At 39.7% G+C, this 123,695-nt stretch overlaps 12 protein-coding genes and 1 pseudogene across 14 annotated transcripts; 11 read left to right on the plus strand and 2 right to left on the minus strand.

Moving 5' to 3' along the window:
* The first annotated feature begins 1,604 nt into the window (after positions 1-1,604).
* LOC131360689 (protein kinase C epsilon type-like) lies at positions 1,605-4,795 on the plus strand. Its single transcript, XM_058401339.1, has 3 exons — positions 1,605-1,643; positions 1,840-1,898; positions 3,586-4,795. The coding sequence occupies exons 1-3, from the start codon at positions 1,605-1,607 to the stop codon at positions 4,793-4,795; spliced, it is 1,308 nt and encodes a 435-aa protein (XP_058257322.1).
* An 8,330-nt stretch (positions 4,796-13,125) lies between these two features.
* LOC131360690 (protein kinase C epsilon type-like) lies at positions 13,126-16,316 on the plus strand. Its single transcript, XM_058401340.1, has 3 exons — positions 13,126-13,164; positions 13,361-13,419; positions 15,107-16,316. Exons 1-3 carry the CDS (start codon positions 13,126-13,128, stop codon positions 16,314-16,316), a joined length of 1,308 nt encoding a protein of 435 aa, XP_058257323.1.
* An 8,721-nt stretch (positions 16,317-25,037) lies between these two features.
* LOC131360583 (granzyme B-like) lies at positions 25,038-27,338 on the plus strand. The gene is made up of 5 exons (XM_058401183.1): positions 25,038-25,194; positions 25,439-25,589; positions 25,949-26,090; positions 26,555-26,809; positions 26,906-27,338. The coding sequence occupies exons 1-5, from the start codon at positions 25,137-25,139 to the stop codon at positions 27,062-27,064; spliced, it is 765 nt and encodes a 254-aa protein (XP_058257166.1). The 5' UTR covers positions 25,038-25,136; the 3' UTR covers positions 27,065-27,338.
* Positions 27,339-28,191: 853 nt separating this feature from the next.
* LOC131360597 (granzyme B(G,H)-like) lies at positions 28,192-31,443 on the plus strand. The gene is made up of 5 exons (XM_058401204.1): positions 28,192-28,829; positions 28,963-29,113; positions 29,978-30,107; positions 30,796-31,050; positions 31,147-31,443. Exons 1-5 carry the CDS (start codon positions 28,772-28,774, stop codon positions 31,303-31,305), a joined length of 753 nt encoding a protein of 250 aa, XP_058257187.1. The 5' UTR covers positions 28,192-28,771; the 3' UTR covers positions 31,306-31,443.
* Positions 31,444-36,825: 5,382 nt separating this feature from the next.
* LOC131360224 (mast cell protease 4-like) lies at positions 36,826-39,690 on the plus strand. Of its 2 annotated transcripts, none has more exons than XM_058400452.1 (5): positions 36,826-37,734; positions 37,907-38,106; positions 38,208-38,346; positions 39,098-39,358; positions 39,453-39,690. In XM_058400452.1, the coding sequence occupies exons 2-5, from the start codon at positions 38,015-38,017 to the stop codon at positions 39,609-39,611; spliced, it is 651 nt and encodes a 216-aa protein (XP_058256435.1). In that variant the 5' UTR covers positions 36,826-37,734; positions 37,907-38,014; the 3' UTR covers positions 39,612-39,690. The 2 variants fall into 2 exon arrangements, with proteins under 2 accessions (XP_058256435.1, XP_058256434.1); XM_058400451.1 differs by having other exon boundaries at positions 37,956-38,106.
* A 2,295-nt stretch (positions 39,691-41,985) lies between these two features.
* Positions 41,986-43,378, plus strand: LOC131360653 (granzyme B-like). The gene is made up of 5 exons (XM_058401296.1): positions 41,986-42,051; positions 42,252-42,402; positions 42,504-42,639; positions 42,782-43,045; positions 43,142-43,378. Exons 1-5 carry the CDS (start codon positions 41,994-41,996, stop codon positions 43,298-43,300), a joined length of 768 nt encoding a protein of 255 aa, XP_058257279.1. The 5' UTR covers positions 41,986-41,993; the 3' UTR covers positions 43,301-43,378.
* Positions 43,379-67,882: 24,504 nt separating this feature from the next.
* Positions 67,883-70,784, plus strand: LOC131360236 (anionic trypsin-2-like). Its single transcript, XM_058400474.1, has 5 exons — positions 67,883-68,010; positions 68,290-68,440; positions 68,530-68,680; positions 69,686-69,958; positions 70,534-70,784. The coding sequence occupies exons 1-5, from the start codon at positions 67,950-67,952 to the stop codon at positions 70,690-70,692; spliced, it is 795 nt and encodes a 264-aa protein (XP_058256457.1). The 5' UTR covers positions 67,883-67,949; the 3' UTR covers positions 70,693-70,784.
* A 3,301-nt stretch (positions 70,785-74,085) lies between these two features.
* Positions 74,086-78,467, minus strand: LOC131360258 (uncharacterized; annotated as a pseudogene).
* Positions 78,468-80,112: 1,645 nt separating this feature from the next.
* Positions 80,113-82,704, plus strand: LOC131360094 (granzyme K-like). The gene is made up of 5 exons (XM_058400176.1): positions 80,113-80,200; positions 80,494-80,644; positions 80,734-80,884; positions 81,554-81,829; positions 82,451-82,704. The coding sequence occupies exons 1-5, from the start codon at positions 80,140-80,142 to the stop codon at positions 82,607-82,609; spliced, it is 798 nt and encodes a 265-aa protein (XP_058256159.1). The 5' UTR covers positions 80,113-80,139; the 3' UTR covers positions 82,610-82,704.
* A 676-nt stretch (positions 82,705-83,380) lies between these two features.
* Positions 83,381-85,524, minus strand: micos13 (mitochondrial contact site and cristae organizing system subunit 13). Its single transcript, XM_058400177.1, has 4 exons — positions 85,349-85,524; positions 84,655-84,811; positions 84,148-84,199; positions 83,381-83,868 (listed from the first exon to the last, which is right to left on the minus strand). The coding sequence occupies exons 1-4, from the start codon at positions 85,375-85,377 to the stop codon at positions 83,771-83,773; spliced, it is 336 nt and encodes a 111-aa protein (XP_058256160.1). The 5' UTR covers positions 85,378-85,524; the 3' UTR covers positions 83,381-83,770.
* Positions 85,525-86,959: 1,435 nt separating this feature from the next.
* On the plus strand, positions 86,960-93,662 carry LOC131360241 (hydroxysteroid 11-beta-dehydrogenase 1-like protein). Of its 2 annotated transcripts, XM_058400480.1 has the most exons (7): positions 86,960-87,107; positions 87,986-88,116; positions 89,081-89,284; positions 89,911-90,004; positions 90,084-90,249; positions 90,480-90,731; positions 92,583-93,662. In XM_058400480.1, the coding sequence occupies exons 1-7, from the start codon at positions 87,032-87,034 to the stop codon at positions 92,764-92,766; spliced, it is 1,107 nt and encodes a 368-aa protein (XP_058256463.1). In that variant the 5' UTR covers positions 86,960-87,031; the 3' UTR covers positions 92,767-93,662. The 2 variants fall into 2 exon arrangements, with proteins under 2 accessions (XP_058256463.1, XP_058256464.1); XM_058400481.1 differs by lacking the exon at positions 90,480-90,731 and having other exon boundaries at positions 86,961-87,107.
* An 8,645-nt stretch (positions 93,663-102,307) lies between these two features.
* On the plus strand, positions 102,308-104,910 carry LOC131360229 (trypsin-like). Its single transcript, XM_058400459.1, has 5 exons — positions 102,308-102,405; positions 102,690-102,840; positions 102,930-103,080; positions 103,750-104,025; positions 104,647-104,910. The coding sequence occupies exons 1-5, from the start codon at positions 102,345-102,347 to the stop codon at positions 104,803-104,805; spliced, it is 798 nt and encodes a 265-aa protein (XP_058256442.1). The 5' UTR covers positions 102,308-102,344; the 3' UTR covers positions 104,806-104,910.
* Positions 104,911-116,604: 11,694 nt separating this feature from the next.
* Positions 116,605-122,678, plus strand: hsd11b1la (hydroxysteroid (11-beta) dehydrogenase 1-like a). Its single transcript, XM_058400273.1, has 6 exons — positions 116,605-116,802; positions 117,446-117,576; positions 119,922-120,125; positions 120,760-120,853; positions 120,933-121,098; positions 121,991-122,678. The coding sequence occupies exons 1-6, from the start codon at positions 116,715-116,717 to the stop codon at positions 122,172-122,174; spliced, it is 867 nt and encodes a 288-aa protein (XP_058256256.1). The 5' UTR covers positions 116,605-116,714; the 3' UTR covers positions 122,175-122,678.
* Positions 122,679-123,695: the final 1,017 nt, after the last annotated feature.

Consider the following 123,695-nt stretch of genomic DNA (forward strand, 5'->3'; position numbering starts at 1 on the left):
CAGGAAAAATGGACAAGTGTAAGGATTTGAGCGAGTTTGACGAAGGGCCAAATTGTGATGGCTAGAGCTCCTGTCGCATTCCCAGTCACATTCCTTGTGTGTGTAAGCATAATTGGTAATAAAGTTCTTTCTGACTTCAGACTTATGACTTTTATAATAAGATGTTCCATTTAAAACTGCAAAGTTGTTTACGTTTATTATGTATTTTTTACAGAATTATTCTGGCAACTACAGCTGGCACATTTTTTTTTGTAAAAACAGTGCTGTTTGGACAGTGGACTTTATCTAGTAATGATAATTCTGGGATGTGTAGTGTTAATCATGTTGTGCTTGTTTGGGCCATGCACATTCAAATGCTTGCAAAAGATTATAATGTCCAATTTAGCGACCAACAAACTCTTGAAATTATATGACACTGACAGTGACTGGACTCCTCCGTTTGAAGATGACATTCCCTGATTGGCCACCAGACCCTCAGATTCAGACTGGCTTAGAACCAGACACTCCAGTGAAGTAAATACAGACAAGTAGCGTCAAACAGCATTCTGTCGACACCTCATGTGACTTGTCATAAGTCATAATCAGACCTGCCTTTGCTTTTTCATTTGCATTTTATGTGCATGGGCTCTGTCCCCACAAAAACAGAAAAAAGTGTTCATTGAAACTCTGTAAGGGGAAAATCACTGAGGTGAGACCATAATTGATCAAGCTTAGCCTTATGAATCTACTCATATTCTTGGTTGATTATGTGTACGACAATAATCTTTCAAAACATTGTGTGTTGTCCTAAAGACAAAAAGAGCGGATCGTGATGGAAAATTTTAAAAGGAGTAGTTCTGACCTTCTGTGTACATGACTAGAGGTTGTTTGTGACTAGAAGTTGTACGCGACTGTGCAAACTAACAGGGGGACAGAACGGGCTGGAGACGAGGTGGTGAGATTAAGGGCCTGAAACAGCTTAGTCAGGCCTTGGTCAGGTTGCCAGGCATAAGGTCGCATGGGGAAGTGAAAATTGAATCATTTTAAGGTTGAATTGAACCATTTTTTAAATTCTTGAAAACTCTGAATCAAACTATCAGCCTAAACAATGCAGAACTCTGATATTAATGAAATTCTTCATGTCAGAAGTGGGTTTGGAAGGATAAAGATGACCAAAGACTGGCTTATATTTTTGTGCTGTTTTAGTTTTCTCCATCCTGAGTATTTTAACTCCTGAGAATCAGTAACAACTCCGTGGCAGATGTTTTTCCTACATGGCTTTTAAACTCTGTTAAAAAAGTGCTATATAAAGATTGTGATGATGATGATGATTGTAACTGTAACTGTATTACACATTGGGTTGTATTTTATATAAAACAATAACAAATAAGTGAAGTAAATGAATTACTTTAAAGACATTCAAAAGTTTCCTGAAGAAAATGATTGCTGTTAATAGTCCAGCTAGGAGAGGTAACTAGGAGACGCTACCCTGTGACATCACAGATTCTAATTCCATTCAGATTCTGTGACTCTCTAGTTTGTGTGTACAGTCTGAAGCTGTGAATTGTGTGCATTTAGCGTCGCATTTGTGTTGATCTGCGTTCAGATTATAAGATTGTTTCGCAATGGGAAATTCATTGAACTTGTTTCAGGGTATGAGGAGGGTAAGTATGGATCATAGATAATGATTTACAAATAATATGATGGAAGGTTTTGGAGAAATGTCTGTATTTTTTGGTCTCACTGAAAAACTTGGATAAAGAGAAGACAATATAGCTCTGCAGTGTTTCTGAAATGTAGTAATATACCATAACTTGTGTTTATGTGTATAAAACTGAACATTGTTTTATTTGTGAGCAGAAAAAGAAGAACAAAGTGAAGAAGGGACATGATGAAGTCAAGTCCTATGATACAGAAAGGTAAATAAATACATAAATAAACACATCAATAAATAAATGAGCCTGTAAATGTTAAATATGGAAGTTTCATGTATCGTTCAGGTGCTAATTGCCCCACACTATCAGAGTTTTGCCTCCTTGGGAAAGCATAGCATTAGCACGGTTGCCATTTGTCCACAAAATGCTGCTTTGGAAGTAGGCTGCAGATTGTAGCTTTTTTTACTGAAACTCATTACAGTTATGTTACTCAAATCACTATCTAAATTTATCAGAATGAACTCAAATGTTATTGAAAAAAGTCCGACAGAAAGGATCCAAGCTTTAACAGTAATTATTGTTGACTGGTTGAACGCCGGGGCAAGTGAAAGCACAGTTAGATGAAGAATAATTTTCCCACTCGGTCGATTTGATGATTTTGGCAGCAAAATGTCGGAGAAACAGCAGTATGAAGCTAAGCGAGTCCGATGCTTTATTCTCCCATGAAAAAGTTTCCTGGATTCATTTTCCGGGATTTTCCGTACCCGAGATTTGCTCGGGTATCATTGTCCCGAAAAAAGACGACAAAACTGCCTCTTTTTGTCAGAACTAAAACATTTTGGAAACAGTCTCTTGAATGGAAAGTAAAATCTCTCCGTCTCCTCATATGGAGCTGAAATAAGCCCGTTAGCCAGATAGCTAGCCGCTAATCTGTAGCCAGTGCTGCACCGATGTAGCTGATAGCTGGTAAGGTAACGTTCCCTGACTATGCTAATGCTAACATAAGGGTTAGAATATCGAGGGGAATGAAGGCAGACTTTCGCCCAGTGTGTGCTGGGATAGACTCCAGCAGATCCCCGTCACCCTAATTAGGAATAAAGCGGATATAGACAATGGAGGGAGGGATGAAGGCAGACTGTTGAATTAATTTATCCCCTGAAATGCTCACTAAATAAATGTACATGCGCTTAGTTTAAGTTTATAGATAAGAAGGCTGGAAATGTGTTCACTCTCATGACATGATATCCACATACTATGACTTTCTTTAACCTTTAATTTACTACTTTATTAATTTACTGTTACCAGAGATAACTGACTATGAAGTCATGTAAGGTGACACTTGGTTTTATGAAATCTCTGAGCAAAGTGAAAATAAGGGAAAGCACATAAGAATGTATTTCCTTAACTATAGAATAGTTTATATTTACAATTTGAAATCCTTAAAAAACTGTTTTTTTAATAGCTCTAAAATCTGCAAGCTGGTAGACAAAATAAGGCGATTAAACAAAGGGAAATGTGCACTTGATGCTGCAGCAGCAGCTGATTTATTTATGTAATTACTGTGCAAACATGTACATGCTCTCTGAAATGATTAGAATTAACTGCCCTGTATACGACATATTAACCTCCAAAATTAAGCATTTACCACCATAACATATTTCAGGGGGTTCAAACTCAGAAATACCTTCTACATCACGTCTTAGCTACAGCTTTTATATCATATCCTAACTGAAAACCCCATGCCTCAAATGGAGAATAATTAGTATGTGGTCCAGTCCAAGCAAGTGCAAGTATGTCCATTTGTTCCTAATTGTGCAATTGCTGGACAGTATCGGGTTCAAAACACACCACCACCAGTATAATCTCGGACAGAAAAAAAGAAAAATTTTTTAGAAATACTGTTCTAATTTATAGAAGTGAAAAATCTGTTGTGTTTGTTTCTTCATTGCAGTAAAAAGAGACAGAAAACGACTTGCAGATTTGCAGAAAGTCTGATACAACCAGAGGAGGATCATCTGGGGTCGGGCACACGTGACAGAGACATAACACCACCGTCTGCTGATCATATCGAGGAAGTGCAACAAGTAGAACCAAGTCCATACCTGAGTGAGGATGGTTTAAATGAGAGCAATGTAGAGGTGCAGCCTAGAAATAAGAGCCTAGAGGATTTCGAGTTCCTCAAAGTTCTTGGAAGGGGTGGATTTGGCAAGGTTGTTCTGGCTGAACTCAGAGGCACTGATAAGGTGTTTGCAGTAAAGATTCTGAAGAAAGACGAGCTTCAGAGTTATCAAAATTTGTACCAAACTCTGATGGAGAGACGTGCCCTGGTTCTGGCTACAGAACACCCCTTCCTCACCCAGGTCTCCTGCTGCTTCCAGACTAATGACCGCTTGTACTTTGCCATGGAGTACATGAATGGAGGTGATCTTCAATACCACATTGCACGATCGTTTCGATTTACCGTATCGCGCTCCCGCATTTATGCTGCCGAGATAGCCTCTGCTCTCATGTTCCTCCACCGTAACGGCATCATTCATAGAGATCTCAAACCCAGCAATATCCTGTTAGATGCCGATGGCCATTGCAAGTTAGCTGACTTTGGCATGTGCAAAGGGGGCATCCTAGATGGCAAGAAAACCGATACATTATGTGGTACACCTCTGTACATAGCACCTGAGATACTGTTAGAATGTAAATACGGTGCATCAGTAGACTGGTGGTCTCTGGGTGTCATCATGTATGAGATGATGGTGGGCTATCGTCCGTTTGTTGCTAGAAATGAGGCGAGGCTGTACAAGTCCATCCTTCAGAATAATCCACTTTATCCATTTTGGCTGAGCAGAGAGTCGAAAAGAATTCTCAAGGCATTCCTGGTGAAGAGTCCTGAGAATCGGCTTGGCTGTGTGGTGTCTCAGGGCCAGGAGGAAGCCATCAAAATTCATCCATTCTTTAAGAAAATTGACTGGGAGCTTTTGGAACAGAGGAAGATTACGCCCCCTTTTAAACCAAAAATTACAACCAAAAGAGATACCAATTACTTTAAAGCACGCTTCACTCGTCAGAAGCTCAAGCTTACCCCCACTGATGATTCAAAAATTAAGCCATTTTATCAGAAGTTCTTTGATGACTTTTACTACTGTAACCCCAATATTGATTGTTAAGCTTAACTTTACACTAGCACAGAAAATGTTTTTCTTATTTGAGCATTAAGTTTTTCATTGATTATGTTTAATTAAAATAAACAACTTAGAAAGTGAAACTCATGTGTCTCAAGTGTCTCTTTCTTATATTATATATTATAAGCATTTCTCATTGGTCTTACCTACAATATACTTTCAGTTGAAACTCTGGTGTACAGAAGTATTGACACTGTTTTCCTCTCACAAGTAAATACACTCTAGCCAATAGTCTGAACTAATAATCTGGTGTATAGAATTAATGCAATGCCAAATAAACTGATAACATGTGAATCTCAGTGTGTGATTTTATTCTTATGTTCATTCTCATGACTGATTGCCAAACTGCGCCAACTCTGAATATGGAGGAAAAGATAGTAAAATGCTGTGGTCAGGCAGACAGGAGTGTTTGATTAACCAGTTTGCATTTCCTTTCTACAATACTTACTAATCAACCATGACCTTTTGCAGATTTTTATATTTTCTGAATGATCATTTTAATCATTGCAAATTGTAAAAAAATAAATAGAGTCTGCTGCTCTATTTACGGTAAGTTTGGTAGTACTGTTTATTGTGATAGAGCAGTTATGTACAAAAAATAATAATTGCAGTATTATAAATTGAAAAATTAACAACAAACTGTCTTTTTGCTTTTACATTCTTACTGTTAAACACATGACATTTCTGTATATTAAAGATTATTTTACAGTGTAGTTTATCCTTTTTACATTATATTAGCATGGTACATAGATTTTACTATGAAATGCCCTGTAAAAGTATTTTCATCAAATTAACAGCAATTTGCTACAATGGCATTAGATCTAGCCGTGAAGGTGAGGCATGGTGAGGACCATGAGAGAGACAGAAAGCAGAGCAGCACAGATGAAATCACTCAAAAAGAGAAAGAAAAGGAAAATAACCCCTTTTTGAGTTGTCTCAAGGCTGCCTCCCATCTTCTCTTCTCTGCCTCCCATCTGGTCAAACCTGTAAGAAACATATTACTTCCACCTTTTACCAACAATCTACCTAATTTAACTCGTACACTTCAATTAAAAATAACCTCATAAAATAGGGATGTAAATTAATGGTTTTCATTTCTTTATAAAAAAAAGCAAAAAAACAAACAAGCCATATGCAAAATAAATAAAAATGAAAATGAATACACAGGCATTGTATTTATATTATAACAAATCTAATAAATCAAGCATGATGTCCACGCTGATTTAACCTGCATGTAACCTACAGGGGTAACCGTGGACAACCAACTGTCCTTCTCTTCTCACGTTCCTAAGCTGACCCGCTCATATCGATTTCCGCTTCACGATATCTGAAGAATTCTTTCATTTCTAACCACACAGGACACTCAGGTGCTTGTTTAATTCCTTTTCATTTTGAGACTGGACTACTGCAACTCTGCAGATCTGCTTCTGAGCACCATTCAGCCTCTGCAACTGATCCAGATCCATACAGCTGTGTGATTGGTTTCAAGTTCACCAACACCACCCCATTGCTATACTCCCTCCACTGGCTTCCTGTAGCTGCCCACATCAAATTAAAAATATTGAAGCTTCAAAACTATCATCAAGTCTTACACAGGCCCATATCACAGTTCTCCTGAAGCCATATAAAGATGCCCTTGATTGTAGTTCTTATAGACCTATTTCCTTACTAAATGTAGACGTTAACATTTTATCTAAAGTACTGGCCTGTAGAGTAGAGTATATAATACCAGATGTTATTTCACAAGACCAGACAGGCTTCATAAAGGGGCACCATTCCTTCATTAATATTCAGAAACTTAATGTTGTGCATTCTTCTGCAATCACTCTTCAGAGTGATTATTTCACTAGGCTCACAGAAAGCATTTGACAGAGTCGAATGGAACTATTCATTTGCTGTATTAGATACATCTGGATTCGGCTCAAAATTCATTTCCTGAATTTTATTAAAATTAAAAGAACGGGTGTTGAGTTCTCTGTCTGTGGAGTCTGTCTCTGGGAAGAAGCGTTTTATTGGAGAGCACTAACAGCTGGTTGCGTGTGTCTCTAAACACAATGCCACTCTGCTGAGCCCAGCTCTTAACCACAAAAAGTGCTGAGAACAGCAAAAAGACCATCAAAACAGGAAAAAGTGTATATGAATATGGAGAATTATGCAATGGTGGTTACTACTATTGTCTACAATTGTAAAATTATATGGCAGCCTATTAGCTACAATTCTATATTAGATAAATACTACTAATAAATAAACAAATTAATAAATGATCACTCAATGGAACTTATTCTCTTTGTGCCTCTTGGGATGCATGAGGTGCTTTAGTGTGTAAAGTGGAAAAGTAAAAAGTTCGCAATCTATACTTTCATCAGTTTACAGCAGTATTAATAGATTATATAATTGATTACTTGGTTAAACCTGTATCTTTGTTACTCTAATATTAGCTGTCAGCTCACACTACTTGCAAATGAACTCTTAAATAGCGTCACAAACAGCATAGCCCAAGAAGTATTTGTGATTGCTTTTGATTGTAGATTAAAATACTAAAGTTACTAACACTACCTCGATCTATAGCTGCTTGTGATGAGCACACTCCTGTTGATTAACATTTAAAACCCTGAGTTGGACAGTTTCAGTGGCCAGAAGACAATTATTTGGTGGCACTCTAACTGAGATAGCTTGGAGGGTATCACTCTAAAACAGGAATACTTTAATTTAAATGTATTTTCATGAGCATAGAGTACATTTAAGTATCGATATGCAATGACATTCTTGTGCTCCAGTTCTATACTACCCAGAACATTGCATTAAAATTCGACCCTCCAGTTTTCTTCTTCTTTTTGTTCTCCTCAGTCTTAGCTTGAAATCTTTCTGCACCCTCTTCATCTCTTCCCTCTCCTTCTGCCTGAAAGTTGGTTTCTTTTTGTTCAGTAGTTCCTACAGGTCCTTGGTGATCCAGTGTTTATTACAAAAACAATGAACCCTCCTGTCTGGAAATCTAGTGTGTTGCTGTCTTTCCCAGACCATCATCTAAGACCATCATCTTATGATCAAGATCACAGACTACCTATGTCCAACATGCTGGCAAATAGTCACAAAAGGTGTCATCTGCTTTACCAGGAACACTCACACTTGATGCGCATTGCTGATTTGTCACATACTGTGGCCTTTATTTAATCTATACATTTTTTGAATGTTATTCAGATCCACAAACAATGGAACTGGACTGGGCTATGTTGTGACTGCATGTTTCATATAAAACCACAAATAAGTGAGTGAATATATCTAAAATGAGAATATTTTGGCATAAGAGTATTAGTAAATACAACTAAATGAATAAGAATAAAATACACTTAAAATCTAAATGCAGCAGTGTGGCCAGTAGGTGATTACAGACATCATGGTACATACACTATATTGCCAAAAGTATTCGCTCACCTGCCTTGACTCGCATATGAACTTAAGTGACATCCCATTCCTAATCCATAGGGTTCAATATGACGTCGGTCCACCCTTTGCAGCTATAACAGCTTCAACTCTTCTGGGAAGGCTGTCCACAAGGTTTAGGAGTGTGTTTATGGGAATTTTTGACCATTCTTCCAGAAGCGCATTTGTGAGGTCACACACTGATGTTGGACGAGAAGGCCTGGCTCTCAGTCTCCGCTCTAATTCATCCCAAAGGTGTTCTATCGGGTTGAGGTCAGGACTCTGTGCAGGCCAGTCAAGTTCATCCACACCAGACTCTGTCATCCATGTCTTTATGGACCTTGCTTTGTGCACTGGTGCACAGTCATGTTGGAAGAGGAAGGGGCCAGCTCCAAACTGTTCCCACAAAGTTGGGAGCATGGAATTGTCCAAAATGTCTTGGTATGCTGAAGCATTCAGAGTTCCTTTCACTGGAACTAAGGAGCCAAGCCCAGCTCCTGAAAAACAACCCCACACCATAATCCCCCCTCCACCAAACTTTACACTTGGCACAATGCAGTCAGACAAGTACCGTTCTCCTGGCAACCACCACACCCAGACTCGTCCATCAGATTGCCAGATGGAGAAGCGCGATTCGTCACTCCAGAGAACGCGTCTCCACTGCTCTAGAGTCCAGTGGCGGCGTGCTTTACACCACTGCATCCGACGCTTTGCATTGCACTTGGTGATGTATGGCTTGGATGCAGCTGCTCGGCCATGGAATCCCATTCCATGAAGCTCTCTGCGCACTGTTCTTGAGCTAATCTGAAGGCCACATGAAGTTTGGAGGTCTGTAGCGATTGACTCTGCAGAAAGTTGGCGACCTCTTCGCACTATGCGCCTCAGCATCCGCTGACCCCGCTCCGTCAGTTTACGTGGCCTACCACTTCGTGGCTGAGTTGCTGTCATTCCCAAACACTTCCACATTCTTATAATACAGCTGACAGTTGACTGTGGAATATTTAGGAGCGAGGAAATTTCACGACTGGATTTGTTGCACAGGTGGCATCCTATCACAGTTCCACGCTGGAATTCACTGAGCTCCTGAGAGCGACCCATTCTTTCACAAATGTTTGTAAAAACAGTCTGCATGCCTAGGTGCTTGATTTTATACAGCTGTGGCCATGGAAGTGATTGGAACACCTGATTCTGATTATTTGGCTGGGTGAGCGAATACTTTTGGCAATATAGTGTATGTGTGCTCTGATAGATGGTGCTTTAATAGTTGCTAGTTGCTGGGAGCAGCAATCCAGGACAGTTATGGGTGCATTAACTGGGATTTAATATTCCTGCCCCTTGGAAAGACCCCAGAGAGCCAAGAGCAGAAGAAAGAAAAACTGAAGACGATGTCTCAGCAAACTGATGCAAATCTAGACAAGGTCAAATATCTGATAAAGCTGACTTTCTACATACAATGTAAACAAGTCTGCCAGGGGAAAAATATAAAATGCCTCTTAAAAGAGTGGCCATCTTGGTTCAATGAACTTGAATGCTATGGCAGTCCACTTCAAGGAACTTAGTGGAATAGGACTTACAGAAACTTTCACATGGAATGTGAGTCTGAAGGGGAAACGGCTTTTGAACTACTTAAATACTGTTGGTGTTAACAAGAATAAAAAGTTCTTCCAGGCTGAAACAAAGTATAAAATGACGAGGGCATGGCTGAGAGGTTGCTCTGAAGTCATCAAAAAGATGTTGCTGCTTTTGGTGTCTTACTTCAGTGAGAAGAAAGATGCAATGTTCTGCTATGTGGAGGACACATGCCTGGTCTGGGAAGTACAGGTGGACCAAGTTCATTTCACACTATTGTTGTGTGTGGTAAGTTACATTTCATTTTTCTTTCTTGGTCTTTCTTTCATGTTCTCTTGTATATCTGTTTTGTTACCTTCATTTCTCTCTTTTTCTGTCTATTTGGAGACATTAACCTTTTTATTTTACACTTTAAATAATGAATTAATAATGAATGAATTATGCATTTTGTTTTTTCTATTTCCCAAGGTATTTTTTCTCCATCAACCCAGAAAAGGGGACTAAAGTGGAGACGACAAAAACATCACGTCTTCATGTGAACCCAAGAGTCCTTACCTTGATTCAGGAACTTTCAGATCATGAGTGACATGATGTCTGAATATGGACTGGAGTCAGTAAGATTTCTGACATGTAATGATGTCACACTTTCAGCTTGAAGGTTTGTTTCAGCTCATATACTCAGCTCTTGCGAGTATGAAGCAAAGCAAATGTTTTAAACTATATAGTTGCAGATGAATTTGTACATGACATATAAGTTGTATTGTTCTTGTATTTTCTGATTTCCATTCCTGTATCTCAATTTAAAGAGGTTGTTCATAAATATTGGTACATCTGTTGTATTCATTCTCATAAGGAAACCCAATAATCCTTAACGGGTGTTAAAATTCTTACTTTCATTCATAAAAACCTCAAAATTGTTTTTAACCATTTTAAAAGTCTTTTCTTCTTTCTTGCCCTCTCTTTCTCTTTTTTATTCTTTCTTTCTCTCATCTTTATTTCATTCCATCACCTTCCCTCCATCTTTTGTCTTTCAGTTCCAGTAAGATCACTAAGGTCACTTCCTCTTTATTGTTTTGTTTGTGAAGTACATATTATGAATGTTGAGAAATGACAGATTTTTGTACACTGCATTGAGATGAATAAATTATCGCAAGGCAAGTTGTTATTGGATTCCTTACAGTATCTCTTAAGGTATGTCTAGCTTTGCTTTTCAGTATTTGCATGCTTAATCTGTGCATGCCTTTAACCTAAATAGTTACAAGTTACAGAAAATATTTTTTTATTTAGATGTTGTTAACACTGCAAAAGTCACTATACATTATAAACTGCAGGTGGAGTGAATAACACCGATTAACTCCTCATCATGGCATCTGTTAGTGGGTGGGATATATTAGGCAGCAAGTGAACATTTTGTCCTCAAAGTTGATGTGTTAGAAGCAGGAAAAATGGACAAGTGTAAGGATTTGAGCGAGTTTGACGAAGGGCCAAATTGTGATGGCTAGACGACTGGATCAGAGCATCACCATAACTGCAGCTCTTGTGGGGTGTTCCCGGTCTGCAGTGGACACTGTATCTATCAAAAGTGGTCCAAGGAAGGAACAGTGGTGAACCAGAACTGTTTATTTCTAAACTACACACTTGTAAATAACAGTCACTTAAACAATTTCTATTTCTGTTTTTGCATATAGTGCATTATTTACTTTTCTGTTCTCCTTATATTAGTGTTATATTCAATCTCTACTGTGTAATTCCTATGCATGTCTGCACTACATCCATACTTTCATCTGCACTGGAGCTCCTGTCGCATTCCCAGTCACATTCCTTGTGTGTGTAAGCATAATTGGTAATAAAGTTCTTTCTGACTTCAGACTTATGACTTTTATAATAAGATGTTCCATTTAAAACTGCAAAGTTGTTTACGTTTATTATGTATTTTTTACAGAATTATTCTGGCAACTACAGCTGGCACATTTTTTTTTGTAAAAACAGTGCTGTTTGGACAGTGGACTTTATCTAGTAATGATAATTCTGGGATGTGTAGTGTTAATCATGTTGTGCTTGTTTGGGCCATGCACATTCAAATGCTTGCAAAAGATTATAATGTCCAATTTAGCGACCAACAAACTCTTGAAATTATATGACACTGACAGTGACTGGACTCCTCCGTTTGAAGATGACATTCCCTGATTGGCCACCAGACCCTCAGATTCAGACTGGCTTAGAACCAGACACTCCAGTGAAGTAAATACAGACAAGTAGCGTCAAACAGCATTCTGTCGACACCTCATGTGACTTGTCATAAGTCATAATCAGACCTGCCTTTGCTTTTTCATTTGCATTTAATGTGCATGGGCTCTGTCCCCACAAAAACAGAAAAAAGTGTTCATTGAAACTCTGTAAGGGGAAAATCACTGAGGTGAGACCATAATTGATCAAGCTTAGCCTTATGAATCTACTCATATTCTTGGTTGATTATGTGTACGACAATAATCTTTCAAAACATTGTGTGTTGTCCTAAAGACAAAAAGAGCGGATCGTGATGGAAAATTTTAAAAGGAGTAGTTCTGACCTTCTGTGTACATGACTAGAGGTTGTTTGTGACTAGAAGTTGTACGCGACTGTGCAAACTAACAGGGGGACAGAACGGGCTGGAGACGAGGTGGTGAGATTAAGGGCCTGAAACAGCTTAGTCAGGCCTTGGTCAGGTTGCCAGGCATAAGGTCGCATGGGGAAGTGAAAATTGAATCATTTTAAGGTTGAATTGAACCATTTTTTAAATTCTTGAAAACTCTGAATCAAACTATCAGCCTAAACAATGCAGAACTCTGATATTAATGAAATTCTTCATGTCAGAAGTGGGTTTGGAAGGATAAAGATGACCAAAGACTGGCTTATATTTTTGTGCTGTTTTAGTTTTCTCCATCCTGAGTATTTTAACTCCTGAGAATCAGTAACAACTCCGTGGCAGATGTTTTTCCTACATGGCTTTTAAACTCTGTTAAAAAAGTGCTATATAAAGATTGTGATGATGATTGTAACTGTAACTGTATTACACATTGGGTTGTATTTTATATAAAACAATACCAAATAAGTGAAGTAAATGAATTACTTTAAAGACATTCAAAAGTTTCCTGAAGAAAATGATTGCTGTTAATAGTCCAGCTAGGAGAGGTAACTAGGAGACGCTACCCTGTGACATCACAGATTCTAATTCCATTCAGATTCTGTGACTCTCTAGTTTGTGTGTACAGTCTGAAGCTGTGAATTGTGTGCATTTAGCGTCGCATTTGTGTTGATCTGCGTTCAGATTATAAGATTGTTTCGCAATGGGAAATTCATTGAACTTGTTTCAGGGTATGAGGAGGGTAAGTATGGATCATAGATAATGATTTACAAATAATATGATGGAAGGTTTTGGAGAAATGTCTGAATTTTTTGGTCTCACTGAAAAACTTGGATAAAGAGAAGACAATATAGCTCTGCAGTGTTTCTGAAATGTAGTAATATACCATAACTTGTGTTTATGTGTATAAAACTGAACATTGTTTTATTTGTGAGCAGAAAAAGAAGAACAAAGTGAAGAAGGGACATGATGAAGTCAAGTCCTATGATACAGAAAGGTAAATAAATACATAAATAAACACATCAATAAATAAATGAGCCTGTAAATGTTAAATATGGAAGTTTCATGTATCGTTCAGGTGCTAATTGCCCCACACTATCAGAGTTTTGCCTCCTTGGGAAAGCATAGCATTAGCACGGTTGCCATTTGTCCACAAAATGCTGCTTTGGAAGTAGGCTGCAGATTGTAGCTTTTTTTACTGAAACTCATTACAGTTATGTTACTCAAATCACTATCTAAATTTATCAGAATGAACTCAAATGTTATTGAAAAAAGTCCGACAGAAAGGATCCAAGCTTTAACAGTAATTATTGTTGACTGGTTGAACGCCGGGGCAAGTGAAAGCACAGTTAGATGAAGAATAATTTTCCCACTCGGTCGATTTGATGATTTTGGCAGCAAAATGTCGGAGAAACAGCAGTATGAAGCTAAGCGAGTCCGATGCTTTATTCTCCCATGAAAAAGTTTCCTGGATTCATTTTCCGGGATTTTCCGTACCCGAGATTTGCTCGGGTATCATTGTCCCGAAAAAAGACGACAAAACTGCCTCTTTTTGTCAGAACTAAAACATTTTGGAAACAGTCTCTTGAATGGAAAGTAAAATCTCTCCGTCTCCTCATATGGAGCTGAAATAAGCCCGTTAGCCAGATAGCTAGCCGCTAATCTGTAGCCAGTGCTGCACCGATGTAGCTGATAGCTGGTAAGGTAACATTCCCTGACTATGCTAATGCTAACATAAGGGTTAGAATATCGAGGGGAATGAAGGCAGACTTTCGCCCAGTGTGTGCTGGGATAGACTCCAGCAGATCCCCGTCACCCTAATTAGGAATAAAGCGGATATAGACAATGGAGGGAGGGATGAAGGCAGACTGTTGAATTAATTTATCCCCTGAAATGCTCACTAAATAAATGTACATGCGCTTAGTTTAAGTTTATAGATAAGAAGGCTGGAAATGTGTTCACTCTCATGACATGATATCCACATACTATGACTTTCTTTAACCTTTAATTTACTACTTTATTAATTTACTGTTACCAGAGATAACTGACTATGAAGTCATGTAAGGTGACACTTGGTTTTATGAAATCTCTGAGCAAAGTGAAAATAAGGGAAAGCACATAAGAATGTATTTCCTTAACTATAGAATAGTTTATATTTACAATTTGAAATCCTTAAAAAACTGTTTTTTTAATAGCTCTAAAATCTGCAAGCTGGTAGACAAAATAAGGCGATTAAACAAAGGGAAATGTGCACTTGATGCTGCAGCAGCAGCTGATTTATTTATGTAATTACTGTGCAAACATGTACATGCTCTCTGAAATGATTAGAATTAACTGCCCTGTATACGACATATTAACCTCCAAAATTAAGCATTTACCACCATAACATATTTCAGGGGGTTCAAACTCAGAAATACCTTCTACATCACGTCTTAGCTACAGCTTTTATATCATATCCTAACTGAAAACCCCATGCCTCAAATGGAGAATAATTAGTATGTGGTCCAGTCCAAGCAAGTGCAAGTATGTCCATTTGTTCCTAATTGTGCAATTGCTGGACAGTATCGGGTTCAAAACACACCACCACCAGTATAATCTCGGACAGAAAAAAAGAAAAATTTTTTAGAAATACTGTTCTAATTTATAGAAGTGAAAAATCTGTTGTGTTTGTTTCTTCATTGCAGTAAAAAGAGACAGAAAACGACTTGCAGATTTGCAGAAAGTCTGATACAACCAGAGGAGGATCATCTGGGGTCGGGCACACGTGACAGAGACATAACACCACCGTCTGCTGATCATATCGAGGAAGTGCAACAAGTAGAACCAAGTCCATACCTGAGTGAGGATGGTTTAAATGAGAGCAATGTAGAGGTGCAGCCTAGAAATAAGAGCCTAGAGGATTTCGAGTTCCTCAAAGTTCTTGGAAGGGGTGGATTTGGCAAGGTTGTTCTGGCTGAACTCAGAGGCACTGATAAGGTGTTTGCAGTAAAGATTCTGAAGAAAGACGAGCTTCAGAGTTATCAAAATTTGTACCAAACTCTGATGGAGAGACGTGCCCTGGTTCTGGCTACAGAACACCCCTTCCTCACCCAGGTCTCCTGCTGCTTCCAGACTAATGACCGCTTGTACTTTGCCATGGAGTACATGAATGGAGGTGATCTTCAATACCACATTGCACGATCGTTTCGATTTACCGTATCGCGCTCCCGCATTTATGCTGCCGAGATAGCCTCTGCTCTCATGTTCCTCCACCGTAACGGCATCATTCATAGAGATCTCAAACCCAGCAATATCCTGTTAGATGCCGATGGCCATTGCAAGTTAGCTGACTTTGGCATGTGCAAAGGGGGCATCCTAGATGGCAAGAAAACCGATACATTATGTGGTACACCTCTGTACATAGCACCTGAGATACTGTTAGAATGTAAATACGGTGCATCAGTAGACTGGTGGTCTCTGGGTGTCATCATGTATGAGATGATGGTGGGCTATCGTCCGTTTGTTGCTAGAAATGAGGCGAGGCTGTACAAGTCCATCCTTCAGAATAATCCACTTTATCCATTTTGGCTGAGCAGAGAGTCGAAAAGAATTCTCAAGGCATTCCTGGTGAAGAGTCCTGAGAATCGGCTTGGCTGTGTGGTGTCTCAGGGCCAGGAGGAAGCCATCAAAATTCATCCATTCTTTAAGAAAATTGACTGGGAGCTTTTGGAACAGAGGAAGATTACGCCCCCTTTTAAACCAAAAATTACAACCAAAAGAGATACCAATTACTTTAAAGCACGCTTCACTCGTCAGAAGCTCAAGCTTACCCCCACTGATGATTCAAAAATTAAGCCATTTTATCAGAAGTTCTTTGATGACTTTTACTACTGTAACCCCAATATTGATTGTTAAGCTTAACTTTACACTAGCACAGAAAATGTTTTTCTTATTTGAGCATTAAGTTTTTCATTGATTATGTTTAATTAAAATAAACAACTTAGAAAGTGAAACTCATGTGTCTCAAGTGTCTCTTTCTTATATTATATATTATAAGCATTTCTCATTGGTCTTACCTACAATATACTTTCAGTTGAAACTCTGGTGTACAGAAGTATTGACACTGTTTTCCTCTCACAAGTAAATACACTCTAGCCAATAGTCTGAACTAATAATCTGGTGTATAGAATTAATGCAATGCCAAATAAACTGATAACATGTGAATCTCAGTGTGTGATTTTATTCTTATGTTCATTCTCATGACTGATTGCCAAACTGCGCCAACTCTGAATATGGAGGAAAAGATAGTAAAATGCTGTGGTCAGGCAGACAGGAGTGTTTGATTAACCAGTTTGCATTTCCTTTCTACAATACTTACTAATCAACCATGACCTTTTGCAGATTTTTATATTTTCTGAATGATCATTTTAATCATTGCAAATTGTAAAAAAATAAATAGAGTCTGCTGCTCTATTTACGGTAAGTTTGGTAGTACTGTTTATTGTGATAGAGCAGTTATGTACAAAAAATAATAATTGCAGTATTATAAATTGAAAAATTAACAACAAACTGTCTTTTTGCTTTTACATTCTTACTGTTAAACACATGACATTTCTGTATATTAAAGATTATTTTACAGTGTAGTTTATCCTTTTTACATTATATTAGCATGGTACATAGATTTTACTATGAAATGCCCTGTAAAAGTATTTTCATCAAATTAACAGCAATTTGCTACAATGGCATTAGATCTAGCCGTGAAGGTGAGGCATGGTGAGGACCATGAGAGAGACAGAAAGCAGAGCAGCACAGATGAAATCACTCAAAAAGAGAAAGAAAAGGAAAATAACCCCTTTTTGAGTTGTCTCAAGGCTGCCTCCCATCTTCTCTTCTCTGCCTCCCATCTGGTCAAACCTGTAAGAAACATATTACTTCCACCTTTTACCAACAATCTACCTAATTTAACTCATACACTTCAATTAAAAATAACCTCATAAAATAGGGATGTAAATTAATGGTTTTCATTTCTTTATAAAAAAAAGCAAAAAAACAAACAAGCCATATGCAAAATAAATAAAAATGAAAATGAATACACAGGCATTGTATTTATATTATAACAAATCTAATAAATCAAGCATGATGTCCACGCTGATTTAACCTGCATGTAACCTACAGGGGTAACCGTGGACAACCAACTGTCCTTCTCTTCTCACGTTCCTAAGCTGACCCGCTCATATCGATTTCCGCTTCACGATATCTGAAGAATTCTTTCATTTCTAACCACACAGGACACTCAGGTGCTTGTTTAATTCCTTTTCATTTTGAGACTGGACTACTGCAACTCTGCAGATCTGCTTCTGAGCACCATTCAGCCTCTGCAACTGATCCAGATCCATACAGCTGTGTGATTGGTTTCAAGTTCACCAACACCACCCCATTGCTATACTCCCTCCACTGGCTTCCTGTAGTTTATAGATAAGAAGGCTGGAAATTTGTTCACTCTCATGACATGATATCCACATACTATGACTTTCTTTAATCTTTACTTTACTACTTTATTAATTTACTGTTACCAGAGTTAATTGACTATGAAGTCATGTAAGGTGACACTTGGTTTTATGAAATCTCTTTGAGCAAAGTGAAAATAAGGGAAAGCACATAAGAATGTATTTCCTTAACTACAGAATAGTTTATATTTACACTTTGAAATGCTTAAAAAACTGTTTTTTAATAGCTCTAAAATCTTCAAGCTGGTAGACAAAATAGGCGATTAAACAAAGGGAAATGTGCACTTGATGCTGCAGCAGCAGCTGATTTATTTATGTAATTACTGTGCAAACATGTACATGCTCTCTGAAATGATTAGAATTAACTGCCCTGTATACGACATATTAACCTCCAAAATTAAGCATTTACCACCATAACATATTTCAGGGGGTTGAAACTTAGAAATACATTCTACATCACGGCTTAGCTACAGCTTTTATATCATATCCTAACTGAAAACCCCAGTATAATCTCTGACAGAAAAAAAGAAAAAATGTTAGAAATGCTGTTCTAATTGATTGAAGTGAAAAATCTGTTGTGTTTGTTTCTTCACTGTAGTAAAAAGAGACAGAAAACGACTTGCAGATTTGCAGAAAGTCTGATACAACCAGAGGAGGTTCACCTGGGGTCAGGCACATGTGACAGAGACACAACACCACCGTCTGCTGATCATATCGAGGAAGTGCAGCAAGTAGAACCAAGTCCATACCTGAGTGAGGATGGTTTAAATGAGAGCAATGTAGAGGTGCAGCCTAAAAATAAGAGCCTAGAGGATTTCGAGTTCCTCAAAGTTCTTGGAAGGGGTGGATTTGGCAAGGTTGTTCTGGCTGAACTCAGAGGCACTGATAAGGTGTTTGCAGTAAAGATTCTGAAGAAAGACGAGCTTCAGAGTTATCAAAATTTGTACCAAACTTTGATGGAGAGACGTGCCCTGGTTCTGGCTACAGAACACCCCTTCCTCACCCAGGTCTCCTGCTGCTTCCAGACTAATGACCGCTTGTACATTTCTGTGGAGTACATGAATGGAGGTGATCTTCAATACCACATTGCACGATTGTTTCGATTTACCGTATCGCGCTCCCGCATTTATGCTGCCGAGATAGCCTCTGCTCTCATGTTCCTCCACCGTAACGGCATCATTCATAGAGACCTCAAACCTAGCAACATCCTGTTAGATGCCGATGGCCATTGCAAGGTAGCTGACTTTGGCATGTGCAACGGGGGCATCCTAGACGGCAAGAAAACCGATACATTATGTGGAACACCTCTGTACGTAGCACCTGAGATACTGTTAGAATGTAAATATGGTGCATCAGGTCTCTAGGTGTCATCATGTATGAGATGATGGTGGGCTATCGTCCGTTTGTTGCTAGAAATAAGGCGAGGCTGTACAAGTCCATCCTTCAGAATAATCCACTTTATCCATTTTGGCTGAGCAGAGAGTCGAAAAGAATTCTCAAGGCATTCCTGGTGAAGAGTCCTGAGAATCGGCTTGGCTGTGTGGTGTCTCAGGGCCAGGAGGAAGCCATCAAAATTCATCCATTCTTTAAGAAAATTGACTGGGAGCTTTTGGAACAGAGGAAGATTACGCCCCCTTTTAAACCAAAAATTACAACCAAAAGAGATACCAATTACTTTAAAGCACGCTTCACTCGTCAGAAGCTCAAGCTTACCCCCACTGATGATTCAAAAATTAAGCCATTTTATCATTAGTTCTTTGATGACTTTTACTACTGTAACCCCAATATTGATTGTTAAGCGTAACTTTACACTGGCACAGAAAATGTTTTTCTTATTTGAGCATTAAGTTTTTCATTGATTATGTTTCATTAAAATAAACAACTTAGAAAGTGTGAAAGCCACAAGCATTTGCACATTTGCACCAGCACATTTGCACCTGGTGCATTTGCACCAGCCCACAGCATTTCCTCAGCCCAGATGTAAGAAGAGCACACCTTTTGCTGGCGAGAGATGACACACAATCCATGTGGACTAAATGCAATTTCACAAGTCCTACACAGCATTTATAAACACACCATATTACATTCATAGTCATTCATAAACTAGGCAGGCACTGACATACAGCATTACACTAGATGTCAGACTGTGTATGGTCATGTTTATGAGAAACAAATTTGAATTTGCCATTGTTCATGTCTTCATTAAACTGACTTTGTGCACTAGACTATTGTCATGGGAACAGGTTTAGGCCTCTTGGTTCCAGTTCTTGGTTTGCATTTCCTCTTTAGTGCTGATTTTGTTTAATCTCTATATTTGGTGATTCACACTATTTTACAGTAGCTTTTAAGTCGTAAATTTCAAGCAGACCAGTTTATAGGCATTACATCAGTGGCTGCAACATAAACTGACAGTTCATTTCTGACGCATGGAGCATGCATGTTGTGGCCTATACATTGCACTATACAGTGCACCTCATCACAAGGCTTGTGTTTGATGATTAAAAAGAGAATTGACAAGAGAAATGCCATTTCATGGATGAGAGCAGTTTGTTCCTATAGATGTGATGAACATTATATGCCTTAAATGTTTTCTGGCCCATTTCATTATGTGGCTGAAAGATGATGGATCTGAAGAACACCAGAACCCAGGCCATGGATGAGAAAAGAAATAAAGACTGTGAATCGCTACTACTACTACTACTACAGCTCTGTGCTGTTGTTTTGGTTTTGTAGCTATATGTCCTTATGTTGTTTTATGCAGCACCATGGTCCTGGAGAACCATTGTCTCATATCACTATGTACTGCATCAGCTGTACAGTATGTGGCAGTATGTGGTTGAATTGACAAAAGCTTCTTGACTTGACTTCCAACCTTTTTTCCTCTGAGAGCTACTTTGAAAAAATTAAGGTGGCCAAGAGCTACTTGTGTTATCTTATAAGTAACATTTATTTACATAGCTTATTACCATAAACAAACCAGCTGAATAAGCATTTTTGTGAACTTTCAAAAAGAAATGTCAATATCGAAGTCATATTTTGCAATAATTCAGTTTAAATTCCCATAAACAGCATGTTAATTGTAGTCGAGTGAATTAATTTAACACAACAGGTTTGCTGAATAGACTTATCAGTTATTATTGTCAGATTTCGTTCATTCACATGGATTCTGTTATTTATCAGCAAATTGTTACTTACAAGTTCTGGCACATAGTCTATTGGCCTCAGCAAGTCTGAAAAAGACCCTTTTTGTAAAAAAGGGAACACCTTTGATATTGAAAATGATATTAATTTTGAAAACAGAGATCTGAAATTGTATTGGACTTGATGTGATTAAATAATAGTATTTTTATGGCATTCATATGAATATGCAATGGGAACTATTAAACAGTACTTTACTACAAAATACCACTTGCAATAATAAGAAATGTAGATTAAAAAACAATAAAGTTCAATAATTTATCTCTGTGGGGAAAGGGCTGTACAGATAGATTTAGACCTGGATCTGTCTACAGATTTGGAACCTGAACAGGCACCTACAGCAAAGCAAAGTACAGCAATAATCCAGGATTAGGTGTAAAAGGAGTCCTGTTTGCGAGGTTTAGAAAACCTAGAGCTGACAACCTCGGTGTAGAGACTCTCTGGAGAGAAGAGCCGGTCAAAAGGAGGAAAAAAGAGGCCAAAGAGAAAAAAAAAAGACAGGTTTTCTAACACAGACTGCCAACATTATACTGAAAAAATCATGAGCAACAGTAAATCTAAAAGCAAACCTAGTAAATGCACTTAAAGTTTCGTTTTAAACATGCTCACGATCACCTCCCAGATCCAAGAGAGTAGAGAAGTTTGGCTTGGAGTGGAGTGAAGTTTGACAGTTATTTAGGGAATTCCACCACACCTCACATGAACTGAGACACCTGCTAGGAAGAAAATTAGGGGCTGATATTTCACAAATCTGGTACAACTGGCCAGATGACAATGGAAGAAATGGCCTTACAGTAATTTCATAACAGCAAGATGCATGTGTCAAAGCCTTATCTGCGAAAATAGACATCACTAAGATTGTGATATGCATGCAACATGACAAACAGTTTCACAATATATCCACTGCCTCACGGAAATGCACACAGCGTACTTTCTCAACCAGATGACATTAATGAGGGGAGTGTGACAGCATATGAGGTACACATGGAAACAGCTTAAGTGGACTGAATCCAAAAATATCTGTCAAAGTAAAAATTCTAAGGATTACCTGAACAGCAGGAAATTGAACAGTGGGCAGTTTATGCAGAGAAATAGCTTGCACAAAGCAGGCTGCAGCAGATGAAAAAGAGAAACAAGCTCAAAGTTCAGCTAACAATGATGCAAGCAGTGGCTCGAGGAGTGAAGAGCAGTGGAAGAATGAGAGAGAGAGGATGCTGAATGTTTTAGCTAACCACTGATTCTGACTTAAATGTTAAAATTCTACAAGACTTCCTAGAAAATAAATATTGCCCACTAGGTGCATATGCTAAGCACAATTTAAATGACTTAACAAATGGACACATTCAATGTAGAAGGAAAAGACGAGATTATTAGATTTAGGTGCAGGGAATTCTGTGATAAAAATAGATATATTTGTGAAGATTCCAAGATTCCTTTCATATTTTGAACACTGTCCTGTTTAATTTGCAAATTGGGAACAAACCTAAGACACTGACTTGAGCATGTTTGCCTCACAGACCACCCCAGGCCCACAGACAAATATCAACCTCTATACATCATTTGTACTGGACCATATCAACAAGTATATTGACAACACCACTGTCAAACATGTGAAACGATGGATGGTCACAAACCATCAAGCAAAGCTGAGCTGTTTGCTTTTTTGCAAAAAGAGTGGTATAAAGTTACCCAACAGCAATGTGAAAAACTGGTGGAGAGCATGGAGCCAAAATGCATGCAAATCAGGGTTATTCCACCAAATACTGATTTCTTAATGTTATTTAGCCAAAGCATTAACAATTTGCATTTTTTTATTTGAGTTATTAAAGCCCTGCAAATACTGCATGATCTTTGGTTTTATTTATTTATTTATATATAAATATATATTTTCTATCTCTCTATCTATCTCTCTATCTCTCTCCCCCTCCTCTAAGGCGCAGCTCCCGAAGCGCCCAACCTCTGCCTAGGGGACGCCTCAGGAGTAGGCGGAAGATGTAGTTCATAGAGGGGAGATGCAAGGCCTGATGTAGTTTATAAATGCAGTCTACGGCGATGCCCCAGGTCCCAGGGGTAAGTTGACATCTGGCCCTAGAAAGAAACGGGAGGGAAGCGTCTTCCACCCGTGGTGCCGAGCGACGTCCACGGAAACTCCATCGCGGAGCGGCGTCCCCGGCTGACAAGGTGGTGGAAGCCCGCCTCCAGTGGGACCGATAAAAAGGGGGTGTCCCCCATGGCCTGAAGTCGAGTGACGTCCTCCTTGTAAATTCCCTGGGGGAGCGACGTCCTCGACCATAACGAAGATGGGGACACCTCCCTGGGGAAACAGGGAAAAGGATCCACCGGATGCCATCCACCGGTTGTCCAGGGCTCTAGCCAGCAGACTGCAAATCCTTACCGAAGACAGGAACTAGCTGGGAATCCCGCTGGGTCTCAGAGAAGGTCCATGATTCTGTAACGTCTGGGACCCCCGCCCTATGCGGGGCTCGACCCCAGACGCCCGTGGTGTGTGTGCGCACGCCAGCACACGGTGTAATGAGACCCATGTGCAGGATTCAGCGAAGCACTGCTTTTATTACATTTAAGACGCGACATAGGGAAACAAACGTAACACTAGACATGGCGTGGTTAACTAAACAAAACCTAGACCTTAGCTTGGACATGGAACCTAGCAAACAAAACCCCAACAGAAACCACAGTACAGATAACAATCATGGACAAGGACACAAACACAAGGATCCCTATTTATAGGGGTAGACATTAGGGCTAATGGGATACAGGTGACAATCAGGATAGGAACAATAGGAAGGGCGTAACAAAAGACACACAAAGAAGCAGGCTTCCAAGGTTCACCTGCCAGCGCCCTCTCTGGGCCTGGCAGGGAACTGTCCAGCTGTTCCTGACATATATATATATATATATGCAGCTATTTAGTTGCTACTGATTCTCAGGAGTTGAAATACTATGGATGGAGAAAAACAAAACACCAAAATCTAACTCAGTTGCTAAGAATAACGGTTGCGTGTAGAAGGACACTTGTATCTAACTGCCATCTTGACCTTTTAGCAACAGCAGATGACTGAAACAAAGTATGAATCAACAATCGAATAATTAGTATGTACTGCTTACACTATACGCATTTGCCACCTACATGATCGGAATTTGTTAGAAAAGAGAGCTAACTGGAAGGAGGCGTCTCATTTTCCATTGAACTGTGTGGCTCATTATTTCACTTCTACAATAGAAATTCTTAATAAACACTTTGCTTACTTTTTACTAGGTTTTTCCTTACAGTTTTCCCCCCACATTACCTGTAGGAGGTGCTCTTAATTCAGTTGTACTGGAACTGTGCCAAGCTTCCCATGAATGTGAACATAATTGTGAATCGTACTCGTAATGGTGACATCTTTATTTAACCCTACAGAGGAATGTTGTGGATCACAGAATAGGTGAGATGCCTTACTGTCCATAACAGCACCAAAATAATAAAACACAAAAATATGGTGAGTCGCGTTGTGTTCTCTGTGCATATGTTTAATTACGAATGCAAATGTATCAGGGTTCCATACACAGTGAAACATGTTAGCTCAATAAAGTTATGTAAACTTATTTATTTTCTTTAACTTTAAATGAGAAGTTTTGGATATTGAACTTTGAAGTTTATATGTTTTCATAAATGAAACTTAAATTAAGCCATTGTGTTGACTACTCCCCAGTCTGGAGGCAATCCCAGGAGATTCTGAGCACAATGCCTTGGACAGGTTGCCAACCCATCACAGGGCACAATCACACACACACACTAAAGACAATCATCTACAACACGTCTTTGGACTGGGGGAGGAAACCAGAGCAGCTCTGGCAACATGTATTTAGTAGTATGAGTGGGAAGTTACAAGTTAAATTCTCTGCAGAACACATTGTTCTAGAGATCAAATGTGTGAAAAGGTGGTGTTTGTGGTTTGTGCATATATGTGCATTATAGTATTTAAACCTGTGTTCCTCTGTGAGAAGAGCTCAGTGTCTCTGATGCACCATGGCTCTCCCCCAACTGGTTCTGCTCACCTCTCTCCTGTCTCAGATAGGACACTGTGGTAAGGTTTTTTTCAACATGGAATCTTGTGATGGTGAATAGAGTATTGCATGCAAAGTCTTAGAATAAATCTAGAATAATAAGGATTTTCTACCAAGGATTTTCTTCTAACTGCTCTGACAGAACATTTTTGTTTGCTGAATATCTCCTTAATACACACTCATACTGTTTGCTTCATATTCCCATGTCCAAAGAGAAAACTGAACCATTGCATTTTGTTTTTTATCTGTCTCTCTATTTAAAAGCTTATGTTAACATGGGCATAGTGAATGGCTCGGTGGCTAAAGCTCATTCCAGACCCTACATGGTTTCTGTTCAAAAAGATGGAAAACATACATGCGGGGGCTTCCTTGTGTCTGAGAACTTTGTCATGACGGCTGCACACTGCTGGAATCCGTAAGCTTATTACTTTGCTGTCATTCTTACACACTGAATCAGTGAAGTATCTGAAATGATGAGGATTTCTGAGAAAAGGGTCTTCACACTTTTGCATTCAGTTTCAAAATTACATGTGACATTAGGCAGAAATATGATTTCCTGCTTATACACACTTTAGTTTACACACTCTATAGCTTTAACTCTATAAACTTTTTAGTTTTGGGTCACTTTTGATTTGCAGGGTTTTTTTGGTCTATAAATTTTAGCACTCGTGTACATACATGAAGCAAAGTATAGACTTCTGTATGCTTGACCTTCATTTATTAGTAAAAGTGTTAAATACTGGCAAATAATATAACAATTGTTCTTTCTAACAGAGGAACAAAACTATCTGTTGTATTGGGTGTTCATGATCTAAAAAAGGACCGGTCAGCTTTGACACGTACAGAGGTGAAGCTTTACCACATCCACCCGATGTATGACTCTGAGAATCTGCTTGGTGATATCATGCTGCTGCAGGTAAACCACCAGACACCATATGTTTCTCGGTATGATGAAAATGAAAGACAGAAATAAAGTTTATGGAAAGTGTGAACGTTTTATGTTGTAACAGGCTGTGGGCTGATTTGAGCAACTGCGGTGTGGTTTAAGAGTATGTGTTCTCAGTGGACTACAGTTTGTCTAAAATCTAAAAATTGCTAATACTTTATACTATAATGTTAGAATATCGGGTGCATGTTATTATTATTTTTTTTATAACACACAACAGTATCAGATGATTGGTAAGTTCTTTATTTTGATTGGACAGAAGGATTATTTTTCTATAACAAAACTAAAAATAATGATTTTATATATATATATATATATATATATATATATATATATATATATATATATATATATATATATATGTGTGTGTGTGTGTGAGTGTGTGTGTGTGTGTACTTTTAATTATTTATTTTATTGATTTATTTTTTCAACAGTTAAACAAAACCATCAAAAAGACAAAGGATATCAGTTGGATTACGATACCAAAAAAACAGAATCAGGATGTTAAAGCCAACCAGGTTTGCAGCATAGCAGGCTGGGGGAAACAATCTGACAACGGTAGATCAAGTGATCGTCTCATGGAAGCCGATGTCACTGTTATGGACACACAGATCTGTGAGAAACAATGGGGAGAGCCTTTCTCTGTCTCCAGTGTGGTGTGCTCTAAGAGTCGTGGAGGGTTTTGTCAGGTATATAGACACATACTCAATTTTAAACACAGCCATTACATTCATCACACAGGCTAGATGGAGAAAAATTCATGACACATGTGCATCTTTTTACAGGGAGACTCTGGAGGTCCTTTGGTGTGTAAGAACACAGCCGTCGGTATTGTTTCATTCTATGAGGACGGAAAGTGCAAAACACCACGGTTGCCCTACGTTTACACCAAAATTTCCAAATATCTGCCTTGGATAAATTGTATTTTGGGACGAAAAGAGTGAGCACTTAGCTATTATTTCATATGCTGTGTTTAAGCCCCTCCCCTTTTTTCATGAAAAAAATCTTAAGTCATTGTGTGGGTTTGTATTTATCTCTTGTATTTGAGGCAGCTACACTCATAGAGAGTAAATATGCGTTTACTCTTAAAAGGCAATATACAACAGAGGTGCAGCAAAAGAACCTCACGGATAATTTTGTCACATTGTGCTTATATGTCTGCAAATTACAATGTCAAAACTAATAATAAATTAATTCAGTCATTTTTAATGTATTTATTTATTCTTAGTAAATAAAATATGCAAACATTTTTTCAAAAATCTGTGTTTGTTTGTCTGTGCAGCTGTGGTATTGCAAAGGAGCCATCAAAAATTTAATATCTTTGACTTTTTAAGTAAAATGAATTCTATTATGGACATTTATATATGGGTTATATATATAACCTATATATAAATATAAATATATACATTTAAACACAGAAATCAAAACCAGATATGAAAAACCAGAGCTTTTTCACTTCAGATGTGATACTGTAGACTTTTTAAGTAAAATGAATTCTATTATGGACATTTATAAATGGGTTATTATTTTAACTTAAATATTTGAACTTGTCTCAGACTTCAGTGTGTCATGAAGCAGACACACAGGGTTGGATGCAATTGCTGGGCTTTTAATAATAAAAGTAATAAAATTAGGAAAGTACAAAAAAAAATCAAGAACTAGGGTAAACAGGAACAGCGAACAATCCATTTCATTTCATTTTCTTTTTCTGGCAGACGTCGTTATCCAAAGCAACTTGCAAATTATCTCTCTTTTTTTTATACAACTGAGCAATTGAGGGTTAAGGGCCTTTCTGAAGGGCCCAGCAGTGGCAGCTTAGTGGACCTGGCATTCGAAATTCACAACTTTCCGATCAGTAGTCCAGGATGCCCAGAATTTCCTGCACCACTCTGCCACACAGCTCACTCCCTCCCAGTGTGTGCTAAGCTATAACCATGCTCTGTTCCCTTGGAATGCTCCAGAGAATCCCCCATAGTCAACATTTAAGCAGAGCCAGCAGGTATGAGAGGCTGCCCACTGAGAGAGTGCCCTCCACTTCCCGAACACCCACACAAATCTACCAGGATTGGACCTGGGATTCAAACTCATAACCTTCCAAACAACAGTCCAACTCCTTTACCACTAAGCTACCACATCCTTAAAGCGTCGACCATGGGGAATTTTTGAAGCATTCTAAGGGAATAGTGCAGGCTGATAGCTTAGCACACATTGGAAGGGAGTGAGCTGTGTGGTGGAGTAGTGCAGGAAATTCTGGGCATACTCAGCCCATGGTAGGTACAGGGCACAGTCCTCAGGGTTGGAGCTACAGAATATATGCAAAACAGCTGATAGCCTGATTTGCCTGCTCTACTTGGCCATTAGACATACACTCATTCAAACACTACAGACAATTTAAAGATGCCAGTCAGCTACAACATATCTTTGGACTGGGGAAGGAAACCAGAGTACCCCTGGCAGCAAGTGGGCCACTTGTGTAGTGCAAGTATAAAGTTGACCTTTTGGGGAAGAGCTCTAAAAGATGAATTGTCCGCAGAAAACAGTGTTCTAGAAAATGTATAACGGAGTGGTGTTTGTGGTTTGTGCTGATAGGTGCAACATAGTATTTAAACCTCTGTTCATCTGAGAGAGGAACTCAGTGTCTCTGATGCACCATGGCTCTCTTCCCACTGGCTCTGCTCACCTGTCTCCTGTCTCAGATAGGTCACTGTGGTAAGGTTTTTTTGTTTTGTTTTTTCACTACATATGAAATGTTGTGTTGGTGAAAAAAGTATTTCATGCAAAGTCTCAGTTTAAAATTGAACCATTGTATTTTGTTTTATCTGTCTTTCTTTTTTTAAAAAAGCTTATGTTAACATGGGCATAGTGAATGGCTCGGTGGTTAAAGCACATTCCAGACCCTACATGGTTTCTATCCAAAACAAAGGAAAACATACATGCGGGGGCTTCCTTGTGTCTGAGAACATTGTCATGACGGCTGCACACTGCTGGAAACCGTAAGCTTAGCAATTTGCTGAGTCATTCTTACACATTGAATCAGTGAAATATCTGAGAGGGTTGTGTCACCTATTTATTTGAAATGATGTGGATGAGGATTTCTGAGAAAAGGGTCTTCACAAGTTTCATAATTACATGTTACATCAGTCAGAAATATGATTTTCTACTTCAGCTAAAATAACTACATGTTGACAAGAGCAATCTCCCTAGGACGATATGAGGGAGAAACCCTGAGAGGAACCAGACTCAAAAGAAAGCCTGTCCTTGTCAGGGTGACAGTTTAAGCCCTCATGCAAGCACTCTTGCTTAAAGAACAGTGTTTATTTACATGCTTATGGCTTATAATGCACACTAAAATGTGCTTTGTAGCTTATACACACTCTGTAGCTTAGAAGATAGTCTGGATGGAAAGGCAAATCATTGCAGAGCATCATGCACACTCACAATTACACACTTACTGACACAATTTAGGTGTGTAATTGTGCAATTTAGCATTTTAGGGGTAATTTAGCATATCCAATCCACTGACCTCAAGTTGTGGGCAGCAGTAGGAAACCAGCAAACTCTGAGGAAACCCACATGAATACAAGGTGAACAGGAAGATCAGGACTGAACAAGAAGCCAAATTATTTCAGCTGTATTAAAGGTTAATTTATCACACGGTTGTTTGTAATAAAATCTCTATTCCATTATAAAACTCTCTTATTCCGGTTAGCTAGAAGTGAAGACAAATCAACGGGGATGCAAACTTTTGCACTCATGTGTGCATACATGCAGCAAAGTATAAGCATCCTCATGTTTGACCTTCATTTACTTATAAAATTGTTAAATATTGGCAAATAATATTTTGTTCTTTCTGACAGAGAGATGACCATTGTAGCAGGTGCTCATGATCTAAAAGAGGACCGGTCAATCCATACAGAGGTGAAGCTTTACCACATCCACCCGAAGTATAACTCAGAGACAAAGTTCAATGATATCATGCTGCTCCAGGTAAACACCCAGACACAATTTGTTTCTCACTGTGATGAAAATGAAAGACAGAAGTTTCATTCATGAGTGTGAGAGTGTGAACGTTGGCTTATAGTTTGACTAAAATCCAAAAGAATGCTAAGAGTTTATAATAATAATGTTAGATTATCTTTATAATTGCAAGTGAATGTTATAAATGTTTACAACACACACAACAGTACCAGATGATTATTGAATTCTTGATTTTGATTGGACAGAAGGATTAATTGTTCTATAACATTTATAGAACAATGTTATATTGTTCTATATCAATATCAATCGATATTCTTCAGGAGTGAGGTGTTTGAACTTTATAGCTTCTCGGGGGTTGGCAAGATCCCAATCTTTTTAAGTTTGTCTCATAAACGTAAAAAGAAAAAGAAAAAAAAGAAAACAATGCAGTAGTGAAGGAATTTGTATTTATAGTTTCTATAACACAAGTGATAACAGGAACTCATTCACATGAACATTCCACAATTTAAAATGTAACTACAAATACTTAAAATTAATCCATGTCATTCATTAATAAATAAAAAAGTTGTTCTCAGTGCCAATGGTTGATTAATTTCCTATAACAGTGCTCCCTGCTTTGTTCAAATTCTACATTTGAATAATGCTAAATCACTAATAATGACTTTAATAAAAATATTAAGATATTTTTTAATTACAGTTGAACAAACCCATCAAAAAGACCAAGGATATAAGTTGGATCACGATACCAAAAAAACAGAATCAGGATGTTAAAGCAAACCAGGTTTGCAGCATAGCAGGCTGGGGGAAACAATCTGACAACGGAAGATCAAGTGATCAGCTCATGGAGGTCAATGTCAATGTTATCAAAACAAAGGACTGCAAGAAACAATGGGGAGAGCCTTTCTCTGTCTCCAGTGTGGTGTGCTCTAAGAGTCGTGGAGGGTTTTGTGAGGTACATAGACACATACACCATATTAAACACTGCCATTACATTCATCACACAGGTTAGATGAAGAGAAATTCATGACACATGTGCATCTTTTTACAGGGAGACTCTGGAGGTCCTTTGGTGTGTAAGGACACAGCCGTCGGTATTGTTTCATTCTACGAGGATGGAAAGTGCAAAACACCACAGCTGCCCTACGTTTACACCAAAATTTCTAAATACCTGCCTTGGATAAATCGTATTTTAGGACGAATGGAGTGAGCATTTGGCTATTATTTCATATCTTGTGTTTAAGCCCCTCCCCTTTTTTCATGAAAAAAAAAATCTTGCTGCAAATGAAAATAAAGGAGTGAATAAAAAAAAACAGCAAAATAAAATTTCCAAATATTATTTCAAAAATCAGTTTATTTGTCTTTTGTTCCTGCATATATTTGTTTGTTTGTTTATGTCCCATTTTCTATATTTGTCTTTATGCTAATAAAGGCTTTGTTTTTACACTTAGACACAGAAATCAAAACCAGATATGAAAAACCAGAGCTTTTTCACTTCAGCTGTGATACTGTAGACCAGAAGTATTATGTATTATAAATGTATTATGAATATTTATTAATGGGATATATCTCATTGAACAATATCTCATTTATTTTTGATGTTTTTATAAAATGCTTGTTGCAGCAGAACCCCTTTGTTTAAAGAGAAGAAAAGGAAATTGTTCATCTCCCACCCTGACAGGCCTTCTGTAGTGCTCAGTGTGTTACTCAGATGAGTAAACAGAGATGCAGAGATAACCTCTTCACTACAGAGAAGACAAATAAATAGGCAGGATGTTATCATAATTCTCATATTGCATATTGTCATTTCAAAATCATTATTTGAGTGGGTGGCACATGGCAAGTGGGCTTTCATAGGAAACTCACACACAGCTTCAAAAAAACATTCCAATAGGTGGACTGGCTATAATAAATAACCTCTGTGTGTGTGTGTGTGTGTGTGTGTGTATACAGTTCCCTCTGACTTGTATCACATCCTATGATCCGCTTGAACAGGATAAAAGAATTGTTTGAGTAGAAATGATATAAGAATGGTTTAATGTAAGTGGTGTAATGACAGATTTTTTGCACTTAATCAGTGTAAGCATTAAGTTTGGTTGTGTTGGTTCTACATTTCTGAGTCATTTTCTCGAACTGTAATTATATTTGTAATGGTTGTTTCAGTTAAATTTGTGCCAGTGACTGAAAGGTTGTGAGATCTGATACTGTTCGGCTTTGAACCCATAACCCACAACTGCTTGTATATGTTATTTTGTAAAAATGTGTTCACTAAACCAATAAATGTTAAACATTAAGGCTAAGCATGTGAGGCCCTTTCAGCCTCTTCTGCCTGTAACAGACCACCACAAGCCTCATGTTTCCTTAAGCCACGTCATCAGAAGCTTTACGCTGGAAACATGTGGTTGGTTTTGCACTGCAGGGTCGTTTTTTAAAGGTTGGTGGTCTCGAGTCAGAATGTCTCAGTACAGATACAATCTGTTTACCGTAAGCCTTTTTTTTCTGACTACAGGAAAATGATGTGTGGTGATAATTTCTTAGTCAGCATTACATGGTTGTGAAAGAGGGGCTACAGATCTCATTGCTGATAATTACATTAGACAATATAATGTAGATTATAATACCTAATCACAGAGTGCAGTTTAGTCATACAAACAATTCTGATGCATGTAACAGAAAAGACTTTCATTACACTAATGGTTATTTGTTCTGTAGATACAAATTCAGTTTAGTTCTCCAGAGGCCTCTTGAGAAAACAACAGTTTGATTTAGTAAAATTGCAATTTATTTCCCAGTGAAGCCACTAGTAAATGCTAGGATTTAGAACAATAACCCCAACAAGTCTTAGATCTTAGCGCCTTGCATACAGTAAGTATTCACCCCAGCAACTTTTTCATCTTTTTGTTTGTTACAACCTGGACCTGAAATGGACTACAGAGGGCATCCCTAATAATGCAGCATGGGACAAAATTAACATGGATTGAAAATGATTTACAGATTAAAAATGTGAAGATTTGCTCTCAAAAGTTAGATTAGATGTTAGATGTTAGTTACAATTAGAGTCAACATCTGTGACATTGTGGCATTGGTACAAGTGTATTAGTTACAGCAACGTAGCTGAGTTTTTTAAGCAGTGTTTTTTTTTACAATAGATTGCTAAAATTTCAACAGCCCCCTTATACTGAAATCAGTGAAATAACTTTTTTTAAGTATAATAATATATGTATTATAAAAAAAAATATTATTAAACTTATTTACACACACAAAAAAAAAATACTGTGATAGCCTAAGAAGCATGTGTAGTAAATTTGGTCCAAATAAGACAAAAAAGATGAATAAAGGCAAACATTCTGTTAAAAAAAACTGTTAAAAATTGAGTCATGCTATCTGTATAAGTAATGAGTAAGAGGTAACAGTTTTTGTGGCAGGTTGAACACGCCACATCATTCTGCTGCTTCCTGCGGCTTTCAGTGTCATGGTACACTGTGTGCTCAGTTGTGCATCTACAAACAAAAACTGCTGCATCTAACCCAGTATCTGCACTGTTTACTTCCTTTTAATCTATTTAAAGATTGCTTGTAATAATGTATGTGGGGGCACAGGGGTTTGGTGGTCTGTTTATGCCATGTTTATGCCTTTGTCCATGCCTATTCCATGATTCGCTGTTTTAGCCATGCTTTTTTTCCCACTGCCTGTTTTTCACCTTGACCTGCCTTTTTCTTTCGGATTTGTTTTTGGAATCATCCGTTTGAGTTGAATGAATAGTCCACCTGCATTTCTGTCCTCTCAGCCTGCCTCTGTTTCTCGGGACAGAATACTTTGCTGAAACATGGACATATCAAGAATGGAAAGAGTGGCTAAATATGCCTATGCCTGACTCCATCTGCTTCCAGCAGTTGTGGAACCTGTAACCCCTGGATCTTTTCAGTAGCAATAAGGACCTGCTACTTGGGTTCAAGCTTCAGGACCTGCCCAAGGAAGAACCGTAGCTGGGGTTCCTGCTGTCATGCCTGATGGGCCGAGCCTTCCGGTGGGCAGGGCTCCTTTCTGTAACAGGAAGCCTGCCTGTTGCGGGTGGAGGAGTTTGTTCATGCCATGAGTTTAGGAGGCACAGGAGGAACCTTGAAGAGCTGCTGAGAAGAGCCAGCCTGAACCAGCCTCACCACCTACTATGAGGTCAATCTGGTAGCCTTCCCTGCTCCCAAGCTTTCTGCAGAGGCAGATGGGGCAGTCTCCAGCTCTAAGCTCGCTGAATTAAACGAAAAATCCATCTGTACTTGTGTCCTCTCAACCTGCCTCTGCCTCCCACTGTGCCTTGTGACAGGCATCAATGAAGTTAAATCTGGAAAATCTTGAATAAAGCTGCCCTCTGCACAAGGTTTTGTGAAGCAGCACCTCTAGAAATAAAATCATATTTCTTTTGTAAATCTCAGAACAGTCCATTTAGAAATAAGGTAGAAATTTGTTTTACTTTTTGCCAGTGTGGGGAACTGTGCATTGTGAAGTTTATAGACAAAAAATTTTAGACATCTACTGCCAGTAAGTCTAATCCTTCTTGTTACTAATTTGTATGTCTGAAATACCCCTCAAAAATATACTTCAAACAGGAAAGAAGCTATTGATGAAAAAATATAGAACCTTGAATGAGATACATAAAAACATTAAAAGAACTCAAAAACAAATTGATTTTTACTGCATACTATTGATTCAGACACAATTCTAATCCAACAGAAGATGGTTCTATAGTTACAGGTGTAGTACCAGCCATTTTGTCATAGCTAAAGTAGCTAATTGCCATTTCATATGATTCCATATCATATATTGCTTTAACAAATCTATGTAGAAATGTACAGCTCAGTAGTTTGTATTATGACAGAGGAGTTCTGTATAATGGACCTGTTTTGATATTTTGCAATACTCCATGCTGTTGTGTGTGTTGTTTTTTTCTCCTGTTACATCACTCACCGGAAGGAACCCTCGCCTGAATACTAGGACTTCCGAGTTATGGAAGTTCACTTTTGTTCACACCATGATTCAGCTTGAAGTACAGTAGCGTTAGGTCATTCTGTGTGCTGAGCCATGTGTTTGCCATTGTTCTACTGACATTGTGTATGACCGTTTGCTCTGTTTATCGCTTTTTGTCTTTTGCCCTTGCTGGATTTGCCACTATGCTTTTTTGACTCTGAGTCTGTTCTATCAACCTGTCTTTGTCTCGCTGTTTTTTGTATTTGGTCTTTGGATTTATTAAAGTTGTTTGCTACTGTGCCCATGGATCCAGCTCTTCCTTTATTACAGGATACTTTGCCACCGATGGATCCAGCGGATATGGTGCAACTCCAGGCCATCATGGCTCAACAGGGTCAAGCGCTAGCAGCCTACCAGGAGCATCTATTGCCCTTCAAAGCACCAACAACCAGCTGCTCCAGGCCTTGGCCAATCCATCAGCTCCATGCCTTGAGGCTACCCACATGGCAATAGCCAAGAAATGATGGCTCCGCTGACCACTGCAAAGGATTTCTATGACAGTGTGAGGTATTTTTTGCACACCAACTGGATATGTACTGCCCAGACTCCACCAAATGTGCCAGGGGTCCTGAACAAAAGAGTCACTCTGGAGGAGTTCCAGCACTGCGTGTGCCTCCAGTTATGCTTCTACTGCAGTCAGGCTGGACATTGCTGCGATGTCTGCCCTGAGAGACCTGTCATCCAAAGCCCCAAGGTGAGCCCCTCCATTTGTCCTTTCAGTTTCCACCTTCCTGTACAAATATGTCATGGTAATAGCACCCACTGTGTCTCAGCCCTAGTGGACTCGAGGTCAACCATCAACTTTATCCACCACCAGCTGGTTTAAGAACTTTGTCTCCTGACCACCACCTGCACCATCAATCTGAGGATAACAGCATTTGATAATCAACCCATTGGGGGCAGCCTCAATTGCCTCAACTCACGAAATTGCTCTCATATTCTTGCAGACAGGTCTTTTCCATGTGGAAGAAACCACATTCCTTGTGACCTTCTCTCCAGCTAATCAATTTAAAATGGGGTTTCCATGGCTCTGGGACCATAACCCACTGCTCTCATGGCCAAACAAAGAACTCGTCCCCCCGGTGCCTCCAACAAACGTATCCGGGTTTTCCCAAACAGGAAACCCTGGATGACAAGCGAAGTCCAGGCTCTGATCAGGGCTCATAACTTGGCCTTCAGGTCTGCAGGTCTGCCAGAGCTGACCTGAGGAGAGGCATCCAAGGGGTCATTATGAATATCTTGTAATGCCATGTGGACTGACCAACATGCCCTCTGTGTTGCAATCATTTGTGAATGAAATCTTTAAAGATCTCCTATATATAACTATACTAACTATAATGCTGCAGCTGCCCCCTTACAGCCTTGCTCCATGGGAAATCCAAGAAATTACCCTGGCCCAATGCTGCACAGCAGGCTTTCGACCAACTCAAGCATAGACTCCATGTCTTCATTCTCAGATCATATTCCTGGTTTCTGGCACAAATTTAGGAGACCCAAATAAATTGCACAGTGAAAAATACTTGTCCTCCTGGGTAGCATGGTGATGCAGTGACCATTGTTGTTGGCTTTCAATTCCAGAGTATTCTTATGCTTAGTTGGATTTTACTTTTATTTATTTTTTTTGAGATTTTTTTGTTTTTTAGAGATTTTTTTTTTTTTTTTTTTTTTTTTGAGAAATTTTGAATGACAAGTCACCTATACCACTTCCAGGATTTAACAGTACTTCATTCAAAGCCAGTGGCGGACCGTCAGGGCCAGCAAGGCCTTCTCTGCTGGCATAAACAGCAGTGATCTAAATCAATGACTTGCAGTTTAATATATTTAATATATTTTTCCATGAATGTGTATTGGATTATTCCCAATAGTCTATTCTCTACATTTCATAGCTTTTCTCTTGGTTATGCTGCTTCCAGTAGTGTATATTTATGATGAGTATTTATCCAATCATATTTCAGCCAGTGGCGGACATCAGTGAAAGAGTGAAAGAGTTGCCAGAGTGAAAGAATAGGCCTTAAGGCCTTCAGAATCAATAGTACAGGCGCCCGTAGCTTAAAATAAGCGGCAATAAAACTGTTACCATAACCAATCAGATTTTGAGTTGGCGTCACATTATACATTGTTATACATTATTTGTTTATTCTCTGTGTCTCATTTCGGATGCTGCGTCCTCCAGAGATTGCAGTTTGCTGCATACGTCATCATGAATGTCTTTTTTGAGAAAACCATAATAATTGACTATTCCTTTAAATTTAAATTGTGTAGAGTTTATGGAGAGTTGCAGAATTTTAGGAGGGCTGAGTAGAAATGTTAGGGGGGCTAAAGTCCCCCTAAAAATGGCCTAGCAACGTCCATGGTGGCGTCATAATGATGGTATAGAGGTGAATTAATTCAGGAAGGACACCACTGAAGGCCTAGATGTGAAATGCATGGCCTGCCACTGCTCAAAGCAGAGATGGGTGAACGCTTTTACCTAAAAAAGAAAACCACAATGAGCAGGTCATGCAATGAGTCTGCATGTAGGAAATCTAAGTCTTTGTCTCAGTGTGTGTTAGTGGCAGGATGAAGACGGTGCACATTTTGCTGCTTGCTGCAGCTTTTAGCATTTTCACTTTTAATGGTAAGTGCTCACTTCTGAATAATAATAAAGAATACTGCACATAGTTTTTTTTGATATACTGAGCCCCTTGTATGTTGTGTACTTTGAATATTCCTATAGTGAAAATGCATGACTTGTGATTTATTCCCTACAATCTAAATCTACTCTTCTTCATTTTTGTATCATGATGTAGAAATAGGAGAAAATATCAAAGTGAATCTTACTAGACTGACTTCTTCCAGGCACACATGGAGAGGAAATCATCAATGGCAAAAAAGCCAAGAAGAACTCACTGCAGTACATGGCATCTGTACAGTATAAAGACATGCACAGATGTGGAGGATTCCTCATAAACCCCAGCTATGTGCTCACTGCTGCCCACTGTTACATTAGGTAGGCTTCTCATGGTGTGTGTTTCTTAATAATCAAAAATTTGTGGATTTAATTGCTTCAATATAATATCGAATTTTAATACCTGCCTTATTCTTAAACAGTGGCCTTAGTGTGGTCCTCGGGACTCACAACATCGATCCGAAAAGGAATGATTTGAGAAGGTACACAGTGAAAAGCGTGCACATTCATCCATTTTATAAGGAAAGCCCTCGTAATGGGGTTGACATTATGCTTCTGAAGGTATGGATAAATCCATTAAACAAGTAAAGTATTCACAGAGCTGTTTGTAGGTTGACTACAGAATCCAAATAATTACGATAATTTAGATTAGCAAGAGTGCTGTTGTACTGAATATCAGCACTGGCTTGGGACCGGCACTGCATCCAGTGGCTGGGGTTTGGGCACTGGCTTGGGACCGAACCTGTGTAATTATCGTTATAAATGCTGTTGAATTCTCAAATCTGATTGGTCAGAAGCTTTGACACTGACAGTGATCCTGGCTGAAATTCTAATCACAGGTGTATATGAATGTACCTTTTTCTATAGTACCAACTATAGTAATGTTCTTTAGTAAGAACTCATTCAGTGGTGGACACTTCACATAATCTACACCTAATAATTAAAAAAAAGATCAAATGTGCTGTTATTTAACAAAGCAAACAAAGTTTGAATATATTTTCTGTATACTCGTTGATGTTAAACCTTTTTCAAGGAGCTGTGCATTTAACATTTATTGACGGAATCTCCAGTGTCAGTGTTTTGTAAGCAAGTAAGAGTTTCACTGAGGGAAAGTCTTCCAGACAGGGGAACTGGTGCTTTCCAGTTTCTCTGTAAAGTGATAAGCTATGCTGTCTGCTTGTCTGGTGTGGGTGGCACAGGAACAGCTGTTTATAGCTGCTAAAATGCACTACTGTTGTTAATTATTGTCCTATAACAGCAAGCTCTGTCGTGTTCTATGGCTAACAAATGTACTTTTTTCTTACAAAAAAAGCTTTCAAAGAAAATCAATCTGAATGAAAAGGTGAAGATTGCCAAAATTCCAAACAAGCGGCAACAGGTCAAGCCCAACATCAAGTGCCAGGTTGCAGGATGGGGAAAAACTGAAACCCGGGAAAATATGACTGACCTCCTGGTGGCTGATGTGTCAACTATAAATATTGCAGTTTGTAAGAAGGAGTGGGCCAAAGTGTTTCCACTGCCACATGATGTTCTTTGTGCAGGAGCATACAAAACCAAAAGTGGGGCATGCCAGGTACGATGATGCATGAGATACATGAATTTTTCCGCATCATGGTGCTACAAGATTCCACATTACAAACATTTGTAAATTTGTCCTGTTTTGACAGGGTGATTCCGGTGGGCCTCTGGTGTGCAAGGGTGTGGCAGTGGGCATAGTGTCCTTCAATTTTAAGGGAAATTGTACATATCCAAACTTGCCTAATGTCTACACTACGATTTCAGCTTACACTGACTGGATTAACAAAGTGATCAAAGGAGACACTTAACATGGATGTTCTTCATGTGTTGCTTAACTTGATATCATGTGATTGCTCCAGAACTTGTCATTCTTCAATAAAGATACAGAGGCAGAAAAAGAGAGTTGATTTCTTGAGTCTTTCTTAAACAGTCACAGCTAAAAGAAGTTCTGGATGCTTCTCCTGTGAAAGGTACTATAAAGCTGTCAAAAATGTGCTTGTATCTCAACACATTCAAGAACAAAGTGTTTTAATGAGCAACACTTTGACTGCAACTGAAGTCTGACACTTAGACTGGAGTGCTCTTCTGCAGAAACCACATTAAAGTTACACCATCACAACACACTTCATTTACACAGCTTTTAGAAGCAGGCAAAATACAATAACTTAATGACATATAGACTACCACATTGTTATATAAGCAGAAAAATTGTTATTATGTGGTGTCTTGCACTTGTATCACTCTTGGTTTACTAAACAGCCACATTTTGCTTGTGTGAAAGTTGCCCCTAATTCTTACAGCGCTGCATGGGCAATCATACTAAGCACATTTTACACAGTTCACACAGTGCACAAAGATTCTCTTCATGCAATGTACTCATACAAAGGTAATAACCATTCAACAACAACAAAATAATAATAATAATAATAATATGCTCAAAGTGCTGTACAATTATCACAAGTGAGGGGCTGAGACAGATGCAATGGCAGGTAAATCAGTTTTGTTTTGTTTTTGTTTGTTTTTTTTACACATGGCAAAGGATCCAAATAAACAGACAAAATTCTAAGTCAAAACAACAGGCATATTTCAGCCATTCAGCAAACAGCTAGGAATAGGGCAGTCAAGAGCAGGTTGAGAAAACCAGAAGCAATATTAAAACCTAAGAGGTGAACGATGAATATAGGCTCAGTAATGACCGGTCAGGCAACACTGAGCACATACTTCACGAAGTCTGTGAGTGTGTGATCCATACTTGGATAAAATAAAAGTTAAAGAGAATAAGCCACCATTAAAATGACACAAATATTTCAGAAACTGATGATCTTCTGGGGGTTTTCACATACACATAGTAGTTTGTAGAGTTTACACAGAATGGTGCGGGAAACAATCCAGAGAGCAAGATTCAATTTTTTGTTTATTGCTTCATTGTCATTTCAACCACATATAGCTCACGCAGTACATAGTGAAATAAAACAACGTTTCTCCAGGACCTGGTGCTACATAAACATACAACATGAAGATCAAAATATGAAAAAAAACAACACAGAGCTAGGACCAAGGTTTTTGTCCTAACCACATAAAGTGCAAAGTGTGCAAACTAGGTGCAAACAGTGCGAAGACAATACAGAGCAAAAACAGTAGGTACGAAAAGAAAAAGACAACACAAGAACAAGACACTTAGCGCCAAAAGAAAATAGAACGTGTAGTGAAATGTAAAAAAATGAAATGCAATAAAAATGAAATGATGTACAGAGTAGCGGCGGTTGAGGTAGTGCAATTAGAAATAGGCATAGACATAAATATTAACATAGCAGCGTATGAAATAATAACAGGGTTTGAGATAGTGCAATAAATAGTGTTATTAATATAAGTTATGTGTGTGTCCACACTGGTGAAAGAGAGAGAGAGTGTGTGTTTGTTTGTGTGTGTGTGTGTGTGTGTGTGTGTGTGTGTGTATGTGTGTGTGTGAGAGAGAGAGGGACAGAGAGTTTTGTACAGTTCAGTTCTTTTTAGTCTTGTACAGCAGCAGATCTGCTGGAGGAAATGCCTTGTTGATGAGGGAATGATGTTTATTGTAGACTGGTTTTAGCTGCCGGGAAGGATAGGATAAATCAAATAACCAGTCTTTAAATTCACAGTGAGCAGAAAAGCATATCTGAATGCACAACACATAGAATTATGAGGCAGATGGGCTACAATAGCAAAAGATAATATCGGGTTCCTTTCATGACAGCAATCTGCTTTGACCAAATCTACCAACACGGTAGACGAAACATCAAGCGCTGTCTAAATCAGGGCTATGGCCAGTCAGTCTGTCTGGTGGTCAGGACTGCCTGTGCATCTCAGTCAACTTATAGAGCAGGCAGAGCCCTCCTTGTTGTTGATTATTGTTGCAAGTAATAAAGAATAAAGAATCTCAGTTAAACAATTAAAGCATATTGTAAAATTAACCTACCAATATGATTAAGAATACAGTGTGCATGCTTGAATGTGAAGGTTGAATTTGAATGTCATAAATGCTTTTGTCAGATTTGCCATGACATGTTTCCAGGATTTAATAGCACTTAAAGTATAGTGAACTGAACACTATTGCCTTAAAAAAAAAAAAAACAACCCACAATCAGCAGGTTTTGCAGTGACATTTTATATACGACGTGTGAGGCTTTGTCTCAGTGAGTGTTAGTGGCAGGATGAAGACAGTGCACATCCTGCTGCTTGCTGCAGCTTTCAGCCTCCTTACTCGTAAAGGTAAGCACTCACTTCTGATTAATAATGAAAATGACTGCACATGCTTTTACCCACCTTGAATGTTGTCTGCTTTGTATATCCTTATCCTGAAAATAATATTCTTTACCCTTTAAATCTACTCTTCTTCATTTTGTGTCATGATGTAGAAAGAGGAGAAAATATCAAACTAAATCTTACAAGATTAATAAAACTTCTTCCAGGCACACATGGAGAGGAAATCATCAATGGCAAAAAAGCCAAGAAGAACTCACTGCAGTTCATGGCATCTGTACAGTATGAAGGCATGCACAAATGTGGAGGATTCCTCATAAACCCCAGCTATGTGCTCACTGCTGCCCACTGTGACATTAGGTAGGCTTCTCATGGTGTGTGTTTCTTAATAAGCAGAGATTTGTGGATTTATTTGCTTCAATATAATATCGAATTTTATTACCTGCCTTACTCTTAAACAGCGGCCTTAGTGTGGTCCTCGGGACTCACAACATCGATCCGAACAGAAAAGATCTGAGAAGGTACACAGTGAAAAGTGTGCACATTCATCCAGCCTACAAAAAAATAATGAATGGGGCTGACATCATGCTATTGAAGGTACAGATGAATCATTTATTATACTATATTCACTTAGAACTTAGAACAGAACTCATATATAACCACAATTGTATACCACAAGCACTGTGATTTTATAATGCTTATATATAAAATGTGTATCCTGTAAAAAAAAAAAAAAAAGCTTTCACAGAAAGTCAATGTGAATAAAGGTGTGAAGATCATCAAATTCTCAAGCAAGGACAAACAAGTTAAGCCCAACAGCAAGTGCCAGGTCGCAGGATGGGGAAGAACTGAATCCCAGAACACGGTGAATGACCTCCTGGTGGCTGATGTATCAACCATAAATATCACAGTCTGTAAGATGGAGTGGAATAAAGTGAATGTTGGTCTCCCAAATAACGTTCTGTGTGCAGGAGGCTACAAAACTAAAAGCGGAGCATGCCAGGTAAATATGTTATGATATTTATTATGATATATGATTTTTCTTGAAAAATGAGAAGGCTGAAGCAAAATATTTGTGCTATTTGTCCTGTTTTGACAGGGTGATTCTGGTGGGCCTCTGGTGTGCAACGGTGTGGCAGTGGGCATTGTTTCATTCAATTTGAACAGAAATTGTAACTATCCAAATGTGCCTAATATCTACACTGAGATTTCAGCTTACACTGACTGGATTAACAAAGTGATCAAAGGAAATGCTTAGGGAGTATGTTCATGTATCACTCAACTTGATATCATGTGATTGCTCCAGAATTTCTCATTTGCAATAAAGATTCAGAGGCAAAACAAGAAAGTTGATTTCTTGAGTCTTTCTTAATTGTCACAACTAAAAGGAGTTCCTGATGCTTCTCCACAAAAGTTGTTAAAAAAATTGTTTTTGTATGTCAAGTATGATATTTCTTCTAGTATTGTCATCAATTCTTCTAGTATTGTCATCACTAAAAAAAAACAAAACAAAATATAATAATTTTCATGAAAGGTTAGGCAAAGTGCAAACAGCCTGACTGAAACTGAAGACTGGAAACTGAATACTTCTGCAGAAACCACATTAAAGCACCACAGAAAACATCATTATAACAGCATTTAGGAGCAAGCAAACGACAATTACTTAATGACATCACAGAAATTTTATAAGATTATCAGTGTCTCTCTTCCCTCTGTCACAGACATTTACAACACACGGTGCATCCAGAACACCAACAGCATCATGGATGACCCCACACACACCTACTCTTTACCTTTTCACCCTTTCACCTCTTCTGCTGTCTGGAAAAAAGGTACCGAAGCATTTGGGCCGTAATAATCAGATCATGTAACAGTTTTTTTCCCTCAAGCCATCAAACTCCTTAATTCCTAGTGACTGCAAATTTTGCACTCCACATTTTACTGCTTCTACAAACCAAAGATACTGTTGTAAATTAACCAAAGACCAGTAGAAGAGTGATCACGGAGACTTGGAAAAGATTTACACAGTATGTAATAAGAGCATCTGATGCAATGTGTACATTGGCACTTCTAAGATCCATAGCTCCTGGCATGGACATAGGACGCCCTGTTATTATTTCATGAGGGCTAAGCCCAACAGACCGGTTGGGGGATGCTCTGATGCTGCAGAGTACTGCAGGAAGAGCTTCAATCCAGGGTATTCCTTCTTGATGCATTTTACTCAGTCTGGTCTTTATTGTCCTGTTAGCTCTTTCAACTTGCCCTGAGGCTTGTGGTCTATATGGACAATGCAAATTCCACTTAACCTTGAGCATCCTTGCCACTTATTTTACTACTTCACCTGTGAAGTGTGTATGTTGCATGCCAATAAATTAAGTTCCAGGCATGCGTAACTGAATGGGTTCGTTTAATCTTTTTCACTTTTTCCTGCGTACATCAAAGAAGCACTTGCTCGCAGCATACACGAAACTCATCATTCATACACTCACTTTTTTACTAACTTATTCTACTGTTTCTCATCCTCGCTTGCACATTTCTTCTGCTAGAGCCCTCTATAGTTAGGTTGCTAAAATAACATAGCTTCTTGTGCATGGATCACAACCGATGAAGCAGTTTGATGCATTTGCACCAACCAGATCTTGTACATTAAACCCATACTGAGGTTTGAACATATAACTTTGAAGATGAACTACATAAAATGAAATAAAATAAAACATAGAGGGGGTACTCTTTTCCTTATATATTAGAAACATTACAGGCTCTGTTATTATAAGCCCCCACACTCTCCCCTCCAAGAACGAATGTCGCCTCGACATCTCATAGTTCCCAGTAGCACTGTCCTTAACATTAAAGCAAAATAGCACATAAGGGAGTCAGTCTCTATGCTTGATGGTCATTGGTCTTGCAACTGTCTTTGCGTGACATCTATCTCCCACTTCATGTCATCCGCTGGCATAGACACCACTGGCCATATGATGTCTGAAGAATCGCCTCGTCATGCGACGGGCTGCTCATCAAGTACTGAAAGGTTGAAACCTTCAACATGCTTTATGCTCTAAACACAGACCCACATATAAACTGTTTTGACTATATCATATTTTAGCAATCTATGTGTCAGTGTCTGTTTACCGGTACTTTATGTGAATGAAAGAAAATATAATCCTATAACCTTTTGTGTTTTTTTTTTTAACTTTTCCTTATGAACGTATTTAATTACTAACAATGAACTGTTTTATGTTATCTCACATAGCAACTATGAAATTAAAGAATTCTCTGTGCAATAGAAGGTTTGCCTGATGTATCATATGTAAGTATTGTGGGTGGATGTTTTTGTCTGAAAGGATACTTTCTCTGTGGCAGGTAAGGCGCTGCTGGGCTACCCTCGACCGCCTCATCCGATGAGGTCTCTCGTCCCTCTTCTGCCATCTCGTTTTCCTCCTCTATTACATCTGCAACCTTTTCTAAGTTTCTGTTCCCTCCCTCACATATCCCCAAAGGTGGGCATTGCCTGCTCAACCTCTAGCTCTAGGTCCAGTTCTTCACCCATACCTCTTGACTGGAGCTCATCCTCTTCTAGTCTCAGCTGGCTCGTGCTCTCTGCAAGTTTTTTTGTCGGCCTTGTCTCCAGGCTTCTCCAGTCATTGTCATCCTCTGAATCTTCTTCATTTCCCATATACACTTTACGGGTGTCCCTTTTCCTCTTTGATTGCGTTTTGCTTTTCTTGTGGCAGCTGTTGTCTACAGGTAGGAAGTCGCAGGGCAGCAACATGTTTCTATGTAGGACCCTTGCTACTCCTGGGCCCCATTCTGGCTTTACCACATACACTGGGCCGTCGTCATACTTTCTTTTTGTCACAACATGCACTCGATCCTCCCAGTATGACCGGAGTTTTCCCGGACCACCTCTTTCTCCACAATTCCTTACCAGCACCCTGTTTCCTGGCTGGAGATCTGCTCCGTGTATTTTCTTATCATATCCATGCTTGGCTCTTCTCTGTTCTTTCTGAACTGTTTTTGATGGCAATTCATATGCTTCTTCCATGCGTTTTTTCCACTTAATGACATAATCGCTGCATGATGTTCCACACTCCCTTGGCTTCAGGCCGAACATTAGATCAATCGGCAGCCTTGGGTGTCTTCCATACAGGAGGTAGTATGGAGCATACCCAGTTACTTCACTTTGTGTACAATTATATGCATGGACTACCTTGTTTAAGGAGCTCTTCCAATCAGCCTTGGCTTGACTCGGCAGGGATCTGAGCATTGACAGCAATGTTCTATTAAACCTTTCCACCTGTCCGTTTCCAGCAGGGTGATATGGGGTTGTGCGGGAGTGTTGGATATCACAGAGTTCCTCCATCTGTGCAAACAGCTTGTTCTCAAATTCCTTTCCCTGATCGTGGTGGAGTTTGCTAGGGATTCCATGCCTGAGAACAAAGTCGCCAAAGATCTTTTCTGCTGCGGTTTTGCAGGCATATGCTTGGGCATAGTGCGTGAAGTGATCCATTAATACGAGAATGTATTCATAGCCACCCTTGCAGCCCTCTAGATGCAGAAAATCCACAGACACCAGTTCAAAAGGGTAAGTGGTCACTATATTCACCAGTGGTGCTCTCGTCATCTTGTTTGGATGTTTACGTTTTCCGAGCACTGGATCATTATCTTGTTCCCCTTTCAGTTCCTCAGGTGTCACTTTCATCATAGATTGTTCTCCTTGCTCCTGATCTGCTTCAGAACAGATTGTAGCTAGGGTGATAGGACACATCCAGGGTTCCTCTTCCTCCAGCTTCAAGAGAAGTGCGTCTGTGACAGCAGCGATAACTCTTGGACTGGCCTCCTGTGAGCAGGCCTGCATGTAACGCTCCATATCTAACAGCATCCTTGACAGTACATCAGCATCCCGGTGTATGCGGCCTGGTCTATATTTGATGGTAAAGTTGTAGACAGCCAACTCTGCTATCCATTGGTGAGTGGTGGCATTGAGCTTTGCTGTGGACAAAACATATGTCAAGGGGTTATTGTTCTGTATTCACGGAATCGTTCACAAACGGCCCATTTCAACGCCAGAAATTCCAGTTTCCCCGAGTGCAAATGATAATTCTTCTCTGGAGCCGTTAATGTGCGTGACCCGTAACCAATGACTACCAGCTTCCCTTGCTGCCTTTGATATAATACGGCACCAAGTCCATCTTGGGATGCATCACAATGCAGGATGAAGGATTGTTCGAAATCAGGGTAGCCTAAAATTGGAGGATACAGCAAGAACTCAAGTAGCTGGCTGAGGACCGTTTGATGTCGTTCGGTCCATAATATGGGCTGACTGGCATGAACTTGAGCTGTTTTCCGCCCTCTACCCCTTTCCTTCTTACTGATGAGATTTTTTGAGCTTCCTTCCTTTTTCGGAAACTTTTCCACTGACAACAGTTCATAAAGAGGTTTGGCAGTCTGGGAAAAATTAGGGATATACGTGCGATAGTATGACAGGAATACCCAACAGTTGTCTCAGATCACCCACAGTTTTAGGCTTACGGTCCCTTAGTGTTTGCACAGGTGCAATCTCCTTGGGGTCCATAGTGTAGCCCCCTTTGGAGACTATTTTTCCCAGGAACTTAACCTCAGCCTTAAAAAGCTCACATTTCTTGGCTGTAAGCTTCACCCCATGTCTCTGGTACCGGCGTAGCACTTCTCTGACATCACAGAGATGCTCCTCAAATGTCTTACTGTGTAAGAGGTTATCATCTAAGTATGGAAGGCAGGTGTCATCTCTGAGTCCCAGCAAGCATTCTTCCATACTACGCTGGAATTCAGCAGGGGCAGAGGACAGCCCGAAGGGGATACTGACCCATTCATAAAGGCCCCAGGGTGTTATGAAAGCTGTGAAGGGTCGGCTGCCCTCTTCCACAAACCCCTGATGATACGCCTTCCCCTGATCCAGGACTGAGAACCATGCACTCCCACTTAAACTGTTCAGCATGTCTTGCACCCTAGGGATAGGGTGATGGTCTGGGATGGATTTGTGGTTGAGCTCCCGGTAGTCTATACAGAGGCGTAGACTACCATCTTTCTTCCTTACACAAACTACTGGGGATGCATAGGAGGAGCGAGACTTTTGAATCCATCCTTTGTTCAGGAGGTCTTCCAAGTATTCTTTCACCTCATTATGTAGTGGTTTTGGCACAGAGACATAAGTACGCTTTACTGGAGTCATGCCACTCAGTCTGATTTTGAGTTGTAGTGATGGGATGCACCCCACATCATCCTCGTCCTTCGCAAATGCTTCACATTCTTCCCTCAGCAATTGCTGGACTTCCCTCTGCTGCTCTGGTGTAAGATGATCGAGTGGCACTGGTGGGTCCCACAGCTTTTTGTTAGCATCATGGCCTGTGTTGTCAATGCTGTGTATACTTGTCACACCCCTACTTTCCATGGCCACTCCTCCTGCCACCACACCACCATTACTGGAATTCCTGTCTGATGTTATAATAGCAGGTTGGGTGTCTGCTGGATAGATGGCTTTGACTTGCTGTACACATCCGAGAATTGTGCGGGGAGCGAGCATTATGTCCACATTGCTGGTGTTGGTAACAGGGATCTGTATTTTTGTTAAGCTCCCCCACTGAAGGCTAACTACCATCCTAGCTACATTCAGTCCTTCAGGCTACTGTGGGATATATTCTGGTTCAAACAGGACTTCCTGTTTTGCAACGAGCGGACAAGCCCTCACGTTACACTTTACCATTTTCGTCTGTCCTGCTGCCACTACCATAGTAATCCAACAAACCTTCACTATTCCCTCTCTTTCAGCTTGATCCCCCTTCTGCATCACTTGGATAAGTGCAGCAGTTTTTTTTGGTCAAACGAAAAAGCTTCTTTTACCATTTCTGGGACCACCTCAGGGTGCTGCTCCATTCCCTTTGTCACCAGCTGCTGTATAACATTGTAGCCAATGATTGGAGGCTGCCCCACACCTTGCTCATGTGAGACAAGCACTGGCACCAGGAATTCTACATCAGCCCCTCTTTTAGTCCCTAGTTGGAGTTTCAGCTCCACCCATCCAGAGAAGGGGATATCAGTTTGGTTTGCTGCTCGGCCAATGAGGGTTTCACCTTCGTCCAACAGTTCACTTAGGCTGCGCGTTTGTAGGTGGGGAAAGCAGGTGTTCCAGTGTCCCAGAGCGCCTGCACAGGAACACCTTCGAAGAAGCAGTCTACTATACATCTTGGGCCAATGAGTTTATCCAATTTTGCTTGACGCTGCAACAGAATGTGACTGGCGTAGGTGGCCGCTCTAGCATGCTCCGTTTTTCCTCTTTGCTCAAGTTCTGCTTCCAATTGTTTAATCCTTTGCCGCAGGAGCTCTTGGGTTTTCTCTTGTGGATCGTTGTAACTCACAAAGGAGGTTGAGCTTTCTGGTCTCATAGAATGAACAGATACCTTTACATCGCTCCTCCCCTCTACTAGATTCTTTGGTGCTCTACAGCCCCGGGCAGCATGACCTACGACTCCAGATCTGAAGCAGTGCTGACATTGGTCCACCTCGCCTTTCTCCTGACAAGCTCTATACCCTTTCCGGTAGCTGGCTCTTTCCTTGATCATACACTCAGAACGGTTGTTTTGACTCTTCCTAAGTTTGGCAACCTCCTCTCTTAGGAGTCTAACCATCTCATATAGCTCTGGTTCTCTCCGCCCTTCCACTGCCGGTGCCTCTCGGCATTTACGCCAGACAATGTCACTTGACTGTTCATGAACTGACACTTTAGCCGTCATTTCATCTTGTCTGCCCGAATGGGCCGCCATTTCTGAACACAGCTGGTGTACTTTTGCCACTTTACTCCCTGTGTTCTTCTTTTGTTTATTTAGTCTCTCTGTCTCATCACCAGCTGCTTCATTCATTTTGTTTATCAGCATTTCATCAGAGATCTTTGAATCATCCAGGTACGGCCTCAATTGAAATTTAATATGATCACTGATCAAATCTGTACCCACAGAGCGTAGGAACTTCTTCTGGATGTGCTCTACACTAAAATATTCACCGCCTTCTTCACACGTGCACAGCAGCTTCTCTTTCAATTCGATGGCTCTGAATAGGAAGGCTTGTGGAGACTCATTGGCATTTTGTGTGATGTTCACCAATTTGTAGTACAGGTCAGTAGAACTGTCCTCCTTGAAATGTCCCTTCAGTATTATTTTCAGCTGTGACAGAGTGAGATCTCTCTTGATTTCTAGCATATTGCGTAGGCTTAATCCTGGGCTGATGGCTCTTATTACTTCTTCAATAATTTCTGCTTCACCATGGCCCTTTCTTAATCCTCTATCCACCTGGTGCATCAAATTGGTGAACGACAGTTTGTCTTTTTGTCCACTCTCACCAATCTGGCCGCAGATTTTGAAATCCCTCCTCACAGTGACTTCAGGGGCGAGACCAATAGTTGCTTGCTGTTCAGTGGATCTATTTCGTCCTGCTTCACCCTCATTTCTCTTTATTTTCTCCAGTATTGTATTTCTAGCATGCACTTTGGAATAACTTTGATTTAAATCCAATTCATTCGCTACATCGTTTTCTGCCTGAGGCAGATCGGTCACGTTTTTATGGCCGCCGCCATTTTCCTCTTTCTCTCTCTCAACCTGCGCCTCCATTAAAGACAGTAGTGAACACATATAGCGCTTTGCTACTTCTTCTTCCTCGTTGTCAATTACAGCGTCAATAGACTCGGTACATCTCTTGATAAGTGTGCGCTTAGTAGGAACATTCCCGGTAGGGATTTTGTTACAATCACATACCTCTTTCACTTGATCGAGCCGCAGCAGCCACAATCCAGACAAAGTTCCAGGCGTGCGTAATTGAATGGGTTCGTTTAATCTTTTTCACTTTTTCCTGCATACATCACAGAAGCACTTGCTCGCAGCATACACGAAACTCGTCATTCATACACTCACTTTTTTACTAACTTATTCTACTGTTTCTCATCCTCGCTTGCACATTTCTTCTGCTAGAGCCCTCTATAGTTATGTTGCTAAAATAACATAGCTTCTTGTGCATGGATCACAACCGATGAAGCAGTTTGATGCATTTGCACCAACCAGATCTTGTACATTAAACCCATACTGAGGTTTGAACATATAACTTTGAAGATGAACTACATAAAATGAAATAAAATAAAACATAGAGGGGGTACTCTTTTCCTTATATATTAGAAACATTACAGGCTCTGTTATTATAAGCCCCCACATGTACCTTGATCAGAGTCAATAGTGTCAGGCAGACCCCATCTGGGGATAAAATCACTGACAAGGCATTTAGCTGTATGTGTGGCAGTGGCTCGACCGGTGGGATAGGCTTCTACCCATCTGGAGAATTTGTCTACCACTATCAAGACATCAGTTTTTCCTCTGCATCATGGTAATGATATGTAGTCCACCTGCAGTTGCCGAAAAGGCCCTGGTGGGGCTGGGGTGTGTGCTGCTGGTGTGACTGTTGCTGGGACGTCATTGTTTTGTTGACATGCAACACATCTTTTTGCTGTCTCTGTCGCTACTGCTCTGAAAGCTGGGTTCCACCACTGATTAGAAAATCGGTGAACCATTGCTGTTGGATTAATGTGTCCTAAGTTGTGTAGCTGTTGGGCCAGATAGGGTAACAAAGACTCAGGTGCAACATATCTTCCCCCTTTGACTCAGCAGCCTGATGAATTAACTTTAGCCCCCTTGTCTAGCCATGTCCAAGCTTCATAAAGCCGAACATCTTTATACAGATCACTGTTTCCTTTAATGACTCGTGCAGAACCATCAACAAACAATTCAAAATCTGCATTCTTTAGGGGTGTCTCTGCAATTATACTCAGAGATGAGTGTGTAAGCATAACACAGTCATGAGTCACCTCATTCTCATCCTCTTCAGAAATATCAGTCCTTGCGAACATCATACAAGAGGATGGATTAGTGACTGGGGCACGTTGCAAAATTATATTCGGGGCTGTGACTGTGGCTACCCAATTTCACCCAACGTGAGGAGGTGACAAATGTGATTTTAGCTTGACTCATTAAGGCAGATACTGCATGTGGGCATCTTACAGTTAAAGCCTGTCCCAACACAATACCTGAGCAGGCTAGTAAGGCTAGGTGAACTGCCTGAACTGCTCTAAGACATGGACCCATTCCCTGTGCAACTATATCCAGCTTTTATCATTATCGTACATAACCAGGGAAAGGTAAACAATTAGTTTTTTTCCTGCTCTGCCTGCCCCTGCTGTGCTCTCAGAAGCACCTGAGCAAGTTGTCCTAGACGTTCATTGGAAAGTGTGGGGACAACACAAGGGTTATAAGCAGGCTGACTAGGCATGTTATTTTGCTGCCGATTTCTCCTAATGAATTTATGCCCTTTTTCCTACACATAAGACAGAAAACATTACAAAGACTTACAATATACACTTAACTATTTACATGGCCCAGTATGATTGGCTTCAGATTTTTATGGTTTTTAATTGATCATTGTGGGACCATCTCTTAACAGGTTGTTGGTATTTAGTTTTGTGGCAGAGCTTGTAAACTGAATCTCCGCATGGTTGCACCCAGTTAGCAGCCCATGGGCCCTAAGGTTGGTAGTTCTTTACCATTAACTCATCTCTAGTTTCAAATTTGTGATGATGCACTTTCTGCACAAAAGACACCTTGTTTTTCTGAATATTCCAAATTTGTTGAGTGGCTTGGCAATAAATAGCAGGCAAAGAGTTACACAGATTTTTGAGCTCCTCACTCAATCTGTTTACAGTGACCTGTAACTGATCAATTTTTGGGCCTGTTCTCTTTTCTTTCTTAAGAGAACATTTCTGGAAATATGTCCTTCCTTGCCACACGAATAACACCCTAGGAGGTTATCAGGGTTACAAGGGGGTGGTCTTTCCTTTTTATCTCCAGTAGCTTGGTCCTCCTTTCTACAGGAAACCTTGTGGCCTCTATTCCTATGGAGCTTTTTAACCCCTACTGCCATTGGTGCCAAGGTCAAAGGTTTCTCCCTTCCTTCACCAGGGCACACAGCTGCAGTAGTGCGAATTGGTGCCCTGGGTAATTCAACTGTACCCTCAGAGAGCAATTCTCATTGCTTTCTTTACACAAATCTCTAATTTCTGGAACTTGGTTACACAATGTGCCATTTTTGATCAGAAATTGACAAGCAATCTTTGATTCCTCCAATTCATTGGACAGTGTTTCCATAGATGACTTTAGCATGCTGTTGTTAATTCTAAGAAATGCAGTCTCATTCTTTATGTTGGCCTTTTCATCTTTCCAGATTGTTTCACTACACTGGAAATTTCTTTTACAAATTATCCCATCATTCAGTCTAGATTGAAGTTGCTCATTTTCAGCCTTTAACACATCTAGAGTCTTATTAGTTACTTTGTATGCACCCAGAACTGCTTGAAGCGCATTGGCAATTTTTCCTTTTTTATTCTTAGGCATATTGGGATCATTTTCAAATTTGGCAATAGCCCACTCATAAGGCTTATCAACGATGTTCTCGATTCCATCAAACATTCCCTGAGAGCCATGCTTAGCGATGTATTTAACAATCAGCTCTTCCATTTTCAAAATCTTACTGAATTAATGAATTTAGTATGAACAACTTTAGTGACTACACGTTATCTAGTTACTTTAAGATACCCGTTAGTCTATTTATTCACAGCTCTAGTACTTCGGACTCAAAATGAATAAACCACCACAATACGTCAGGCTTTTGAACTCAAAAGTCTCACTGTTTCAGACACAGCCACACTCCGTCGGGCCTCAAGTCCAACTGCAATAACATTCACAGCTCACAAACAACATTCACAAACAGTTTCAAATGTAACACTGTCACAGTACATCGGACAAAACCACACTACGTCAGGTTTTTGTTATATTTTAAAACAGTCAACTTAGCCACAGTACTTCGGACTTAAACTTAAGTTTAAAACACTGTCACAGTTTGTTGGACAAAACCACACTACTTCGGGTTATTGTTTTAAACTTCTCAGAGCCGCGGTGTGTCGGGCTCTCTACAATTTCACTTACTTTAGAAACTATCTAGTTATATTTCTGCCGTTTTATTACTTTTCCCTAATAAAACAACAAGAAGAACAAACAAAATAAAATAAAATAAACCAACTTCTTCCCTAATAAAGAGAGGTTAAACAATTTGTTAACACCCAATGGTAATTAACCTTCCCTGTAACAGAATATGTACAGAGGCTTCCCTGATTTACAAAGGATAAACAATTGTTAAACCACCCCACAGCTGTGTTTAACACTTCCCTGACTTTTTCAGAGGATAACTGGATTACTCAAATCTTGGTCTTTAGGTTCGTTTAATAGAGTGACACTCACCAACAGGGGCGCTGCTAGCAGTTTTGGGCCCAAAGAAAAAATTTGAAGTTGGGCCCTCTACCTCACCCATTCTGCACCAAACATACAAACCAAGCTAGATATCCAAAATCTTTGTTTGCAGTTTAGTCATAGTACTGACCTCTGCCTTTTATTATTTGTTTTGACCACAACGTATCAGTATTCAGTCAGACAACAACCATAGCTGTAGCTAGCAGATGATTTATTGTGCAAATGTAAATGTTATACAAAAATAAAGTATAGTAATACAGTAATAAAGTACAAAAATAATAACTGAAAAATGCAACATTCTTAAACATGCATTACAAACACAAAAAAATATAAACTATGTATAAAAAAGTGCAATATGCAATACACTACAACAGTGACTTAACAATCAATGTGTCATAATAATAAATTAGAAATGGTCTTTAACATGCCAGTGACTTAAATGGCAAAACCCTGGCCTTCTTGCAAAATCTTCAACCAAATATATTAAACAAACAGAGTGCAAAATGCAATACATTGCAACAATGACTTTTAAAAATAAATTAGACACAACATATATAAATTGGAAATGGTCTTTTGTTTAACTGGCCAGTGTCTTAAATGCCAAAGGCCAAACGCCTGGCCTTTTTGCTGGCAAAATCCTCAATCAAATCCTTAAAATCCAGTTTTAAAGTGAACTGGCTTTCAATGGACAGTATAGCAAGGTTGTTCAACCTCTCCTGAGACATGGTTGATCTCAAGTAACTTTTTATCAGTTTAAGCTTGCTAAATACCCTCTCTCCACTGGCAACAGTGACAGGAAGAGTGCAAAAGATCCTCAGGGCAATACACACCTCTCCAAAAATGCTCTGGAGTTGCATTTTATGAATTGTGTTTAGGAGAGCAAGAGGAGAACAACCAGATGGGAAAGTGGCTGAAAAAATGGCATTCAGATGTCTGATTTCACCCTCAAACTGAGGTGTGAGGTCCCTGGTATACTTACTTATGAGTGGCTGGCACACATTTGCAATTTCACAGTCACTCAACTGCCCCACCTTTATTATGGCAGCAAATTCCTCTACAATGCTTGCAGTTGTTTGGAAGCGTGTGTCCAAATCACAGATAATGTGGTCCATGGCAGTGAAAAAAACAGTGTTGCGAAACACTTTGTCAGCACTGTCTTTCTGACCTTCTTCAGGGCCAGGGGTCTCATCAGATAATTTCTTTCTCTTCTTCTCATGGCCCAGCTCCTTATTAAATTTAGGTGGCACCCCAACTGAATGGTAATCAAGGTTGCCTCTGAGAAGAGAGCATCCCAACTATCTCTGAGATTTTTCATCTCATTTTTAAGATCACATACATTAGCTGCCTCAGCCTCAAGGGAAATTTTCCCTGACTGAAGAATTACATTCCTGTTTTTAATGCATTGCAAAACTTTTACCCATACTGTCAAAAGCACAATAGCATCAAATGAGCTAAAATACTTTTTGAGTCCAAAAGCTTCTGCCCTGGCCTCATTTGAAAGTCTGCATGTGCTTAGAATGGTACTCAGGGCCTCTATTACATCCGGCAAGTGTTTTGCCACAGGTTTAACAGCATCAATTCGAGCACTCCATCGAGTGTCAGATAAGCTATGCAAAGAGCAGCCTACAGTGTCTTTGAATACAGCCCATCGCTCTGGACTGGCACTTACAAAACTGTACAGGCGATTGATGTAGCCAAAAAATGTAGACACTTCAGGGCTTGAGCTTGCAGCATGTACACCCACAAGATTCAACGTATGGGAAGCACAAGGTGAAAATGTGGCAAGACTATTTTTTTGTAATATTTGGGCCTGGACTCCCTTGATCTTCCCCGACATAGGGCCTAATATTATCATACCCTTGCCCCCTGCAATCACTGATGTCTATCCCTTGATCCATAAGCACACTCTCTATAATCCCTGCTATTTCACTTCCCGTTTTCTTGTAGAAATCCTTGAATTCAAGGAATCTTTCTGTAATCTCCCAATCATCCATATTTTTAATGTAATGCACATATCGTATGAGCACAACATTCTGCTCAGTGTGGGAAATGTCAGGCGTAGCATCACAAATGATCCCATAATATATGGCATCCTCCCTTTCCTTCAAAATTCAATAAATACAATTCAATAAACTCATTTTGGACATCTGAGCTCAAATAATGAGTTAACCTGCTTTCTTTTTTGGATGCCTTCACTTTCTCTAAGTGGTCTTTCAACAGTGGATCATAATGGGACAAAAGCTCTAGAGTGCCTAAGAAATTTCCATTATGGACATCACCTAAGTCTTTTGTTTTACCTCTGAAAGGTAAATTCCTTGATGCCAAATGCAGAGTTACATCAAGGAGCCTCTTCAAGAGAGCTTTATTTCTCTCGATTTCAGACTGTAACTCTTTCTGCATTTGAATGTTGATGCCTCTTGCAGCTTTTTCAGAACACTCCAGGTTTTTCCATTTTAAATAGCAGTCCCTGTGAGCCCTGTTATTCTCATGGTTTGGGAGTTTATCATACATACGACGCCACTTAACATCACACATCTTGTACCCCTTGTTGCTATTCAAAGAACTGTGAGAAGGTCTTTTCTGCCCATGAGAGAAAAGAACACATGGGATGCAAAACAGTGCGTCTGTACTCTCCCTATAAATTAACCAATCCCTTTTCATCTTTTCTCTACCATTTGCTGCCTTACTGTATTTCAGGTAGACTGGAAATGGCTTTCCTGTGAATCATGAGGAATTTCTCTTTCTTCTCTTTGTGCCAATTTGCAAACGATAGTTGCTCTGTCTTTGCCACAAACCTGGGTCAACTGATAGCAAGTCATGAGGCTCAGTATCTAAAGTGTCACTCTGTCCCTTAAACTGTAAGCTCCTCTCTTCATCCTCCTCCTCATCTGTGCTGCTGTTTCTACTGATACTCTCTTGAGCCTCATCTGCTGTTTTAAAATCTCTTTCTATGTCCTCCCTGACAGACTGGCTTGAGGAGCATCCTGGCTCTGGCATATCTAAAAGATACGTAATTCATTCAGAACATGTCTAGAGCTTCTGTACTACAGTATTCTGTTGATATGGAATTAGTTTGACTACACAATCCGTTATATTATTAGAAATGGTTCACTGTGACAAAAAAAAATAAACAAATTAAATAGATCAATCTATGCTGATAGCCCAGCCTCACACCTGGAACTCACCATCAACTTGTGACCTTACCATACAAATCACCCTGCGCCCAGCAGTTTTACGACCGTGAAAAGTCAACAAGAATTCCCTAATCTAAACCGAATCAATGCCTTGACCAGGGGATGACCAAAGCTCTGACTGAAGACACACACACACATAAACACACACACACACACACACACCTACACATACACACACACACCCAAAGCGTCTGGAAATGCTCATCCTGACCCCCACACGCACACACATAAGGAGAGTTCCTTTATTCAACATTCAATAAAACAATAGTAAAACCCTACCTGACCCATGCCTAACCCACCTGTATATGTATTCCCCTTTTGCCTTTATACTTTTATGGTGGTATTACCACTCATGACCTCTTGTTCTGTGTTTTCATGAAATAGAACATGTTTTTATAAGATAAGAATGTATGTTTTAATTGCCTATACCCAGTTTCCTTTCCTCTCATACTGTCCCTTTCATGTCTACTATCAAAATGATCCTCTTTTAATTTTATAAGCAATAGTGTAGGCCATGTGGCCATTCAAGTACATAATATGAGCCTACGATACTTTAATTGAAACTCTATTCATTCCTGACTTCACCATAAAGCATGCAAATGAGTGACCGAGCAGAGACAAAGAAACTTTTCCCTCCAAAAGTTTCAGGTATTGGATTGGTCACTCTGAATAACTGGGCGAGACCAAGGGATCAATAAAAACCCTAAGCACCCATCTATCGGGGCCTGACTCGACGCCGATCTTCCTTCGGGACAAGACTTTCACTTTCTCTTGAGACTTTGCCGGCAGCTTCAATCGAGGAACTTTGCAACACCGAAACCTTGTCGTTCCAGTAGAATCTCTTGCTTACTCCGAGGACTTCGAATCTCCGAACCTTCTTGATCCACTACATCAGGACGCTTGTCAAAGAACCAATGCAAGTAAAAGCTACCAATTATTTTAGATCCGCAATTTTAAGCTGAAGCCCCTTTATTAAGGCGAAATTACCTTGACGTCTCTCACATGTGGTAACCAAAACTCGATCTGAAACTTGCCATATTTGATCTCTTCTCTGTTTCCTTATCTCTCTCTCTCTCTTTCTCTCTCGTTCTGATTTCCTCCGTATTCTCTTCCTTAATCTCAGTCTCTCTTCGCCTACTTATCCCCTCTCTATAATCCTTAACCTGTCTTTTATGTATGTATGTCGTAGTTAGTATGTGTTGTGTGTTTTTGTTTTATTAAATGCATTTTATTCACGAGTGATTGTCTCTGTGCTTTGCTCACAATTTCGGGGTCCCTGAACATTGCTCTTGCTACGTGCTAAATTACAGCTAGTACTTTATAAAGTAGTTATTCTTTCTTGGCCAGGAAGATAATTTTCCCTGGAATTAATGCATAATTATACCGTCTGTTCGCTGGACGAACAAATCAAATAATTGTGTTATTGATTCTCTGACAGTTAGTTCAAAAACCCCAATTTGAATATTTATAATTAATTATAACCAGTTATAATTACACTTAAATATTTAAATGTTGAGCTAGATTCGCTACAATAGATAGATAGATATCAAAATAGTATATACCCCATAACACTATAGCGTTTTCAGCAATGTCTAACATTTCTTGATCATGAGCTTTCTAGGAAAACTTTGACAAGCTCAACAGATGTATACTATTCTTGCTAGATACACTGTATTGCCAAAAGTATTCGCTCACCTGCCTTGACTTGCATATGAACTTAAGTGACATCCCATTCCTAATCCATAGGGTTCAATATGACGTCTGTCCACCCTTTGCAGCTATAACAGCTTCAACTCTTCTGGGAAGGCTGTCCACAAGGTTTAGGAGTGTGTTTATGGGAATTTTTGACCATTCTTCCAGAAGCGCATTTGTGAGGTCACACACTGATGTTGGACGAGAAGGCCTGGCTCTCAGTCTCCGCTCTAATTCATCCCAAAGGTGTTCTGTCGGGTTGAGGTCAGGACTCTGTGCAGGCCAGTCAAGTTCCTCCACACCAGACTCTGTCATCCATGTCTTTATGGACCTTGATTTGTGCACTGGTGCACAGTCATGTTGGAAGAGGAAGGGGCCAGCTCCAAACTGTTCCCACAAAGTTGGGAGCATGGAATTGTCCAAAATGTCTTGGTATGCTGAAGCATTCAGAGTTCCTTTCACTGGAACTAAGGGGCCAAGCCCAGCTCCTGAAAAACAACCCCACACCATAATCCCCCCTCCACCAAACTTTACACTTGGCACAATGCAGTCAGACAAGTACCGTTCTCCTGGCAACCGCCAAACCCAGACTCGTCCATCAGATTGCCAGATGGAGAAGCGCGATTCGTCACTCCAGAGAACGCGTCTCCACTGCTCTAGAGTCCAGTGGCGGCGTGCTTTACACCACTGCATCCGACGCTTTGCATTGCACTTGGTGATGTATGGCTTGGATGCAGCTGCTCGGCCATGGAAACCCATTCCATGAAGCTCTCTGCGCACTGTTCTTGAGCTAATCTGAAGGCCACATGAAGTTTGGAGGTCTGTAGCGATTGACTCTGCAGAAAGTTGGCGACCTCTTCGCACTATGCACCTCAGCATCCGCTGACCCCGCTCCGTCAGTTTACGTGGCCTACCACTTCGTGGCTGAGTTGCTGTCATTCCCAAACACTTCCACGTTCTTATAATACAGCTGACAGTTGACTGTGGAATATTTAGGAGCGAGGAAATTTCACGACTGGATTTGTTGCACAGGTGGCATCCTATCACAGTTCCACGCTGGAATTCACTGAGCTCCTGAGAGCGACCCATTCTTTCACAAATGTTTGTAAAAACAGTCTTTTTTATATTTTATACACCTGTGGCCATGGAAGTGATTGGAACACCTGATTCTGATTATTTGGATGGGTGAGCAAATACTTTTGGCAATATAGTGTATCTATGTGCACACAGTAGGCTATACAATGTTCAAAATGTTCCACATAATGAACCTTAATCCAAAACATTTAGCTTTATAAACTATAGATAATTGTGAACTGCCTGCCTGTAAAACACCAGCTAAAGTTTTGTTTGTGTGTGTGTGTGTGTGATTTTTTGTGTGTATGTTTTCTACATAAAATCATTCTACATAATGTATCATTGTGGAAAAAATAAAATTGACATATTTAATATTGAATGAGTTAAGTAAGGCCATGACAGAGATTAATATCATAGTGAAATTAATGCTTAAAATCAGAATGCGATGCACACACAATTTTTAAAGGCAGGATCTCAGTGGCATACTGATTACCTGCTTCCTCAACTTGGAGAAGAGCTGGGGGAACATCGTGTGGAAGAGCAGGTGAGGGCGAGGCTGCATCTGTATATGAGGTACACATATATAGACCTCATTATAAGTGAACTAACTAGTTTTCCGCTAGCATACATGGTGGTAGTTAGTTAAAACCTGCTATCATAGTTAGCCAACAAGAAACAAGAGAATGCTGGCAAGTGGCTACAAATTAAAGATCTATATCTGGATTAAAATTACATTATTTTCATTTTCAATGGTGAAAAACGTAAGCTACTGAATTAGAGTGTCGGCTATGAAAGTAGCGCTAACATTACTGCAAAGGAAGCTCTGTGAATAAACAAACCTTTCTTTTCAAAAAAATTTGTAAGTAATTGTCAGCACTTCTTTGTGTAATTTGTAATTTGGTAAGGTGTAATTTGACCAGAGAGGCAGAAATAAGCCGTAATTTAGTTTTATTTGTAACTCTTTCATAGATAAATTTATGATATCTAATATATTACTGCTAATAATGTTATTATTAATAAAGCTGGTCTCTGGGGGCCCCCAAGGTTCGTGGGCCCTTAGAATCGTCCTAACTTTCCCCCCCTTAGCAGCGCCCCTGCTCACCAAATCTGAGAGTTGAGTTGCAGAAGTTCAGTCTGGACTTGTTTCAGGTGATCAGTCTGGAACAAACAGCGTCACTGGTGTAGGCTCAGCTCTGGATCAGTTAGCTCTTTCAGGTTCCTTGCACCAACTGATGTGAATTCTGGCATCTGATTCTTGTGTCAACTTCTATCCGGGTCACGGCACCAAATGTTGTAAATTAACCGAAGACCAGTAGAAGAGCGATCACGGAGACTTGGAAGTATGTTGCAGGAATCTTTTATTTAAGATTAGAACACACTCAGAAGTGCTGTGGTCATCAAGATCTCCACAGACAGACAAGAAACCTCTGGTATTTATACAGACTTTGGTGGCTGTCCTTCAGGTTGTGTTAAAGCAGCCCCCCCCCCCATTTCCTGTACACCTATTAGAGACTATGTTTACCCACTAAGATTTGCGACCCCTTTGATTGCCCTTTGATTTCATGTATCTATTTTGTGTCTCTGTCTTGTAGTGCACTGCACAAGTTTGCACTATATGTGAACATATGCAAATTTAATTTTAGTCCTTAGTTCTGTGTTGTTTTATGTAACTGGAGGAATGTTCTTTCATTTCACTGTGTACTGCACCAGCTATATATAGCCAAAATGATATTAAAACCTCCTTGGCTTGACTTGATGTGGTATTTTGCACATGTGTCAATGCTGTTTTTTTAAACAGCCACATTCAGAGTGTGAAATTTGCCCTTTGTTGCTACAGCAGTGCATAAGCTCTCATACTGAGCAGGTTTCACACAATTCACACAGTGCACAGTTTCACATCACATGCAATGCACTCACATTACAGTAATAACTGTACAACAACAACAACAACAACAACAACAACAACAATAATAATAATAATAATAATAATTGTTGTACTTGTTGTAGGGGGTGTTTTAGCTAACAGTCTGATGAAACAGAAACTTTACACCTAGGCTGTTCAGCAGAAACCACACTAAAGTTACACCACATTCTTTAAACAGCTTTCAGGCATAGGATGAAAGGATGAAATCAATCACTTAATATAAACTCTTACTTTTCTGCTGTATATAAATAGAACAATGTGTATGATGTGTACATTAATGACCTCACCAGTCACCAGATCTGAATAGATTACAGTACCTTTGGGAGAGGAAATTCACAGTATTATTGTGCAGCTGATAAATATGCAGTGATTATATCATCAATATATCAACATGGACCACAAATCCTTGGTCAGTGCCAAAGAACTGAGAATGTACTGGGAGCAAAGGGGGTCCTATGCATTATTCATTAAAAGAAAACTCCTTGTGTCCTTGTTCAATGTCTTTTCACCGTGGAGATCTATCTTTGCTCAGTGGGTGGTAGCTGTCACAAAATTCAGGGAGTCAAATGCAAATGCAGTGTGTCTTTACTAATAAACAGCTAAAAATAAGGCAGGATAGGTGAAAGCAAGGGAAATAAAGCACAAAAACAAAAGCTGCACATAGCACAAATATGATACAACAGTATACAATATGACAGTAGCTATACAACATATAATGCTTGGCCACTATGGAGACAAAACACAGAGTTTTATAGGGTGGCTGATTAGGGCAACATAAAACAGGTGCACACAAATAAGAAAGAAAGGGGATAGAATTGTGAGGGAATTGTCCACGGTGAAAGAGACATAGTGCCACCATAAGATGCAACTACTGAAGCACACAAACTTATGAGCACCTGGACCACTAAGTGGAGCCCACATGCTGACTCATTTCTTTAATAAGAGAGCTGACCCAGAAAATCTTTTGGCTGTGATCTGGCAAAATGCATTTTTTTTTTTAATGATGCAACAGACATATATAGTATATGAGTATAGTATAGTATAGTATAAGAGATACAAACAGAATTTTATTATGAAGCTGGATAATTTTTCAGAAGCTTATTATGGTGCACAGAAGTAGGCAGGGTTAACATTTTTGCTGATTAAATGAAGTCCAAATTACTGATTATTAAAATAATTTGAGTTAAGTTTTTATGGTCCCCTTCTGTCCTGACCTTCTACAAAAATAAATTGGCATAAACTAACTATGCTGTAAGTAACAGCCAGACTTTCTGTTTGAAACAAGATTGTAAGCAGAAATGAACAGAAATAATTCAGGAACCAGACTATAGAGAGATAGTGACTATAGAGAATCTTGTTTACTTTTGTTTGTTTGTTTTGCAAGTTCCTGATACTCTTACAAAAGTCTATTACACTTCCTACAGCATGTGCAATACAGATTGCACAGTTGCAGTCATATCTGATCTGGTCCACTGTTGTTTCCCTCTATTGTTGTTTCCTATATTGAAGTTTTAATATATATTTAATGACTTTTCAGCAAGAGGGGCTTAGTGGATAGCAGGTTAGCCTCAAACCTTCAGAGCTGGTGTTTGAGTCTCTCCATCTCCCTGTGTGCCCTCCAGGTTCTCCAGTTGTCTCAGCATGTTCAATGACATGGACATGACAAACTAATTGTCGTCTCTAAATTGTCTGTAGTGTGTGAACAGGTATGTGTGGAATTGTGCCCTGCAATTGGTTGTATATGTCAGAGACACATAAAGATGTCCTTCAGACTCTGATGGAGAGACATGCACTGGTTCTGGCTACAGAACACCCCTACTTTACCCAGGTCTGCTGCTGCTGTTTTAAGACTAATGACCACTTGTGCTTTGCTATGGAGTACATGAATTGGAGAGATCTTGAATACCACATTGCACGGTCATTTCAATTGACCAAATCATGCTCCCCTTTTTATGCTGCTGGGATGCTCTCATGAGTCTCTGCTCTCATGTTCCTCCACCATAACCGCATCATTCATAGAGACCTCAAACCCAGCAACATCCAGTTAGATGCCGATGGCCATTGCAAGGTTGCTGACTTTGGCATGTGCAAAGGGGGCATCCTAGATGGCAAGACCACCGACACATTCTGTGGTACACCTCTATTGATTACAGATTATAGATATTGTTGGAACATAAATACGGTGCATCGGTAAGATAACACTGTCTGAGGTTTTGTTGCTTTATAAGCACTTCATGTTTTTTAACCAAATAGCACTCATTCGCTCATTTATTTATCCATTATTGCTTTGTAATTTTACCCTATTTTTATGTCAGTTTGGTCATTTGCATTTCTTACCCACTAGCACACCAGCTACTAGCCCTCAAGCTTGAAGCTTTGTCTGAGTGGATTAGTTAAAACTCACTTACAATAGAAGTCTGAGTCAGTTTTTTAGCCCACTTTTAATTGTCATTGTGTGACTGTAACAGTTTCACTCGGGTTGTGTAGATGTAGTTGATTTGAATAATCAAGGACAGACGTTATAGGATGAGATCTGGGTGTTTTTTTTCTATATATAGAGAGAGTAATATCAGCATATATGGCTCATGTGTCTCTCTCAGTGATGCCTCCCTGTGACCCAGTTACATTCCCCTGAAAGTCAATAAACTTTTTCAAAAGGATAAGTAGCTATTATGAGTATGTCGCTAAGAATATCATAACTGCCACTCAATGCCCTTGTGTGTGTGTGTGTGTGTGGACACAAATGTAAACAAAAGCACATGGCACAGAGACACAAAAAGAAAAAGCTGTGCCACATCGCCCTCTGGTGTTCTGTCAGGGAACTGTCCAAACAGTCCATGACAGTAGTAAATTGTTTCATGACGACTAAGATTTTGTAAACTCACTGACAGATCTGAATGAATCTGTTTATTGTCAGTCTTACATATGTTTATTGTGTACCTTAATACTCTGTGGTTTAAATTTCCTGCAGTGACGATTAGCTTGCAGTTTTTGCTGAAGTCGACATATCAGAAGATCTTCTTACCCCACATTTGTGTGAACTGTGTGAGTGCAGAACAGATATGCAAAAACAGCATACTATGCCACAATATTTTTCCAATCAGGTATACCAATTTGTTTATGGAAAGAATTGCCTACTGCTCTCTCTCCCTCCCTCCCTCCCTCCCTCCCTCTCTCTCTCTCTCTCTCTCTCTCTCTCTCTCTCTCTCGTGTGTGTGTGTGTGTGTGTGTGTGTGTATGTGTTCCTGGGTTTGTGTAGACCCACCAATGAGACTGTTACAAATTTTAAACCCCAAGTTTCTCTTCAAAATATGTCCAGGGTGTTCTGAGGGTGTTAGACTGTAGCATTTGTTTTATTTATTTAATATAAAGCAAGTTTGTTGTAATTCAAAAGATTCTGTCTCATTTTGTGTTATTTAAATGCATTATATCTTTTCCCAATATAATACAATCTAAAACATGCAAAGTAATGTTGCAAGTAAACAGACATTTGCTAAGCTTTTCTTTAAGGATACTCATGTGGACCTGGATGAAATGGAAGGATTATCTAGAGACATTATCATGAAAGGTGGCTCCTTGGTCACTCCTTTTGAAACTGGGCTAGTGTTAAGGCATAGGGGTGCTGACGGTGTTGTGAAGGCTTGTGCTTTGCTACAATTAATTTGAGGTAACCTAAACAATTCAGATTCACATTCATTCATTCATTCATTCATTCATTCATTCATTCATTCATTCATTCATTCATTCATTCATTCATTTATTTATTCACCCTTTGCTGATTAAAATCTCTCTGCTGATTAAAACCTGTGTGCTCTATGAACTACAATTATAGTATTATATTCGCAAGTATCAACATGATCATTAATTAAAAGATATGATGGAGTGGAGACATTATCTGTTAATTTCTTATCTTGTTCTACTTTTCCGTTTGATATGATAACAGTGTCTGTGGTTTGGTTTCTAGCTTTATGCAGCACATCATGTTAAAACATCCTGTGTCTTTAACCTATTTTCAAATAGCAGGATATATTTAATGTCGCATTAATGCACTTCTGTACTGTAAAATAAATCATGGACAATTAGTTACAGCTAATTCACTCATTTGTTCATTCATTTCTTTTTATCCCATTTTCATTTGCATTTCTTACCCAATAGCTATAACCTAACACACAACAGCTACAAACCCTCAAGGGTAAAGCTTTCAAAATGGATGAGTTAAAATTCACTTATTATAGAGGTCTGAGTCACTTTTTCTTTGGCACACATTTGAATGACAATATTTTTTTCAATCACATCGGCTCATTTTAAAACTGTGTCATCGAGCATTCTCTAAACTTTAAGTACAACTGTTTTATGGGCCATTACAACTCTGCTGCATGTCTGCATAATGTAGTGTCTCACCTTAAACATATAATTCATAACCTAAACCTAGCTATCAGTAAAATGGCCAGTGCCACAAAATGTTTTTTTTAATGTCATCGGGTTACCAGTACTAGTCAAAAATGTTAAGATGTGTTTTCACCAAACACAGTTAACTCTGGAAAGGTTTCTTATATACAAACTTCATTTTTGTTCTACTTTTTGACTGACTGCTTCCTATGCTATACAAGAATATTCAATCTGTATAGCTGAATGCTATAGTGTATCACACAGAGCTTTTTAGATACAAATTTCAACTTTTACTGGGGAAAGTCAATACTTTAGTACACAGAAATAGATTATTACATCTTTGTATATATTCAGTACATTTATTTGTCTAGCACTGTGCAACATGTAAACAGCAAGTTCATATTTCTCTATCTAACTGTAAGCATTTCTTACATGTTAGTGTACTGCTCATGCATACTGAACAGAAACAAGGTCATTTGCCAATTAAGCAGACATCACAAACATTACAAGTTATAGATATTTGAAAGATGTATTCAACAATTCATTCGACGATGAATACAGTTATGACACATGAAAGATACAGATCAGACCCCGTGTCTGAGATGAGGAACAATAAGATAAGTGTCTGTGGTTTTGTTTCTAGCTTAATGCAACACATCCTGTTCAACACCATTGCACTGCTTTTAAAACCAAAAAATTGAATCATGCTCCTACACTCTTATAAACAAAGATAGAACTATAAAGGGTTTTTTTTCAGCAATGCCAACGAAGATCAGTAAACGTTCCTAAAAGAAACCCTCTTTTGTTAGTGCCATAAAGGACATTTTTACAGTCTAAAGAACCTTTTTCCTATACAAAGGACCATTTTTTTGCAATGGAAATGTTCCCGAGATAAAGGTTCTTCCAAAAACGCTGCACCCTGACAAAGAACCATTTAAGGACCTTTATAATAAAGAGTGCACTAATACAATGTCATCAGGAATAAGACGTGTACACTCTACAAGAAAGTTATATGATTTTGTCATCATTTATAAGATTACACAACCCAAAAAATATATTGCCTGAGACAAAAACTTACACCAGACATTCAATAGCCAGCCATAAATGTTTCATGTTCTTTATGTTTCCCAATAGATATAAAAAAAAAAACATTATTTGCATAGGGGCAGGGACATGAACACATTTTTTTTTCCTAATAAAGAAAACCACAATCAGCAAGTCATGAAATGCAGCTATAAAAGAGGTGTGAGTCTTTGACTCAGGGGCATGATGAAGACATTGCATATCCTGCTGCTTGCTGCAGCTTTCACCATCCTCACTTTTCATGGTAAGTGCTCACTTCTGAATAATAATGAAGAATACTGCAGATTCTTGTACATACTAGTGTCACTAGACATTTGTTTCAAAATCTTGAGTTCTCTAGATGTTGATTATATGTATCTTAAAATTAATTCTTAAAATTCAGATATCGTGAAATTCAGATATTGGTGTTGTGATTTAACAACAATTTAATCTACTCCTCTTCACTTTTTAGAGTCATTGAACCTCACAACTGAATCTTAGCAATAAAACTTCTTTTTTTTTTTTTTTATAAAATTTCTTCCAGGCACACATGGAGAGGACATCATCAATGGCCAAAAAGCCAAGGAGAACTCGTTTCAGTTCATGGCATCTGTGCAGTATAAACACGTGCACAAATGTGGAGGATTCCTTATAAACCCCAGCTATGTGCTCACTGCTGCCCACTGTTACTTTAGGTAGGCTACTCATGGTTTGCATTTCTTTATAAGCAGAAATGTGTGGGTTTATATGTTTCAATGTAATATTTGTCCTGTCTTATATACAGTACAAACAGTCAATACCTTAGTGTTGTCCTTGGGAGTCACAACATTGATTCGAAAATGAATAATCTGAGAAGATACTTAGTGCAAATTGTGTACATCCATCCATCATACGACGGATATCCTGTTGCCGGGTCTGACATCATGCTCCTGAAGGTACGGATAAATCCTTCTGTATTCAGTGTTTTTATAATATAGAATCCTGACTGACATCCTGTAGTAAATATGGTAATGGATTTTCAGTATAACAAACTATTGCTAGAATTGGAATTTTAACTAATGATCACAGACAAGTGGAGTGATAGTGTAAGTACGGCCAGGTATCCCATGCTGGCAAGAAATTTTCCAACCATCCTGTAACCCAACTAAATTTACTTTCATATTATCCCATTCTGCTTACTACATTCTGTCACTCAGCTCAGTCAAAGGAGTAGCTAGCTTTGTCCAGCATTACAGTACGTGTGATAGGTATTTGAAAGATTCAGCATGACTATGAATACAGTTATAGGACACATGAAAGATACAGATCAGATCTTGTGTCTGAGATGAACAAGTCAACAAGATGATGAAATCAGTCTCTAAGGTTTTCCTTAATGAGATAACAGTGTCTGTGGTTTTGTTTCTAGCTTAATGCAGCACATCCTGTTCAACACCATTGCAGTACATGGTGCTCTTTAAACCTAAAAATTGAATCATGCCCCCCAGCACTCTTAAAAACAAAGGTAGAACCAAAAAGGGGTTTTTGCAGCGATGCCAACGAAGAACCTTTTTTGGTTCACTAAAGAACATTTCAGTAAATGTTCTTAAAAAAACCCCTCTTTTCTTAGTGCCCATTCTGCTTACTATATCCTGTCACTCAGCTCCAGTCAAAGGAGTAGCTAGCTTTGTCCAGCATTACATGTCACAGATATTTGAAAGATGTATTCTCCATCTCCAGCCAAAGGAGTAGCTAGCTTTGTTATCATCCTGTAAAAAAAAAATGCTAAAGTAGCTAATTATCTGTAAGCAATAACAGAAATAAACTTAGTTCTATAGATGTCTCACAAGATAAATTTGCAAAAATATTCAACTCAGCATACACCACTGCTAATTAATGTCCTATAACAGCAAGCTCTATGTTTTATTGCTTATATAACACATAGTTTCTCTCACAAAAAACAGCTTTCACAAGAAGTCAATCTGAATGATAAACACATGAAGAGCATCAAAATCTCAAAAAACCCTCAACTGGATACCAATACAAAGTGCCAGGTTGCAGGATGGGGAAAAACTGAAAACCAACGCTTTGAGTCCCCAATCTATGACCTCATGGAGGCTGATGTGTCCATCATTAATATCACAGTTTGTAAGGAGGAATGGGCTAAAGTGCGCACACGTCTCCCAGATAACATTCTGTGTGCAGGAGGCTACAAAACCAAAAGTGGAGCATGCCAGGTACGAAGATAGAGATAAATTCCCTGCTCATGTTTGCAGTTACCCCATCAGCCAATCATGTATCAACACAATGCATAATATCATGCAGTTACATGTCAAGTGCTTCAATTATTGTTCACATCAAGCATCAGAATGGAGAAAAGTGCCATCTCTATTATTATAATCATGGCATGGTTGATGGTGCCAACCAATTATCCTGTTTGACCAGTTTAAGTATTTCAGAAACTGTTGATCTCCTGGGTATTTCACTCACAACAGTCCCTAGAGTTTACACAGAAACTGTGCAGTTTTGATGAGCCAGCGTCCATTCATGCAACACTCTAGAGTCTGTTCTTTGTGGAAATGCCAGAGTAGCAATTTCTGAAATACTCAAACCAACCAATCTATTACAGAGATCCCATTCATCACTTCACTTGATTTTATACATTGTACTGCTGCCGCCACATAAAAGGCTGACTTAAATAACTGCATGAATGTGCAAGTGTTCCTTTTAAAGTGGGCAGACATTAAGTGTATATGTTTGCTTTATATATTTCTTGAATAATGAGCCGGCAAAATGTGTCCTGTTTTGACAGGGTGATTCTGGAGGACCTCTGGTGTGTAATGGTGTGGCAGTGGGCATCGTGTCTTTCAATTATAATAATAATTGCGAGTATCCAGATGTGCCTAATGTCTACACTGAGATTTCACCTTATGTTGACTGGATTAAGAAAGTGATCGAAGCAGATCGTTAAGGTGTATTTCTTTTTCATGGGTTGCTTAACTTGGTGTCATTTAATCATTACATTAAATTGTAATCCATAAATTAGAATAAAGAGGCAGAACAAGAGACAGGTTTCTGGAGTCTTTCTTAAATCCTAGTGTTAGTATATATTATAAAAAAAAACAAAAAAAAAACACAACAATCCTGTAACCCAACTACATTTTCTTGCATATCATCCCATTCTGCTTACTACATCCTGTCACTCAGCTCCAGTCAAAGGAGTAGCTAGCTTTGTCCAGCATTACATGTCATAGATATTTGAAAGATGTATTCATCATGACCATGAATACAGTTACAGGACACATGAAAGATACAGATCAGATCTCATGTCTGAGATGATGAACAAGTCAACAAGATGATGAAATCTTTCAGATGCAGGGGCCTCCACAGGGCAAGATCACACCCAAAATGCAGGGATAGCAGCCAGTTGGGACAATATACTTTATTTCTTTAAAAAACAAACAGAAACGTACATGGAAACACCCGGGAGAAAAACTCAACACAAAATAAAATCCAGAGAACAGAAGAGGCACACAATAACGACGAGGACTCAGCAAAAAACAAACACAACAAAACCCATATAAATAGGGAATGTAATAGTGAAACATGAGGGACAAGTGTGTGGAGGCGAGAACGGGCTAAGGATTGGGTGGGGCAAACACATGTAACCCTTTTCTTAACCCTACGGGTTAATGTAAACTTTCCTCTTTGACCACAAGAAAACCTGGATTCCCGGCTGTTGAATGGTGAAATGACCGGAGTAGTCTTCCGTTGAGTAACTCACCCGAGTTTCATTTATTAAACTAACTACACCCCTGCAAGGGCTAATTCAACTAGTTTACTGTTATACTTTCCCCCCTAAAAGTTCAACCTAAGTTACACTCCCATAATGACTTAATACAGAAACCACTTTAGAAAAGAATAACAAATATTTATTATTAATTTACTATAATAAATCCCCCCCCCAAAAAAACTCAAAGAAGCAGAATAAAATAAACAAACAGTAAATTATTTAGTTAGCAAGTTAGTTAAGACATATCACTCCTAGTTAACGTCAATGCAATAACACAAAGACAACAAAATACATATGTGTGCTTCAGTCCCTTATTAACAGTTGCATTGAAATACACACTCATCAATCGCTGGGGCCCAATCGTTGGTGCACTTTTTGAAAAAAAGGAAAAAAAAAGGTACACAAAGCAACTTAGGATGTGCGAACTTCTGTAGGCCGAGTTCACTTACGCTGTCTCCCACAACAAAGGCAAGATGACAGCGAATTCACTTATAACATCCGACTGTGAAGCCTCGCGGAAACAAGATGCTCCTCACTGGTGTCCTCATTCGTGGGTGGTGAAACTCGCAAAAAAACACCATGCCATTTGGCTCCTCCCCCGGCTTCTTCCCATTGCTCATGCACCATGACGTACTCACGTAACTCCCAAATTTGTCGTGAATTGATCAGCATCAATACAAGTCAGACCAATAAAAGTCTTTGTATGAAAGAACCGCTTATAAAATAAAGAAACAGCATGCATGCATAGTACACAAAAATTAACAATCCCCCAAATACAACTTAATAGTTTTGTACATAATTGTAACACAAAAAACATTTGTAAGAGTCCTTACACACACAAGAACTTTAGGTTACTTACGTAACCCCGGTTCTCTGATAACAAGGGTGAGGTATCTCACTATGGGAATCGCCTCGCGCGTGACCGATCCTGGAAGCACCAATTACACCACATCTGTCGGGTTGACAGACCAATCAGGAAAGTGATGCAGGAGTCCCGCCTCCCTCATATATATCACTGCCAGCGGTCCCTACCTCATTCTCAGCATATCTCTTCTCCGTGCTGCTGCAAGGAGGGAAGTGTGGTGAGATACCTCACTCTTGTTATCAGAGAACCGGGGTTACGTAAGTAACCTAAAGTTCTCTTTCAAACATTCATTCGGTATCTCACTATGGGATATAGACCACTCCCGTATTGCAGATATGCTGTCCGAAGCAGGCCTGTCAACCAACTCATGATGCATGATAACAAACACAAAGCCTCCCTTATTCCCAGAATGGAACAGAAACGTAGGGTATCACTCCTCTGCGAGTTTGCTCTTTTTTTTTTACACACTTAGGACAGAATGAGCCAGCGACGGCTCTGTAACACCCCTAAACAGTGCCCATGAGGTAGCCATACCTCTGGTAGAATGAGCCCTCAGCCCTTCTGGAGGACTAAGACCCATGCTATTCTAGCCCAATATAATAGCTTCCACCACCAAGTGGGACAGGCGCTGAGAGGAGATAGGTTTACCCCTATGAGAATCAGCCCATGAGACAAATAACTGATTACTCCTTCTTAGTCCCTTCGTCCTGTCCACATAGCACATAGCAGCTAGCAGATGTCTTCACTGACATCTTCAACATCTCGCTGAGCAGCTCCATCATCCCTACGTGCCTCAAGACAACGACCATCATCCCTGTGCCAAAGAAGTCTACAGTTTCCTGCCTCAATGACTACCGTCCCGTCGCACTCACACCAATCGTGATGAAATGCTTCGAGAGGCTCGTCATGAGGCACATCAAGTTACAGCTACCACCCTCGCTGGACCCCTTGCAGTTTGTGTATCGTCCTAACCGCTCCACGGACGACGCCATCACCACAACCCTCCATCTGGCCCTCACACACCTGGACTGTAAGGACTCCTACGTTCGAATGCTGTTCATAGATTTCAGTTCAGCATTCAACACAATTATCCCTCAGCAGCTGATTGAGAAGCTGAGTTTCCTGGGCCTGAACACCTCTCTCTGCAACTGGATCCTGGATTTCCTGACTGGGAGGCCTCAGTCAGTCCGGATCGGGAGCAGTATCTCCAGCACCACCACACTGAACACTGGAGCTCCTCAGGGCTGTGTGCTCAGTCCATTGCTGTTCACTCTGCTGACTCACGACTGTGCAGCAATGCACAGCTCCAACCACATCGTCAAGTTCGCTGATGACACGACCGTGGTGGGTCTCATCAGCAAGAACGATGAGTCAGCATACAGAGAGGAGGTGCAACATCTAACAGCCTGGTGCAGAGCCAACAACCTCTCCCTAAACGTTGACAAGACCAAAGAGATGGTTGTTGACTTCAGGAGAGCACAGAGTGACCACTCTCCGCTGTCCATCGACGGATCCTCGGTGGAGATCATCAAGAGCACCAAATTCCTTGGTGTCCATCTGGCGGAGAACTTCACCTGGTCACTCAACACCAGCTCCATCACCAAGAAAGCCCAGCAGCGCCTCTACTTCCTGAGGAGGCTGAGGAAAGCCCATCTCCCTTCCCCCATCCTGACTGTGTTCTACAGAGGGACCATCGAGAGCGTCCTGAGCAGCTGCATCACTGCCTGGTTTGGGAACTGCACCATCTCGGATCGCAAGACCCTTCAGCGGATAGTGAGGACAGCTGAAAAGATCATCAGAGTCTCTCTCCCCTCTATCACGGACATTTACACCGCACGCTGCATCCGCAAAGTCAACAGCATTGTGGCTGACCCCACACACTCCTCACACACACTCTTCACCCTCCTGCCATCTGGAAAGAGGTACCGGAGCATTCGGGCCCTCACAACCAGACTGTGTAACAGTTTCTTTCCTCAAGCCATCAGGCTCCTGAACACCCTGGAATGAACTGTTCTACACTCTCTCACACACACACTCTCACTCAGGACTGAACTGTATATCAACTCTCTGTATCTCTCACACACAGATACACACATACTCTCTCTTGACTGTGTGAACACGCACACACAATTTATATTGTTCATACCTATTGCACTACCTCAACCTGTCATCCGCTGCTATAGTTATATTTATGTTTATTCTATTTGCACTACCTCAACCGCTGCTGTGTATTTTTGCACAATTTTTTTTGCACAATACTTTTTTTTTTTTTATATCATTTCACTTTATCTTATCTTATTTCACTTACATTCCAGTACACGTTCTTTTCTTTCTTTTCAGTGCTAAGTGTCCTGTGTTCTTTTGTGTTGTCTTTCTTGTATTTATTGTCTTTTGCACTGTCTTGTCTATGCTGTTTGCACCTAGCTGCACACTGTGCACTTTACGTGGCTAATGACAATCTTCTGTCCTAGCTCTGTGGTGTTGTTTTTATGTTGAACTCTTTGTTGTTGTATGTTTCTGTAGCACCAGGTCCTGGAGAAACGTTGTTTCATTTCACTATGTACTGCGTCAGCTATATGTGGTTGAAATGACAATAAAGCTTCTTGAATCTTGAATCTTGAAATCTTGAACATAGTGACGCAATGCACGGACAGGGCACAGACAATGAAGCCACTCCTCCTCTGATGAGGAAAAAGGCAGCAGATGAAAAGACAGTAAAACCACCTGTCTAGAGGCGAGAGCTGACTCGCTCACCTTAGGCACAAAAGCTGGATTAGTCTTGAGAGTTACTCACGAGAAATCCATAGCAAACCACATACAGGAGTCATGAACCGACAACACATGCAGTTCACTAACCCGTTTCGCGGTTGAAAGAGCCAATAATAAAGCGAACTTTAGTGAAAGGAGCTTTAAATTAACATTATCTGTCGGCTCAAAAGGGGGCTTAGAGAGTGCATTAAGGACTACGGACAGATCCCACGGCAGAATCAGCGGCTTTGAAACCCTGCTCAGATGCCGCGCACCTCTCATAAACCTTCATACAAGCGGGTGTTTACCCATAGAAATTCTGTAAATCCCCACATGGCATGCAGAAATTGCAGCAAGATAAACCTTAATGGTCGAAAAGGCTCTGCCCTTATCTAACAGTTCTTGCAGAAACCATAGCACCTCTGCCACTGAACAATTTGCTTTTGCGCGCACCATAGGTCAAACACAGTCCACTTCCTGTCATATGCGGAGCACGTCGAGGCCGCTCTTGCGTTTTGAATCGTCTCAATCACCCTCGGAGGCAAACCCGTAAGACTTAAATTCAACCTCTCATGGGCCAGGCCCAAAGAGCCACTTTGTCCGGGGCCGGGTGAAAAATCTCCCCGCGTGCCTGTGAAAGGAGGTCTTTGCGCACCGGGAGAGGCCAGGGTCGACTGCACAGGAGTTGGATTATCTCTGTCAGCCACAATTTCCCTGGCCAGTTCGGAGCAATCAGTATTACTGAGTGACTGCCTTCTCTTACTCTTTTGGTACGATCAGACTCAGTGGAGGAAACACGTAAAGCAGCACGTTTGGCCACGGGTGCGCCAGAGCATCCACACCCATAGGTGCACTGTCTCTCGCCAGAGAGAAGAATAGAGGGCGGTGAGTATTTCCTTGCGAGGCGAAGAAATCTACGGCAGCTCAGCCGAACCTCTTCCACAACTGGTCCACTACCTGAGGGTGGAGCCTCCATTCTCCATACAGAGGAGTCCCTCTGGACAGGAGATCCGACCCCGTGTTCATTATCCCCGGGACATGAGCCGCCCGTAATGAATAAAAATGCTTCATGCCCCACACCATCAGTCATTGTGCCAGACTGTGGAGCTGAGGAGAGTGCGTGCCTCCCTGGTGATTTATATATGCCACTGCCGTTGTGTTGTCTGATCTTACCAGAACGTGGTGATTCCGTAGGAACTGCACAAAATGTTTCAATGCTAGAAACACTGTTAACAGTTCCAGGAAGTTTATGTGAGCATTCTGTAGCGAGACGGGCCATTTCCCTTTCGCTATTCTGCCCTCGCACACAGCACCCCAACCAGTAAGCGACGCAACCGTCGTTATTACTTTCCTCAGAGAAATTGCCCCCAGCGATGTCCCTGACTCGAGAAAAGCACGACCTCTCCAGTGATGGAGAGCGCACATGCAGAGTGATGACACTATCACTTTGCGGTTGAGGTGGTGCTTCGGATATAAGCGCTGTGCCGCTACCCGGTACTGAAACTCTCTCATTCGCAGCAGTCCCAGTGGGATGACAGACACTGCCGAGGCCATCAGCCCTAGAAGACGTAAACACAGTCTGAACTGGACCTTTTTTCCTTTCTGAAAAAGGGAAAGACATCCACGAATTGACCTGATCCACTCTTCTGATAGAAAAGCTTGATACAGGTCTGAGTTCAGTCTGAGACCCAGGTAAATTATTTCCTGAGTGGGCACTAAGCAGCTTTTTGTCTTGTTTATTTTGAAGCCTAAGCCCTTGAAATGAGACACGAGCTGATTCGTATCTATCTCCGCATGCCGCCATGACAGAGCACAGATGAGGAGATCATCCAAATAAGCTGCCACTCTCAGACCCGCCATTCTCAGCGGTGACAGAGCCGCTTCGACACACTTGGTGAACACTCTTGGGGCTAATGACAGCCCGAACGGAACTGTCAAAAATTCGTAGGCTGTGCCCTGGTAGGCAAACCTGAGGAATTTTCTGTGTGCCAGGTAGATACTTATGTGAAAGTAAGCGTCCTTCAAATCCACTGAAGTAAACCAGTCTCCGGGACGAATAACATTGTATAATGTTTTCACTATGAGCATTGTGAACTTGTACTTCCTGAGGTGTTTGTTGAGGTTCCACAAATCCAGAATGGGACGGAGACCCCCCCTCTCTTGGGAATGACAAAGTCCTGGGAGTAAAAACCGTGTTGGCTGTCCTCCCACGGCACAACCCAAATTGCTCTTTTGCTCATTAAAGAGGTTATTTCTTCCTCTAAAATCTGAGCTGACTCCCCTTCTGCTGCTGACATTAACACACTGTTGAAGAGTGGAGGTTTTACAGCAAACTGCAGATGATAACCCCGTTTTATCGTGGATAAAACCCAAGGGTGTACTGCGCATGTGCGCCAACTCTCCACGTGAGCAGCGAGCGGACTGCTGCAGCTCTTGCCCACTGATAGCGCAACGGCACCATCCAGCAGCAGAGCTGGGGTTTGCAGCTCTGATTTGGGTGTTTTTGTGTGTATTTTTGTTTTTATTTTCACACACTTCTGTGCCCTTGGCCCACTGCCTGGATGCACAGGGAACATCTTTATTTCTTTCACATGAAAACATTTTTGTAAACCCTCGTCCTCTCTCTTGCATAACCCCACAGGTGGAGAGGGGAGGAACAACTTGTGGGGCACTGGATGAACTGGTGCCAACTCTCCCACAAGACAACTTTCCCCTGTTAAACATCTGTCCTGAGTCACACCCCGACGCTTCTTTGCTAGTGGGGGGAGCAAGACTCCTGTGATGTGTAGAGGGGTGCTACAGAGACTCTGTGAGTGCTGTAGCCCCTCTCCGGATCCACCATTAGACCACAGGTTAGGTTGCTCGCCTCTTTTTTCCCCCTTGAGGGTTAACTGGGCGGTGCTTAGCCGCTGCAGCCGCAAACGAGGCCTTACCTCTCGGCTGGGGCTGTTTTGGGTGAACCTCCATCTGCATTGACTGCTGAGGTGGAGGGGGCGCCTAGGGTTTCTGTACCCTGGATTTCCCCCCTTTGAAGTAGAGGAAAACCCTGGACGCATGGGCTGGGAAGGTCAAGCAGCAGGCTTCCTGGGGAGGCAAGTTTCAAAAGCTTCCCCATCCTTCTTGCGCAGGTCGCACTGCTGACGCATATTCGTCACTGCAGCCCCAAAAAGGGCTTTCGGCTCCACAGGGGCATCAAGGAAGTCTGCCTTCTCCCTTTCTGACAAACCTGTCAATCCCAACCACAGGGCTCTTTCCCCCACCACGGCTAAGCCCATGCTGCAGCCGCAGCTTTGGACTGCTCCCCTAGAGGAGCGCAGATTGAGATCTGCAATGACGCAGATTTCTTCCCATAATGCTGTGTCAGGCGACCCAGCATCAATCTGCCACCCCATCTCCTCCATAAGCTCAGCCTGATATGCTGTAAGTAAAGAGGGCTCTGGCAGCCAGGGCAGAGGAGCGGTAAATTTTTTGAAAAAGAGAAGCAGACAGTCTCTCTGTCCGTCCCAGTAGTGAAGGAGAGGAGGAGGATAGGGTTGCCCACCGATTAGGATGGAGGTGACTTGCCACCGATAATTCGACTGGGGGGAGGTTGGACATCCCCAACTCCTGCATATTGTAGACATCCAGCCTAGAGAAACCTTTAACAGGCACCCTGTGTGAAAAGGGTTTGTCCCAGAAGCGCTGCATCTCTGCCACGCATGCTGGGACGGCTGGAATCAGCTGCTTGACTGGGAAAGTTCATGATGGCAACCTCTTCCCATCATATAAATCCCTCTCTGCCCCTTGGCCTTCTTGCTGAGAGGGCCAGTCGACAGAGAGTTTAGCAGCTGCTCTCCGACACATTTCAATGAGGTCCAGCTCCCCTGGCATGGGGGAGGGGGACGCATCCATGGCACTGCCAGGCCTAGAGGAAAGATTAGGAGGGAGGATAGCATCCTCCTCATCTTCCTCCAAATCTTCCTCTAAAAGGTGAGCAATCGCCTCATCATCTTCCTCCTCCTGGCGATGTATCTAAAAATGACGGCTCGTCTTTGAACAGTTTAGCGGCCACCCCTTACGAGGATCTGCTGAGGATAGCTTCACTATAGGATCTTCACGGGGAAGAGAACGAGAATGAGGTAGGGACCACTGGCAGCGATATATATGAGGGAGATGGGACTCCTGCATCACTTTCGTGATTGGTCTGTCAATTGGTGCTTCCAGGATCGGTCACGCCCGAGGCGATTCCCATAGTGAGGTACCGAATGAATGTTTGAAAGAGAACACAAAACATAAACAAAGACACATAGCACAGGTATAAACAAACCCTGTCAGACTGCCCTCTGGTGTTCAGGCAGGAAACTGTCCAGCAGTCCATGACAAATCAGTCTCTAAGGTTTTCCATAATGAGATAACAGTGTCTGTGGTTTTGTTTCTAGCTTAATGCAGCACGTCCTGTTCAACACCATTGCAGTACATGGTGGTTTTAAACCTAAAAATTGAATCATGCCCCCCCAGCACTCTTAAAAACAAAGGTAGAACCAAAAAGGGGTTTTTGCAGCGATGCCAATGAAGAACATTTTTTGGTTCACTAAAGAACATTTCAGTAAATGTTCGTAAAAAAACCCTCTTTTTGTAGTGCCATGAAGGATATTTTTAAAGTCTATAGAACCTTTTTTACAATGGAAATGTTATTACATCCTAGAAATGGAATTTAAACTGATCACAGACAAGTGGAGTGATAGTGTATCCAGGTATGCCATGCTGGCGAAAGATATCCTAACCAAAAAAAAAAAACAATCCTGTAACCAAACTACATTTTCTTGCATATCATCCCATTCTGCTTACTACATCCACACATGAAAGATACAGATCAGATCTCGTGTCTGAGATGATGAACAAGTCAACAAGATGATGAAATCAATCTCTAAGGTTTTCCTTAATGAGATAACAGTGTCTGTGGTTTTGTTTCTAGCTTAATGCAAGTCATGAAATGCAGCTATAAAAGAGGTGTGAGTCTTTGACTCAGGGGCATGATGAAGACGTTGCATATCCTGCTGCTTGCTGCAGCTTTCACCATCCTCACTTTTCATGGTAAGTGCTCACTTCTGAATAATAATGAAGAATACTGCAGATTCTTGTACATAATAGTGTCACTAGACATTTGTTTCAAAATCTTGATGTTGATTACTTGTATCTTAAAATTAATTCTTAAAATTCAGATATCGTGAAATTCAGATATTGGTGTTGTGATTTAATAACAATTTAATCTACTCCTCTTCACTTTTTAGAGTCATTGAAACTCACAACTGAATCAAGTTAAACTGAATCTTACCAAAAAAACTTCTTTTTTTTAATTTTTTTTTTTTTTATAAAATTTCTTCCAGGCACACATGGAGAGGACATCATCAATGGCCAAAAAGCCAAGGAGAACTCGTTCCAGTTCATGGCATCTGTGCAGTATAAACACGTGCACACATGTGGAGGATTCCTTATAAACCCCAGCTATGTGCTCACTGCTGCCCACTGTTACTTTAGGTAGGCTACTCATGGTTTGCATTTCTTTATAAGCAGAAATGTGTGGGTTTATATGTTTCAATGTAATATTTGTCCTGTCTTATATACAGTACAAACAGTCAATACCTTAGTGTGGTGCTTGGGAGTCACAACATTGATTCGGAAATGAATAATCTGAGAAGATACTTAGTGCAAATTGTGTACATCCATCCATCATACGACGGATATCCTGTTGCCGGGTCTGACATCATGCTCCTGAAGGTACGGATAAATCCTTCTGTATTCAGTGTTTTTATAATATAGAATCCTGACTGACATCCTGTAGTAAATATGGTAATGGATTTTCAGTATAACAAACTATTGCTAGAATTGGAATTTTAACTAATGATCACAGACAAGTGGAGTGATAGTGTAAGTATGGCCAGGTATCCCATGCTGGCAAGAAATTTTCCAACCATCCTGTAACCCAACTAAATTTACTTTCATATTATCCCATTCTGCTTACTACATTCTGTCACTCAGCTCAGTCAAAGGAGTAGCTAGCTTTGTCCAGCATTACGTGTCATAGGTATTTGAAAGACGTATTCAACATGACTATGAATACATTTATAGGACACATGAAAGATACAGATCAGATCTCGTGTCTGAGATGATGAACAAGTCAACAAGATGATGAAATCAGTCTCTAAGGTTTTCCTTAATGAGATAACAGTGTCTGTGGTTTTGTTTTTTGCTTAATGTAGCACATCCTGTTCAACACTATTGCAGTACATGGTGCTCTTTAAACAAACTTAGTTCTATAGATGTCTCACAAGATAAATTTGCAAAAATATTCAACTCAGCATACACCACTGCTAATTAATGTCCTATAACAGCAAGCTCTATGTTTTATTGCTTATATAACACATAGTTTCTCTCGCAAAAAAACAGCTTTTAGAAGAAGTCAAGCTGAATGATAAACACGTGAAGAGCATCAAAATCTCAAAAAACCCTCAACTGGATACCAATACAAAGTGCCAGGTTGCAGGATGGGGAGAAACTAAAAAACAACAACGCTTTGAGTCCCCAATCTATGACCTCATGGAGGCTGATGTGTCCATCATTAATATCACAGTTTGTAAGGAGGAATGGGCTAAAGTGCGCACACGTCTCCCAGATAACATTCTGTGTGCAGGAGGCTACAAATCCAAAAGTGGAGCATGCCAGGTATGAAGATAGAGATAAATTCCCTGCTCATGTTTGCAGTTACCCCATCAGACAATCATGTATCAACAACACAATGCATAATATCATGCAGTTACATGTCAAGTGCTTCAATTATTGTTCACATCAAGCATCAGAATGGAGAAAAGTGCCATCTCTATTATTATAATCATGGCATGGTTGATGGTGCCAACCAATTATCCTGTTTGACCAGTTTAAGTATTTCAGAAACTGTTGATCTCCTGGGTATTTCACTCACAACAGTCTCTAGAGTTTACACAGAAACTGTGCAGTTTTGATGAGCCAGTGTCCATTCATGCAACACTCTAGAGACTGTTGTGTGTGGAAATGCCAGAGCAGCAATTTCTGAAATACTCAAACCAACCAATCTATTACAGAGTTCCCATTCATCACTTCATTTTTACTTCATCCTGTTTAATATGAATGTTAACCAGAGCTCTTGCCCTGTATGTGCATGATTTGCTGTATGTGCATGATTTGCTGACTTAAATAACTGCATGAATGTGCAAGTGTTCCTTTTAAAGTGGGCAGACATTACGTGTATATGTTTGCTTTATATATTTCTTGAATAATGAACTGGCAAAATGTGTCCTGTTTTGACAGGGTGATTCTGGCGGACCTCTGGTGTGTAATGGTGTGGCAGTGGGCATTGTGTCTTTCAATTATGATAATTATTGCGAGTATCCAGATGTGCCTAATGTCTACACTGAGATTTCACCTTATGTTGACTGGATTAAGAAAGTGATCGAAGCAGATCGTTAAGGTGTATTTCTTTTTCATGGGTTGCTTAACTTGGTGTCATTTAATCATTACCTTAAATTGTAATCCATAAATTAGAATAAAGAGGCAGAACAAGAGACAGGTTTCTGGAGTCTTTCTTAAATCCTAGTGTTAGTATATATTATAAAAAAAATAAATAAATAAAACCCACAACAATCCTGTAACCCAACTACATTTTCTTGCATATCATCCCATTCTGCTTACTACATCCTGTCACTCAGCTCCAGTCAAAGGAGTAGCTAGCTTTGTCCAGCATTACATGTCATAGATATTTGAAAGATGTATTCATCATGACCATGAATACAGTTACAGGACACATGAAAGATACAGATCAGATCTTGCGTCTGAGATGATGAACAAGTCAACAAGATGATGAAATCAATCTCTAAGGTTTTCCTTAATGAGATAACAGTGTCTGTGGTTTTGTTTCTAGCTTAATGCAGCACGTCCTGTTCAACACCACCGCAGTACATGGTGCTCTTTAAACTTAAAAACTGAATCGAAATTGAATTGAATGTCCCTCAGCACTATTAAAAACAAAGGTAGAACCAAAAAGGGGTTTTCACAGCGAGGCCAACATAATACACAGATATTTGAAAGATGTATTCAGCTCCAGCCAAAGGATAAATAATCTAAGACAAGATATAAGTGATAACATAATCTAAGATATATGTATGTATATGTATATATTATCACTTATATCTTATCTTAGATTATAGTATTAACATGCACACACAAAAAAACAACAACAAATAAGTTCAGGGTTTATTTTACAGTCAACTAATTTAACATTTAACATTTACAGTTACATTAGCTGGTCTAATGGTCTAGTTACCAGCTGGTCTGATGAAGTAAAGGGAAAAGATAAATATAATTACAATATAGCCTTATGCCTTGTTCATAAAACTATACTTGTTTAACATAAATACCTTCAAAACAGGTATTTTATATTTAAAAAACAAAACAAAACAAAACAAACCTGCATTGTAATTTAACCAGATCTTCAGTCTTTCCCTTGAATTTAACTTTTAAAGTAGATGACTAAAGTATGGTACATGGTGGGATTTTTTATGTGCAACATACAGTGTTCAGCTTACACACAGGAATCATAACTGCAGTCAACTATAAGCATGAAGCAAGTGTTCATTTAACAAGGTCCTTAACATACTGCATGCCTTGACTGGTGTATTCGCACAGCACACTCGGGGCAACTGATAAAGCATGGATGGACTTCTGGACTCCTGTATGAAAAATGTAGAAAGCCAGATTTCAGCAAACTTGTATTCCAGGGTTAATAGCAGAGCCCAAAAGTGTGCATCCATACAACAAACAGTTATCAAGAGACACTGATTTCTGTTTTCGTGGGTTTTTTTCTTATTCTTTTCTTGTATTTCCTAAGCTAATTAATTAGAATAAAACATTCAACAGTTATGAACTGTTTGTCAGACTTTTGGGATGTAAAGTAGAACATTTCCACATAACCCACATCTCACAGAGCTGAAGAGCAGATAAGGGTTTACCTAAGTTCCATGTGTCACCTGGGGAAAACTCGATTTTGGGTGCAGCTGGAAGCTGAAATAAAAAAATTGGCAGAAAACCTGACCGTTACCAACACATCCATTACATTTTTAATATAAACTGATTAACAAAGCAAACTGGATAGTTTTAAGTTGTTAAGTAGCCTTTATGTGTCACATATACATTACTGCACAGTGAAATTCTTTCTTCACATATCCCATCCTTGAGGGTTGGGGTCAGAGCACAGGGTCAGGGGTTGGTTAGGGGCCTTGCTTAAGGGACCAATGGTGGCAGCTTGGCGGTGCTGGGGCCTGAACCCCGATCTTCTGGTCAAAACCTAGTATCTTAACCACTTGAACTACCACTGCCCATTACACATTACATTTGACTTTGATTTTTTGATCTATAAAGTCATAAAGATCCTGAAAGGCAAGAATATAACAAAATCCTTTGCTGTTTTCTAGTAAGGCGCAATCAAATGCTCATTTAAATGTCCGAGTGTACTTTACCTCCAAACCAAAGTATTTCGACCACTCTTCCACAGCAGGAGGGATGGCTGCTTTAGCTTTGCTCAGTGCCTCGGCACCCTTAGCACTGTCACTGAGGAGTCCTGAATCGTAGGCCACGTACACTGCCCCTCCAGCAATGCCCACTTTTGTGGCCAACCTTAAAAAACAAAAATGGATGTTACTTACTTGTGAAGCTCAATGCAACATGACAGTCATTAAGGGAACCTTGTTTAGGCAGCCTTGCCAACTTAGTGACTTCTCCTATAAGTAGATGACTTCTGCTGCACTTACTTGTACTATGCACTAAAAGAATGCACTCTTTTTCTAAAGAAAGTACACACTTTTGTGTGTAGCAACATAATATGAAAGTAGTGGGATGTATTTAAAAACAAAAAAAACTCATGTAAAGGAAGAGAACATTTGCCTTGTTATACACACTGTCATTATAAACAAACTCCCAGACATCGTCCTTGAACTTCCCCTAACGAAGCTTATTCGAATACAGCCATCATTTACAGCAAGGTTACATTAATCAACATAAAAATGTAACTTTATTCCAGTACATAACGGAAGACCGACTGTCAGTCAGTGTCTGTATGAAATACTCCTGTAGATTATGTCGCCAACTTCTTACTGATTAGCAACACGGCTAAGTGTTTAGCTCCCTCCGCTTGTCATTTACAAAAAAGCTTACTTGACTACTGGCAAAATCCTAGCTGCCATGACGTCACACGGTCCGAACCTGGATCCAGCTATGTGTATAAATATCTGTATAAATAAATCTATATGACGGAATCCGGCACTACAAAATACATTCGGTGACAACAGCTAGTTAACAAGCCCATGCAGAAGGGCAGCGCTAGAGAAACCGGAAACGGATGTTTAAATAAAGTTTTTTTTTTGTAAAACTTTGCACGGCGGAGATAAAAGTAACGACTTTAATAATAATAATAATAATAATAATAATAATAATAATAATAATAATAATAATAATAATGTTTTTTATGAAAATTTTATTTTGTCGTAAATTTTCTTCGTTGTATATTTTAATAATAATAATTTAAAACAACAACAACAACAACAACAACAACAATAATAATAATAATAATAATAATAATAATAGTAGTAGTAGTAGTAGTAGTAAATGAACATGGTTACTACATACTTGATTTAGTATAAATATTGGATAGTGCAAATAGTGGGATTTGTTTATTTAGTGTACCGTGTTCAAATTTAGATAGATAGATATATAGATAAATATATCAAATAACAAAATATAGAATATTACAAAATATAGCAGAATATAACAATATAAGAAAATATATCAGAAAAATACTAAATACCGAGATTTAGGAATAAATATGGAGAATGAGATGAAAAACAAGTAATGTGCAAGACAAGTGTTTAAGGTTACAGACCTATTTGATGTGCAAAAACTGTTATGTGCAAAAACTGCGTGTTTATGAGACCTGTGCAAATCTCAGTTTATTGAGAGTTCTGTATAAACCGGAGTGTATTGTGTGTAGTGTGTGTTTTATTGTACAGTCCAGTACATGTTATACATTGAGACTTTATACATTGTATGCTTTTTCTGCATTAAAGAAAAAAGGGTTCATTATAATTTATGAATTGTTATTTTATTTATTGCTTTTTTATTTATTCAGATATGTACATTCGTTCCATGTGACTGCAGAGTGTTGCAACTGACATGATTTGATCATATATTTTCAAAGCTCTGGAATAAAACACCACACACTCACTGCACAATACACTATACTGACAATTGTCAATTGATTCTACATTATTTAATCTTGCTAAATTCATCTTAGCAACAAATGCACATTTTAATCAGAAATGATATTTATATATAGTTCAGGAAAACTATACATTACATTTAATTCTTCCCGATCATATTTACTTTTTCTTTTTTTTTCAGTGTGCAGTAGGGCGGAACAATTTTTTCCTGAGTATAGTTTCCGGACTGAGGAAGCGCAAGGTATTCCAATAGAAAGGTTGCAACACTGATATATTAATAATAATAATAATAATAATAATAATAATAATAATAACAATAAAATACATAATAGTACTAGAAGTTATAGTTATATTACTACTGTATAAAGTATATTTTGCCAACAATAACTATTATTAATTATTATAATTATAATGCAAATCACGTTGCAAAAAAAATGAAGACAATAAAAAAAACAATTGGACATATCAGACTGGGCTAGTCCCAGCTTCCATGGGGTGGTGTTTAAGCACAATGCAGTCAGTTTACACTTTGACCTGCGTGCAGATTGTGCAATCAGAGAGGTTATTAAGCTCTGTTAAAAAAAAAAAAGATCACACGAAGCATCTATTACAGCTCTTCACAATGAAGTTCCCTGTTAAACTCTTTTTATTCGGGAGTTTCATTGCGCTCCAGTGGAGTGGCCCTACTTTCAGAGAAGGTGAGTTTGTGCTCTATTGTGTGTTTAAACCATATTCCTTGCATTTTAGTTCCTGCAAAACAAGCCAGACAACTTGATTGTTCCATGCAATATAAACTGGCAAGAAAAATAATACAGGGTGTTTAAGAACCTTACTGCATTTCTGTATAAATCACACATGCCGGTTGTGACTCAGTGCCATCTGTGACTCAGATGTTGTGACAGCGATATTTAACCCTAGTTAACCCGCACACATTAGTAGCTTTATTACTTTATTTTATCAGTATGACTTAAAGTTGAATAAATAAATCTTTGTGGTTCCTGAAACAGGAGGACTGTGGGAGAAAAAAACCCCACCCTATTAAAAACCATATATATATATATATATATATATATATATATATATATATATATGGTTTTTAATAGGGTATATATATATATATATATAAAATATATATATATATATATATATTCAATGATTGGGTTTTTAATAGGGTGGGGTTTTTTTCTCCCACAGTCCTCCTGTTTCAGGAACCACAAAGATTTATTTATTTACACTTAACACTTAACATTAAAAAAAAAAATATATATATATGTATATATATATATATATATATATATATATTTTTTTTTTTTTTTTTTTTTTTTTTTTTTTAAATGTTAAGTGTTTTTAAATGTTAAAAAAAAATTCCAAGTCAATGGTATGACCCTAAAGGCACTAACATGCAGAAGAGGGTAAAATGTGTTTTGCTCAGCTTTCTGTCAAGATTTTCTTGATTTTCTTTCAGACATGACACAGGTCTATGGTTGGAAAGGAAAGTCACTTTTACAAACCTGAATGTCTACATTTTTGTTCCCTGCTTCCAAACCTCCCTCTTTCCACCTCTCCCTTTCCTCAGAGTCTCTGAAAGGCATGAGGGTGCTTGTGACTGGTGCGAGCACTGGCATCGGGGAGCAGGTGGCGTACCATTATGCCCGCATGAGTGCTCAGATTGTCATCACAGCAAGAAGAGAACATGTATTAAAAGAGGTCAGTGGGGGTGGGATATTACTGAAATATTAAAACATTTCTCATTTGACCTTCACTGACCTAATAGTTCCTCAAGGGTCCTTGGTTGCTGTTGTAGAAAGGACATTATTTAGTTACATTTATATTATTTACTTTTGAGCCTGGAACTCTCATTTTATACCATTTTATATTATTTACTGTTCAGTGTCACCCAAATGAGGATAGGTTCCCTTCTTAGCCTGGTTCCCCTCAAGGTTTCTTCCTCATATCATCTCAGGGAGTTTTTCCTTGCCACTGTTGCCACAGTCTTGCTCATTAGGGATAAAATAGGGATGAAATAGTAACTTTTATTTAAACTTAAAAATATATATATCTGTCTCTGTTTCTCTACTTCTGTAAAGCTGCTTTCAGACAATGTCACTATACAATTGAATTGAATTGAACTGAATTTGAGATGATTTTAAGATCTTTCAGAATCTGACAGAAAAGTGCACTCAAAATTATTGGCATCCTTCATAAGAATAAGCTTAACAATTGCACAAACAAAATATACATCATTGACAATTTTCACTTAAACAACAGGGGAATAAAATTTTCTCTGTTCAAACACAATGTTTCTCTCAATAGAAATTTTAAACTGAATACTTTCTCAGAAATGTTTGAGCCCAAATTATTGTGATTTTAATGACTGAGAAATGATTTAAATAATTGCAAACATATTCAATTGCTCAGAGTTCACTGCTGACTTTCACAAAACAGGTAATGGATAGGAGAAAAAATACCCCAAAATAAAAGTCTATAATATAAACTAGCATATTATATAGTTATATCATTAATATAAACTAGCACAGTATATAATAATATCATTAAACAAAATTATGGCCACAAAAAAGTGGCAGTTTGTATAGCTAGAAATGAACATTTTTTTAATGCTATCAGTAATTCTGGAAGACACAGTATATGCATGTTGCTGATCTGATTGCAGGTTGTAAAGAAGTGTCTGGATCTGGGAGCTCAGAAAGCTCTGTATATTGCAGCGGACATGGCTGAAATGGCTGATGCAGAGCGGGTGGTGGAGTTTGCTAAAGAGCAGCTTCACGAGCTGGACTACGTAGTACTTAATCACATCGGGCCGAGTCCATATGGGATGTGGGATGCTGATGTGGATCACGTTAAATGGCTCATGCAGGTGAGGCAAAGTGGTGGAGAGCTGCAACATAAAAAAGCCAAGTGCACTCTACACAACTCTTCTGATCTCTGACTGTTTTACAGTACACAGCTTGGATCGCTTGTGGTCAGTTATTTCATCGATGTCAGGGTGTGCACATTACACAATCTCTCACAGATCAGGTCTTTGACCTGGGAATATCTCTACTGATCCCCCAACAACAGTAAATGTAAATATAAAAGGTTAAAATGAAAACACTGTTCTTTTATTAAATTAAAAATTGCAGTCATTGACAGATTTTTGTGGTCTAAAAGAAGTAAAACACTCTTGGACATGCAGTTATTTTAAAAATAATTTTAAACCAAAACTTCCTGTTCTTAAACATCTTTATCAGAATATTAACTTACTGTTTTGATAGGTGTTTAATAGCAGGGAGGGAAAGCTCTAAAATGATAATCCCTGTGCTTTCCTCTAGTTTACCCTCCTATGCAGGGTGTCCCTTGCCTTGTGACTAAAGTCCCATGGGATATGGGCTCCAGGGAATCTGTGTAGGATAAGCGGTACATGAATGGATGATATGGTTTGTAACCATTGCTTTGTGCTGACAGATTTATTGCATTTTTTCCCTTTACTTGTATCATGTGAAGGTGAATTTCCACAGTTATGTGAAAATGGCTGTGAAAGCTTTACCAGTTCTGGAGAAGACTAATGGATCACTGATTGTTGTCTCTTCCTTGTATGGTAAGTAAAGAACTTTTTAAGTCCAACTCAGAGGTCTGTTCTGATAAAGCAGTCATTTGAATGTTGTTAAACCTTGCAGGTAAAATGTGTTTACCTTTTGGTCTACCGTATGCCGCTACCAAATTTGCCCTGAATGGCTTCTTTGGGAGTCTCCAGCATGAGCTGGCTATGAAGCACAGCAACGTATCTGTCACTATCTGCACCCTGGGCCTCATTGACACGGAGTCAGCTATGGAAAAAATCAAGTGAGCTCTTTTTGTTTTAGAAAAATGATCAATTTGGTGGACTGAATAGGAGTATGTGTAATGATACCACCACCATGCACCACCAGCAAGCAAGGGTTATCCCTATACTAAAGAAACCTACTTTGGATCCCTCTGACATTAATAATTAGAGACCAATATCACTCCTCTCCTTTCTTTCAAAAATTCTCGAACGAATTGTTTATAATCAGCTGTCTGACTATCTCTTGCAGAATAATCTCCATGATCCCAACCAGTCTGGATTCAAAGCAACACATTCTACAGAGACTGCCCTTTTGGCAGTCACTGAGAAACTACATACTGCTAGATCAGCCAAGCTGTCATCGGTCCTCATCCTCCTTGACCTTACTGCAACATTTGACACGGTTAACCACAAGACTCTCTTGTCCACCCTCAGGAGTCTTGGAATTTGTGGAACAGCATGGGAATGGTTTGCTTCCTACCTGGATGGTCGCTCATATCAGGTAACATGGAAGGGATTGACATCTGCCCCATGCAGACTCTCTACTGGTGTCCCACACGGTTCAGTACTTGGTCCTCTCCTTTTCTCCCTCTACACTCACACTCTTGGCAAAGTTATATCCTCACATGGCTTTTCATACCACTGCTATGCTGATGACTCCTTCCCTCCCTCAGATACCACAGCTTCTACCCGAATCTCAGTGTGTCTGGCAGACATTTCATCCTGGATGACAGCTCATCAGCTGAAACTTAATCCCAGCAAAACTGAACTGCTGGTCATCCCAGGTGATTCATCCCCAGAAAAGGATCTTGCATTATCTCTGGACAACTCAATGATCTCCCCTTCAGCCACTGCTTGCAACCTTGGGGTAACCATGGACAGTCAACTGTCCTTTTCCTCCCATGTTGCCAATGTGACACACTCATGTCGGTTTCTTCTGTACAACATCAGAAGGATCCGACCGATTTCTATCCACACAGGCTACTCAAGTGCTTGTTCAGTCTCTGGTCATTTCGAGACTGGACTACTGCAACTCTTTACTGGCAGGTCTTCCTCTGAATGCAACTCGTCCACTGCAAATGATCCAAAATGCAGCTGCACGGCTTGTATTCAACCTGCCTAAGTTCTCCCACACCACCCCACTGCTGCGTTCCCTCAAATGGCTTCCGGTAGCTGCACGCATCAGATTCAAAACACTGATGCTTGCCTACAAAGCCAAGAATGGACCAGCACCATCTTACCTCAAAGATCTTATTACTCCTTGCACTACTCCTCGCTCCCTCCGATCCACTAGCACTGCCCGACTGGTCCCACCATCTCTCAGGGTAAAAGGTAGGTATTCATCTAGCCTCTTCTCTGTTCTGGCACCAAGGTGGTGGAATGAACTTCCCCTAGATGTCTGTACAGCAGAGTCTCTGACTGTCTTCAAACAACGTCTTAAGACCTACCTTTTCCTGAGGCACTTAAACTAGCTCTTACCTTTCTGTTTATGTATTGTTATATGGTTTATTTAAAAAAAAAAAAAAATTCCAATTTTAGGCAAATGGTATCCTAAGTCTGTAACCTATTGAACCTGTGTTATTGTTTTCAATGATAGTGACTTAAAGCACTTTTGTATGTCGCTCTGGATAAGAGTGTCTGCCAAATGCCAGAAATGTAAATGTAAATGTAATGCTTCCCTATGGGGATGGTTTTCTTAGGGTAATGAGCAGTGTTGGGTTTCTACCAAAAAAGTAGTGTTTTATGCAAGTCCAAAGCCTTAAGTCTGGATCTGAAAATCTTTTTCCACATGTTTGCTGAGAAAAATATGCTTTGTTTTTTTTGTTTCACAAACTTCATGCAGGATTTCTAATGACTAACCAATCTTCCATAAAGCTTAATTTTATGAAGTGTTTGCACTATAGTTAATAGTCCTGTTAACAGCTCTTCCCTTCTGAGTTGTGGAGATCTTCAGCTCCTTTAGAATTGTTCTTGGCCTCTTGGTTGCTTCTGACTAATGGCCTTCCTACTATGTCGCTGGCTTTTGGTGGACAGCCTCTTCTAGGCAGATTCATGGTTGTGCCATATACTTTCAATGTTTTAATAATGGAATTAATGAAGCTCTGCAGGAGGTTCAAAGCTTGGGATTTATGTTATGTAAATTATGTAACTTCTGATGGCAACTGCTTGTGCCAAACTAATTTAGGTTTCATAGCAACAGAAGTAAATACTTTTTATTACATTTATATATATTTTTTCTTTTTAAATATGTTTGCAGGGTATATTGATTTTGTCATCCCACTTCAAAATGTGGAAGTTCCCTGGGAGTGAATACTTATGCAAGACACTGTATATCTTTTGTATCTTGATACAGAGGCTACACTGACATTCCTGCTTACCCTGCACATGAGGCTGCGTATCAGATCATCAAGGCTGGAGCACTTCGTGAGAGCGAGGCCTTCTACCCCTGGTACACCTTCTATGCCTCACTCTTCAGAGATTGGTTCCCTTACCACAGAGATCAGGTCATTAGGAAGGTTTTCAGATACCAGCCATAATTCGGTGCTGGTCACTGGCACTTACAGACAACATGGAGTGTTCATTTGGTGCTCTGGATAAACATGATAGAACACTGATAAAGCACAGTGTGAGGAATGTTTAATGCTAAATTAAGTTGCCTGTAAATTATTATAAATTTCTACATGTAAATGGTATAGAATATAGATGGTATAAATATATGTGTGCTGTGTTATAAAATATTTTCATCAGATATTGTATTGTTGCCATATCTCCCCCAGCCACTGGTGAAGGCTCTGATTAGTCAGGAGCTGATTAACTGTCTGTAACAACGATTTTGTTGTTCTTATTAAGTTCACAAAAGTGAAGCTGATGAGGGAATGATGGGAATGAGGGAATTGTTTACATCTGCTGTAAGTGAGAATCTTGTATCATGGACATTCCAAAGCATTAAGCATGCAATAACTCTAAACAGACATAACTGTTAGAGTTGGAAAAATGATGTTTACTGAGAGAAATAAAACACATCAAAATGTGTTTTATACCATGTGGTAACTCACTCTACTGTTGATTATTTTCTGATCTTGTTTTCGTCCTTATTTACAATGTTCGGGAAATCTTAAATGGACTTAAAGTATTTGAGCTCTTGGAATCCACCAATTTTATGAGATGAACTGAATGTCTTTTCACAATGTAATAAGGCATGTAACAGTTTCAAATTAAAATCTATAACTGCCCGTATTTGATTGAGTATCTGTTTTCATTTCCCCATCACATAACAGTACACATGAGTAGTAGAAAGAGTTTTTCAGGATATACCCAGAATATTATGCCACTATATGAGGTAACAGGGAGGCTTGGTGGCACAGTGGTTAATGTTGCCTCCACACAGCTACAGGTCCCCCCAGATAAAATCCTAAGGTTGCATTACTATTTATGTGGAGTTGTGCAATATAGCTCTCCTAACTGTAAAAAACATGCCATTGGTGGATTGTCTACACTAAATTACCCCTAGGTATGAATATGAGTGTAGACTGGTGTTGTGATGGACTGGTGTTCCATTCAGAGTGAATTACTGTCACATGGCCAGTGTTCTCATGACAGGCTATAGATTCACAGTGAGATAACAAATTGTGGCGTGCTATTTTGTGATATGGGACAGCTGTGTTTGCCCAATGTTTAGTACTTTTAGTACACTGACAATAAGGATAACCTATCATCTTCTGAGGTGGCGGCACGGATCTCCTCATCGAGGTTCCAAAGAATGGGGCAGACGAAGAGGTCTGGAGGCAGAATGGGCTCAGGTTCTTCTGATTTCAGATCAGGGGAATGGGCACGCAACAGGGAATTGGCTTTGGAGTTTTTATGGCCAGGGCAATACGTGACCTTGAACTGAAACCGAGTGAAGAACAGGGCCCAGCAAGCTTGGCGAGGGTTTAGCCGCCTGGCTTCCCGGAGGTATTGAAGATTTTTATGGTCTGTGATCACTTCAAAAGGATGCTCCGCACCCTCCAGCCAGTGCCGCCACTCTTCTAATGCCAACTTGATGGCTAATGACTCGCGATTACCTATATCGTAGTTCTGCTCCGCCGGGGATAGCTTCTTCGAGAAAAAGGTGCATGGATGGAGAACAGAAGGCTCACTTCCCTGTTGAGATAATACTGCGCCGACACCGACAGAGGAGGCGTCTAGCTCCACCACAAATGGCTGGCTTGGATCGGGGTGTAGCAGGGTCGGTGTGGAGCAGAAGGCGGCTTTGAGTTTCTGGAACGCTTTGCATGCTTTGGGCGTCCAGTGGAGCTTTTTTGGCTTGTCACATAGAAGGGAAGTAAGAGGGGCAGTATGTTGACTATATCCCGCTATAAAACGGTGATAAAAGTTCTCAAACCCCAGGAAGTGCTGTAATTCCTTAACCGTTTGTGGCTGCGGCCAGTCCCTCACCACTTTTACCTTAGCTTGATCCATATAATTAATAATAATAATAATAATAATAATAATTATTATTATTATTATTAACTTTTTCCCCCAATCGTCCAACATGAGCTGTCCCTCTGATGTACTCATTCCTAATCCTGTCCAACCTTGTCACTCCCAAAGAGAACCTCAACATCTTCAGCTCTGCTACCTCCAGCTCTGACTCCTGTCTCTGTCTCAGTGACACTGTCTCTAAACCATACAGCATGGCTGGTCTCACCACTGTCTTGTACACCTTCCCCTTGATTCTCGCTGCAATTTTTCTATCATACAGAACTCCCGACACCTTTCTCCATCCATTCCAACCTGCCTGCACTCACTTCTTTACCTCTTTCCCACACTCATCATTCCCTGATGCAGTCCCACCACCACTTTGAACTCCTCTGTCTGACCTACAGCACACCTCACCACTGTCCTGCTCCACTCTTACATGTCCTGCACCACTCTGACATACTTCTCTGCTACTCCTGACTTCCTCATACAGTACCACAGCTCTTCTCTTGCCACCCTGTCATACGCTTTCTCCAAGTCTACAAACACACAGTGCAACTCTCTCTGACCATCCCTATACTTCTCCATCAACATTCTCAGAGCAAAAATTGCATCTGTTGTGCTCTTTCTGGGCATGAAGCCATACTTCTGCTCACAAATTTCCACTACCTTCCTTAACCTAGCTTCCACTACTCTTTCCCATAGCTTCATTGTATGGCTCATCAACTTTATCCCCCTATAGTTGCTGCAACTCTGCACGTCATCCTTATTCTTAAAGATCGGCACTAATACACTTCTTCTCCATTCCTCAGGCATTTTCTCACTCTCTAAAACCCTGTTAAACTAGTTAAACTAGTTAAAAATTCCACTGCCACCTCTCCTAGACACTTCCAGACCTCCACTGGGATGTCATCAGGACCAACTGCCTTTCCAGTTTTCATCCTCTTCAAAGCCTTCCTGGCTTCATCCTTTCTAATCTTATCTACTTTCTGTTCCACAGAGTTCACCCCTTCTACTCTTTTTTCCCTCTCATATTCCTCATTCATCAGCTCTTCAAAGTACTCCTTCCATCTCCTCCATACACTCTCCTCACTTGTGAGTACCTTTCCATCTCTATCCTTAATAACTCTAACTTGCCGCACATCCTTCCCATCTTGATCCCTCTGCCTAACTAACCTGTACAAGTCCTTCTCTCCTTCTCTAGTGTCTAACCTAGTGTACAACTCATCATACGCCTTCTGCTTGGCCTTAGACACCTCCCTCTTCACTCTGTGCTGTAACTCCTTGTATTCCTGTTTATTCTCTTCAGTCCTGTCCATTCTCTTCAGTCCTGTCCTGAATACTATCCTGAACTTCCTCATTCCACCACCAAGTCTCCTTATCTTCTTTCCTCCTTCCAGATGACACACCCAGCACCTTTCTTCCTGTCTCCCTGATCACTTCTGCTGTAGTTTCCCAGTCATCTGGCAGCACTACCTGACCACCCAGAGCCTGCCTCAACTTCTGTCTAAATTCCTCACAACATTCCTCCTTTTTCAGGTTCCACCACTTGGTTTTCTTCTCCATCTCTATCTTTGACCTCTCCTTACAGACCATCAAATTCATCCTACACACCACCATCCTATGCTGTCTAGCTACACTCTCTCCCACTACCACTTTACAGTCACTAATCTCTTTCAAATTGCCTCTTCTACATAGGATGTAGTCTACCTGTGTGCTCCTACCTCCACTCTTGTAAGTCACTCTATGCTCCTCCCTCTTCTGAAAATAAGTGTTAACCACAGCCATGTCCATCCTCTTAGCAAAGTCCACTACCATCTGTCCTTCAAGGTTCCTTTCCTTAACTCCAAACTTGCCCATCACCTCCTCATCACCTGTGTTCCCCTCACCAACATGTCCATTAAAATCTGCTCCTATCACCACTCTCTCAGCTGTTGGAATACTGTCTATCACCTCATCTAATTCACTCCAGAATCTCTCTTTCTCCTCTAACTCACAACCTACCTGTGGGGCATAACCACTAACAACATTCAACATCACCCCTTCAACCTCTAACTTCAGACTCATCACTCTGTCTGACACTCTCCTCACCTCCAGAACATTCCTCACAAACTCCTCCTTCAGAACCACACCTACCCCATTTCTCTTAATATCCACACCATAATAAAACAGCTTGAATCCTGCTCCTATACTACGAGCCTTGCTACCCTTCCACCTGGTCTCCTGTACACACAGTATATCCACCATCCTTCTCTCCATCATATCAGCCAGCTCTCTACCTTTCCCTGTCATAGTACCAACATTCAGAGTTCCTATTCTCAGTCCTACACAACTTTCCTCTTCTCTCTCTGTCTACACACTCTCCTTCCTCCTCTACTTCTTCGACCAACAGTAGCCCAATTTCCACCAGCGCCCTGTAGGTCAACAGTGCCGATGGCGGTCATTGTTAACCCGGGCCTCGACCAATCTGGTATGAAATTTAGAGTACTGATGATTCGCATGGTTAAATTTGGCAATGTTTTACACTGGATGCCCTTCCTGACGCAACCCTCTCTATTTATCTGGGCTTGGGACCGGCACAGAAGTCACTGGACTGTGACCCCATGGCTAGATTAGGGGACCCTCAAAGTTGATGCTTCAAAAACCATACAAAAAAAGTGAAAGTGACTGTAATCCGTACAATGCCAGTGGATGAATTAATGTCTTTTGAAGTGAAACAATTAGTGTGTTTATGTGAGAAAATACAATTTCAAACTATAAACCATCACTTCCGGCCAACTGTTATACATGCATTCATAGGTTCACGCTTGGCATAAATATCAGCACAAGTGTGATGTGAATTTGCTGTGAAACATGTGTAAGAAGTGACAGTTCAGTGCTTCAGCATCACTTCTCATATGAGCTTCTTGTATGTGCTGTAGCGATTCATGATGCTTAGAACCCATCTTTGACAGTTGGACAGTTTAACATATGAGTAATTTTCTTACATATGCCTATTGTTTTGTTTCAGAAGGATTTAATTCTTCAACTGGAATAATGGTTATTCTTACAAACTAGCCAATAATTGAGCCTAACGAAGGGTTTCAAACACGGCAAATTAGTAGTTAGCTAGCTAGCATTAGCATTTGCCGTCCACTAATGCCTATTTATTTAGCATAGGTATGCTAGATATGCTATTATTAATTATTGGTTAAGTTGACTTTATTTGTCACATATACATTACTGCATAGTGAAATTCTTTCTTCTTCAGCATATCCCATCCTTGAGGGGTTGGGGTGAGAGTGCAGGGTCAGCTATGATACAGTACCCCTGGAGCAGGTGGGGTTAAGGGCCCTGCTCAATGACCCAATGGTGGCAGCTTGGGGCGGTGTTGGGGCTTGCACCCCTATCTTCAGGTCAACGACCCAGAGCCTTTAGACATAGACATATGAACGCATCAATAATAAAAGTTATTGTGAGCACATTTAGAGTTTAAGTCAGTCTTACATGTGTTTATTGTGTGCCTTAATACTCTGTGGTTAAAAATTTCCTGCAGTGACGATCGGGCTGCAGTTTTTGCTGAAGTCGACATATCAAAAGATCTTCTTACCACACATTTGGCAGAAGAGTGCTGAACAGATATGAAAAAACAGCATACTATGCCACAATATTTTTCCAATCAGGTATACCAATTTGTTTATGGAAAGAATTGCCTACTGCTCTCTCTCCCTCCCTCCCTCCCTCCCTCCCTCCCTCCCTCCCTCTCTCTCTCTCTCTCTCTCTCTCTCGTGTGTGTGTGTGTGTGTGTGTATGTGTTCCTGGGTTTGTGTAGACCCACCAATGAGACTGTTACAAATTTTAAACCCCAAGTTTCTCTTCAAAATATGTCCAGGGTGTTCCGAGGGTGTTAGACTGTAGCATTTGTTTTATTTATTTAATATAAAGCAAGTTTGTTGTAATTCAAAAGATTCTGTCTCATTTTGTGTTATTTAAATGCATTATATGTTTTCCCAATATAATACAATCTAAAACATGCAAAGTAATGTTGCAAGTAAACAGACATTTGCTAAGATTTTCTTTAAGGATACTCATGTGGACCTGGATGAAATGGAAGGATTATCTAGAGACATTATCATGAAAGGCGGCTCCTTGGTCACTCCTTTAGAGACTGGGCTAGTGTTAAGGCATAGGGGTGCTGACGGTGTTGGCAGGTGTTGCGAAGGCTTGTTCTTTGCTACAATTAATTTGAGGTAACCTAAACATTTCAGATTCACATTTATTCATTCATTCATTCATTCATTCATTTATTTATTTATTTATTTAGCCTTTGCTCTATGAACTACAATTTTAGTATTATATTCGCAAGTATCAACATGATCATTAATTAAAAGATATATGATGGAGTGGAGACATTATCTGCTAATTTCTTATCTTGCTCAACTTTTCCGTTTGATAAGGTAACAGTGTCTGTGGTTTGGTTTCTAGCTTTAAGCAGCATGTTATGCAGCATGTTAATACATCCTGTGCCTTTAACATATTTTCAAATAGCAGGATATGTTTGAAGTCGCATTAATGCACTTCTGTACTGCAATTAGTTACAGCTTATTCACTCATTTGTTCATTCATTTCTTTTTATCCCATTTTCATTTGCATTTCTTACCCAATAGCTATAACCTAACACACAACAGCTACAAGCCCTCAAGGGTAAAGCTTTCAAAATGGATGAGTTAAAATTCACTTATTATAGAGGTCTGAGTCACTTTTTTTTTGGCACACATTTGAATGACAATATTTTTTTCAATCACATCGGCTCATTTTAAAACTGTGTCATCCAGCATTCTCTAAACTTTAAGTACAACTGTTTTATGGGCCATTACAACTCTGCTGCATGTCTGCATAATGTAGTGTCTCACCTTAAACATATAATTCATAACCTAAACCTAGCTATCAGTAAAATGGCCAGTGCCACAAAATGTTTTTTTTAATGTCATCAAGTTACCAGTACTAGTCAAAATAGTCAGCTATATCATCCTGTTCAACACCATTGCACTGCTTTTAAAACCTAAAAATTGAATCATGCTCCTACACTCTTAAAAACAAAGATAGAACTATAAAGGGTTTTTTTTTCCAGCGATGCCAATGAAGATCAGTAAATGTTCCTAAAAGAAACCCTCTTTTGTTAGTGCCATAAAGGACATTTTTACAGTCTAAAGAACCTTTTTCCTATACAAAGGACCATATTTTTGCAATGGAAGTGTTCCCAAGATTCTTCCAAAAACGCTACACCCTGACAAAGAACACATTTTTTTTCCTAATAAAGAAAACCACAATCAGCAAGTCATGAAATGCAGCTATAAAAGAGGTGTGAGTCTTTGACTCAGGGGCATGATGAAGACGTTGCATATCCTGCTGCTTGCTGCAGCTTTCACCACCATTAAGTGCTCAATTCTGAATAATAATGAAGAATACTGCAGATTCTTGCACATACTAGTGTCACTAGACATTTGTTTCAAAATCTTGATGTTGATTACTTGTATCTTAAAATTAATTCTTAAAATTCAGATATCGTGAAATTCAGATATTGGTGTTGTGATTTAATAACAATTTAATCTACTCCTCTTCACTTTTTAGAGTCATTGAAACTCACAACTGAATCAAGTTAAACTGAATCTTACCAAAAAAACTTTTTTTTATTTTTTCATAAAACTTCTTCCAGGCACACATGGAGAGGACATCATCAATGGCCAAAAAGCCAAGGAGAACTCGTTCCAGTTCATGGCATCTGTGCAGTATAAACACGTGCACAAATGTGGAGGATTCCTTATAAACCCCAGCTATGTGCTCACTGCTGCCCACTGTTACTTTAGGTAGGCTACTCATGGTTTGCATTTCTTTATAAGCAGAAATGTGTGGGTTTATATGTTTCAATGTAATATTTGTCCTGTCTTATATACAGTACAAACAGTCAATACCTTAGTGTTGTCCTTGGGAGTCACAACATTGATTCGAAAATGAATAATCTGAGAAGATACTTAGTGCAAATTGTGTACATCCATCCATCATACGACGGATATCCTGTTGCCGGGTCTGACATCATGCTCCTGAAGGTACGGATAAATCCTTCTGTATTCAGTGTTTTTATAATATAGAATCCTGACTGACATCCTGTAGTAAATATGGTAATGGATTTTCAGTATAACAAACTATTGCTAGAATTGGAATTTTAACTAATGATCACAGACAAGTGGAGTGATAGTGTAAGTATGACCAGGTATCCCATGCTGGCAAGAAATATTCCAACCATCCTGTAACCCAACTACATTTTCTTGCATATCATCGCATTCTGCTTACTACATCTTATTACATCCTGCCACTCTGTCAAAGGAGTAGCTAGCTTTGTCCAGCATTACATGTCATAGATATTTGAAAGATGTATTCAACATGACCATGAATACAGTTACAGGACACATGAAAGATACAGATCAGATCTTGTGTCTGAGATGATGAACAAGTTAAAAAGATGATGAAATCTGTCAGGTGCGGTGGCCTCCACAGGGCAAGATCAAACCCAAAATGGATAGCAGCCAGTCGGGACAATATACTTTATTTCTTTAAAAAACAAACAGAAACGTACACGGAAACACTCGGGAGAAAAACTTAACACAAAATAAAATCCAGAGAACAGAAGAGGCACACAATAAGGACGAGGACTCAGCAAAAAACAAACACAACAAAACCCATATAAATAGGGAATGTAATAGTGAAACATGAGGGACAAGTGTGTGGAGGCGAGAACGGGCTAAGGATTGGGCAGGGCAAACACACAAGAACACAAAACATAAACATGGAGACACATGGCACAGGTATAAACAACCCCTGTCAGACCGCCCTCTGGTGTTCAGGCAGGAAACTGTCCAGCAGTCCATGACAGAAATCAGTCTCTAAGGTTTTCCTTAATGAGATAACAGTGTCTGTGGTTTTGTTTCTAGCTTAATGCAGCACGTCCTGTTCAACACCACTGCAGTACATGGTGCTTTTTAAACCTAAAAATTGAATCATGCCCCCCAGCACTCTTAAAAACAAAGGTTTTTGCAGTGATGCCAATGAAGAACCTTTTTTGGTTCACTAAAGAACATTTCAGTAAATGTTCTTAAAAAAAAAACCTCTTTTCTTAGTGCCATGAAGGATATTTTTAAAGTCTATAGAACCTTTTTTTAGGATGGAAATGTTATTACATGCTAGAAATGGAATTTAAACTGATCACAGACAAGTGGAGTGATAGTGTATCCAGGTGCCATGCTGGCGAGAGATATCCTAACCAAAAAAAAAAACAACAACAATCCTGTAACCAAACTACATTTTCTTGCATATCATCCCATTCTGCTTACTACATCCTGTCACTCAGCTCCAGTCAAAGGAGTAGCTAGCTTTGTCCAGCATTACATGTCATAGATATCTGAAAAATGTATTCAACATGACCATGAATATAGTTATAGGACACATGAAAGATACAGATCAGATCTCGTGTCTGAGATGATGAACAAGTCAACAAGATGATGAAATCAATCTCTAAGGTTTTCCTTAATGAGATAACAGTGTCTGTGGTTTTGTTTCTAGCTTAATGCAAGTCATGAAATGCAGCTATAAAAGAGGTGTGAGTCTTTGACTCAGGGGCATGATGAAGACGTTGCATATCCTGCTGCTTGCTGCAGCTTTCACCATTCTCACTTTTCATGGTAAGTGCTCACTTCTGAATAATAATGAAGAATACTGCAGATTCTTGTACATACTAGTGTCACTAGACATTTGTTTCAAAATCTTGAGTTCTCTAGATGTTGATTATATGTATCTTAAAATTAATTCTTAAAATTCAGATATCGTGAAATTCAGATATTGGTGTTGTGATTTAATAACGATTTAATCTACTCCTCTTCACTTTTTAGAGTCATTGAACCTCACAACTGAATCTTAGCAATAAAACTTCTTTTTTTTTTTTATATATATATAAAATTTCTTCCAGGCACACATGGAGAGGACATCATCAATGGCCAAAAAGCCAAGGAGAACTCGTTTCAGTTCATGGCATCTGTGCAGTATAAACACGTGCACAAATGTGGAGGATTCCTTATAAACCCCAGCTATGTGCTCACTGCTGCCCACTGTTACTTTAGGTAGGCTACTCATGGTTTGCATTTCTTTATAAGCAGAAATGTGTGGGTTTATATGTTTCAATGTAATATTTGTCCCATCTTATATACAGTACAGACAGTCAATACCTTAGTGTGGTCCTTGGGAGTCACAACATTGATTCGGAAATGAATAATCTGAGAAGATACTTAGTGCAAATTGTGTACATCCATCCATCATACGACGGATATCCTGTTGACGGGTCTGACATAATGCTCCTGAAGGTACGGATAAATCCTTCTGTATTCAGTGTTTTTATAATATAGAATCCTGACTGACATACTGTAGAAAATATAGTAATGCATTTTCAGTATAACAAACTATTGCTAGAATTGGAATTTTAACTAATGATCACAGACAAGTGGAGTGATAGTGTAAGTATGGCCAGGTATCCCATGCTGGCAAGAAATTTTCCAACAATCCTGTAACCAAACTACATTTACTTTCATATCATCCCATTCTGCTTACTACATTCTGTCACTCAGCTCCAGTCAAAGGAGTAGCTAGCTTTGTCCAGCATTACGTGTCATAGGTATTTGAAAGACGTATTCAACATGACTATGAATACATTTATAGGACACATGAAAGATACAGATCAGATCTCGTGTCTGAGATGATGAACAAGTCAACAAGATGATGAAATCAGTCTCTAAGGTTTTCCTTAATGAGATAACAGTGTCTGTGGTTTTGTTTTTTGCTTAATGTAGCACATCCTGTTCAACACTATTGCAGTCCATGGTGCTGTTTAAACAAACTTAGTTCTATAGATGTCTCACAAGATAAATTTGCAAAAATATTCAACTCAGCATACACCACTGCTAATTATTGTCCTATAACAGCAAGCTCTATGTTTTATTGCTTATATAACACATAGTTTCTCTCGCAAAAAACAGCTTTCACAAGAAGTCAAGCTGAATGATAAACATGTGAAGAGCATCAAAATCTCAAAAAACCCTCAACTGGATACCAATACAAAGTGCCAGGTTGCAGGATGGGGAGAAACTAAAAAAAAACAACGCTTTGAGTCCCCAATCTATGACCTCATGGAGGCTGATGTGTCCATCATTAATATCACAGTTTGTAAGGAGGAATGGGCTAAAGTGCGCACACGTCTCCCAAATAACATTCTGTGTGCAGGAGGCTACAAATCCAAAAGTAGAGCATGCCAGGTATGAAGATAGAGATAAATTCCCTGCTCATGTTTGCAGTTACCCCATCAGACAATCATGTATCAACAACACAATGCATAATATCATGCAGTTACATGTCAAGTGCTTCAATTATTGTTCACATCAAGCATCAGAATGGAGAAAAGTGCCATCTCTATTATTATAATCATGGCATGGTTGATGGTGCCAACCAATTATCCTGTTTGACCAGTTTAAGTATTTCAGAAACTGTTGATCTCCTGGGTATTTCACTCACAACAGTCTCTAGAGTTTACACAGAAACTGTGCAGTTTTGATGAGCCAGTGTCCATTCATGCAACACTCTAGAGACTGTTGTGTGTGGAAATGCCAGAGCAGCAATTTCTGAAATACTCAAACCAACCAATCTATTACAGAGTTCCCATTCATCAATTCATTTTTACTTCATCCTGTTTAATATGAATGTTAACCAGAGCTCTTGCCCTGTATGTGCATGATTTGCTGTATGTGCATGATGTGCTGACTTAAATAACTGCATGAATGTGCAAGTGTTCCTTTTAAAGTGGGCAGACATTACGTGTATATGTTTTCTTTATATATTTCTTGAATAATGAACTGGCAAAATGTGTCCTGTTTTGACAGGGTGATTCTGGCGGACCTCTGGTGTGTAATGGTGTGGCAGTGGGCATCGTGTCTTTCAATTATAATAATAATTGCGAGTATCCAGATGTGCCTAATGTCTACACTGAGATTTCACCTTATGTTGACTGGATTAAGAAAGTGATCGAAGCAGATCGTTAAGGTGTATTTCTTTTTCATGGGTTGCTTAACTTGGTGTCATTTAATCATTACATTAAATTGTAATCCATAAATTAGAATAAAGAGGCAGAACAAGAGACAGGTTTCTGGAGTCTTTCTTAAATCTTAGTGTTAGTATATTATATATATACACGTACACACATACACTGTAAACTGTAGACTGTAAAGTTAAGAATGAGATGATGAAAATTTTCGGTAGTGTTTCAGATATAATTGTTGACAGTTCATAAAGGTTCTTTGTTTTGTTAATGCAAAATGTTGGTGAAGGTGAGATTTGGAGAAAGTCAGAAGTACGTTAAAGTGTCCAAAACTGAGGAGGGCTACGAAGTCGTTTCAAACCCTGAATGTTTGAATAAACTGACCATTCAATCTATTTATATTATACCACACAAATTGTGTTGCTCTACAAAATAGAAATAATAATGGGAACATTAAACCAGGGAGAGTTTTCTCTGGTCATAATTTAATATTTTCTCAGTCATAGAAAAGCTAGGTCTTCCATTACAGTCTGAGCTGTGCTTGAGTGGATGCAGATGTGTTTGAGGAGCTTTTGCAAGCAGGGAACCTTACTGTTACGGTGTCCACTGAAGAATCAATAGGTAAGATATATTATTACTTGATTTTGATGGGAAAACAGTGGATCATCAGTGACAAATGCTGTGAAGGACAAATTATTATGTCATTGTGCATGTATGTAAGGATGCACTTGAGGCAGCAGGATCAGAATCCATAATGCAGATCTTTATTAGAAAACGGCAGGCAAAAGACGTAACGATATAGGCAGGCAATAGATCAGAACTGGAAAATCAAACACACTGAGAAAACCGAAACCAAAACCAAAAACCGAAATTGGTAGTCAACTAGGGAAGGCAAGGATCATACACAGAGCAATCTTATAACAGGGAATAAAGGCTTGGTACACACTCTAAAGAGGAAATGATACTTTGTGTAGAACAAAGGCAAGCATGCTGTTTAAAAACACTGGAAATAAGCACACAATGTTAAAACTCAGGCGAGGGCTCCCTCTGGCGTATGGGTTCCGCATGTGCTACTACAGAACCCCCCCCTCTAGGAACACCTCTAGGTGTTGTACACCGTGGGCGTGTGGCTGGCCGGTTTGGGAATCTGAGGTGAAACTCCTCCGTGAGCGAGGGATCAAGAATGTACTGGGCATTGACCCAGCAATGCTCCTCAGGGCCATATCCTTCCCAATCCACCAGGTACTGGAGGTGGCCCCCTCGGCGACAGGAGTTGAGTATGGATTGCACCCGATAAGCGAGGGAGCCGTCTATGTCTAGCGGAGGGGGTGGCGTGCTGGCAGCAGAGCTAGATGACTGGTTCGTGGAAGGGTTTGAGCAGAGATACATGGAAAGTGGGGGAGATGCGATATGACGTGGGTAGTTCGAGACGAAAGGACACTGGATTTACCTGACGAATAATCTGAAACGGGCCGATGTACTTGGGGTTGAGCTTTTGGCAGGGAAGTTTTAGTCTCAGGTTATGAGTGGAGAACCAAACCTTTTGTCCCACTTGTTAGGCTGGATGGGGACATCTGTGACAGTTGGCTTGTAGTTCTTGACGTCAAATAGCTATCTGGAGACACACATGAGCCTGTTCCCATACAGCTTGGCTACGCCTCGACCAGTCGTCAACGGCGGGTACCTCCGAGGGTTCTCCTGACCAGGGAAACAGCGGGGGTTCATATCCCAGGACACATTGGAATGGTGTTAAGCCGGTGGAGGAATGGCACAACGAGTTCTGGGCATATTCGGCCCAGGGAAGGAACTCACTTCATCGGTGCTGTTCTCGGTGACAATATGTCCTCAAAAATCTCCCCAGCTCTTGATTAAGCTGTTCAGCTTGTCCATTTGACTGGGGATGGTAACCTGAACTAAGGCTGACATTGATCCCTAGTTGTGTACAAAAAGCAGGCCACACTCAGGAAGTAAACTGCGTACCACAATCTGAGACGATGTCTTCAGGAAGGCCATAATTATGGAAAATGTGATTAAAGATAGCTTGGGCAGTCTCCATGGCTGTGGGTAAACCTTTGAGGGGAATCAACGTACATGCCTTAGAAAACTGGTCGATGATTACCAGGATTGTGGTAAAACCTTGTGACACTGGGAGGTCCGACAGAAAATCCATAGAGATATGTGACCAGGGTCGACAGGGTATCGGTAGAGGCTCTAATAGACCTGGATAGCGCGCAGGCAGAACATGAGTGAACATATTCCTCTACGTCATGATTAAGTGATGGCCACCAGAATCTCTGACGAACGAGCTGGATAGTTCTGAGGAAGCCTGGGTGTCCGGAACTCGGACTCTCGTGTGTCCAGTGTAACACCCTCTGTCGGAGGCTTGAAGGAACATACACTCTACTTGGCAGATAGGTTGAGGGAGGAGCTTCTGTAGTGTGAGCCTGTTCTATCTCTTTCATTAAGCTCCACTGTATAGGAGCGATCTGGACACACAACAGGAGGATGGGTTCAGGACATTGTGGTGGATCGAAAGTCTCATGGATACATGATAATGCATCAGCTTTGCCATTTTTAGATCCGGGACGATATGAGATGGAAAACTTGAACCTGGTGAAAAAGAGAGCCCACCTGGCTTGACAAGGATTCAGACGTTTCGCTTCACGAAGGTAAGCCAAGTTTCTATGGTCCGTTAGTACTAGGCCCTGCTGGACCCCCTCCAGCCAATGTCTCCACTCCTCCAGTGCAGCCTTTATAGACAGTAATTCCCGGTTACCCACATCATAATTCGTTTCAGCCGGCATGAGTTTTCGGGAAAAGAAGGCACATGGATGAAGTTTCCCAGTCTCTGGTTGACGCTGCAAAAGGACTGCCCCTATGCCACAGTTTGAAGCATCCACCTCTACTACAAATTCACTTCGAGAAATTCACTTTGAGTTTTCTAAATGCCTTTTGAGCTTGTTCAGTCCACTTGAGTTTCTTGGGCTTGCCCTTCAGCAGGGACGTTAAGGGGTTGGCTATGGAACTGTAATTCCGAATAATTGGCAAATCCTAGAAAACGTTGCAATTCTTTGATAGTGACTGGTTCAGGCCAGGACGTAATAGCTGAAACTTTGTTTTGATCCATTTCCATTCCATGATGGGAAATGACATACCCTAAGAAGGTGATGGAGGGACGATGGAATTCACAATTTTCAAGCTTGGCGTACAAATTGTGTTCAGCAAGGCGTTGGAGAACAGCACGGATGTGAGAAACATGTTGTGAACGATTGGGAGAGTAAATCAGAATGTAATCAATTTATGCTATGACGAAATGGTTAAGCATGTCTCTGAAAACCTCATTGATCAATGACTGGAAAACTGCAGGGGCATTGGTGAGTCCATATGGCATGACTAGATACTAATAATGCCCATGAGTAGTATGGAAGGCTGTTTTCCACTCATCGCCTTTTAGAATCCGGATGAGCTTGTAAGCACTGCGTAAGTCCAATTTAGTGAAAATCCTCACCCCCTGTAACTGCTCAAGGGCAGCGGGAACAAGAGGAAGTGGATATGGATATGGAACTGTTATAGCATTTAAACCCCTGTAGTCAATACATGGCCGAAGGTCCCCATCCTTCTTCTCCATGAAGAAAAATCCGGCTGTGGCTGGTGAAGTGGACGGGCGGATAAATCCAGCTGCGAGAGCCTCTCTAATATACTCCTCCATAGCCCGCTTTTCGGGGAGTGACAGGGTATGGACACGATTCTTAGGAGGAGTTGTGTTGGGAAGAAGCTCAATAGCACAGTCCCAGATTTGATGTGGGGGTAGCTTAGTAGCTTTCTCCTTGCTGAAAACTTTGTGGAATTCATGGTATTTGTCGGGAAGAGTAACTTGGAGTGGTGATTCTGGGCTCTCTATGGACGTGGAAAAACATGGGCGGGTGACACATTCTTTAAAACAGTTCTTAAGGCAAAAAGCGGACCATCGTCTTAACTCCCCCTCCTTCCAAGAAATATTGGGATCATGAAGCTGGAGCCAGGGGAGGCCTAGGATGACCAGATTGGAAGACGACAAGATAATGAAGAAGCTCAGTTTTTTATGATGAAATAATCCAATCTGGACATCCAGGGGTGGTGTGCGGTGAGTCAAAAGGCCCTCCCCGATAGGTTGATCATTAATGGCGGTCACTCGTAAAGGTGGTATGCATGGGATGGTAGGAATATTGTGTGCTCGCACCACGCTGATGTCGACCAGGTTGACCGCAGACCCAGAGTCAATTAGCGCTATGACAGAAAAAAAACGAGTGTCATTATGGAGAAAAAAGGCAGGCTTTCCACAGTAGAAGCATAACTGCAGCTGAGAACGGCATTCGCGCTTCTCCTCCGTGACGCGGGATCGTCCCAGCTGCATGGGCTCTGTGGTGTCTTCTCTGTGCGTGGGATATTCCATCATACGGCGAGGCCTGAAACAATGTGACATGGCTGAGGCATGATGCTGGCGGTGATTAGGTTTATCACCGATTATCGAGACAGATGGCCATAGGGATGTACTGGGACAGTGTACGTTTGTCATGATTGAGCCCTTCATGAAACACTGCAATGAGCGTGGGCTCATTCCAACCCGACTGCGCTGCGAGAGCACGGCACTTAATAGCAAAATCCGCCGCAGTGTCCGAGCCTTGGTGTAATTCCAATAACAGAACTGTCCTTACCCCCAGCCAGATACTTGAAGACTACTTTAAGCAGTCTTGACTTGGGGATCTGAGTCCCAAACAGCAGAAGCCCAGTCCAAAGCTTTTCCCATTAGTAGCGAGAGCAGGAATGTGCACCAGGTGGTTTCGTTGCCATAGACCTCTGGATGTTGCACGAAGAAGTTGTCGCATTGGCGAAGAAAGCCTTGGCAGCAGTCAGCAGATCTATCGAACTTTTTGGCCAGCGCGAACTGGGGTAATTTGTAGCGCAGTGGCAGCGCAGGAGCCGCAACGGCTGCGGGAGGTCGCTGTTGGAGCTCAGCCACTTGATCCTGATACGCACGGATCATATGTCCCATACGGACGATGGTGGCCTGAAGATCTGCTGGATTCTCGCTAGGTGAAGTATCCTGTAAGGATGCACTCGAGGCAGCAGGATCAGAATCCATAATGCAGATCTTTATTAGAAAACGGCATGCAAAAGACGTAACGATATAGGCAGGCAATAGATCAGAACCGGAAAATCAAACACACTGGGAAAACCGAAACCAAAACTGAAAACCAAAACTCATAGTCAATTAGGGAAGGCAAGGATCATACACAGAGCAATCTTATAACAGGGAATAAAGGCTTGGTACACACTCTAAAGAGGAAACGATACTTCATGTAGAACAAAGGCAAGCATGCTGTTTAAAAACACCGGAAATAAGCACACAATGTTAAAACTCAGGCGAGGACTCCCTCTGGCGTACGGGTTCTGCATGCGCTGCTACAATGTATATATTAAACTGTGTTACAGTTGTGCTTCATGAGCATGTATCACACACTACGTCACCTGTGTCAGACATTTCATCCTCGTCTGTGTCAGAGAACTCTATCAGACTAGTATCCTCTGATTCATCAGATGCAACAGTAATTATTAAGACAAATGGAGTAAAAAAAAAACCCATGCTGAACGGGAATCAGCAAAAGAGGTGTGCAATCACTGCTTTTGTTATGAATGATATATTATAGTTATTAAATTACTATATAGTTATTAAATCCCAGACATAAAGATCTTGTTCAGATCAGTTGTGGTTTTCTTGTTGGAAAGGCTAATGTCAGTTTTCTGATTCTTGTAGATGGTGAGAGATGCTATCCACTCTAAGCCAGGGGGACAAAATATTTTGGAGGAATATGACAAAACAAAGACACTGACAGATAGAACACGGAGACAGATGGTAAACCTTCTTGTGGCCGACGTGATTGAAGTTCATGGGTAAGACTTCAGTGTTCACATTGTTAGTTTATGCAAATAAAATATTTATAGACTGATTGAGACATGACAGTAAAAACAATCTTACTACTGAGGAATCTTATTACAAAAAGGAATGTTAAAGGGCATAAAAAATGCTTTCAGAAATAAAATCATTAATTAAACTGACACTGCCAATTACACAAATCTGTGTGCATTTCAGAGGTTTAAAAATAATACAAATAATAATTTCTACTTTAAAGGAGGATCCCGCCAACCTCTGTTTTCATGAAATATGCTCTTGGCATCATCTCTGAATTTCCCAGCCTCAGAGATCCATATTCAGACAATGCATATGTAAGTTAATGCACTAGTGGCTGGTTCATATTACATTTTTTGGAGGTAGTACAATTTAACTTATTTTATGATTTTTCTCTTTGAATTTTACAGGAACACTTCTATGACCCACAGAGTAGATCTGACTATTTGGCCTGGAGGCTAAAGACCATCCAGCGCAACACTTCTCCTCTGTGCCAGAAATTCTCCACCAGCACTACCGATCAAGATAGTCCAAAGAGATAGAGGGAGTTTCTTCTGACTGACATGCAATTGCTTGGAGAGGATTGTCATGAAGCAATATCTTTTATGAAGCATTCAACTGATGCATCAGTTATCAAAGAGAAGATGAGGGCCACATTTCAATATTGCCAGTCACTGGTTCAGGATCAGCAACAGTCATCAACAGTCTTGGATGTGTTCTCACGATTCCTTGACACCCCTGGCTTGTTTTTTCAAGTGAACAGTTGCTTAAGGTAGTCACTTAAATTTGTACAAGATTGAAAGGATTCTGTTCTCCTGCAGATTGAACAAGACTTCACCATGATGTTTGGAGAGGAGGTGTCAGGCAGATTTTTGGCAAAATGGCCTACTTATTTCAAACCCAGGATCCTGGCAGACTGCAAGAACCTGATTTCTAATGAGCATGTTGAAGAATTCTTGTGTGCACAGCAAAACTCTGATGGGACTGGTAAGCATTACGCAATATTCTCTTTAATGTTTTTAATTCAGATGTAAATAGTTCTGATTTGTCTCCTACTTTGCTTCTAGGCTGGAACAGTGACCTGTCAAGTATTCTACTGCTGGTTCACCTGCTTCCACCTACCTCCAAAGGCCACAAGAAGAGTGCCAAAATTAGCTCATATCAAGCTGTCGATCATGTTGTGAGATATCTGCGGGTATGTAATTTTTTTAACATTATTATTTTGTTTCATAAAACAAAAGTTGTTAAGTGGTGCTAAACACTTTTTCTCAAGATATTTCTTTGTTTTGTTACAGATTGGAACCAGTGTTGAAACCTTCCTTGCAGGTGTGAAGTTAGGACAGCCCTTTCTCCTGTGTGTTGGTGAGCAGAGGAACAACATCCAAAGGTTCTATGTCATCCTTGATCACAAGCCCATCCCTTGCAAAGCACAAACATCCCTGGCAGCTTTCGATGAGCTCTTCAAAGCACACTTCATCTTCAGTGTCAACTACCATGAATCCCTCTACAACTTTTACACATTCATCCAAACCACAGTATTCAACATTGACGTTGGAAGTGCCAAAGAAAATCCCAGAGTCAGGGAGCTCAGAGCAAGATTTCTTTACAACCCTTGAGGTGATAAATATCCTTGGATGCAAATATCCTTGGATGTTTATTTGCTTTTTGTGTAAGACACACCACAAAAGTTCTGCACTGCTTTGTCAGCATTTAAGGCTCCATCATGGTTTATATCCTGGAAAAACTTTACGTTTGCAATGTGGACAGCTGGGGTGCACTTCTTCATTTTGCACTTTTTCAGGTTTCAAGAAGCACCTTAATAACTTCCACAGGAACATTTTTTGACTGATAGTGTTGACAATGTGGACATTCATAATAAAGCTGATGAACCCTCATCTTCTCAAGCAGTCAGTATAGACGCCCCATTTGCCACCCAACGGTCTGTTGTCAATCAAGTGTTAAATATATGTGGTTCTGTTGTAGCACAGCTACAAGCACATGGTGTTGCTGGAAGCACAGTGCAAGCAATGGTAGAATCCATGGAGGAACTTGTAAAGGGCATTCATTGTCAAGTTAAAGAAGCAGTTCACAGCTGTATTTCAGACATTCAGGGTACAGATTTGGAAGAGAAGGTGGAAAAATATTTTGAGCAACTTGAAAATCCTTTCTCAGTCTTGAACACGAGTGAAACGACAGAAGTTTTTGAGGAAAAGTTTGAAATAGTTGAACCAGTTGAAAATGTTCTTGGGGTGCGGTTTGATCTACGCAGAGATCGAACAACAGGAGTTTACACACAGATCCCTGTAACAGATAAATCTGTGTACATGCCAATTTTGGGAACCCTAACGTCTATGTTCAAGAACAGTGAAATATGTGAAAATTTCTTGCAAGCCAAACAACAGGAAGAAGGCATTTATAGAGACATATGTGATGGCTCGTATTTCAAAAGCAGCAGTTTGTTTTCTGTTAAAAAATATGCTCTACAGATTCAACTTTATTATGATGAGTTTGAGACTGCAAATCCCTTAGGTTCATAGAAAGGGATACACAAACTTGGTTGTATTTACTTTTGAGAAACCTGCCCCCAAAATTTAATTCTGTGTGGCACTCTTTTACTCACAAGATTTGATGACATACTAAGGCCTCTCATTGATGGTCTTAAAACACTTGAAAACCAAGGAATTGAAGTGCCTTTCTCTGACTCACCTTTGTTGGTTCTGTTATACAAGTAACAGGTGATAACCTAGGTTTACATGGACTGTTTGGTTTTGTTGAGTCCTTCAGTGGTACATATTGCTGTTGATTTGATTTAACCAATAAAGATGAGTTACAGTCTGTCTTCACTGAAGATGACCCTGGCATGATTTTTTGTACTAAAGAAATTCATACACAGCATTGTGCATCTCTACAGAAAAATCCAAAGTTGGATTCAACATTTGGGGTCAAAAAGACAAATACATTGCATTTTTTCCACACTTCTGATAACTATGCAGTTGACATAATGTACGATTTGCTTGAAGGTGTAGTGCAGTATGAACTGAAACTTGTATTTCAATACCTTGTTAACCAAAAGTATCTGTCTTTGGAAGCATTGTCACAGAGGATCCAAAGTTTCAATTACAGGTATACTGAGAGAAAAAACAGACCAAGTGGGGTGAAAATGGATGAGAGCAAAGATCTTGGACTAAATGCTATTCAGTCTTGGTGTCTTACGAGAAATGCTCTTCTTATTTTTGGTGATGTAGTGGAAAGAAATAACAGTTACTGGAACCTGCTCCTCCTATTGATTCAGATTGTGAATATTGTATTTTCACCAGTTATAACAGATGGCATGAAATACTATTTGAAACACTTGATTAATGATCACCACAAGCTGTTCAGGCCTTTGTTTCCACAAAAAAGGTTAATTCTGAAGCACCATTTCATGATACAATGTTAATGCATACTGTGAAGTGTCAACCACTAACTGGGTGAAGATTTATGGAACAGAATATCAGATTGATATGTTTGTTTGTGTTAGAATAAAATTTGGAAATTTCTGATTTCAGAAAGATCACCAACATCATTATAAGTGATGAGCAAGCTTTCATTCTGACTTGTAGAGTGGACACTCTTTATTTTGGTGATCATTTGAATGCATACTGTATAGAGGACAGGGCAGATTCATTTGCTGTTTTCACTTAAGGAGTTGATTTATTACAGACCTTATGACAGACAGTTTTCTAATGTGCTGGATGAAAAAACATACATAGTGCCACATTGTCATACTGTGTGAAGTGTATTTTTGTGGAGAGGTTCTGTTGTTGGGACAAAGCAGTGCTGTTTATATGGTGTGCTTGTTTGAAATGAAAATTGATTCAGTTGATTTGTTCTGTTTATTTGTACATTTTGTTCTAAATATTAGTATGTATTGTTTGTGGGAGTGAAATTAGGGATTGTTAATTAACTCCCATGTAGTGTTTTTCAAATAGAAATCAACTATTAAAAAAGAGTTATACTTGACATTTTCTATAGTGTTAATATAGATTTAACTCTATTTAGTGTTTAGGAAAAAAAAAAAAAACACTGTTGGAGTTAAATTTTGACACTGAACACCAGAGTTGTTTAAATTCAACACTGCCAGTGTTAAATTTCAACTACTGTGTTGCTGCAACTCTGTAATGGTGTTAGGATTTTAACACTTTTAAAAGTGTTGTTTTAACTCGTTTTAGTGTGGACCAATGTAGACACTTTAAAAGTGTCTCATTTAACTCTGTTAGAGTTGAATTAACACTATTAAATTTGCTGTGCACCTGTCTGTCTGTCTGTCTGTCTATCTATCTATCTATCTATCTATCTATCGGGTTAAACCGGCAGGTGTGTGTGTGTGTGTGTGTTATTACAAAAATGCAATCCTACTATTTGTTTGTTAAATATGGTCTGTAAAGGTTATGAGGAAGGTTATGAGTTCGAATCCCAGGTCCACCGAGCTGCCACTGCTCAGTTGTATATAAAAAAATGAGATACAACTATAAGTCGCTCTGGATAAGGGCGTCTGCCAAATACCAGATATGTTTTCAATCATATAAAACGGGTTATGAACACAGGGTTATGCAGGAAAATGGCTTCGCTAAAGATTAAACGGAGAACAGTGCAGCATCGCCCTCTGTCGGTTCCTCCCTCTGTAAATAGAAAAAAATATATGTAAAATTATATTATGATTATAGTTATAATTATATAAATACTATATAATTATAGTATATCATTACTACTTGCATTTGTATTTTTTATTTTTGTTTAGATTTTGTTAATCAATAATTTGCTTGTGGAGTTTCTTTGTTTGTTTGTTTATTTTTCTATTTTTCTATATTTGATTGGCCAGTCGAGGTTACCAGTCACGTGAACATATAACAATATGACAATCAATGAGAGTCGCTTGTTTCATTCTAACGACTTATAATGAATGTATACGATGAGTATAAAAGAACACACACACGTACATACATCCACACAACTGTAAAGGTTTGATTATCAAAATGAACATGGTTACTACATATAGTAATGTGAATAAAGGAAATAGTGGGGTTTGTTTATTTAGTGTACCGTGTTCAAATTTAGAGATGTTATACATTGAGACTTTATACAATGTATACTTTTTCTGCATTAAAGAAAAAAGGGTTCATTTTAATTTATGAATTGTTATTTTATTTATTGCTATTTTATTTATTCAGATATGTACATTCGTTCCATGTGACTGCAGAGTGTTGCAACTGACATGATTTGATCATATATTTTCAAAGCTCTGGAATAAAACACCACACACTCACTGCACAATACACTATACTGACAATTGTCAATTGATTCTACATTATTTAATCTTGCTAAATTCATTTTAGCAACAAATGCACATTTTAATCAGAAATGATATTTATATATAGTTCAGGAAAACTATACATTACATTTAATTCTTCCCGATCATATTTACTTTTTCTTTTTTTTCAGTGTGCAGTAGGGCGGAACAATTTTTCCTGAGTATAGTTTCCGCCCGACGGACTGAGGAAGCGCAAGGTATTCCAATAGAAAGGTTGCAACACTGATATATTAGTAATAATAATAATAATAATAATAATAATAATAATAACAATACTACTACTACTACTAATAATAATAATAATAAACAATACGTAATAGTTCTATAAGTTATAGTTATATTACTACTGTATAAAGTATATTTTGCCAACAATAACTATTATTAATAATTATTATAATTATAATGCATCTAAATCACGTTGCAAAAAAATGAACATAATAAAAGAAACCAAATGGACATATCAGACTGGGCTAGTCCCAGCTTCCGTGGGGTGGTGTTTAAGCACAATGCAGTCAGTTTACACTTTGACCTGCGTGCAGATTGTGCAATCAGAGAGGTTATTAAGCTCTGTTAAACAAAGCCTGATCACACACAGCCTCTGTTACAGCTCTTCACAATGAAGTTCCGTGTTAAACTCTTTTTATTCGGGAGTCTGAGCGCAGCTTTCATTGCGCTCCAGTGGAGTGGCCCTACTTTCAGAGAAGGTGAGTTTGTGCTGTATTGTGTGTTTAAACCATATTCCTTGCATTTCACTTCCTGCAAAACAAGCCAGACAACTTGTTTGATTGTGCCATGCAGTATAAACTGGCACGAAAAATAATACAGGGTGTTTAAGAACACATGCCGGTTATGTGTAATGAGTGCAACTGATAGAAGTGATGTAAGAAGTTATATTGTGACTCAGATGTTGTGACAGTGATATTTAACCCTAGTTAACCCGCACACATTAGTAGCTTTATTACTTTATTTTGTCACTATGACTTAAAGTTGAATAAATAAATCGATGTGGTTCAGTTCCTTAAACAGGAGGACTGTGGGAGATATTCATTTATTAAACAAAAATACATAAAGGGGGGGGAAACCCAATCACTGAATATATTTTCAGTGATTGGGTATATTTATATTTTTAAAATGTTAAATGTTTTTAAATGTAAAAAAAAAAAAAAAATCCAAGTCAATGGTATGACCCTAAAGGCACTAATATGCTTTGTCAAGATTTTCTTGATTTTCTTTCAGACATGACACAGGTCTATGGTTGGAAAGGAAAGTCACTTTTACAAACCTGAATGTCTACATTTTTGTTCCCTGCTTCCAAACCTCCCTCTTTCCACCTCCCCCTTTCTTCAGAGTCTCTGAAAGGCATGAGGGTGCTTGTGACTGGTGCGAGCACTGGCATCGGGGAGCAGGTGGCGTACCATTATGCCCGCATGGGTGCTCAGATTGTCATCACAGCAAGAAGAGAACATGTATTAAAAGAGGTCAGTGGGGGTGGGATATTACTGAAATATTAAAACATTTCTCATTTGACCTTCACTGACCTAATAGTTCCTCAAGGGTCCTTGGTTGCTGTTGTAGAAAGGACATTATTTAGTTACATTTATATTATTTACTTTTGAGCCTGGAACTCTCAAAGTTTCTTCCTCATATCATCTCAGGGAGTCATTAGGGATCAAATAGGGATAAAATAGTAACTTTTATTTAAAATAAATAAATAAATAAATAAATTTTATATATATATATATATATATATATATATATATATATATATATATATATATATATATATATATATATATATATATATATATATATATATATACACTATATTGCCAAAAGTATTCGCTCACCTGCCTTGACTCGCATATGAAGTGACATCCCATTCCTAATCCATAGGGTTCAATATGACGTCGGTCCACCCTTTGCAGCTATAACAGCTTCAACTCTTCTGGGAAGGCTGTCCACAAGGTTTAGGAGTGTGTTTATGGGAATATTTGACCATTCTTCCAGAAGCGCATTTGTGAGGTCACACACTGATGTTGGACGAGAAGGCCTGGCTCTCAGTCTCCGCTCTAATTCATCCCAAAGGTGTTCTATCGGGTTGAGGTCAGGACTCTGTGCAGGCCAGTCAAGTTCCTCCACACCAGACTCTGTCATCCATGTCTTTATGGACCTTGCTTTGTGCACTGGTGCACAGTCATGTTGGAAGAGGAAGGGGCCAGCTCCAAACTGTTCCCACAAAGTTGGGAGCATGGAATTGTCCAAAATGTCTTGGTATGCTGAAGCATTCAGAGTTCCTTTCACTGGAACTAAGGGGCCAAGCCCAGCTCCTGAAAAACAACCCCACACCATAATCCCCCCTCCACCAAACTTTACACTTGGCACAATGCAGTCAGACAAGTACCGTTCTCCTGGCAACCGCCAAACCCAGACTCGTCCATCAGATTGCCAGATGGAGAAGCGCGATTCGTCACTCCAGAGAACGCGTCTCCACTGCTCTAGAGTCCAGTGGCGGCGTGCTTTACACCACTGCATCCGACGCTTTGCATTGCACTTGGTGATGTATGGCTTGGATGCAGCTGCTCGGCCATGGAAACCCATTCCATGAAGCTCTCTGCGCACTGTTCTTGAGCTAATCTGAAGGCCACATGAAGTTTGGAGGTCTGTAGCGATTGACTCTGCAGAAAGTTGGCGACCTGTTCGCACTATGCGCCTCAGCATCCGCTGACCCCGCTCCGTCAGTTTACGTGGCCTACCACTTCGTGGCTGAGTTGCTGTCATTCCCAAACACTTCCACGTTCTTATAATACAGCTGACAGTTGACTGTGGAATATTTAGGAGCGAGGAAATTTCACAACTGGATTTGTTGCACAGGTGGCATCCTATCACAGTTCCACGCTGGAATTCACTGAGCTCCTGAGAGCGACCCATTCTTTCACAAATGTTTGTAAAAACAGTCTGCATGCCTAGGTGCTTGATTTTATACACCTGTGGCCATGGAAGTGATTGGAACAACTGATTCTGATTATTTGGATGGGTGAGCGAATACTTTTGGCAATATAGTGTATATATATATATATATATATATATATATATATATATATATATATATATATATATTTCCCCCTTTTTCCTTCTCAGTTTCTCTATTTCTGTAAAGCTGCTTTCAGACAATGTCACTATACAATTAAATTAAATTGAATTGAATTGAACTGAATTTGAGATGATTTTAAGATCTTTCAGAATCTGACAGAAAAGTGAGCTCAAAATTATTGTCATCCTTCATAAGAATAAGCTTAACAATTGCACAAACAAAATATACATCATTGACAATTTTCACTTAAACAACAGGGGAATAAAATTTTCTCTGTTCAAACACAATGTTTGTCTCACTAGAAATTTTAAACTTAATACTTTCTCAGAAATGTTTGAGCCCAAATTATTGTGATTTTAATGACTGAGAAATAATTTAAATAATTGCAAACATACTCAGTCTGCAGGAACATTGTTGTTGCTTTTAGCTAATTTTGATTTCCTGGGTTACACATATTAGTTTATAAATATATTTCTATGGAGAAAAAAAACAAAGACAGACAAAATTCAGAGTTCATTGCTGACTTTCACAAAACAGGTAATGGATAGGAAAAAATACCCCAAAATAAAAGTCTACAATATAAACTAGCATATTATATAGTTATATCATTAATATAAACTAGCACAGTATGTAATAATATCATTAAACAAAATTATGGCCACAAAAATTTTTTTTAATGCTATCAGTAATTCTGGAAGACACAGTATATGCATGTTGCTGATCTGATTGCAGGTTGTAAAGAAGTGTCTGGATCTGGGAGCTCAGAAAGCTCTGTATATTGCAGCGGACATGGCTGAAATGGCTGATGCAGAGCGGGTGGTGGAGTTTGCTAAAGAGCAGCTTCACGAGCTGGACTACGTAGTACTTAATCACATCGGGCCGAGTCCATATGGGATGTGGGATGCTGATGTGGATCACGTTAAATGGCTCATGCAGGTGAGGCAAAGTGGTGGAGAGCTGCAACATAAAAAAGCCAAGTGCACTCTACACAACTCTTCTGATCTCTGACTGTTTTACAGTACACAGCTTGGATCGCTTGTGGTCAGTTATTTCATCGATGTCAGGGTGTGCACATTACACAATCTCTCACAGATCAGGTCTTTGACCTGGGAATATCTCTACTGATCGTCCAACAACAGTAAATGTAAATATAAAAGGTTAAAATGAAAACATTGTTCTTTATTAAATTAAAAATTGCAGTCATTGACAGATTTTTGTGGTCTAAAAGAAGTAAAACACTCTTGGACATGCAGTTATTTTAAAAATAATTTTAAACCAAAACTTCCTGTTCTTAAACATCTTTATCAGAATATTAACTTACTGTTTTGATAGGTGTTTAATAGCAGGGAGGGAAAGCTCTAAAATGATAATCCCTCTGCTTCAGTGGTTTCCTTTAGTTTACCCTCCTATCCACGGTGTCCCTTGCCTTGTGACTAAAGTCCCATGGGATATGGGATCCAGGGAATCTGTGTAGGATAAGCGGTACATGAATGGATGATATGGTTTGTAACCATTGCTTTGTACTGACAGATTTATTGCATTTTTTTTCCTTTACTTGTATCATGTGAAGGTGAATTTCCACAGTTATGTGAAAATGGCTGTGAAAGCTTTACCAGTTCTGGAGAAGACTAATGGATCACTGATTGTTGTCTCTTCCTTGTATGGTAAGTAAAGAACTTTTTAAGTCCAACTCAGAGGTCTGTTCTGATAAAGCAGTCATTTGAATGTTGTTAAACCTTGCAGGTAAAATGTGTTTACCTTTTGGTCTACCGTATGCCGCTACCAAATTTGCCCTGAATGGCTTCTTTGGGAGTCTCCAGCATGATCTGGCTATGAAGCACAGCAACGTATCTGTCACTATCTGCACCCTGGGCCTCATTGACACGGAGTCAGCTATGGAAAAAATCAAGTGAGCTCTTTTTGTTCAAGAAAAATGATCAATTTAGTGGACTGAATAGGAGTATGTGTAATGATACCACCACCATGCTTCCCTATGGGGATGGTTTTCTTAGGGTAATGAGCAGTGTTGGGTTTCTACCAAAAAAGTAGTGTTTTATGCAAGTCCAAAGCCTTCAATTTGGATCTGAAAATCTTTTTCCACATGTTTGCTGAGTATCAAAAATATGGTTTGTTTTTTTGTTTCACAAACTTCAAGCAGGATTTCTAATGACTAACCAATCTTCCATAAAGCTTAATTTTATGAAGTGTCTGCACTATAGTTAATAGTCCTGTTAACAGCTCTTCCCTTCTGAGTTGTGGAGATCTTCAGCTCCTTTAGAATTGTTCTTGGCCTCTTGGTTGCTTCTGACTAATGGCCTTCCTACTTTGTCGCTGGCTTTTGGTGGAGAGCCTCCTCTAGGCAGATTCATGGTCGTGCCATATACTTTCAATGTTTTAATAATGGAATTAATGAAGCTCTGCAGGAGGTTCAAAGCTTGGGATTTTCTTTACAACCAACCCTCAAGATCACATAGTACTGTAATTACAGACAGTTAGACTCCATTCAGCAAATTATGTAACTTCTGATGGCAACTGCTTGTGCCAAACTAATTTAGGTTTCATAGCAACAGAAGTAAATACTTTTTATTACATTTATATATTTTTTTTCTTTTTAAATATGTTTGCAGGGTATATTGATTTTGTCATCCCACTTCTGAGTTAAATTCTGAGTTAATTTGTAAAGATTCATAAAATACCTGTATCCAAACTTAAATTCCTGGTTGTAACTCTACAAAATGGGGAAGTTCCCTGGGAGTGAATACTTATGCAAGACACTGTATATCTTTTGTATCTTGATACAGAGGCTACATTGACATGCCTGCTTACCCTGCACATGAGGCTGCGTATCAGATCATCAAGGCTGGAGCACTTCGTGAGAGCGAGGCCTTCTACCCCTGGTACACCTTCTATGCCTCACTCTTCAGAGATTGGTTCCCTTACCACAGAGATCAGGTCATTAGGAAGGTTTACAAATACCAGCCATAATTCGGTGCTGGTCACTGGCACTTACAGACAACATGGAGTGTTCATTTGGTGCTCTGGATAAACATGATAGAACACTGATAAAGCACAGTGTGAGGAATGTTTAATGCTAAATTAAGTTGCCTGTAAATTATTATAAATTTCTACATGTAAACGGTATAGAATATAAATGGTATAAATATATGTGTGCTGTGTTATAAAATATTTTCATCAGATATTGTATTGTTGCCATATCTCCCCCAGTCACTGGTGAAGGTTCTGATTAGTCAGGAGCTGATTAACTGTCTGTAACAACGATTTTGTTTTTCTTATTAAGTGAAGCTGATGAGGGAATGATGGGAATGAGGGAATTGTTCACATCTGCTGTAAGTGAGAATCTTGTATCATGGACATTCCATAGCATTAAGCATGCAATAACTCTAAACAGACATAACTGTTAGAGTTGGAAAAATGATGTTTACTGAGAGAAATAAAACACATCAGAACGTGTTTTATACCAGGTGGTAACTCACTCTACTGTTGATTATTTTCTGATCTTGTTTTCGTCCTTATTTACAATGTTAGGGAAATCTTAAATGGACTTAAAGTATTTGAGCTCTTGGAATCCACCAATTTTATGAGATGAACTGAATGTCTTTTCACAATGTGATAAGGCATGTAACAGTTTCAAATTAAAATCTATAACTGCCCGTATTTGATTGAGTATCTGTTTTCATTTCCCCATCACATAACAGTACACATGAGTAGTAGAAAGAGTTTTTCAGGATATACCCAGAATATTATGCCACTATATGAGGTAACAGGGAGGCTTGGTGGCACAGTGGTTAATGTTGCCTCCACACAGCTACAGGTCCCCCCAGATAAAATCCTAAGGTTGCATTACTATTTATGTGGAGTTGTGCATTACAGCTCTCCTAACTTTAAAAAACATGCCATTGGTGGATTGTCTACACTAAATTACCCCTAGGTATGAATATGAGTGTAGACTGGTGTTGTGATGGACTGGTGTCCCATTCAAAGTGAATTACTGTCACATGGCCAGTGTTCTCATGACAGGCTGTAGATTCACAGTGAGATAAATGAGGTAACAAATTGTGGCATGCTATTTTGTGATATGGGACAGCTGTGTTTGCCCAATGTTTAGTACTCTTAGTACACTGACAATAAGGGTAACCAAAGTTATCATGTGTACTTAGTTATGTTACAGTTTACTTTCACTAGTAATGAAAACGCAGGATTGTTTCCATACTAGACTTTCCATACTAGATTATCTGATGTTAAAGGGTTATAAAATTCATGGCATGTGCTCAACATGAGCACTGTTTTATCAGTTTTAATGGTGCATAGGGTAAATGTGTTCATGATTTCTTCCTGACTGATCACTGTAGCTCTTTGTATCATGTTTTTTTTTTCAATTCTCTTCTTTGGTTTGTTCTAAAATTGATCAACATTTTGCTAAAATACTGAGGAAATACATTTTCAAACTGTGAATGTAACATTTGTGTTTTCTTTAACCAATGCACT

The sequence above is a fragment of the Hemibagrus wyckioides genome, linkage group LG10 (assembly GCF_019097595.1).
Source record: "Hemibagrus wyckioides isolate EC202008001 linkage group LG10, SWU_Hwy_1.0, whole genome shotgun sequence".
NCBI lineage: Eukaryota > Metazoa > Chordata > Actinopteri > Siluriformes > Bagridae > Hemibagrus > Hemibagrus wyckioides.

What these genes read in the sequence shown, in the direction of transcription:
- LOC131360583 (XM_058401183.1), top strand. Translation starts at nt 25,137, where the DNA reads ATGGCTCTCCCCCAACTGGTTCTGCTCACCTCTCTCCTGTCTCAGATA. An exon ending in GTCTCAGATAGGACACTGTG is followed by an intron (nt 25,195 to 25,438) that starts GTAAGGTTTTTT and finishes TCTATTTAAAAG; the next exon opens with CTTATGTTAACATGGGCATA. An exon ending in GTCGTGGAGGGTTTTGTCAG is followed by an intron (nt 26,810 to 26,905) that starts GTATATAGACAC and finishes ATCTTTTTACAG; the next exon opens with GGAGACTCTGGAGGTCCTTT.
- LOC131360229 (XM_058400459.1), top strand. Translation starts at nt 102,345, where the DNA reads ATGATGAAGACGTTGCATATCCTGCTGCTTGCTGCAGCTTTCACCATT. An exon ending in CTGACATAATGCTCCTGAAG is followed by an intron (nt 103,081 to 103,749) that starts GTACGGATAAAT and finishes CGCAAAAAACAG; the next exon opens with CTTTCACAAGAAGTCAAGCT. An exon ending in CCAAAAGTAGAGCATGCCAG is followed by an intron (nt 104,026 to 104,646) that starts GTATGAAGATAG and finishes CTGTTTTGACAG; the next exon opens with GGTGATTCTGGCGGACCTCT.
- LOC131360224 (XM_058400451.1), top strand. Translation starts at nt 37,677, where the DNA reads ATGAAGACGGTGCACATTTTGCTGCTTGCTGCAGCTTTTAGCATTTTC. An exon ending in TAGCATTTTCACTTTTAATG is followed by an intron (nt 37,735 to 37,955) that starts GTAAGTGCTCAC and finishes GACTTCTTCCAG; the next exon opens with GCACACATGGAGAGGAAATC. An exon ending in CCAAAAGTGGGGCATGCCAG is followed by an intron (nt 39,359 to 39,452) that starts GTACGATGATGC and finishes CTGTTTTGACAG; the next exon opens with GGTGATTCCGGTGGGCCTCT.
- LOC131360690 (XM_058401340.1), top strand. Translation starts at nt 13,126, where the DNA reads ATGGGAAATTCATTGAACTTGTTTCAGGGTATGAGGAGG. An exon ending in TGTTTCAGGGTATGAGGAGG is followed by an intron (nt 13,165 to 13,360) that starts GTAAGTATGGAT and finishes ATTTGTGAGCAG; the next exon opens with AAAAAGAAGAACAAAGTGAA. An exon ending in AAGTCCTATGATACAGAAAG is followed by an intron (nt 13,420 to 15,106) that starts GTAAATAAATAC and finishes TCTTCATTGCAG; the next exon opens with TAAAAAGAGACAGAAAACGA.
- LOC131360653 (XM_058401296.1), top strand. Translation starts at nt 41,994, where the DNA reads ATGAAGACAGTGCACATCCTGCTGCTTGCTGCAGCTTTCAGCCTCCTT. An exon ending in CAGCCTCCTTACTCGTAAAG is followed by an intron (nt 42,052 to 42,251) that starts GTAAGCACTCAC and finishes AACTTCTTCCAG; the next exon opens with GCACACATGGAGAGGAAATC. An exon ending in CTGACATCATGCTATTGAAG is followed by an intron (nt 42,640 to 42,781) that starts GTACAGATGAAT and finishes AAAAAAAAAAAG; the next exon opens with CTTTCACAGAAAGTCAATGT.
- LOC131360241 (XM_058400480.1), top strand. Translation starts at nt 87,032, where the DNA reads ATGAAGTTCCCTGTTAAACTCTTTTTATTCGGGAGTTTCATTGCGCTC. An exon ending in GAGAACATGTATTAAAAGAG is followed by an intron (nt 88,117 to 89,080) that starts GTCAGTGGGGGT and finishes ATCTGATTGCAG; the next exon opens with GTTGTAAAGAAGTGTCTGGA. An exon ending in TCAGCTATGGAAAAAATCAA is followed by an intron (nt 90,250 to 90,479) that starts GTGAGCTCTTTT and finishes TATCTCTTGCAG; the next exon opens with AATAATCTCCATGATCCCAA.
- micos13 (XM_058400177.1), bottom strand. Translation starts at nt 85,377, where the DNA reads ATGGCAGCTAGGATTTTGCCAGTAGTCAA. An exon ending in AGGATTTTGCCAGTAGTCAA is followed by an intron (nt 84,812 to 85,348) that starts GTAAGCTTTTTT and finishes TTGTTTTTTAAG; the next exon opens with GTTGGCCACAAAAGTGGGCA. An exon ending in CGAAATACTTTGGTTTGGAG is followed by an intron (nt 84,200 to 84,654) that starts GTAAAGTACACT and finishes TTTTTATTTCAG; the next exon opens with CTTCCAGCTGCACCCAAAAT.
- LOC131360236 (XM_058400474.1), top strand. Translation starts at nt 67,950, where the DNA reads ATGATGAAGACATTGCATATCCTGCTGCTTGCTGCAGCTTTCACCATC. An exon ending in GCTGCCCACTGTTACTTTAG is followed by an intron (nt 68,441 to 68,529) that starts GTAGGCTACTCA and finishes TCTTATATACAG; the next exon opens with TACAAACAGTCAATACCTTA. An exon ending in CCAAAAGTGGAGCATGCCAG is followed by an intron (nt 69,959 to 70,533) that starts GTACGAAGATAG and finishes CTGTTTTGACAG; the next exon opens with GGTGATTCTGGAGGACCTCT.
- LOC131360597 (XM_058401204.1), top strand. Translation starts at nt 28,772, where the DNA reads ATGGCTCTCTTCCCACTGGCTCTGCTCACCTGTCTCCTGTCTCAGATA. An exon ending in GTCTCAGATAGGTCACTGTG is followed by an intron (nt 28,830 to 28,962) that starts GTAAGGTTTTTT and finishes TTTTTAAAAAAG; the next exon opens with CTTATGTTAACATGGGCATA. An exon ending in GTCGTGGAGGGTTTTGTGAG is followed by an intron (nt 31,051 to 31,146) that starts GTACATAGACAC and finishes ATCTTTTTACAG; the next exon opens with GGAGACTCTGGAGGTCCTTT.
- LOC131360094 (XM_058400176.1), top strand. Translation starts at nt 80,140, where the DNA reads ATGATGAAGACGTTGCATATCCTGCTGCTTGCTGCAGCTTTCACCATC. An exon ending in CACCATCCTCACTTTTCATG is followed by an intron (nt 80,201 to 80,493) that starts GTAAGTGCTCAC and finishes AATTTCTTCCAG; the next exon opens with GCACACATGGAGAGGACATC. An exon ending in CTGACATCATGCTCCTGAAG is followed by an intron (nt 80,885 to 81,553) that starts GTACGGATAAAT and finishes GCAAAAAAACAG; the next exon opens with CTTTTAGAAGAAGTCAAGCT.
- LOC131360689 (XM_058401339.1), top strand. Translation starts at nt 1,605, where the DNA reads ATGGGAAATTCATTGAACTTGTTTCAGGGTATGAGGAGG. An exon ending in TGTTTCAGGGTATGAGGAGG is followed by an intron (nt 1,644 to 1,839) that starts GTAAGTATGGAT and finishes ATTTGTGAGCAG; the next exon opens with AAAAAGAAGAACAAAGTGAA. An exon ending in AAGTCCTATGATACAGAAAG is followed by an intron (nt 1,899 to 3,585) that starts GTAAATAAATAC and finishes TCTTCATTGCAG; the next exon opens with TAAAAAGAGACAGAAAACGA.
- hsd11b1la (XM_058400273.1), top strand. Translation starts at nt 116,715, where the DNA reads ATGAAGTTCCGTGTTAAACTCTTTTTATTCGGGAGTCTGAGCGCAGCT. An exon ending in TGGCCCTACTTTCAGAGAAG is followed by an intron (nt 116,803 to 117,445) that starts GTGAGTTTGTGC and finishes CCCTTTCTTCAG; the next exon opens with AGTCTCTGAAAGGCATGAGG. An exon ending in TCAGCTATGGAAAAAATCAA is followed by an intron (nt 121,099 to 121,990) that starts GTGAGCTCTTTT and finishes ATCTTGATACAG; the next exon opens with AGGCTACATTGACATGCCTG.